The sequence below is a fragment of the Sciurus carolinensis genome, chromosome 1 (genome assembly GCF_902686445.1).
Source record: "Sciurus carolinensis chromosome 1, mSciCar1.2, whole genome shotgun sequence".
Lineage (NCBI taxonomy): Eukaryota > Metazoa > Chordata > Mammalia > Rodentia > Sciuridae > Sciurus > Sciurus carolinensis.
In genome coordinates this window covers 105,116,879-105,261,057 of record NC_062213.1, presented here as the reverse complement: position 1 = coordinate 105,261,057, position 144,179 = coordinate 105,116,879, and the positions used below count along the sequence as shown (strand labels likewise).

At 44.9% G+C, this 144,179-nt stretch overlaps 1 protein-coding gene across 1 annotated transcript; it reads right to left on the bottom strand.

The window, feature by feature from the left end:
• Positions 1 to 34,560: 34,560 nt before the first annotated feature.
• On the bottom strand, positions 34,561 to 131,775 carry Igsf3 (immunoglobulin superfamily member 3). The gene is made up of 11 exons (XM_047521243.1): positions 131,634 to 131,775; positions 130,299 to 130,963; positions 81,429 to 81,806; positions 78,635 to 79,045; positions 73,273 to 73,662; positions 68,983 to 69,384; positions 65,432 to 65,836; positions 47,798 to 48,208; positions 44,356 to 44,763; positions 39,509 to 40,006; positions 34,561 to 37,688 (listed from the first exon to the last, which is right to left on the bottom strand). Exons 2-11 carry the CDS (start codon positions 130,339 to 130,341, stop codon positions 37,438 to 37,440), a joined length of 3,597 nt encoding a protein of 1,198 aa, XP_047377199.1. The 5' UTR covers positions 130,342 to 130,963; positions 131,634 to 131,775; the 3' UTR covers positions 34,561 to 37,437.
• Positions 131,776 to 144,179: the final 12,404 nt, after the last annotated feature.

Sequence of the window (144,179 nt, the reverse complement as noted above, 5' to 3'; positions counted from 1 at the left end):
AAACTCCTCCCGTGACCTGGCCCTGCCCCCTGCCCAGTAACTAACTCCTCCCATGGCCTGGCTCTTCTAAGGCTGCCTATAAAGCCCAGAACCTCATAGTGGCCAGCAGCCATTTTACCCCTAAAAATGTACCACATCAGGGGGTTGACCGATTGATCCCACCTCTGAATAAAGAGACACTTGCTGATCTGCTCCCTACCTCAGTCATTTGTACACTCGTGCTACAAAATCCAGCAGCGCCATCAACCCCAGGAAGCTGCGCTTCTCCAGGACGGCTTGTGATACAGGAGCAGAGTCACTGAACTCTTGGGAGATTTGCATTCTATCTGGTAGCAAGGAAGTGACCTGAGGCAATATGTTTTGAGAAGATGAATCTAATGGTGGGTATTTATGATGAATTAGCCAGAGGAGTTGCCACACCAGAAACTACTGTGATCATCCAGCTCAAACTTGGGAGGTTTGAGCGTTAGCCCTGTTTTGCTGTGTGACCTTGGGCCACAGATCTTTTAAGAGCCAGAAGACTTGTGAGAAATCATGCCGTCCAGGCTCCTTGTTCTACAGATGGAGAAACCCACTCCTGAATCTCATTTTCATCTGTAAGAAGGAATGCTTTATAAGGTCATTGTCAAGATCAAATGGAATAAGAAAGTAATTTGGGGAAAGATGAGGCAGCGCCAGGATTGTCTCCTATTCTGTCAGAAGCCCTCTCTCTGGCTGCCTGGTTACATCATTGTTGTCAGCTGGCAAGCTTATAAGCGTGTAACCAACACACCTAAAAGTATGCATCCTTTCTGCGGCATCTGGATCCAAGTTTCCACACCTCAGATCTTGTTCTTCTTTAGATCTTTCATTTTTTCTCCCTGACCAGGGAGAGAACTTACTACAGCCAGATCTAACAAATCCTAGTTACATCTGTACCATAAACAGCATTAAACAGGCAAGAAGTCTTCCCACTTCATCCCCAAGAAAATTAGTCCATTTAAAATTAGTGGTTTTAGCTCAGTGCTATGTAAGACATTAGAATTTCTTATGTATATCTGATGACATTTTATAAAAAATATGGTATATTTCCATTAATTTTAATAGAGATCACATACTGCCCCAGACAGCTGATAATTCATTTATAAGAACATCATCATCGTTTTTGGTGTGATAAAGGTATGTGAGGGGAAGGAAAAGAATTGACAAATTCTTTCTTAATGGTAAAATTTTAAGGGAACTTTCAGGTAGGGAGGAAAGCCAGATCTCAACCACAGAAGAAAGTGAACACCCTGAATTTAGGAGCTGCCAGGAAATTCCTCTCTCCAAAATACACTTGCTGAAAGTCTTCTCTTAGGTCTGGTGTCTCCAGATGATGATGATGAAATCTCTAAAATAAGTGCTAACATAATTTCAAGGAAGCGTGACCTATTGCTATATTATTCAGGCATGAAATCATGAGTCATGTCTTTTCACAACCAAAACGTCAATCTTTTTGACTGTTTCTTGGTAGTATCTTTTGACTCTTTCCTTTCTGAACATCTGCTAATAATTTCTCTCTCTACCTGGATGATCACAGTAGTTCCTGGTGTGGCAACTCCTCTGGCTAATCCATCATAAATACCCACCATTAGATTCATCTTCTCAAAACATATTGCCTCAGGTCACTTCCTTGCTACCGGATAGAATGCAAAGGCCACAGGCTGAAAGTCAGACTCTCAAACCAGCACTTAAAGTCCCACATTCGATACTGTGGGTGTCACATCCTGATCAAAATGCACCTGTCGCCACCAGACCCCTCCGTGGGTCTTCATGAAGCTTCCTGAGGTCTGCCCAGTTGCTCTAACCATCAAACTCACAAACCTTCCTTGAGTTACCATAGAATTCTTTTAAATTAAATTATTTAAAAGAATTTCATTACATTAAGAAAACTATTCAAATGTTTCAAACTCATCTTTACAGATGCTATAGGAGGGATCTGAAGATGCGCTGGCTGGTATTGTTATCTGAATTCTGAATCAAGTTTGGTTCGCCCATCCTGTAAACTGCCAATCCCTGACTCCCTTGTTTTTTCACAGGATCAACTGGCTCTCCTAATAGGATGCTTGGCATCTGAATGAGCTTTACATGTCTAAATGGAGTCCAAGGGGGCAGATCTCACAGCACCTTACAGGCTGCTGTAAAGATGTCAGCTTTAACTCAGAGCGAGAAGGAGCTACCAGAAAGTTCTGTGCAGAGAGTGACATGCTATGACATCTGTTTTAAAAGGATCCTTCTGTTTTAAAAGGATCTTCAAACCAACAAAATCTCTTAGTGGATTGAATGTGGAGGGGGTCAAGAGAAAGAGAGGGAGCAGGGATGATGAGGAAGTTTCATTCTGAGCTGGGGAGATTTTAAGGGAAAGAATAAGCTTAATTTTGGACATGTGACATTTGACAAGCCAATTAAATATCTGAGTGGAGACATAGTCTGATGCACACGCACACACACACACACACACCACAGAACTCAGCTGGGGGTCTGGGTGACAACTCTAACTCCATGCATCATCAGCATCAAAAAGCAATTTAAATCCCTGACATGGGATGAGAACACCCACCTGAGTGTCAGTATAGGTGGTCCAGGCAAGAGGCCCAAGACCTAAGCCGTGAAGTCTCCAAGGCTAAGAGGTTGGGGAGATGAGGGCATCAGCAGAGAAAACTGAGAAGCAGAATTGGTGAGTTAAAAAGAAACCAGAACAGGGTGGTGTCCTGAACACCAAGTGAAGACAGCGTGTCAGGGTTGAGGGAGTGGTCAGTTGTGTCTAAAAGCTGCTGGGAGGTCTGGGGATATAGCTCAGTTGGTAGAGTATCTACCTTGCAATCACAAGGCCCTGGGTTCAAATCCCCAGCACCACAAAAAAATAAAAATAAAAGCTGCTGGGAGGTCAAGGAAGATGTGGGCTGAGAATGGACCAGAGATCTCTTAAGCAGGAGGTCGGGAGGTGTTTGGGCACAGTGGTGGGGACAGAAGTCCACCTGGAGTGAGTTAAAGTGAACAAGAGATGAGGAATCAGAAAGACGGAACGCAGGAAATTTTCTTTAAAGTGAAAACAGAAAGTGGATAGTGGTTGCTGGAGGAGTCGAGGGGTCATGAGAGGGTTTTGATAATGAGATAAACAGAAACATATGTGCATGCTGCAGAGAATGAGCCATCAACCCATGGGAAGAGATCCCAGTTAGGAAAGGGTGATATACCTGAGTGTGGTACTAGGGGGTGAGGCCCAGGCCCAGTGGGAAGGTGTGACCTCCATGAGGACTCAGCAAATTCATTCATTCCCCTGGGACAGGAGAAGAAGAGCAGGTCAGGTACAGCTGGGCAGAGGGGTAGGTGGGGAGAACTTGGGGACTTTCTCACCATTGCTTCTTTTCTTCAGTGAAACAAGCAGCGAAGGCTTAGACTGAGGAGTGCATCTGGAGAAGGAGACATTCCAGATCTGAGGAGAGGGGAAATAAGTGCTAGGAGAGAGGGTGAGAATAGGGTAGGGGACATTGGATTGAGTTGAGGTCAGTGATCAGAGGTGAAAAGGGCAGGACCCTGCAAAGGGATGTTTTTCTGCAACCACAAGACTGTGGGCCCGGAATAGAGAGGGCCCTGCATTTACCCCCATCACCATCTGGCCTTAGGAGTAAAAAACACAAAAAGGGATTGAGGACACCAAGCATGTCTGCAATGGGGTTGAGTGCATCGAGTGACAGTGTCATTTAGGCCAAGAAAGAATGGCAGGGAGAACAGCAGGTGAGTGAAGGGCTGTCAGAGTCAGCATGGAAGGAGGAGTGAGGGGACACTTGATATTGAGATGGCGCATTGACAAGTTCTAGGTTCCATCCGTGGCACAGGAGGACAAGTTCATTGCAGGAAAGGAGATCAAGGGCTGAGATGCCAAGGTACAGAGGGAACTTCTATTTAGATATGGCAACCACCAAAAATTAAGGCAGCAGAAGTGTCAGAACACTGAAAATGAGCCAGACACTGAAATGATCAAGAGGTTCAGGAGTGTGACCCAGAATAACTGCAACAAGGAAAGGGCACTAGAGATGAGTGAAGGAGAATATTCTGGAAGTATCAGTGAGGAGCAAGGTGAAAACTGTACCCTCTCTTTAGTGTTGGTTTAAAATTGGAAAGAAATTACATGTCCCACAATGTGAAGAAGCAGGCCCTCTAATTCCAGAGCACCATCTATCAGCAGAGCAAAGAGTTATGAGCCAGTCATGACCACCTCATCACTTTCCAGAACATTCTGAGCAAGACAGTGGTGATGCTCTGACTACCTCAGTCTAATTCTTTCCCACCAAGAGGATCTGAGGGAGTCTACAGTAGCTGACTCCTACATGCCAGAAAGAGAAGGAATCCCTGAGACATGTGGCATCCAGTTCTTTAATTTCTCATAAGCCATTCCCTTGCAACAGTCCTTGAAAATGGTTGGAAATTTACCATTTGAAGCAAATTTGCTCATGGAGTACTATCTGAACACACAAAAAAAGAGAACCTTGATGCAATCTATGACACTGAGCTTCAACTACATGCTCATCCTCATCAGATGATGTCAAATTGAAGATGCCAAGGTCACCTGATGCTCAAACTGTGCGAAAGCTCTGACATCAGTTTACTTCCCATTTTGCCACTTTATCCTTTCGTTCTTCTCAAATGATCTCTTTAGAAGCCACAGGGCCATTGATGTATGGAACGTTACGCTCGTTCACGGCCCCAAGTAAGGGTAGGAAATCACAGCCGATGAAACCTAGAAGGAGAAGAAGAGTTGGCTAGAAAGAAACATCACTTTATTGATAATAGAAAAGCATCTTCCAAGATGTTCTTTGAAGAAAACCAAAGTCAAATGTAATGGCAGAAATTATTCATCAGTTACTTTTTGTGCCAGGCTGAGGAACACAGTTGACAGAAAGCACAGGAAGTGAAGAACATGTTGACCGGGTAGAGCTGGATCTTTAGTAGGAAATAGCTGCCTGCTTACATCCAAGAAATGAATTCAACATTTGTGCAGCACCAAGTCCAGGCAATTCAGGCACGTGGGCCACGCTGGGAATACAGCAACAACACAGGTCACTCCAGGCCCTCGAGGGGCCCCATTCCATGGCGAAGACACTGGGCAGGCACCACTCATGGAGCCACAGCAAGGGGCACCGCCTAGCAAGGGCCTCCGTCATGCCGAAATTGACATAGAATACACAATCACAAAAGGACAGAGGTTGCCAGTTGCAGGCTGGGTGAGCACAGGGAGGAGGGATGATCAGGCAGATGAAGGAGGCAGCACCTCCCAAGGAAGGCCCTGAATGGAGAAGAGCTGTGTGTACCCAGGAAATACAAGCAGCTCCAAATGGTTGAAGTGAAGGGAGTCAGAGAGCCTGGTGGGAGTAAGGCCGACAGGAAGCAGACAGTCACATGTATGTAGGGCTGTCAGGTAAGGCATGCCAAGGGTTTGCACTTACCCTAAGGGCAAGGCGAAGCCACAGAAAGGTTGTTAACAAAAGACAGACATGACAACTTGCCTGTGTGTGTGTGCGTGCACGCGCACGCTGCGTTGGAACCCAGAGCCTCACTTACACTCAGCAAGAGCTCTCACTGAGATGCACCCGCAGCCTGACAAGTTTCAGCAAACTGACTCTGCAGAGTGGTTGACAGAAGCAAGCACGGAGGCAGAGAAACCAGAACCAAGTCCATGCTGTAGCAATGAGAAAACCATGGATGGGACAGAGAGACCAGGGTGTTGGTGAAGGAGACTGGCAAACGGACAGACCCAAGATACGTTTGAGAGATGAAATCAACAGAACTTAGTGCCTTGATGTCAGGGAGAAGTTGATGGTGACTGTCAGGCTTCTTTATTGGCTGACTGAGAGGTGTCCCCCCATTGAAATCAGAAACAATAATGGAGGAGCAGGTCAGGGGTAAAAGAAGAGCAAGATCCCAGAGACGCGGGAGGCTGAGGTAGAAGAATCGCAAGTTTGAGCCAGTCTCAGCAACTTAGTGAGGCCCTAAGAGAATGGCAAGACCCTTGTCTTAATACAAAAAAAAGAAAGGCTGGGGATGCAGCTTAGCAGTTAAGTGACCCTGGGTTTAATCCCCGGTAACCCCCCAAAAGAAGAGCAAGCACCAGGGATGGGGTACCAAAGCCAGCACAAACTCACTGTCACCAGCCAATTGTGAGTGTTATCTGCCCAGCTTCATTCAGTGCAGTCGGACTGACAGGTGGGGGTGCACTGTGGGAGTTCCCACAGCACAGAAACAGAGCAGGGCCTCAGATCAGAGCCCCCATCCCCTTCACACTAATTGGGATGCTAAACATTTACAGAATTGGAATATTTCTGATATTCCCCAAATGGAGTTAAATGCATCTTGTTCCAGACTTGACTTTCTTATTAAGAGAGAAGAGAAACTATGTAGCGTTACCATTAACGATAAATTAAATCTTGATTGAAGTGTTTTGTTTTGTTTTGTTTTGTTTTGTTTCTAGTAGCAATCAGGGTAACTGAAAGAGCACAGAAAAAACCAAGAACATTAAACAGACCAATTGGAGGCAACTGTGTTTAGTAATTTCAAATAAAAAACACATATCCCATGTGCCTATCTGCAAGGATTTTTAGAATCCATGTCCCTCAATGAAGGAGGATTGTCCAAAAAAAAAAAAAATGCACCTTCATCTTTCTGTTGCGTAGCCAATCCTATCTCAACAGAACACAGGGGAAGGCAGACAAAAACAGAACAGCCTGAGGGGCGAGTCCTTCCACACACACATAGTGGAGGCTCACAGATGTCTTACAGACGAACGAATAATAGTAGGTGGGTGGTGACAGAAGCTCAAGATGAACCACTGCATAAAGATGGCTTCTGTGATTCCCAGGGAGAAGCCAGGGTTCCTGGGCTTGAAGACAATGAGAAGTCAAGAGTGACGCTAGTGACCTAGAGAAGAAAGGACAGGCAAAGGGGAGACTGAAGTTCAGAAAAAAGATACCATAATAATCTTGAGCTGGAAGACACTCTAAATTTTATTTAGCCAAATTACCCCGCCCCCATTTCACTGGGAAAGTGACACGACATCAAGAGAAATGAAAGAGCCTGGAGTGGCACAGGCCAGTAATCCAGCAACTCAGGAGGCCAAGGCAAGAGGATCACAAGTTCAAAGCCAGCCTCAGCAATTTAGTGAGGCCCTAAGCAACTTATCCAGACCCTCTTTCAAAATAAAATATAGAAAAGGGATTGGGATATGGCTTAGTGGTTAAGTGCCCCGGGTTCAATCCTCAAGACCAAAATAATAATAATAATAATAATTGAATGTCACTCTCTGCTGGTTCTGTGTCCATGCCCTCTGTGTCCCTTTCAGCCCTCTCTACATCTTTGTGCAGTAGGTATTCTTAACCTCATTTTTCAGGTGAGGATACAGGCTCCAGAGGAGTTTCAACTTGCTCAGCGTCTCTCAGCAAGTTTATTGCAGGGCAGGGACCAGAATGCACATTTTCCAGCTCCTTGGGCAGAGCACTTTCAGAACACCATGGTCCCCTCATTCATTCATCAACTATTCAGTGGGCATCTATTCTCAAGTGCAAGACAGACCCAGTCTCTGCCCTCTGAGAGCTTTCTTTCTCTAAGGGGAGGCGGGCTTTTCACAGATAATTACCAGATACCAATTGCAGCTGATAGAGCCACTAAGCAGGACTGGGTATAGATAAGAGTATAATCCTAAGAAAACAAGGAGGGGAGGAGAGGTGCCCCTGAGTTCAGAAGAAAGAAGAGCAGTTTTGAGATAAGAAAGCCACTGAATAGTTGTAAACAGGATAGTGACAAGGCAATGTAACTCTTTCTTTTAAAACTGCACTTAAAAACTTAAATCATACATAGATACATACGATTTTACACAAATGCAGAATAATATGTGGTTTTGCATAATCTTATCTAGGCTCTTTTTTTCTTTTTCTTTTTTTTTGGGGGGGGGAGCGGGGGAGATGTTTCATCTTCTAACCCCCATAACAAACTCTACTTCTATAACCTACATTAACAACTCAGTACACATCCTTCAGAACTTTTCCTCCTGCTCATACAAAGATTATATATCATATATTTGCATATCCATGAAAGGGATCAGCCAATGTTTAATAAAATTGTTTTTATGCAGTGTTTTACATTCTGCCTTTCTCATTAATAATATCTCGTGAGTCCTACCCAATCAACTGGTATAGCTATAATTTATTCTTTTTAATGGTTACACAGTATTTCAGGGTGTGAATGGATCATAATTAATCTGCCATCGACCTCTGGCAAACAGCCCTTGTGTCCCTAGCTTTGTCTGCTTCAGTGGCACTGCAACAACTACCCTTGTGTATATGTCCTCATGTATTTACGGTTTCGTATTTATAGGACAATGTCCCATGAAGGGGCTTGGGGTTGCTCAATCAAAGAGCAAATAGATTTTTTATTTTAATAGAAACTGCCACACTGCCTACAAAAAAAGACTTTTGCAATTTCCATTTCCATTAGTAATGCCCGAGTCGCATTTTCTTTGCACTCCTACCAACGTTAGGTAATTTTTTTTCACACTGAACTATCGAATATAAAGTGACACTTCATTGTTATTTGAATTCACATCTTCCTGACCTTTATAAATTTAAGCATCTTTTCTGCTTGTTGATGATTTGGATTTCCTTTTCTGAGAACTGTCTTTTTATAGCCTTTGCCATTCCTCACCCCCCACCCCATTAGGTTGCTTGTCTTTTTCTTGTCAAAGTTTAAAACTCCTTCTATGGTATGAACTTTTTTGTTATCAGTATTATAATTTTTTCCAAGCATGACTTTGACTACTGATTTCATTTAATACTTACCTTCCATAGAAAGTTTCTAAATTTTTACATAATGAAAATGTCTATTTTTTTCTGGTTGTGACATGGGAGAACCTGTGAGTGGGTGTCCCGACCCGCGGGACATCAACGCGGAACGGCAAACCTAAGAGAGAAGGAATGAAGGGACAAGAGACGCAGGGAGAGGCAGCAAGACAGGAATTCTGATCAAGCTGCAAATTTTTATTGTTCACACAGGGGTATTTATATGCTCAGGGAATGAGGGGTATGACGAGGTGCAGCCTGGTTGGCTGTGTTCTTCTATTGGGCTCCTGATAGGCTGCAAGTTCGCGCCGGCGGGAAGGTGAGGTTCGCAACGGCGGGAAGGTGAAGTCCCGGAAGAGAAGCAGGGACGGCACCATAGGCGCCATACTGTCAGAATTATCAGCCAGGAGGGGGGAGGGGCGCTGCTGCTTATTGTAAAGGTCAGAATGTTCTCAGAATGAGAACTTCTTGGTCCCTGACATTTCCCCCTTTCTTATATAAAATTATTGACCATTTTTCGATAGCCATATTTTAAGGGGGTGATAGAGGTTATGTGGCGAGACGGGGGCGCAGCTTGCCTGAACAGGTATAGGGCTGGAGTGACAATCCCTCGGGAACTGCGCCTGTCTTAGGTTGTCCGTGATAGAGCAACATCCTTACCCGTCATTGGATAATGAGGCTCTAGCCCTCATTTCCTGTCTTAGGTTGGTATGAGCTCTTACGAATCTTACCCGTCATTGGCTGTCCAGTTCAGCTCACAGGGGTGATGGTCTTTTAAGATCACCATCACGATCCATCATCTCCAGTCGATGGTAATGAACCTGAATAGGTTTCGCCTGTATAGCCTCAATTTGAGCTTTAAGAAAAGCCATGATCTTGTTGAATATCAAAGGACCTATAGATACGATAAGCAGCAAGCAAAGGAGGGGACCTTAGCAGGGTCCTCAAGTCCTGCATGGCTGTGGGAGAGCAGTGAACAGGCAGCCATTATCCAGAGAAGCAATGGTGTGCAGTCACAGGGTTTGTCATTCAGGGGATTTTTCGCATAGATTGTCGGCTGCATCTGTAAGAGAGGAAGATTCATCCTCAGGGGGAAGGTTTCCGTCCCTGGGTTGTGGTAAATCATTGACCTGTTTGACCAGGCGTTCTGGTAACCATCTTGGGGCTGCTTGTTCTTGATCTAAAATACAAGCTGAGCCTCGTCCCCAAATGAGGACGGGATCTGGGCCTTTCCATTTATTTGTTAAAGGATCGCGCCACATAACAGATGGGCGAGCAGAATTAGAAGAGGGATGCCAATGTCTGTCTGCGGTCGAATGTCCTTCATTGTCTAGGGTAAGAAAGTTAAGAGCAAATAATGCATGATTAAGGCGATCCCTGGGAGTGGTAAATGCAAGGGAAGAGGCCTTAAGGCGGGTAAGCCAGGTTTTTAAGGTGAGGTGTGCACGTTCCACAATGCCTTGACCTTGAGGGTTATATGGAATTCCAGTAGTATGAGAGATTTGAAGAGTGGCACAAAACTGTTTGAACTTGGTACTGGTATATGCAGGGCCATTATCTGTCTTAATATGTGCTGGCTTTCCCATTATGGAAAAGGCTGAGACAAGATGAGAAATGACATCCTTGGTAGCTTCTCCACAATGCGGTGATGCAAAAATAAAGCCACTAAAGGTATCTATGGAAACATGTATGTACTTTGTTTTCCCAAATTCAGGAAAGTGAGTAACATCCATCTGCCAAATCTGATTGGGCAGTAATCCTCGAGGGTTAACACCCAGATGTTGAATAGGAAGGGAGACAACGCAAGCAGGACACGCTTTTACAATTTCCCTTGCTTGTTGCCTGGTAATTTTACAGAGTAACCGAAGGCTCTGAGAATTTAAGTGGTGAAGTTTGTGTAAATCTGTGGCCTCTTGGATGGATCCAATAAGAACTGGGAAAAGGGACCGAGTGGCTGCATCAGCCTGAGCATTACCCCGTGATAGGGGACCGGGAAGATCAGAATGTGCTCTAATGTGTCCTAAGAAAAATGGATGTTTTCTAGCCTGAATTAGTTGTTGAAGCTGGTTAAACAAAAAGGCTGCGTTGGAGGAAGCCTTAATGGCGGGTGAAATCTCCAATAGGGGCACAGAATGGGCAATGTAAGCACTGTCTGTATAAATATTAATAGGTTTATCAAAAAATGTCATAAAGACTTGTGTTATAGCAAACAATTCTACAAGCTGTGCTGATGGATAAGCAGTGTCAAAGGTGGTAGGCTGATTATCAACAACAAAGGCTGCACGGCCATTGCTGGAGCCATCTGTAAAAACAGTAAGGGCTTGTGGAATAGGAGCCTTCCGAGTAACCCGAGGAAAAATAAATGGATGTAACTGAGCAAAATGCAAAAGGGGGTCTTTGGGAAGGTGGTTATCGATTATTCCCAAAAAGCCTGATAGAGCAATACCCCATTCATCCCTCGTCTGTAGCAAAAATTGGGTTTGATCCTTAGTGTATGGAATCAGAATGTTATCAGGGTCTTTGCCAAAATGTTGTCGAGAAAGCAAGCGACCTTTAATAAAGATAGAAGCTACCTGAGCAGGATAGACAGCAATAACTTTAGAGGATGTGGCGGGCAAATGAACCCAGAGCAAGGGGCAACCCTTATTTTTAAAATGTGGATCCCGCTGCCAGAATAGTCCCGTGGGTGTATGAGGGGTGTGTAATATAACCAAAACCAAAGGAAGGTTATAAGATATTTGTGTAACAAATTGTTGAGCGATGGCTTCTGTGACTTGAATTAATGCTTGCCGTGCCTCGGGAGTAAGCTCTCGAGGAGAAGAAGGGTCAGAATCTCCCCTTAAAATATCATTAAGAGGCAAAAGCACATAGGTGGGTAGTTTTAAATATGGTCTTAGCCATTGGATATCCCCTAGTAGTTTTTGGAAATCGTTAAGAGTGTGGAGATGGTCCACACACAATTGTATATTTGGGATTTGAATTTGATTAGTTTGAAGTTTGAGGCCCAAGTAGGTGTAGGGGTCCTGTGTTTGAACCTTATCAGGGGCTATCTGAAGTCCCAAGGCAGTAAGGGCTTTATAGAGATCCAAATAACAATTGTTAAGATTATAGGTATTAGGTGCAGCAATTAACAAATCATCCATATAATGTAATATATAAACTTGTGGCCACCGCTCTCTCACAGGGTCTACTGCTTGAGCAACATATTTTTGGCAAAGACTAGGGCTGTTAGCCATACCCTTGGGAAGGACCTTCCATTGAAATCTTTGCATAGGGCCCTGAAAATTGATGCGGGGGAGGCTGAAAGCAAAATAGGGTCTGTCATCAGGATGTAAAGGAATAGTAAAAAAGCAATCTTTTAAGTCGATGACCATTTTATAATAGTCCCTAGGAATAGCTACCGGTGTAGGGATGCCTGGCTGTAATGCCCCCATCGGGCGCATAACCTTATTGATAGCGCGCAAATCCTGTAAAAGGCGCCATTTGCCTGATTTCTTCTTAATAACAAAAATAGGAGTATTCCAGGGTGAGGTTGAGGGTTCCACATGGCCGGCTGTCAACTGTTCCTGTACTAACATGGAGGCAGCCTCTAATTTTTCTTGGGTAAGGGGCCACTGATCCACCCACACAGGAGTTTGAGTTTCCCAAATAATTTTGTCTGCATGGGGTACAGGAGGGTCAGGGACCGACACTAAAAATCCACATACCCAAGTCCAAATTTGTCTGTTTTTTGTATGGGCTGTACAGGCTCAACCTGTCCTTGTCCTAGCCTTCCAAGGCCTGTACCAGGGATAAAGCCCATACGAAGCATTTGATGAGTGACTAAAGAGTCGGGACTAGCAAGAATAACTTTCATTTGGCTTGGAATGTCTCGTCCCCAAAGGTTGACAGGGAGATCAGGAACAACGAAGGGGGTAACGGTTCCTTTATTCCCTGTGTTATCTTTGTGTCAGTCCAATTAAGCACCCTGGAGCTAACTAAGGGGTTTCTTGACTGCCCTATTCCTTTAAGGTCAGTTAGTGATGAGGTGAGGGGCCATTCTGATGGCCAATATTTTTGAGAAATAACTGTGGCGTCCGCACCAGTATCTAGGATCCCTTGGAATTTCTTTCCTTCAATAAATAAGGTAAGAGTGGGTCTTTTGTGGGAGATAGGTTGGACCCAATACACATCAGAGGAACCTAAAGAGGCTGTGTTTCCTGGTGAATTTCCTGAATTGAGGGGAAGGAGTATTAATTGTGCAATTTTTGTTCCTGCAGGGATGGCAGCTACTCCGTTAACAGCTGTGGCCAGTATTTTAATTTCTCCAGTGTAATCATCATCAATGATGCCAGGGAAGACCTGAACACCTTGTAAGGTGGTAGGAGCTCTCCCAAGAATAAGAGCACACATATGAGGTGGAGGGGGGCCTACAACCCCAGTGGGTATTATTTGGGGTCCTTGCATAGAGTCTAATATTGTATCGGTGGAGGCACAGAGGTACAATCCTGCGCTGCCTGGGGTAGCACGTTGGAGGGAGGTGATTGTGGAGAAGGACAGGGAGCCTGGATTGGGTTGGGAGTCTGAGAGGGAACAAACCTTATTGCCCCTGGGTTTGCTCTGGGGGTGGTCGGGGCCAGGGGCTGGCCCCGAGAGGAGTTTCCCGAGAAGTTAGAGGGAATAGGCTGTCCAAGGGCATTGGTCTTGGATCTACACTCCTTGGCCCAGTGGCGACCTTTACCACATTTAGGGCAAAGGGTGAGCGGAGGTGGTTTAGTCCCTGTTTGAGGAGATATGGGTCCTTGACCCAGTCTCCCTGTTGGGCAGTCTCGCGCAAAATGGCCAGGTTGTTTGCAAGTAAAGCAAGTACGTGGGCCAGGGTGGTGAAGGGCCTTGGTGAAGGCGGCACCAATGGCGAGACCCATGGCATGGGCTGTTCCTACCCCGGCACACAGCCTAATGAAGTCAGAAAGGTCCCCTTTATCTTTGTGGGGCCGAAGAACATCTTGACATATTGGGTTGGCATTTTCAAAGGCAAGATATTTTACAAAGGAGCTCTCGTTTTCACTTGGTCCAAGTAAGCGCTCCGCAGTTAGATTAAGCCGGGCAACAAAGTCACTGTAAGGCTCGTCAGGACCCTGACGAATTTTTGCTAGGGAGGTGGTGGCCGAGCCCTTTTGAGGGAGCCGTCTCCAAGCATGCAAACCAGCAGTTTGAACCTGTGCTAGGAGCCCAGTAGGAAAGTGTGCCTATTTAGGGTTAGTATCAAATGGCGCATTACCCACTAGTTTAACATAGGTCCAGGATTTAGGGGAAGCCTTGGTTGAATTTTTTTGGGCAGTTTCCCGACAGTATTCCCTAAAGTCTGCGTTCCACAACAGGAAGTCACCCGCACTGAGGGTGGCTCGGGCCAAAAATTTCCAATCATTAGGGGTGAGCCACTGTGTACTATGGTTCTCTAGCAAGGCCAGTGTATAAGGTGCAGTGGGGCCATACTGTGTACAAGCCTTTTTAAGTCTTTCAAGAAAGCGGAGGCTCAGCCTTTTATAAGAACCAAGGGCTCCACTCTGTCCAGAGGTGGGCTCCTCCTCATCCCCTGATTCCTGGTCCTCCTCTTGTTCCCTCTCTGGTTCTACCTCTTGTTCCTCCCCTGATTCCTCTTCCTGACTTCCTTTTAAATTCTCTGCTTCAGTTTGTGCGGGCTGATCTGCTTGACTGCGAGTGACTGGAAAGGCAAGAACAGGCTGACCACGTGGCTTCACCTTACGAGTATTGAGGGGTCTTGGGCCAGTTTGTGTTAACTCCATGCCCAAGGCCAGTGAGCGAAGCTCGGAATCAAGGGCTTTTAGTTCTTTTAAAAGTTGGATTTGTTCCCGCCTATGTTGGAGAGACTCGCGTAAAGGGGTTAGATTAGGCAAGGGAAGTGGGGAAAAAATGTCTGGGGGGGCAGTAGGTCCCTGAGGGGCCGGAGCACGAAAGGCAGGGGGTGTATAAGTGGGAAGTGGATTTTTAAGAGGTGGCAGGTCTGGAGAATGGTGTTGAGCCGCTGCCTCCTCCTCCAGGGTAGCCTCCTCCTCTGGGGTCACGTCATCATAGGGATTTAAAACCGGATAAATCTTAGGGGGACTTTTAGGGGACTTTTTTGGTAAGGTGGGGTCTGGGAGGTTCCCGGGGTCTGGGAGGGTCCCAGGGTCCTGAGAAGGCTGAGTAGGGGGCATTTGAATACTAACCGAAGGGCATGCCGATGGGGGGCGAGAAGTGGATTGCATTGCCTGCTCCCCAATCTTTACAAGTTTTAAAGTACCACTGTCAAAGGGTGAGCTTTTAAGAATCTCATTAATTAAATTCCAATAAGAAAAGGCAGTGACAGGCACCTTTTGAGGACCAAAAGTCTCATAATAATCTTTGAGGCAGTCTCCTACTCTGAGCCACCTTTTACCATCAATTGACCCCTCGAGGGGAAACCAAGGACACAAATCCTCTATGTATGAAAAGAATGATCTTAAATCCTTTTTCTTAACACGCGCTCCCCGAGTCTTGAGGGCCTCCTCGAGACCCGTCAGAAACAAATCATGTGACGAAACTGCTTGTCCCATGGTGCGTCACTCACCTTGCGCTGGCCTCACTCTCCTCCTGGATCTGACTCCCGGTCGCGTCCACCGAGGCGATCTCGAATCCCGCTTGGCCAAGTCTTCCCCAGAGGGCAGCGTTCGCTTCTCAAACAAAGGCTTGAGCCAACCACGTTGGGCGCCAACTATCCCGACCCGCGGGACATCAACGCAGGACGGCAAACCTAGGAGAGAAGGAATGAAGGGACAAGAGACGCAGGGAGAGGCAGCAAGACAGGAATTCTGATCAAGCTGCAAATTTTTATTGTTCACACAGGGGTATTTATATGCTCAGGGAATGAGGGGTATGACGAGGTGCAGCCTGGTTGGCTGTGTTCTTCTATTGGGCTCCTGATAGGCTGCAAGTTCGCGCCGGCGGGAAGGTGAGGTTCGCAACGGCGGGAAGGTGAAGTCCCGGAAGAGAAGCAGGGACGGCACCATAGGCGCCATACTGTCAGAATTATCAGCCAGGAGGGGGGAGGGGCGCTGCTGCTTATTGTAAAGGTCAGAATGTTCTCAGAATGAGAACTTCTTGGTCCCTGACAAGTGGGGTAAGATGAAGAGATCAGCCAGGAGGCAACCCCAGCATCCTGGACATTGAGTGATGGTTGGACTGGACAACAGGTGTCATGGTGCGGGCAAAGGTGGTTCAAGAGATATCTGGGAGGTAGAATTGGTGGGACTGGGTGACTAGCAGCATGTGGGGGTGTGCAGGGGGCTTAGAACTGGCTTTCCCCTAGATGGGTGAGGCCATTTCCTATGAAGGGGAACCTAGCAGGGGACAGGTCTGGGCCAGAAGATGATGCTCTCAGTTAGGGACACCGTAAGTGTGAGAAGCCTGTAAGACATCCAAGCGGAGATATCCAGTGGTTGCTGGTGCATGGGTCTGGGGTTCATAGCAAAGGATGCAGATGTGGGAGTCATCATGCTTGTAGTGACTCTGGGGAGGCTGTGGGAACCATCACCTAGGAAGAACATGTGAGGTGAGAAAGGAAGGCCTGGCAGGTCCTTTAAAGGAGAAGGACACCTGGGCAAAAAGAGATAGAAAATGGCCTGACAAGCAGGAGGAAGACCAGGAGGGAATGACATCACAACTCCAAGAAAAGAGACAACATGTAGAGATTTGACTGAACAAAGCACACTAGCAGTACAACTCAGATAAGAGGGAAAAGTTGCGAGAAAATTGGGATGTGAGCAGAATTAAACATGCACATGCATACATGTACACAATTTATTTTTATGTATGTTCTTGGAAAGCCAGAAAAGAAATACACCAGAATATAAACTGTAATTTCATTGGATGGCAGCATCTGGATAGCACTTGTTCCAGACATAAAGAGTAAAACCATAGTATAAACTATATAAAAGTACATGCACGATAATAGTCATTTAAAAATTATCTGTAGTAATTTAAAAAAACATCTAGTGCATTGCTCAAAAATTTAGTATTATGCTATAGATTACTATGTAGCTACTTTTTGTTTTAAACTCAGGAGTGCTTACCCTGGAGCTACATCCTGAGCCCTTTCTATTTTTTATTTTGAGATAGGGTCTCACTAAGTTGCTGAGGTTGACCTTGAACTTGTGATCCTCCTACTTCAGCCTCCCGGACCAAGATTACAGCCATACACCACTGCTCCCAACCTATAGCTATTTTTTTAAAAAGTATAGACTATCCTTTTACTTTTGAGAGTTTGGAAAATACCTTAACCTAAAAACCAAAAATCACAGAAAAATATGTACAGAATAGTCCTCTTTTAAAAAACTACAAAAAGATCTATGGATACATGTATCCATGCATCTCCATGCCTGGGGTTTGTTTTATGTTTTTCAGGCTGTAGAGAGACACTCTAAATTATTAACAGAGTTTACTTTTAAAGACAGATTGTGGTGAGATTTCCATCTGTGATCTCAGTTACTACTCCATAAATGTCATATTTGATGAATGTGTTACTTTTAAAGACTATTATAATATAAAATCACTATTATAATATAAAATTATATCAATTATTTAAAAATAAACAGAATTTTTCAACTAAGAAGAGCAATTGTTAGAAATGATCTTTAAAGATAATATCTGCCTCTATTTTTATATGCATGGTTATGTTCATCATTTCCTCCTGACAGCAAAGTCTTCTGTTCTCTTTCCAAGACTAACCCTAAAATAAATTGATGATAAGATAATTTCTAGTGAAGAAAGAGAAGAAAAGTTGCTTTTTTCCTAAAAGGCCACAAATCCTGAATGAATAAATGAAGAATGAACAAATAAATGAATGAATGAATGAATGAACACACACACACAAGGGAAGGAAGGGAGGGTACAGTGAGCTGATTGCTTTGCAGTCAGAAGAGACCCAGGTTTGCTACCTAATTATGCATTGTGCAGAATAGAAAGTACCCATATTGTGGAGCCAGACTGGCCCAGGATGAAGCCCCCAAAGCCTCTGCACACAGGTCTCTTTGGCGTTAATGGTGATAAAATAGAAATCATAATGCTTGCCACAAAAGCTTACTTTGAGGTTGAATACAATTGAGAGCCTGCACACTGCCTGACACAGAATAGGCTTTCCCTGGGGAATTTTCTTTCCATGAATCAGACCAACGTCCAGGCATTATCTGTGGTAAATTCACTGGGTGAGAACTGGGCTTGGAGTGAGTTTTTAATGTTTAAGGAGAGAGAGGAGAGAGGGAGAGAAATTATTTTACCAGTGACCATCTAAGCAGATTTTCCTGCTAGCTAAATTTTTTTTGTAACTATTAGACTTACTTGTTTTAAAGAATCTTGAGTATTATTCTTGCTTTAAAAACTAAAGATATGAGGATATCTAATACCTAATGAGTTGTACAGGCACAACTGTTGTTTTAAATATCTTGTTGCAATGGCTTTACAAAACATCAGTACTCAGATTTTGATAGTTCTTATTCTATAGCTTGAAGTCATAAATGGAACTCAATATCTCTGCAGATGAGGTGTTCAGATTTTTATTCAGAAAATGTGATTACCATATTTTAACTATGGAGTTGATGAAAGAGATTCTTCTCAACCCCCAGCCACGAATTCCTCTACAAATTTTTACATGGGTCCTAAGGTTTAGACCGATGGCTGTTTTCATTTTATTTAATCTCACACTTGCATGGTGCTTACTTAGAGACAAACAAATCATTCTCCTAGAATTTGAGTGACAGGTTTCCTTTGAGTTTCTTCTTAGCAATGTTATTTTAAAATACTTTTTTATTTTCAACATTTCCTGCAGATTTTAGCAGTTATGGTTTAAAAAAAAAAGTCATTTGATAAAAACAGTCCCCTAAACGTTTCCGTATCTAAATATATAAACCTTGGTATTTCCTTTTTGAACGTGTGACATCGTAATGCTGATTGGGCTAAAGTCTTGTTCCAGTCCTGGGAATAGCAGGGTCAGGGACTGATTTGGGTCTCAAGTGAGCAGATGGCATTTTCCTCCAGCCATGGGTTTGTGATCACAGCCTTGATCCTCTCACTACTCTGGAATCTTTGCATCATAGCCGACTTCCAGTGGAGGCTCACCCGGAGGATCAGAAGGTGTGGCAATCTGGAAAGTTAAGTCTTTCTCGACATGAATGCACCGCATTTGCAGAACAGAGGACTGACCAATCTCAAATTTCTAGGCCAGTACTGATATCAAATGATCTGCCTGATGAAGTCTGTAAATTCTCAGATTAGTCACTCCTAGTTATGAGGGTAGGAAATAATCTAACCAGGTATGTAGATAATAAAGAAGAGGAACATGGTCTTTTTACACAAGCAAATATGGTACAGCTTATTTCTTTAACCTAGTTCTTTATAAATTTAATCCAATGATCCCAAGGCCAGCTCAGCCTCAATAATAATATTTAACAGCAGCAGCAGCAGCACAAACATTTATTGAGGGCTTACTGCATGCCAAGCACTTGTTCCAAGAGCTTTATACATGTTAACTCATTTAATCCTCAACTCAACTCTGTGCAGTAGTTATTAGTCTTTCATTCATTCACCAAACATTGGTGGAGTCCCTCTTATGTGCCAGGCTCTGTAATAATAATCAGTAATCAGTGAACAAAACAGAGGGAATCCTCTCCCTCTTAGAGTCTCTGCTGCAGTATGGGGAAGGACACAATAAACAAGAAAGTAAATATCTTCTATGGTGGGTGATGTTGAGTGCTACTGAGAAAAATAAAGCTGAGTATGGGGTATGATGAGTTTGTTGAATGTGGGGGAACATAAATCAGTATCTGAGCACAGCCTAGAAAAAATAAAGGTGTAAGCCTGAGATTATCTGGGGAAGAACATCCAAAGGTAAGAATCACCGGGTTACAGACAAGGAAACTGGGCTCAGAGAAGTTCTGCACACAGCAGTCACTCAGGTAGTCAGGGGCAGAGCAGGTCAGCATCCTGACTTAGGCAGCTGTTCATATTAGAGCTAACCATCAGTTGGGGCCACCCCTCATCCTTCCTTGACAATTCCTCCCTTACACAGTTCAGTTAGTGACTTCTATTGCTATGATGGCTGGAGGCAGAGATCGGCTGGTTTCAGCCCCCCTGCACTTGTGCAGCTTCCCTGCCTCCGTCCATTTCAGACTGAAACTTTGGCCATCTGATCCCTAACAGGCAATGAACCCTGGTCCCAGAGATCCAAGAACTTCTGGAGCCTGCCTTACACGCTGGAACCTCCCCAGTTAAGTCTTTCTCGACATGAATGCACCGCAATCTGCCTCTTGGATGGCTCATCCAGAAGTGACCTTTTGGTTTTCTCCATCAGCTTCCTTTTGTGCTGCCTTCCTCATGCTGAAATAATTTCCTTTTTCTCTCTTGTTCTTGCACTTCAAGTTCTTCTTTCCCAGACTGTTTTCCTCCAGATCTACGTGGTCCAGTATAGCAGCCATAGCCACATGCAGCCAGTGCGCATGTGAAGAAAATGCACAGCCCACTCTGAAGACTTAATATGAACAAGTGGAATAAACTATCTCTCATGAACTTTTTATATTAACTACATGTTGAAAGTAGTGTGGATATAGTAGGTTAAATAAAACACATTATTAAAATTAATTTTAGCCTGGGACAGTGGTACACACCTGTGATCCCAAAGGCTCGGGAGGCTGAGGCAAGAGGATTGCAAGTTCAAAGCCAGTCTCAGCAAAATCGAGATGCTAACAAGCAACTCAGTGAGAACCCACCTCTAACTAAAATACAAAAGTGGGCTGGGGATGTGGCTCAGTGGTCGAGTGCCGCTGAGTTCAATCCCCAATACCTGCCCCCCATAATTAATTTCAGCCTGGTGTGGTGGTGCATGTCTGCAATTCCAGCAGCTTGGGAGACTAAGGCAGGAGGATCACAAGTTCAAAGTCAGCCTCAGCAACTCAGTGAGGCCCTAAGCAACTTAGTGAGCCCTGTCTCTAAATAAAATACAAAAAGGGCTGGGGATGTGGCTCAGTAGTTAAGCTACCTAGACTCAATCCCTGGTACCAAAAAATAACTTTTATTTCACCTGTTCCATAGTATGTTTCCATTAGGCAGCGCTGGTCGGGTTTGTCCACTCAGCACACCCACATCCCTTCGTTCTCCAAGGCCATATTACCTTTGGCTGCTCACATCTTAGATCTAGCTGAGATCTCAAGCATGCCTTGGGGAGTAAGGTTCTTACTAGAGCTATTTAAAACTCTGTAAGTCTTTGAAAATTTATCCTCCAAAGTCTGACTCAAGGTAATTCAATACACTATTGATCATTTTATTAAAAGTCCTTTAAAATCCCTGCTATTTTGCAGATACTCTGTTTGTAGTTGGGAAACTCCATTGCAGCTAATTTATGATGGCACAGCCTCATTAGTTTCTTATTAACCTGAATTCCTTGCTTTCTGAATGTGTGTATGAAGCTTGTTCGTTGCTTCTAGCTTTTAACTATTACATAGGGGAAATGGTCAAGAAACTACAGGCCTGTGAGCCCAAAGGAAATTCAGCCACTCGACTTGATCAACATTTTGCAGAACATTATGAAAAGGATGTGAAGGTCACTGGAATCCAAAATCGGTACTTTCCTGAGAACAATCCTATCAAAAGAATCTGGATCCCTCCATGGATACCTAGTTTGAGGTCAAGGTCACAAAGAATAACCTTTAAACTAATGACTCCAACTGGGGATAGGGAACACACATAAATTTATTGCAGTGATCTATGCAAGAGGTCCCCTCATTTCCACTGGTTTCACATTGAACCCCTGACCTCAAGGACTAAATAAGTGACTAGCACAGTCATCAGCAGCTGCAGAAAACAGGCAGGCCACAGGACCCAAAGGTAAGAAATGGTGCAATGGCATATGCCTGTAATCCCAGCAACTTGGGAGACTGAGGCAGGAGAACCACAGCAACTTAGCAAGAACCTAACTCAAAAAGTAGAGTGGAGGGGCTGGGGTGTTGTTGTAGAGCACCTCTGGGTTTAATCCCCAGTACCTAAAAAAAAAAAAAAAAAAAAAGAATCAGGTCAAAAAAACCCTGTGCCTAGAAGGTAACTGAGAGTTATTTTCCTCCCAGGCTGCTGGTGAGCAGGCATTGAAAGTCAACTTCAAAGAGGAACTGCAAAAATGTTTTCTCACAGTTTTCTGGGGACAGTCTCATTGTCTTATAGTCACACTTCATAGTCAAACCTTAGCTTGTCTGGGAACAAGGAAAGTATTGTTTCCCTGGCTTCCCTTGCAGACCTGAGAGGGAAGGTTGTTGAATCTGCAGGGTGGCCTTCTGTTCCAGAAGCCTCCTTTACTAGAGAAGAAACAATCTGGGGAGAAACCAGAGGCAGAAAACTTGTGCAAAGAAGGGCTGACCATGCAGAGAAACTCTCTGCTTTGAAATAGAGAATCCAAAACTAGCCAAGGCCTGGAGTTACTCAAGAAGTGTCAGTGTGACAGGGGTCAATTAAGTACATGCCTAGATCTGATTCTTAAAAAGTGCTTCTAAGTCTTTCAAAGTTTCTGAAATATGCCCATCAATTTTAAACCAAAAAACATAGTAACAAATGCAATGAGTGAAACTTGGTTAGATGTTTTTCTTTAAAGACATTCGTGTGATAATTGGGGAAACCAGAATCAGTTTAGAAGTCAGGTTATGGGATTATTTTTCAGATATTATAATGTTGTTGGGATTATGCAAAAGTATCCAGCAGTGAAGTGTGGTTGCCCAGATAGTATAAACACAGCAAATGGTAGTGATAAATAAATATGTAAATAAACTCCTATTCTGAATTCTACACCCATTACAGATTATGATATGGAATGCAAGTTTATGTGATTGGTAACTGTACTGTTCTGTACAATTTCACATTTTATCAAAATAACATTGGACAATGTCTGCAGGTCATATACAAGAGATTAATTATGACTGTACCAATCTTTGAAAAAGTTGCTCATCAAATCTTGGGCTGGGTATGCAACAGAGCAGGTGAAGGTGTGGATTTGGATTCACAAAGACCTGGGCTCAAGCTACTCTGTCACTTTTTTGTTGTGTGAACTTGGTCCTGAACCTACCTAAGCCTTGTTTTTCTTTTTAATAGCCCCTACCTTATAAAATTGGTGTGACAATTAAATGAAAACAAAATCTAAAATACTAAGCTCAGCACCTGATACAGAGTATGTGCATAATCCATGTCAATGTTATTTATACCCCTTTCTAACAATAGGTCTGATTTTCTGATATAAACACGCAACACTGTTCTGACCTGGATGACCTTTTCTAATTGAAAACACAGACTACTTGCAACTTGATGGCAGCAGAGCATCTGAACACGTTTCACATAATAATGTGAGATAACATCAAATGGAGAAATACTTGATAAACACCTTATCATCTAACATGCAGATTTAACCATCTGTACCATCAAAGAGAAAAAATCAAATCAATGAAAGGAAACATTTTTTAAAAAGTTACATGGTGGGCTGGGGATGTAGCTCAGTTGGTAGAGTGCTTACCTCGCAAGCACAAGGCCCTGGGTTCAATCCCCAGCACCGCAAAAAAAAAAAAAAAAAAAAAAAAAAAAAAAATAGTAATATGGTTCCTTCACACAGGGACTTAAACCTAGCTGGGGAGATAGTTGACAAGATAAAGGATCCACAGCAGCATAAGGCTAAATAAGAGCTAAATAATAAAATAGCTCATGTTCTTGGCCTCTCGCTACTTACACAGCACCACCTGCATCCTCTCCAGGTGTCGCCTCACTTACTTAAGCTGACAGCAAACCCTCCCAGCTCCACCTTCAGAACACATCCAGATGCCCCCACCCCGTTCTCACCTACTCTGCCTACGGTGCTCACCTGTATTGCTCCTGAACCTCCTATGTGCTCCCCCGTACAAGTGTCCACTACTGTCCTCCATCCAGCCTCCAGAATAGCTCCTGTGAACACTCGTCATCATAATTTCACTCCTCTTCAAAACCCTCTAAAACTCCCCATTTCACTGGGAATAAAAACATCAAAGTCTTTAAAAGGGCCCATAACATTTTATCTACAGGACTGATCCTGACTGCTTTTACAATGTTGTTTCTTACTTCTCTTCCCCACAATGGTTTCTGTGAAAGTTCTTAAATACCTGAAGCTCATCTCAGGGTCTTTGCCTCAGATGTGCTCCCTGCCTGGATTCCAACTCCCCTGGACAGCCGCATGAGCTGCTCTCTCACTTCCTTAAGGCTACTCTCAACTGCCACCTATTGAAGAGACCCTCCCTGACCACACTATATAATACTAAACCCAGATACTGGCTGAATGAGCTACACAACACACAGAGTACCATGCAACTTTGAAAAGAATGAAAATGATTCCTATGAACTGATTTTACAGATACGTGATTATGTGACAAAAACAAGGTCTAAAAAATAAGTGAAGTATTGCCTTATTTAAGAAGGGGAACTAGAAATAAACATATGTATCTGTTTATAACTGCAAAAAGAGGAGAAATAAAACAAAACCAAATATTATCTGTTATGGGGGAAAGGAAGTGTGGGAATAGGATTTCTCAGCATGTCCTTTTTATTCTCCCTCTTTATTTCCAACAGAGAGAGGTTAAGCCTCCTATTTTAATTTGCATTCGCCTTCACAATCACCTCCCTGTGTCTATCAAATAACATTACAATCTTCTAATTATTTCCATTATAGTTTCTCACATTTTTCTAAGCAACTTGCAGTTGCCTGAATATCTAGCAAGTCCACAATAAAAGGCAAACGAAGCAATTACCAGAATCACTGTATCAAAATATGATGAATTTAAAAGTTCATCCTACTTGCCTTGGGGTAATGACAGGCATGTATCTTCACTTACCCGTCTCTATGGGAACTGGAGGAAACTTGCATCCAAAGTTAGTCTAGTGACATTAGACCTGCCTTTTGCAGTTTCTATCTATTATTAAACACCTTCACCTTTTACAGCATCCTTCCAACCAAATATTTTTGTGTCAAGTTTAGAACTTGAGGCCCTAGATGCGTATTAATTATTCTTACTGTTCTCAAAAAATACTAGTGAAGATGGTCACTTGTACTCTGCCAAAATCAGCCTGTTACACATAGGAGTCCAGACTATGTCCATGCTGGGAGCACAATTTAGAGCTGCCTGGAAACATGTGGTTGTGGGGACCATCACGGAGAGTACAGAGAGAAAGAGGAGTGGAACCAACACTATTTTCTCATAAATGTGACCCTTGAAACCACTGGAATGACTGCTGTAGCAGGGTGGCCATGCAGCCATGAGAATAGTAACATGTTTTCCAGAATATCTCTTTTCAAGTCGAGCTCAATACCAGTTACTGTGAGAACTGTACTTTTGGGTCCTTTGTGGGGACCACAGTTCAGTCCTCCTGCGGTGCTGGCTTCACATGGGAAGCACGACTCCAGCATTTGTCTTTCACTCTGGGAGCTGAGTGGTCATTTGCAGCACTTAAAAGGGCCCTTCTCAGCACAGAGATAGCATCTTTCCTCTGGAGGACTTTTATGTAGACCAAGGTGCCCAGTTGTGAGGTGTGATAGACTTTCTCCAAGAGGTCCTTCCAGATCTTTATGATGTAGGAATTTAAGACTCAAGGTTTCTCACTGAGAAGCGGTACTCCCACTGTTTGAATTCCAAGTCACAGAGCAACTGGAAATACATCCTTCCTCCAATCTGCCATCTTGAATCCCTGTGAGCCTGTCTTTGTATATGATTTGAACCATGTTAATATTTTACATGATAAAAATTAAATCAAGGGAGAGACTCCTGAAATTGAATAGTAATGGAAACAAATTAATGTAACTGCATACTAAATCAATAACATGACCACACAGAAGGAAAAAGAGTAACTTTTGAATATGGTGTTCTATACATCATAACTGGTCTATCTTGAAGAGCACAAAGAAATGCTAACAAATGTTTGACTGTATTTGGTATATTTATGATTGGTAGTGCTATTACATGCTTACCAAAGGACTTTAAGATAGATTATGAAAACCACATTGAGGATACTAGGGAAGTTCTCCCTGAGGGAAAGGGGAGATGATACACATGGACTGGAGGAAGATACAGAAGAACTGCTTGTTCGATTCATCCTCGCCATATTAGGATAAAGGCATTCTTTGTAAAAACTGTCATTTCTCAGCTCCGACAACTGACAGGACCGAAAAGCAAGGACTCCAGTTGCCTGGAGTATACCTAGTAACCAGATCTTAATTTCTAAATATTTATTACCAACGAAAGGAAATCATGAAATGAGTCCAGAAGATCTTTCTAGGCCAGAAAGGTAAGGAAGTGCTCAAAAACTGACTGGCAAGGGAACTCTGACGCCTGAAGAGGTTCCCATTTGTCAGATTTGAGGTCATAGAGCAACGAAATGAAAGAGGGCTGACAGATGTCTTTTTTTTTTTTTTTCAATTCTGAATGCCAAGATTAACATATATTTAAAGAACCGCATGAGTTCATACTAATGCTTAAAAAAATAGAATGAGATGGGTGTATACAAACCACTGGATCAAAGATTATTGGGAAACAGGATCTCCACTCAATCTCAAACATCAGATGATGAATTAATCTCAAAGTGTCACATGATAAATTATTTACCAAGGGGAAAATGTGCCTCCACAACTGAGAAATCTAGTGGACTTCACCTTAACCCAACTGTTGACGTTGACAACTCAAATAATGGAATCCCGATCAGATGTGCCTGCTGTGATGCTCTGAGAGAGACTCAAGATTCCTATAAAATATTGCTGTTCAGAAGAGTTCAAACCTAACCATGAGGAAACAGATCATCCGAATCCAGGCTCCTCCTGTAGAACAGCTGGCCCAGACTCTTCAAGAATAGTGATGTCATCAAGTACAAAAAAAGGAGAAAGATAAAAAAAAAATTTTTTTGCAACAGTTTTAGATTATTAAAAAGGCTTGATTACCAAATACCAGCATTAGCTTCTGGACTCTAACAGAATACAGTATTGTATCAATGCTATATAGTCAATTCTCTATGTCCTTGTCCTTCCAAAAATGTTTCAATTTTGAATTGAAAATATTCAGGAAAATAACCATTGCATCTGTACTGAAGATACAGACATTTTCCCTTGTCATGCTTACCCAACAATAATTACACAGCATTTACATTATGTTGGGTATTATAAACAATCTAGAGATGATTTAAAGGGAGGATTGTATAGGTTATATGGAAACATGATACCATTTTATATAAAGGACTTGAGCACCCGCAGATTTTGTTATTCCTGGAGGGATTCTGGAACCAATCTCCCATGGATACCAAGGGACAACTATTCTTCCTGGTTGTGACAATGATTCTATGGCTTGCTAGACAATGCTTTTATTCTTAGGAGACACATGTTGAATTGTTTTGGGATAAGGGGTCATGAGGTCAGCAACTCTCAGGTGGTTTTAAAAGAAAGTGTGCATGTACATAAAAAGAAAAACAATAAATGTTATGAAATGTGATGTGAGTCAAGGAGAAAAGCGTACAGTGTTTATTGTGCTGTTAGAATGATTTGAAGTGCTCCAAAAAAATTTAAAAACTAAAAATAAACACTAACAACTTTGTCTCCTTTTTCCTTTGCTTTACTAATTTCTGTATTGTATTTACCACCATCCAAAATCTATGTGTTTACTTGTTTATTTACTCTCTCTCTTGCCATGTTGTGAGCTTTATGAAGTCTGGGTTTTGTGGTTCCCCAGTTCCTCATACAGTGCCTGACACACAGTTGATACTTCATAAATATTTGTCCACATGATTGTTTCTTCTCTCAGGTGAGTGGTGCACACTTCAAAGGTGAAGCTACTGAGGTACACTGTAGTTAGCAACTTATTCAAATTCACACCAGGTGATGGGGAGACAGGGTTCAAAGCCAGGGTCTGACTCCAGAGTTGGTCCTATCAATGTTGGTGTTTGGAAGCTCCCTAGAGAGGCAGATTCAAACCCAAAGGATCACCTCTAACAAGGCCATACCACTCAGTCTTGTCCTTATTTTAAGGCCTACGCTGAGCAGATTACACATACATGCTTACAGAATGAAATGACCTCAGAATAAATACATGAATTAAGTGGGAGGGCCCACCATGAAGGGACTGTTCAAAGAATCTTCTGCAGGAGTTGGGGCTTGGTGGGTTAACTGGGTTTGCATTAAAAGGAGCACACAGGTACAGGCAATGTTGACCAAGGTACCAGGGAGTGAGACCAGTTCATCTGAAGGAGAGTTATCTTGCCTGTTCAGTCTCTGCATTTCTTCTTCCTCCTTTTGTACATGACATCACCTCTGTTCTTTGGGTCCTGTGATGGTAGTCTGTCCTGACCTCCCTGCCTCCAATTTCTCCTGCCTGCAGTCCTTCCTTTCATTGCTGCCAGAGTATTCTTCCCAGGCAGGTGGTTTAGTCCCATCAGGTTCATAAATAGCCCTACTTTGCTTGCAGAAGAAAACTCAAAACACCTACAGGGAACATTCTGGGCTCCCTATGGTACCTCAAGCTCTCTTGGGCACACAGAATTACACTCTATAGCCCGAGTTCACTCTGCACACCTGGCTTGCTTACATGGTCTCATCTCTGGGAATCTGGTATGGTTTGGATATGAGGTGTTCCCCCAAAGCTACTATTAATACAGAAATATTCAGAGACAAAATCATAGATTGAGAGCTGTAACTTAACCAATCCATCCTAGTTTAAATGGAATGACTGGGTGGTAACTGTAGATAGATGGGGCATGGCTAAAGGAGGTGGGTCACTCTTGTGTGACCTGGAAAGATTGTTCTTCCTGCAGTCCCTGTCTCTTCCTCTCCCTTTCTCCTTCCTGACTCTGCCATGAACTGAGCAGCTTTCCTCCGTTGAGTACTTTCCTCGTGATGGGTTGCCTCACTTGGGCCCAGAGCAATGGAGTTGACCATCTATGGACTGAGACCTCTGAAACCATGAACCCCAAGTAAACTTTCTGTCCTCTAAGTTGTGCTAAAACAAAACTTTTTCCATTTTGTCATATGTCCACATACTACCAGCCCTCAAAGGCTGTTGATTCCACAAATGTACTCAATTTCACAAGTCACTTCTTTCCCTCTGCACTCCCATGACACATACTTACCTCATATTGTAAGTACTTTTGAGCAAACCTCACCCCTTCGCTCTAGGCTGTCCTCCAAGATTGTATGTACCCCACTGGCATGCAACACACATTGAACAAATGAATGGAGACAGAAAATTAATCTGATGGCCATAAACAAGGGCCTTCAGCAGGGGAACCCTCAAGGAAAGGTGAGCAACCAACAAGGGGGTCATAGCATGCTCCTGAGTTTGGCTGTGACTTGCCTGGGAGAAGTGGATGGGGGTGGGGGTAAAGACCGAGACAAAGATACCTATTTCATGAGGCTATTGTGACAATTTAATTAAAGTAGCAGCATGGAAGTTATGGAAAGTTCTAGACACTGGTTCTTTTATGTTTTAAAGGAAGGAGAAAGGAGCAACAGCCACACTACTTAGGAATCCTGAGGTGAGGCCATTGCTCCCTCACTCTGATGTCTCTTATCTTTGTGACGTAGTTCAGAAAAGTCACAAGTGGCTGCCCAGAGGACAGGAGGGGAGGGCAGCAGGGAGAATGAGCCAAAGTTGATACTTTGGGCAGGTTGGACCAGGTCTGGGTGAGTTCGCAGGCTGGGGAAGCAGACATGAGGTCCACTTAAGTCCTTGGAGAGGTTATCTCTGGAGGCAGGAGAAGTAACTTAGTCACTTGTGATAAGTCATACCCTCCTGGAGGTACTCCAGGTGTGGAGATGAGCCCAGAGATAGCTGAGAAGGCTCCCCAGAGAGAGGAGAACACCCCAGACAGCACTGGAGACCAGTCCCTTTCTTCCTTAGTAGGACCTGTTACCTGATCCAGGTCCCAACTGTTCCCCACTCAAAAAAGCCAATATTCTTGAGAGAACTGATGGGGAGGAAAGAAATCAGTTTTATTCAAGGTTGGCTCTGAAAATTAGGAGGGGCGATTGTGCTCAAAGCTCTGTTTTGGAAACTCAGAGGCATAAAAGGCTTTAATAGGTAGGGGAAGAAGGAGAGGAGGGGCAATGGACAGGAAAACTGTGTGTTGAACCAGGTCTTAGTCACCCGAGGTTTCTCTCTTTCTCCACCCTGCTCTGGCTGGAATCAGACCTCCTGGGACTTGTTCCTGTAGTTCTTTAGACAGAACTATTACTTTTCTGCAAACTAAACCTCACAGCAATTTACATACTTTGTGTTGGTTGGTGCATAGAACTAAAGAGTAAGAGCTGTTACATATTCTGATGTAATCTGAAGATCAACCAGATGTTCTGAGTTCTGCAAATTGAAAGAAAGATTATTTGGCCGTTAACATCTTAAACATCTAGGGGCAATTTGGGTGAAGTCGGTGGGGGGGTGTCATCTGCAAAGCGTAGCTTGCAAAGGAACCACCACTGGTACAAACCCAGATACCTGAGAACAAAGTTTCTTCCTGATTGCACAAGGGCACTGCAGCACGGAAACAACTTCCTGTGAAAGGCTCCCACAGGCTGAGGTTCTGTTGGCAGCCGGATTCCACCTCAAATGACTGAACTCAGGCAGCCTTCCCACCTGGCCAGGGTCCTGGGGCCACCGACAGACCAGTGCTGCCTAGGGACCCCAGGAAGGGCCCCCACTCAGTGACCCCTAGCAACCACAAGCCATGTTGAGGAGCCCAGGGTATGTGGCCTGTAGCCAGTGCCTCCAGCCAGCCTGGACACCAGGGCCTGGCAGGCAGGTGCAGCCTTGGAGGTGGTTTGTCACTAGGACTCCTCGATCTGACCCCTCTTGGCCCAGCACCATGCATGTTCCTCTTCTTCCCTGCACATGGGGCACCATGCTGCTCCTGGGCCAGCTCTGCCCTGTGCCTGTCCTTCCCTTTCCCTTGCTGGGTCCTTCTCATTCTGATGCCACTCTACCCACAAGTGTTTTACCAGACGAATGGTTCCTTCCACACCCCAGCACTCTTCCTCAGCAGTGGAGGCGATTCGAGCTGGAAGGCTGGAATGAGGCTGTAGCTCCAGGCAAGCTGGGTCCCGCTCACTTTCACCTGCGGGGGCAGCAAGGCAGCTCAAAGCACTCATTGCTCCAGCACATCCTGGCACAGGAGCAGCGTGGCGCTAGCTTTTCCTGCCACTTACTCAGCTATGGGACCCTGGAGAAGATGACCTCTCTGAGCCTTTCCTCAAACATTGAAAAGGAAGGAGGACATTTGGGACAACGGTTGGAACCTGTGGGGTTACCAGGTACTCCCCTACACCAGCAGCTGGGATTATCAGCCTTGATTTCTCCCTTCTCTTTTCTGTTTGATCTCTTCTCTCTTCTTCCATCTCAACCCTGGCCTTTCCCTCAGACTGAGGCAGCAGACCATTATATCCCTTATGATTTGGCCTCCCCAAATCCACCTAGCCCACGCTGCAGTAGGCACTTAGCCCTCCCCCGCCACTGGCTTAGTCTTGACTGGCTTGCCCTTCTCCTGATAGGGCTTCAGGCCAGATTACTATTCCCGCACCAGCTGCTCACATCAGCTTCACTGCCTGTTCCTAGTCTTGCAGACAAGCATCAGTTTCCTCTGCCCAGTTGAAGGAGTTAACTCTTTTTTTTTGGGGGGGGGGTACTGTGGATTGAACCCAGGGGTGCTTAACCACTGAGCCACATCCTGTCCTTTTAATATTTTGTTTAAAGACAGGGCCTCTCTAAGTTGCTAAGACGGGCTTTGAACTCATAATTCTCTCGACTTGGACTTCTGAGCCACTGAGATTACAGGTGTGCGCCACCATGCCAGCTGAATTAAGAGAACTCTTAGTTATCATTGAGCAGGACTCTGTTTCCACCAACAGGAATCTGCAAATCTAAGAAAGGGCAAATCCTATGGCAAGCTGAGAAACGGAGTGGAAGTGTGTTTTCTTACTGCCAGTATCTCCGTTATACTCAGGTTTTTGTTTTGTTTTGTTTTTGGCACTGAGGATTAAAGCCAGGGGTGTTTAACCACTGAGCCACATCCTCAGCCTCTTTTTTTTTTTTTAATGTTTTGAGACAAGTCTCGCTAAGTTGCTTAGGACCTCACCAGGTTGCTAAGGCTGGCTTTGAATTTGTGATCCTCCTGTTTCAGTCTCCCAGATTGCTGGGATTACAGGTGTGCACCACTGTGCCCGGATGGTTTTTTTTGTTTTGTTTTGTACTAGGGATTGAACCCAGGGGCACTTAACCACTGAGCCATATCACCAGCCCTTAAAAATTTTATTTATAGGTAGGGTCTCACTGAGTTGCTTGGGGCCTTGCTAAGTTGCTGAGGCTGGCTTTGAACTTCCCACCCACCTCCCTCAGCCTCCCGTGCTGCTGGGGTTATAGGCACGGCACCATCACACCCAGCTTATCCTCAGATTCCTGACATACTTGAACCATATTGCAGGAATTCACGAGCTATTTCTTAAATTAGTCCCAATATCTTAAAAAGTATCTCTATCAGTGAAATTTCTGGAACTAATGTCCTGTCCCATGAAGCCTTCTACCTGAAGACTTTTCTGGCATCCATAGATAATGGTAACCAAGGCAGGTGCAGTGTACAGCACAAAAAGCAAGGAATCAAGTTTCTCCTCTGCTCTGGACTGTGAGGAACTTGGGCCAACTTGGAAAGCAGGGAGGATGGGTCGGTCCCTCAGGCACTAGGGAGCTATTGAAAGTTTTCAAGCTGGGAAGTGAGAGAACTGCAGACATCTGTTGAACACTCATTATGCTCCAGGCTCTGCATCAAGGGCATTATAGGGATGGCTTTAATGTTGTCACTGTTTTACTTCTGTAGTTGAGGAAAGTGTGGCTGGGAAAAGGTAACTAATGCCCAAGGAAATGAAGTAGGGGCAGAAGTGGGACTCCAACACAGGTCAAGTCCAAAGCCTCTGCTCTTGCTCTTCACATAGGTGCAGGCTTTGATAAAGAGGATTTTGGAATCACCAGAGCAAGCTTTCAACTCCCTGAAAGAAGGGCCAAGCAAAGGACTGCCCAGTCGCCTGGTGCTTAGGAGTATCCCAGGGCTTGGTCTCTAGGCATTGGGGCAGGAATGACCCAGAAGACTCTCTGGGTTGGACTGAGACTCAAGCAGTGCCAGCCATTGTTTCAAGAAGTGCTGTGCTTCTCCAAGCATTTGGAAGTGCTTATATGCCCGGCCCAGCAGACTTCACGAATCATGGCCCAGAAAGGCTGCCCCTGTGCTGCATTCAGAGTCCCTTCACATGGAGAATTTGGCATTAAGAGTTGCTAGATCTATTTTTCATCCTTTGACTGGTGTTGTGAGGCCCAGTTTTATCATCTTGTCACTGTAGACAATCATGGCCAAGAAAGAAAGGGCGGCCCATTCCACCTGCTCAGGAGGCAGAGATAACTCTTCAGTGCACACAGCTTTTCCGCACACACCACTGTGGTGCTCTAGATCTAGTTTCTTCCAAACCCTGGGAACCACTCCTGTGAAACACAGGAATCCCAGAACAGAGACAGCAAGGTCCTGGCCCTAACCTGCCATTTCATCACACACCTCACTGGGAGGCATACATGTACTTCATTTATAGAAATGCTTTGTGGATTTTCACAAAGGGCCTAAAGAGGTCATTTTACTCCATAATACTCTATTTCCCCTTTTAATATTTAGTTCCTATAGAAAGAGAGAATGGGGCAGAGATTAGGCAAAAAATAGCATATAAGTCTTAACAGGAAGCCATTACTGTTACCCAGCGAACAGTCATGTTTTCAGCCTGTGGTCAAGCCAGCCCTGTAAGTTGATAAGGACCCAGCAGCCAGGACTGGGAAGCAGGGCAAAGCATCCAGCAAAGCCCTGCCAAGTACTGGACTTAGAGAAAGATAAGGGAAGCGCCTCCTCTGCTCTTTACCCTCTGCATGTTCTATAAATTTTAAAGAATCACGGTGGGCTCCAAGGAACCACGAATCACTACTTGGCCTTAATCATCCTGACCTTCTTCTCAATTTGCACAGGTGGTGAGCTCCTAGCAGCATTCAAGTTGTGCAGGGAACAGAGAGTGGTGTGCTGTGTGGTCTTGCTCAACAGGAACACCTAGCTCCTGTCATTCCCTCCATCTGGGAAAATTCTTGCTGACAATTTCCTGGCCATAGTACACTATGCAATTTGAGAAGGGTGCTGTGGTGTTGCTGCTGCAGAGGCTCTGGCGGTCCAAGAGCTTGTCCCACGTCTCCGTTCTCCTTCTCATCATCCCTCTCAACCTGCCTTCCCACCAAGATACAAAACAACAAAACCCCATAGCTCTACACTCTGCACCTGCCCAGCAGGGTCCAGCTGTGCTGTGTGTTCACAGTTCTAGGGGTACCATGCACTGATGGTCAAGGTACAGGTGTATATTTATGACACATTTCAGCAGATGACAATAGTGATTTGAGGGAGTCTGAGGGACAGCCCCCACTCCCTTAATCATTTGTACAAAAGCATCACTTAGGTTGCAGTGTAGCATGATCACAAAGACCGCAATTCATGGATCTTGAGCCTAGCAGGCCAACACCAAGGGAAGAATTCTGGGTCCCCATATCACAGTTTCATGGGAAAAAGTGGCTGGTTAAGTGAGAGGAAGGAGACAGCCAAGCCCAGAAAATGTAAACAGCCATATGGTCAACATAATTTACTACAGGTCTCTGAAGTGTATATAAAACGTTTTAGTGCAACATCTTACAAATAGTTTTTCCTTTAAAAAACAAAAACAAATCAACAGCTCTCTACATCATGCACGGGTAGTTTTCTTACCCCATCTCTTTTTTTCTTTATCTTCAACATTTAACGCAGAGAAACCATTGTTTGAAAAGAATATGAAAACTTGCTACAGAAACACCCTGGTGAAAGAGGGTGTGGTTATATCCATGTCCTGGAATGCGCCTAGCACAGTGTAGTTTTTCATAAATGCAACATTATAGATGTAGGTAAGTCCAGAGAGTCCAGCAGGTTTCCTCTCTTGAACTCAGAAGACTAGAGCTCCAGTAGACAATGTGCAATGAGGTCTTGCAGCCACTGGAGGGCACCATTACCATTCATCTGATACCACATTTCCATAGAAATGGCCAAAGAACGAAGGTCCTGGGGTTTTTTCATACAAAGCTCAAAAAGCTCAACCTTTGATGGTATCCCCTAGCCCAATAGAAAAAACACAGAAAGCAATTATTAAAATACTGGCTTCGGTTTCTTATTTCCTTTCAATTTTCCTGCATTTGCTTCACATATTTAATTACGCGCAGCACCTACTTTTCTACTGCTATGAACCAATTCAAACTGAAATCTTAGTCCTGGCCAGCCCTCTGGCATCTTTCCATTCAGACAAAGGAAAAGTCAGTCATCTTCCCTTGTTGATTCAGCCGAAAAATCAGAAGTCAGCAATTTCCACTGAAAGCCCACACCCCCTGAAATGAAGAAATAGGGCAAAAGACATTCTTTCTTCATGACTGAGCCAATTCGGTACCTCTAACATGTTGATGCAGCATAATAAATAGGAGTCAGCATAGTAGGCATCCGTGGGATTAAGGTGGCAGTGCCTACACACTGTCTCCTAGGAGAGAACTGGAGCATCGGGAAGAAAAGAGGCAGATTTGCCTTTTTCAGAAATGGCGGAGCAGACGCCTTGCTCCCAGCCAGCATCCACTTAACGGCCCACCCTGCCTGTGCACCTGCAGACCCCTGACCTGGATCCAAGCCCATGTGGCCTGGGAAATCCCACAGCCTTCCTTGGAGTCTGTACATTCTCAGGACTGGGTTTCATAGGAATCTCTCTGGTTAGACTTAGTTCTGGAATCCCAGGTGGCTTTTTCCAAATGGGACTGGACCCCTTTCAGAATTCAAGATACAAGTTCCCAGGGGAAAGGAGAGGGCACACTTGGCCAGCAAAATATGGGGAAGCGAGGGTACAAAAACATCTTCACAGAGTGAGCACAAGGAATTACTGGCAACTGATGATGCTCCTGGGGAGCTAGGCAACTGGCCCAACCTGTGATGACACTGGCCCTCGAGACATTAAAATTAAAAACCACCATAACAACATAAAACCACACAAAAAAAGATCTAAAAAAGTAAGGGGGGGAATCCCACAGGTGACACTGCCTGCTGAGACTAAGTGAACAAAAAGGATTATCAAGGGTCATGTCTGGATCCCTCCGAGGCTGGCAGTCTTCTAGCAGTGATGTGGGGAGAGAAAAATGGTGAATGAGGAAGACTTCAATATCTCTGAGGAAAATCTCATTGGAAGGAAGAAGAAAAACCTAGTCCTCACACCTCAAGGCTTTTCAACCTCAGGCTCTGGAAGTCCCCTCCCATCCTTCACTGTGCTGGCCCAGGGCCCTCCATGGAGTATGCATGGCCACTGCTTCAGCCCCTGTGCTGAGCTCAGGGTGGTCACTGTGCTGGCCCAGGGCCCTTCAATGGGGTATACATGGCCACTGCTTCAGTCCCTGTGCTGAGCTCAGGGTGGTCCCACTTCCAGGCTCACTGGAAACTTTCCCTCCAGTTTGGCAAAGTACCTGAAAACAAAAGCCACCTGCTCACAGTTATCAGCTGGAGCTGCCCATGCAGATGGATCAAGCCAACAGCCAGCTGTTTTTCCTTCCTTGTCTAATCACTGGCTTTGATCAATGGGAGAGTCAGTAGCTGCCAAAAGCAGTGCCCTGCCCACTTCAGCTCAGAAAGTGTGTGCTGTTTGGAACTTCTGACCCATTCTCCAAGACAGTGTTATTTTTTGGCAAGGTTGGGAGTGAGCCTTTTTTGCCTCCCTGACAGATAGGCTGGCTGGGCACCATCTACTCCTAATGGGGTTATGCAGGATTTCTCTTGCCCATATGCAGTCCTTTGAAGCAAAATTCAATGCTTTCATCTTGACTACAAAGTGGTTCCAACAACTCCAGCTGAGGGAAAAGATAAGATACAAATTGGGCCCACGCTCCACATATTTTTCAAGTCTCGTTAAGAAAGTAAAAAATGTTTGGGTGTATTTTGATCCACGAGTGGCATTTTCGAATGTGCAAAAACAAAAAGTCTTGGAAGAGATTCCTTGTTACTATAAAGTGGTCCTTCCTCTTGCCATCAGTTGTGTGTAAGAGAAATTCGTCCACAACATTATGGAATCCAAAAAGGGGTAAATGAAAGGAATTTAAAAATAGTACAGTACAAAGAATAAGAGCCCCCGTAACATCTATCTGGGAATACTAGAGAAATCGGTGAGTAGATGTGGCACCCGGAGCTACTCACTACATTACCAAAACCGAAAACTAGAAACCTATCATGGCAGGATCACGACATTTGGGCGCAAATAGCTAACCAACCAAGACCGCCACCTGGGGCAGTCCGTCTCTGTGACTGACCCGGAGCTCTGAACATTTCCCAAGTCTGACAGTTTTCTGCATCAGCACTCCAGCGTTTGGGTGCTGTCAACTGTCCAATCACAGAGCAAGAGGCAGCAAGGGCGGGCCTCAGCCCCTCCGTGGCCGACGTCTACTGTGTATCCCCCTTAGTCTATGGCTCCTGGGTGGATGCTGAGCACTGGGGGCTCCAGGCAAGTCGGGGAGTAGTTGAGATGTGGTTCTTTGATCCACAAGAGAGGCACCCCATTCTTCCCGTCAGAGTTCTTGCTGGAGTTCCGGCTTTTGAAGCGTACCAGCAGGATGGTGATGATAAGGATGCCAAAGATGGGGAAAGGGTAGAAGAAGACGAAGTAGAAGAGTGCGTCATTGGAGCAGATGAGTGACTGGAGAGTGGAACCTGAAAAGGACATAAGGGAGATGGACAGTGAGCACTGAGAGCTTGGACAGTCCACACTTGCTCCTGAAGACCTCGCCCAACCCAGCAGAAGCCACCGGGTGGCTCCCAAACCCACCTGCCTTTCCCCTGCTACCACACAGGTGTTCTCCGTGGGGAGAGTACCCTCGTATTCTTTTTCTCATAACCACACCTCTTCCAATCCACAGCTGCAATTTCAAGTAACGCAATGCTTCCACTTTCCATTGAGATCCATTACCTCTGCTTGGAAGGCCATATAATAAAATGGAGCTTATTGATTGCAAACAACTGTGTCCAGGTCAGTAAAGAAGCTGACTCTGTTCAGTCTAACCTCCTGTGGGGTTCTATTTTAAATGTCCCCTTGCACTCAGTTGTGCTACAACTTCCTTCTTAGAGAATCTAACAGTATCCCTTCCTGCCAGCTTCAGAGAGTAGTTGTACCAGAAAGGATGCCCGTTTGATTAACGTTAGCAATTAAAATGCCATTATGGACCATTCACAATGCCCAGTGTGTCTGCCTGCACAGACGCACTTTCAGCTGGATATGGAACAGCATGAAACCAGGCACCCTAGTGGAGGGACTGGATTAGACCTTGGCGGGAGGTGGCCTTGGAAAGTCTATGTTTTCTCTGTAAAATAAAGCTGCTGGATGATCCCTTTGCTCTACAAAGCTTCATAATCACAGAAGTCCACAAAGGGTGGCCTAACACCTTGTCTTTACTTCTGGACACTGGATTATTCAGTAGACCATCAGGCAGGTTAGGCCTGAGTGAGGCTTTTTCTGCTGCCCCTTCCATTGCACAGTTGCTGCTCATTGGGACGATTAAGAAACACTAACAAATATTTACACTTACCAGATTTCAAAAGTATATGAAATTGCTGATAGTCAACCACTTTTGACCTACAAAATCTCAATTTCATATGGTTCTATTTAACGCAGTACTTACAAGAGGTGACTGAGGCAAAGAAAGAGCTGACAAAACTCAAAGCCTCAAATCAAGATTATGGGGTAAAATGTTTTGAGTGAAAAGAAGTTGAAAATGCTAGCAAATTTCTTATTTCTGCAGGATAGGCTGATTCTACAATAGCAAACACTATTTTCAGTCTGATATATTCCACATTTTGACAGAAGGCCAATCAAAAGGGTGCCTCGTTAGAACAAATAATTCAGACCAGTAAGAATTTTCTGCAATCTTTGTTCAGAGTGAAAGATCCTCTGCATGATGAAAATTTCATTCTGGAACATTCTCCAGCAACAGGCCACAGCTTTGCTTCTCCCAACTCTCCTGTAACATCATTGCCTTTTGAGGCTGGTCCTTCCTTCTAACCATGCAAATTCCACCTAAACCTCCAAGTCGTCCTCTGAAATAAAACTGACCCAGAAAAAGAATGATTGAGAGTGAGGAAGTCAGGCTTCATTCTTTTCCTTTCTCTTAATGAGTCTGAAACACTTGCTATTTCACTAAAGAAAGACTAGGTTCAATATTCCAAAATGAAACAAAGTAATATCTAGCAATGTATTTGCACAATGAAATCTTACTAAAATAGACTCTGGTGGAGCATTAAGTTTATTACAAAGATTATTTGGTATATCACCACTTTAACTCTGATCCCCTTACTTTTTTCGCATGGGCAATCGAGGGTCAATTACATATGTCAAATCCTGCCATATCTAAAATCCTGATACATACCCACGAGAGTTAGGAAAGCTGCTTATTAACCCATAATCAAGTTCTTAATTTATCTTCTAGACAGTTGAAATCAATAGCCCACACCCTTCCTCTGTAATTAGTGAAACTCACTTGTGTCCAGAACTCGAATGCCAATGGGGGCAGACTCCTCCTCCGTTAGCCGGTACCACTCCTTCTGAGGGCTAGGCAGCCACTCCTCCACGTGACAGGAGTAGTTGCCTGTGTCATGGGGGCTGGCCTGCAGCACCGTGAGTCGGTAAAGCAGGGGAGAGAGCCTCTGGAAGCGAAGCCGGCCCTCCCAAGGACTGCCCTCTGGGCCGAAGACAGCGTCAGGGCCCACGCTCAGCAGTACTGTGCGCTCTGTCAGGTCATCTTCCTCCTCCCCTTCTTCCTCCTCCTCCTCTTCCTCCTCCTCTGCCTTCTTCTCCTCTAGTTCTTCCAGGTCAGGGCTGCCCCTCTTCCCTCCGGCTTTAGTCCTTAGGGAATACCAGGCTACAGCAAAGCGGGAGTCCTGGCTCGAACGAGACACAATGCTACAGTCCAGCTGAAAAGCTGCCTTCTCAGACACCGTGGCATTAGGGACCACTGTGTCCACCTGCAGGGCAGCATCTGTGGAGGGACAGGGGACAAAGAAGGGAGAAGAGGCTCATTTATTTGCTTGAAAAAAACGAAATGTCTGTTGCTAACCACGTTATACTGTAGTAACACCCACACTGAGTACTCTGCACTATTAGAAGGGCATGTTGGCCGGGCTATCTGCAGAGCTGTGGAAAGAGTCAAGAAAAACGACCGGAGTACAGGACACTGTGTACTCTACATCACCACATGCAGAAAAATGTTTTCTCTACATCACCACATGTAGAAAAATATTTTCATGTGCATACACATCTGTTTATATTTGCAGAATTAAGAAGCTGGTAAAGTGGCTGTTTATGGGAATCCAGAGAGGAAGGAACACTTACATTTGCTGTAACCTCTTGCAGTGATTGAACAGTGTCCTCTGAAAACCCATGTCCACTTAGAACCTCAGAACATGACCTTACTTGAAAAAAAAGAGTCTTTGCAGATGTAATTAACTAAGTAAGGGCATGCTGGACCAGGGTGGGCATTAAATCCAGGGACTGGTCTTATGGGACTAAACTGTTATCCCCCTCCCTGCCAGATTCATCTGTTGAAGTTCTAACCCTCAATGTGACTGGAAATAGGGCTTTTAGGAGATAATTAAGGTTAAATGAGGTCATAAGGGTAGGGCTCTAATAAGTTTGGTGGCCTTATAACAGAAAGAGATCTCTCTTTCCAGGTATAGGATGTGAGGCCACGTGAGCACAGAGCAAGAGGACCATCTATCATCTACCAGCCAGGAAGGGGGCCCTCACTAGAACACAAGTGTGCTGCACCCCAGTCTCAGACTCCAGCCTCCAGAACTGTGAGACATACATTTCTGTTGCCTATGTTACCCAGTCTGGTATTCTGTTATGACTACTAAGCGACTAAGACAACTGGTGTCCTAATAAGAATAGGAGAGGACACAGAGAAGAGGCTGTAAGACAATGAAGGAATGGACTGGGTGACACACCTACGCTATGACCCAGGAATGTCCAGGGCCACCAAACACCAGAAGGGGCAAGGGCAGTTTCTCCCCTAGAAAGCAGAGAGCATAGCTGTGAGGACACCCCTGCTTTTGAATTGCTGGCCTCTATAACTGTGAAAGAATAAATTTCTTTCATTTTATGCAAAACAAACCCTCGGAGACTAATATATCCACTTAGGAACTCTTGAATTTAAACTGCATGGAGCTTATTGATAAAGCCACAGTGAGCCCAAGGAGACAAACATACTGCCAAGGATGGAAGCCAACACCTGACCACAGGCCGCAAGGGCCCCTCCTCCTGGGCATCGGCCTCACAGAGGGTGTGCATGGGGAGTGCCCTCCCAGCTCAGGTGGAGATGGAATCACCAAGGAGGTGCCCCAGGCTGGTGAACCACGCCTTGGACACCACAGGTCAGGCTCTCATCTGGGTGTTTGCTGCCTTTTTTTTTTTCTCTGACTAGCTCTGGAAGGTTCTGAACAAATAATTCATTTCCTAGCTTCTAAAAGGCCTCCCTTTGGCTCTGTTTATGAAATGTTCATGAAAGATGTTGACGTAACATCTACAGAAGTAGACGCCAAATGGGATTCTACTTGGATGGAAACCAAAAGGAGTATTTCCCAAATAATGTCCTGAGCTTTCAATGAATAGGCTCAATGTCACTTGCAGGTGAACACAAAGCTAGGCTTCCTACTGCTTCTGTGGGGCTCTGCCAGGCCCCTCCAAATCATCCTGGTCCATCTGGAATTTCAGTGTGCACTATGAGTACACAAAGGTTTAGGAAATGGCTACAGGTGTGGGCACAGTGCATCAGCCCAGATCTTAGGGAGGAGAATGTGCTCGGGAACAGAAGCCAGCAGGGTAGAGAATATCAGTCCACAGGTGACTCAAACTCACACAGCTCAGCAGTTTCTTTCCAGAGAGGACAGCTGATGTGTAATCCCAGAGATATTAGAAAGCTATGCCCCAGACCAAGGGGTGCCTCTGGAGCTTCTTGCCCTCCAGCATCCAACACGGCATTCCAAAGCTCCGAGTAACCACATGGTGTCAAAGGAGGTGGCGATGTGTGGCTGGAGCCCATCATAGCAAGATGGTCAGGTACAAAGAGACCATCAGGCATTTAGTTCCCTCAGGTCCTCATCCCCATTTACGCCCCCTTGCTATCTTCTTTGCTTGCCATGTTTCCCGATCCATTTGAATACTGCACATTAATGACTCAATACAAGTTTCTGGAATTAAGTTAACTTTTGACCTTTCTACAACCTCCCTCCCCTTAATGTGCTTCTCTACCAGTTTAGCTCCCTGTGTCTGTCCCCTTCTAAAACAGGCCAACCCTTCCCTCATGTCGCCTGCTACACTTTCCCAAGGATATGACACAAGAGAGCAGTTTATCTCAGCCTGTCCCCTCCATTCAAGCCCTCTGCTCCCTGGCTATCACCTTGACCTCCTCCTCTGGCCTGTGTGTGATGAATGTGGTCTTCCCTCCTCCCCAGTTCTGCAAGGCGAACACAGTGACCAACTTCCTGAACAACCACCCCACTGAGAGCAGCCACCTTCACTTCACAGATCCCATGCCATAGAGTATGACAGGCTCTAAGCCCCCGAAGCCATTGTGAACCCAGTTCTCAGAGCTGTATTATTTCAAGTCTTCCAGATGTGCAACATACAGCTCAGAAAGAGCCTTTGGAGTACAGCTTCATGATGAATGTTGCACAGCAACAGAAACAGTGGCTATGAACAGCATTCTAGGACAGAGGAAAATGATCACCCAAATGTTGAGAGGGTAGAAGAAACACTGCTGAAGACAGTCAGATCCTGATGTCATTCAGAGCCAAGAGTCAGTGAGGATACGAAGGCATGAGGCAAAGACCAAAACCCACCCACCTACCCAGAAAAACAAAAATACACAGTAGGTACTCACAGGTAATAAGGTTATAGGTAACTCCACATTGTTATGTTTTCAGTATGTTTTGTAATTAGCATAACATACACAATCAGGGACAGCTGGGATGAAGGAAGGAAGGTGGGTCTAGGCGAGCCCATTTGCAGGGTCACAGGTTTAAGGGCTGTGCTGGTAGCACACAATGTGGCGGGAGGCAAGCAGGTGGGCTCCCCTCTGCTCTCCTCAGCTGCACTGCAATTCCTTTCTGGCTTCCATTTTCCCTGTCAGTAAAATCTACCAGGCAGGGTTGTTAGGATGACTGAACACAAATTTCCTAACTGTGGCAGGGTACACCTCATACTCAAGAAATGTCTGCCTTCTCCAGTCCACCCAGGGGCTTCAGTACAGTGATTTGCAAAATGGGTGGGAGCTAAGGGAGAAGGGCATTCAGCTGCCATTCTCTACAATCTTACCTTCAGGAAAGACAAGCCTCTAGACAAGGAAAATGCAGAAAACCATTAAAAAAAAAAAAGCTCAAAGGAAAATGTGACTCAAGTAGAGGTGATTTCCTCTCCAGCTTAGGGAAGACACAGGCAAGTGAGGAAATGTCCCTGTCCTGTAACAAAGGTGCTTCACCTCCCTGAAGCATGTTCCCTGACAGATGGGCACAGCAGAATCACGAGGCTCCTATGTGCCACCAAGGGAGAGAGCAGCTCAACCCAGACATGAAAACCCAACCAAGACTTCCAACAGGACCAAAGCACAGATGGGAACGTCAGAGTGCCCAGACAACACGAGGTGCTCACACTGACGGAGGTCACGAGCTCATTTCTGCTCCATGCCCTTGTGGGAACTGTTGACTTTTTGCTTTGATATGGATGAATGATGTTGTACAGTGTTGCAAAAGACACAGGGAATCTGTACATCTTAGCTTTAATTATGTGTTTAAGTGTGTGACAATTATTATACCCAGTAATTATATGTGTTTAGGTATTTTAGAAAAAGCAACACAGACAAGAAAAGCAAAAGGTCACATAGAATAGTCATTAGAACCAATAAAATTATTAGGATGTGAGAATGGAGGCTGCAGGTAGTTATAGATTTCTATTTAAAGAAACAATTCCTTCTACTGCAAATCTACCAGCTTAACTTTTTGAACCGCATGGCTATTGTTTTAAAAATATTTTCATGATATCAACCACTTATCCAAATGTGAATGTATATTTTCTAATTATCTAATCTGTAATAATGAATTGCCATTTCATTCTAATTAAGAAATCAAATCACCTTAGGCCAAAGGCAGATGTGCCATTTTCCATTCACAAGAAAAAAAAATTGAGACAATCTTGAATACAAATGTATAATGTAAACGTGCATATACTTAACTGCATGCAATTTAACAATAAACTAATCTTATTTATCATATAAAATATTATACTTAAAGGGGAAACTTCAAAGGGAGTGGAGAGTGGGGACACAGCCCTCACCTGGTCGCATGACGGTAACTGCTGTCTGTCCGGCGGTGTCCTCGGCCCTCTTGTACCACAGGCCGCTGGGGCTGGGCAGCCACTCCTCCACGCGGCAGCTGTAGGTCCCGCTGTCCTGCACAGCCACGTTCTGTATGAAGAGTCGGTACACGCCGGGGGAAGGGCTCTCCAGATGCAGCCGTCCCTGCAGGTTGTTTTTGGCTGCCTGCTCTCCGTAGTGGAAGGTGGCCTCGCGGCTCAGGCGGGCCACAGTCTCCCGCTCTGGGTGATTGGGCTTCCACACAAACCACTCCACCATCAGCTGCGAGGCCGCGCTGGTGCGGTTCAGGACTATGCACTCCAGCTGCACCTGCCGGGTCTCCAGAACCGACAGGTTCCCGTGGGCTTGGCTGAGCCTCAGGCGGCTATCTGATCAGAGGAAAGAGATGTCACCACACAGACACACTCTCCAAGGAGAGGTGAAGGCGTGCCTTCCAGGATCCGAGAGCAGCTCACACTCCCTTGGCAGATACCATTCTCAGGCAGGGTCCTCTAAACACTGAGCCTCTGGATCACATATACAAAGGACCTGAATTTCCAGGACTCCAGGGTTCCAGAAGAAGCTGCCCCCAGTATATGACCTTTCCTTGTGGGTTCAGATGCTTGGGGGAGGACCAACAGAAGCTGCAGAAGACTACACATCCACAGGAGGACAGATCACAGAGGGTGCCACTGACTGACAGGGTGGCTGGGAAGGGGCAGGCAAGGGCCCGGGGAGAACCCCTCTTGCACAAGAGTCAACCTCGGAAACTGACCAGATGATGGCTAGAATGTGCCGGGTGTCAACCCTAAAAGGCTGCAGAGGAAACCCAGCTTAATACGCTTGTGTGCTGGCCCTCAGAATCGCCTCCCTCTCGAGGTGGGAAGAGAACTGATCTGACATCGGTAAAGAAAAGATTGATACTGATGGTTTGAAAGCTCACTAACGAGATCCTCCTCCGGTGAAAAAGTGTCATTAACAATGGCACACACTGATAGCAGGCCTGTAATTTCATAAAGGGCCCTAATGAGCCTCCCTGGACCAGAGGGATCTAAAAGCTGTGGCACTGTAAACACACAGAGGCACCTGGGGAGCAACCCCTCAGTGATGGCGGAGGGGGTGCCTGTCACTGTCACTCACTACTCTGTACTTCAGTGTGGTCTGAGTGTTTTACAGTGCTCAGGATTACTGTTTTAATTTAAAAGTTAAAAAAGAAAACAGAAAATACAATTGAAATAGCCAGTTTCCCAAAAACATACACATAAGAAGATGTTAACTCTATCTTTGGGTTGCAAGATTATTTTTTTCATTGTGGGATTTTGTTTGTTTGTTTACTTTGTACTTTCCAAAAGCTCTGTAAATATATACTTTCTAAATAGGAAAAAAAAGAAAAGAAAAATTAAAAGAAATTAACCCAAAATCTCAGTTGAAAGGTGGGACAGAAGCTGCTTTAATCTATGTCCTGTGAGTTTTCTGCCAATAGTGTGAAAACTCCCTGTGACAGAGATGTCACTAAATGTGTTGACAGGAATCCATGTGGTCCTTTAGCACTGTCCTGCTTAGCTTGACTACAGTCTTAGATGGGGGTACTCCCTTGATAAATTTAGAAGCCACCAAGAGTCCTGGTTTCAGAATAAATGAGGAAAAGGAAAGGATGTGGTGGCTGGAGAGGAAGGGCAGAGGAAATGGACAGAAGAGGGAACCAAGAGCACATTGTTGGCCCAAGGACAGGTCTGCAGTCAGGATGTAGGTCACTGGACCACTGCAGAGCAGGGCCTCCTGGTAGCGCATCAGCACAAGGCTAGCAGAGGATGCACGGCAGCCTGGGGAAAGTGGGCAACAGCCCTCCTGCATTCAGCACAGGCTGGGCCACACTGCAACTTTTGTGTCTGGTCCCACGGGCTTCTACCCCACAAATATGTACTGAGGCCTCCTGGGAGTCAAGCCCAAGTCCCTGGGCTCATTCAGAGAGCTTCAGTGCTCATGGAAAAAGACACACAACAAATACATATGTGTGTATGTGAATGTGTAAATAGTGATTAAGTAATATACAGTAGCTGGTAATGAACGAATATAAGCACAAACATGAGTAAGTGCTTCATAATCACTTACCTGTGAATAAATAAACGAACAGAATGCCAGGAGCTGACACGTACTATAAAGGGAAAGCAAAAGACATCTAGAGTGTGCTTTAAGTTAAAATGAGTTAAAACCTCTCAGGGGAAGAGTGAAACAGCAAGTATCTATGGCCCACTTGTTCCATGCTAAGAGAGCAGCACATCCAAAGGCCCTGTGGTGTTCAAGGAAACCAGGCATTTGTTCCTGATTCAACCAATATTTACTAAGGATGCCATGCTAGTGGCTGAAGATAGAACAACAGCCCTGTCTTTAGTGTGTACACTTCAGTAGGGGAAATGCAGGTAATTATTACACCATGTGTTTTGTAAGGCACCCCTAGTGATACAGGAGAAACCAGAGTAGACTTCCTGGAGGAGGTGCTGAGTGAAGTCTTGGGGATGCAGTGAAGACAGGGGAGAAGCAGTAGGAGAGCTGCACTCCAGAGAGAGGAGACAGCCTCAGCAAAGGCATGGAGGTGGGACTCAGGGTGGCAGCACAGCCTGAAGTCCCCATGGCCCTTCAGGAGGCACAGGGAGTGAAAACAGACTGTGGGGCGTGTGGGAAGGAGGGATGAAGAGGGTCCTAGGACCACACCAGGTGCAGGAGGTTGAAGGGGCTCCTTAACCAACAGAGGTGGAGACAAGAAGGGCACAGCCTTCCTGCAGAAGGAAACGACCCAAGCTTACCTTGGGTTGTTCTAGGGACAAATCTAAAACCTGAGCGGGAAACTACTGGGAAGTAGTCTTTAACCATCAGGGCTGCCCCAAAGTGCAGACGAGGCTTCCAAAGGTAGTCAGTCCCCTCTCCTGGGTGCGAGGCAGGGGTGGGACACCGCCTGTCAGGGGGCAGGCTAAGGGCTCCACCCTGGGGCTGAGAGGGGGCTGAGGGCTGATTTGGTCTGGAGGTAGGAAAGTCCTGCCTGGGCTGGGCCAGGAGGTCAAGAAGAAGGGGAGCCACCTGAGGAAACCCAGGAAATGCTTCCAGGCAGGAACTATGGTATGGAGTCACTGCTAGCCCAAAATCCAAGGTGCAGACCACAAATACAGAAGAGATCCAGTAGCTGCCCTAGAATCTGCAGCCATATTTTATGGACTCAGCCACCCCTCCACATCCCCAGTGAAGCCGGCAACTGTAGGAGCAGAGTCAAGGATGCTCTGTGAGTCTGCATCCAAAACAGGACCTACTACATAGAGTGGAAGGACCCCCAGGCACCAGCACGATGGTCTGTGTACCAGTGCGCACTCTGGACCACGTCACCAGGGCCCCACAGAGCCCTGGCTGGCCCCAGGCAGCCTCCATCCTCACCTGGCTGCTTCACAGTGACTTCTGTGCGTCCTGAAACCTCCTCAGCCAGCTTGTACCAGGCATAGTTGGGGCTCAGCAGCCACTCCTCCACGTGGCAGTAGTAGCTGCCGCTGTCACTGACCTCCGCTCTCTGGACAGTGAGGCTGAACAGGCCCCCGGACACGTGCCTCTCGAACTGCAGCCTGGCTCTCAGGCCCTCCTCCTCAGCGTAGGTGCCATACTCAAAGGCGGAGCTGTGGGTGGTCTTGAGGATGAGCTTGCCGTCTGCATCCGAGGGCTTGTGGACGTACCAGAGCACGGCAAAGTGCGAGTTCTGGCTGGTCTGGGACTTGACGGAGCAGTTCAACTGAATGGGCCTGTTCTCCACCAGGGTGAGGGTTCTCTTTGACTTGCTCACCTGCAGCTTTGTCACTGTGAAGGAAGGGGAGCCGTTCAGAAGAAGTACCACACGCTGTCCTGGAAACAAGGCCCATTCTAAACCTCAGGTCCAGGCTCAGGGCCTAGCTCTGTCCAGCACTGCTCCTGGAGACTTCCGCTAACAGGCTTCCTCCAAAACAAGGTCAGTGTGAGGACAGCCCTCTATCCACTTCTCCTGCCATCCCCTGAACTAGACATTTACCACCTCTCCCTGTGGCTCCCCCTACCATCCAGGACCATGTAGCTAAAACACAAACCTGACCACATCCTGTCTCTGCTTATGAAGCTTAATGGCTCCCAAATGCCTAGATGTTCTAAAGAAAATAATTCCTTTTCCCAGGCAAAGCCCCTTTAAGACCTGGTCTCTGTCCAGCTATCCTGACTCATGGCCACAACCTGGCCCCAAGCACCCTCCATGGTCCCATACAGTTTCCCCCTGAGCTCTGGTGTCTATCCTCTCTGCCTGTCTCCTCAGCCATCTTCCCACACTGATCCTTCTCCACCCATCCTCTGGCCCCCTCTTCCTCCTTCCTGTCCCACCTCCACCTGGGTAGGTGCCCTTCCTTAGTACTCTCTACAGATCCCAGGTTGTTTTTCTTCCATCTCTCTTCCTCCCTACACTGTGAGCCCCCGAGGGGATAGACCAAGTTTTTTCCACTGAACTAGCCAATATTTGTGAGCACTCACTGTTTCCCACAGGCTGCTAAGTGCTGGGGATCCCCTGAAGGACAAGACGAAGTTCCAGACCCACAGAGTTCTGCTAGTGGACGTCCTCATCGCCACACCTAAGAGCCTAGCACAGTGCCCAGCCTTCAGAAAGTGCTCAAAGTGTTTGCTGAAATGTGTGTGGGTGGGTGAGAGAATGAGAGTGTTCTGGAAAAACATGGTAGCAGACAATGAGAGGGTGCTGCGGGGGACCTTTGTGGGGTGGGGTGGTAGAGAAGGCTGTGAAGATGACAGCAGCGAGGTAGAACAGAGCCGACTCCAGTCTCCCCTTCCCTTGCTCCAAAAACAGCAGGGAGGCCAGACTCCAGAGTGCCACCCTAGCTGCTAATTAATGACGATGTTCACCTTTAGGTGGCAAGAAGCCAATGTCTAACAAAATATATCTTATGAAGGTAATGTGAGATCTCACCCACTCCATCATGATTATACTTGGCTTTGATTTCTCCTACCCACCTTCCTCCCACCTACTGAAAAGAAACGATTCTAAGTTTCTCTTAGGGAACTGGGAGTAAAAGCATCATTCTGTCCCACTCCTCTCTTTACATTTCTTTACACTTCGAGTTTTGGTCACTTGCCAGCTGAGAGAAAAACCCGGGGCAAGGTACAGACCCAACACAGGAGAGCAGCCAGTGTCTCTTCCAACTGGGTTGCTTAGCCTGGAGGGAAGGAGCAGGGCAGATCTGCCCTGGCCAGTCTCCAGCACCCTGCTGGGCAAGCTCTTGTTTCTCAAGGCCAGAGTCCAGCTGCAGGAGCAGCAAGCACAACCAGACACAGGACTGAGTTGGTGTGACCCTGGGATTCTCTGCCAGCCCTAGTCAGCACTAAGTATGCAAAGACAGTGGCAAGGGTCGAGTCCCTTGTGTCAAGGAACCAAAGACCATATATCATCCGTTGGCCCCCTGGTACTGCACAGACATAGTCCTGAATGGATGGGAAGTGTTAATGAGTCAAGGTGCGGGAGTATCCCACACCCAGCACGGTACTGCAACAGCATCTCTGAGGACACACTCCTGGTGCTAAGTCAGACTTTCTCTTTATGCAAGGATGTGGAATTCACACACTTACAGACAAGCCACCAAAACACACCAAGCACCAACTTGAGAGAAATCCATGTCCCGTGGTCCCATCTTTTTTGTTAACAAGTCTAGGCTTCTGCTTTCTCCCTTCTTCAAAAATTCCCTAGGGCATGCTGAGAATTCAGGGAAGGGTTTACGATGAAGCTCCCCAGCCCTGGAAACTGGACTACAACTGGCTCACCAGTTGACTTTTCAGAGGGGATTCCTATAGTGCTTGAAGCGACTGGCTTCCTTTTCTTTCCTTTCCAACCCAATTTGCCACACACGAATGATATCTCTATCGGTGCAAATGACACCACCTGAATTATCTGGTTCTTGGCCAAAAAAAAAGTGGGTTGTTCAGTATAGAGTAGAAAGAGCTTTAAAATGTATTATTAATTGGGGCCAGATTATTTTTGCAACTGTTACTAAGGAAACCTCCATTGCCATAGTTACTGCATATGTTAAACTGAAATCCTATGACTAAACTTCAATTTGGTCACGTGGTCTGAGATCGAGAATCCAAGGAAGAGAAATGTTTCAAAGCATTTCCATTTTTTTTTTTCCCCTTCCCATGTCAAAATATTGTGAAGTGTTGAGAGGCTTGAAAAAGAGAGGCACTTTTGAAATTGGGTGCGTGCCTGACAGGTGGGCAAGGGGGCAGCTCTTATCCTACACTTCTGAATTTCCTCCCACATCTCAAGGGCAGGGAGGACCTTTCCTGAAACCCAGGGGAGACCGGAGGCTCCACAGCTAATTAGCAAGTACTCACATGCCCTGTCATAGCACTGCCCTGGGCAGTGAGCAGTCTGTGCCTCACCTCCCTCCATAGTTAAGAGAGCCCAGACCCCTTAAGGCCCGAAGGTGTTTCCTTCTGCAAAATGAGAGCAATAATAGCAGTCTAGCTCATTAGGAGCACTGTACATATTAAAAGAAATAGTCTACATAAAGAGTTTAGCACAAGGCCTGGTATATACAAACAGTACATTTTTAGATATTCTCATTCCCTTTTGGTTTCCGTGCCTAGTGCCATGTTCAAAGCTCAACATTAGATGGAAACTGTCAAACCTCTGTAGCACCTGTACTTCTGAAAGTGCTGCCATAGAACAGCAGCAAGAAATCAAGTGGGAGCTTGTCAGAAATGCAGACTCTTAGGACTGCTAAGTCAGAATCCACATTTTAAACAAGATTCCCCCAGTGATCCAGACATGTCTGAAAGCCTGAGAAACCCTGGGCTTGGCTGTGTTAGTGTATGGATTTAGTGAAGCAATAAATGCAGAGCTGAAAGATGCTCAGGACCGAAGTTTGGTTAATCCCCAATACTGAATCAGCAGGAGGAAAAAAGAACCCAACAAGAGGCAGGAAGAAGGGCCAGAGTGGCTGGCAGCAATGCCCCACCCACAAGAGAACACACCAGCTCATTCCAGCAGCTGCCTGGTTGGGCAGCTCCCATCATTTGCAGGAATGGCCCTTGCTTTCTGCAGCTGGACATTTCCTCCCCAGGCTTCGTAGAGACTCTGTTTTTGGTAGTAAATGAAAGGATGCTGTGCTATGAGCCAGGATGGGAAGGTATCAAGGTGACGGACAGGAGAGAAGAGGTACAGGCAGCAAGAAACAGCTGTTGCCTCATCAGTCAGCCTCTCTACCCTGGAACTGCGTTTGTGTATGCTGTCCTCACACAAAACTTATTCACCCTATCCATAAAGGATTCCCATAAACCCCACCCCAGTTGTTACATGATGCCTTGCACTGAAGGTTATTTTTTAAAGGTCTTCTCTTCCTGCAAAGTATCTAGAAAACAAAAGGGCAAGGACTATATAACTCAATCATTGCTAAACAAATTAACAAATGGATGATTGAATAAAAATGGGATTAATCTTTTTAAAGAAGGGTTATTAATGCTGACTATGATGGGAGGGAGAGAACACTTCAAAAAGTTGTGACCTCGACTACTTGGTTCTGAGAAACAAATGAGTGGGCGGGTGTTCACCAGGTGGAGAAGGAAAGTGAAAGGGCACCTGAGAAGATGACGGCAGCACCGTGCACTGTTTTCAGGGAAGGGCAAGCGGTCAGGCGTGGTGAGTAAGGTGAGCTTCGGCCAGGCTGTGGGGGACCCAGCACTAGTACTCGATCCTGACTACCTGTGGCTCTCAGGCCAAGATCTCTGCGTCTGCAGCGCAGATCAACACAGATCAGAGATTATCTGGAACTCATTAGAACCGACTGGGTCAGAAACTCAGGGTGCGGCCCAGCAACCTGTGGGCCTCCAGACCTCGCCACAGCCAGAGATCTTCCTAAGTGGCAAGCGGAAATAGTCATTCCCCAGCAAAGAGCCTGCCTCAACTCACCACCCCACAGCCCCCAACACCAGTTCTCAACAGAGCAGCCAATGCCCCCAAGCATCATGAAAATCTGGAGGCCTGTCTTGGCTGTCAAATTAGTTTGGAAATATTTAATGGACAGAAGTCAACAATAGATGTTTTGGGAAAACTACATAATAAAGTTTTGTCTTGTATCCTATGTGACTTTCAAATGACACTCACATGGGTACAAAGTGTGTCACTGAGCCTAGAGCCTACTTTGATTTTACTAAAAGTACAATACCTTTTCCTTCCTGTTTTTAATAAATGCCAGGTCAATCAAGAGAGGCTTTTCCTGTTTCCTTCAGAATTGCCTGGGGATTCAGAAACTCGGGCCCAGCTGGCAGTGTTGCTTGGGGTACAGATCTGTGGTAGTGACTGTCACTCTGCATTTAGGGGTGACAGTCACAGTGCCTCTGCCAGCTGTAGCAGTGATGGCTAGTGTGCCTCCTAGTGTCACTGTCTCTGAGCACCTACATGCTGAAGCACTTTTTTTTTTTTACTATGAACTACTTTTAAAAAAAATCCTCCTCTATCCCCCATTAGGGTAATATAACAATTTCTAAAGGTTATGTGAGAAGAAATGTTATATTGTCTATATGTTTCATTCCAGGGCAGCAAAGAGAATATTACAAATTGTTTTTGAAAAGGAGTATATGATCTGCATATGATCTAAAGTTCTAATTACTCAGTTCCATGTATTCTTATTTATTTAACACACTTTCTTATAGTCCTTTCTTTGTGCTGAGCACTATTCTAAGTATTTTATAAATAGTACCTATCTTCTAGTCCTATGAAATAAACATTATTACCCCCAATTTTACAAAGATGCTTGCCCATGGTCACACAGCCTGTTATGTGGCAGAGGTGGAATTCCAGCCGAGGTCACGTGGTCTGTTTGCTTTTAACTATTATACATGGTGACCTCCATGCTCCAGTGTGACCATTCCCTGTGCCGGCTCTGCCACCACACCAGTAAGCCTTCCTGCACTCCTGTGTTCCCAGCCTGCTGCCTCCTCCAGGAGCCCACAGAGCAGCAGCTGTGAAGTGCATCTCCTGCAGCCTTAGCTCCCAGCAGGGAACCTGCACAGATGCTTGGAGAGGTAGAAGGCAGAGCTGGATAAAGGGAAGGTAGCATGAGTTTGGATGGAGTAAGAGTTAAACAGGGGAAATCCAGACACACTCTACCTTGCTTTACCTGTCTACAGAGGGACGAGTGATCCTTTCTGGTTGACACCAACAACAAGCATACCTGGTGTGAGCATGACGAGGCCTGAGGCCCAGGGAGAGGGCTGGGGCTCCTCCTAGGGCTCCTATCCTCATGCTCACTCTGTCTCTATGCAGATAACAGGCACAAGCCACTGGGAACTGAAGGAGAACCCCAGGCTTCCCTGAAAGAAAGCGGGGGCCACACTGGGGAGGGATGGGACAGCTAGCCCCCCACTACGCTGTGATAATGAGAGCCAGTGTTCACATGGCCTGGACTCCTGGAAGTCAAAGAAAAAGCCCTCAGCTAACCCAATCTGCCAGGTCAGCAATAAGAAATAGAAGAAAACAGATTTGGCAACATCCAGAGGGTATTAAATATTCATCCTGACTACCCATCAGTAAAATCCCAGCAGAATACACCCACTGACAAGTCGGCTTTCTACCACCGGAGGCTGTCCTCCTGGAAGCCTGTTTATTGCTTTGTCGATTTTAATGTGCAATGTTTAATAGCCAGGCCAAGATATGGTCGTAAACATTTGGAAAAATGAGGGCTGACATTTCCCTTATTGCTTCTGTATTTAGCGATGTGTAATTGGAAGGTATTTTTGGAGCTAAAGAAAATCAGAAGGAAGTAAGGTGATGCTTCACAATTAAAAGAGATAAGAACTGATTAAGAATTAAGAACAGAGTATGCTAACTGGCTAAAAGTCTTGCCTAAATGCCCTGTGGGGATCACACTATGTGATCAATGGGAATAAGACTGAGCTCAATCAACAACAAAAAGGAAGGGAGGGAAGCCTTCACTCCCTAAAAACTTCCTTGAGGATGTGCCCAGGGATCAGTGTGCCAAGGGACAGGCAGTAAAAGAGCCACAGCAAGTCGACCAACCCAAGGTTCTGTGATGTGGTCAGGATCAGCAGGTGGCTCTGGCAGGGACCAGCGGAGGCACAGGCCACACAGCCTTGCTGGGGGAAATGACAACATGGCAGTGAAGTCAATGACAAATGGACCAACCTGAGTCAGTCACCAGTCCCTGGGGTTTCTACTGATTCTCTTAGAATAAAAATATTCAACAGAATATCCTTTAAAGGTGGGGACAAAGGACAGGAAACATTTCTATGGAAGATGCCAGAGAAGGGCCAAGAATTCATGTTTTGGGGGGCTAGGTAGGCTGGGACCGTGGAAGGAAGGGAGGCCAGCACTGTTTGGGGAATCTGATATCACCAAGCCTTAGAGCCACCTTGTGGCAGAGTGAGAAGAAACAAAGGAGCTTGAAGAGGCACAAATTAAAACTTCGCCTTCAGCAACCTGTGTCGTGAGGAAGCTCTGTGAGTGCTTTGTGACCACCACCCCCCAACTTCTACAAAACAAATTTAAGGGTGGAGAAATCAAGATAGTAAACCAGAGAAAGGAGATATTAAATAGAAGTACATGGTGCTAGGGTGTAGCTCAGCGGTAGAGTATATGCCTGTCACGCACAAAGTCCTGGGTTCCAGCCCCAGCATGTGTGTGTGGGGCATGCAGGCACAATGCTCCCCGCCCCACACAAACATACAGAGTACATGGTGCCAAAGGATTCTGAAAAAAATTAACAAAAATATGGTACTTTGTCTAGAAAGTACATAGAATAATAAAATTAAGCACTCGGACTCCAGACTGCCTGTCCAGATTTGAATCTTGGCTCTGCCAATTATTATGAATCACTGTGCAATTTACTTAACCCCTATTGCAGTGTCCTCTTCTGTAAAATGGGTGAAGCAGTATCCCTGGCGGCAGTGCATGGAGTAAGAAAGAAGTAAGAGATTGCATGCAAAGCACTCAGGATGGTGATGGCCACACAAGAAATGCTGAAAGTCACCAGCTGCTGTTGGTGCCACTGCTGCTGTGACTGCTAGTCTCCCCAGTGACAAGACTCCTCCGTACCAGCCACCTACAAGGGGAAGCCTCTTTTGTAAAGAGTGCCACCAGCTGAATGCAGAAGGAATAACTTGTGATTACAAGGCTTCAGGAAATGTCCAACTCTTCCCATCCTGAGTGCTTTTAATAAGACACACTTACATTCAAATCCCAGCCTCCACTCACTGCTTATCTGACTTGGGCAAGTTAGAATCTCTCTGAGCCTCTGCTACTTCGGTTATCAAATAAGAATGTAAAATATTCCGTCCACACTTGCTGTGAAGATTCAGTGAGATAATACACACCAAGTGTTCAGTACTGTCTCCAGCACATAGTCAGCCCTCATGTACCTCCACTTCTACATCCCCAAAATGAAAACACCAGTACCAACCAGCATATTTAGGGAAAAGAGGAGAAACAGGCATGAAGTTCTTTGGAAAATATTAAGTGCTAACTGTGTAAATATTTAATAAGGAGAGACAGCAACACTTAAGGGGATGCACTCTCCCTGGTACCTTAGCCACTTTGGGAGTCATGAGGATCCTCGAGCTCCTACCTTTGCTCTTTCCAGTATCCAGAGGGCCAGGAAAGTGAATTGCTGTGTACCTTTACAAAAGCCAGGGGCTCCCAACATTGCAAGCCCAGTGATGCTCAAAAGTCCCCTAGACCAACCATTGCTTGTCCTCACTGCACAGTGAAAATGCAAACAAAACCACCCCGACATACACAAGACTCAAGGATAGTCCTGAGAGCAGAGGCTGGGTCTCCTCACTCTCCAGTTACTTTTCTGTCAGGAAGCAATGATATGGTATAATGGAAAATGCAAATGTACACAAGTCAGAGGGAACTGGGCTCCAACCTCAGTTCAAGCCTCCATTCTGCCACGTAAGGAGGTGGTGGTTCCATCGGGTTTCCTAACCATTTGGTTTCCTCTCTAGCAAAATGGAGACACAGACATCCACATGATCAGCCTGTGGGATGAATTTAAAAAGAAAGTGTAAGTATGAGCACAGAGCCTGGCGCCCAAGTGGGACTTCATTCATTTCTGTCCCTTTCTACTTTTAGCGCTACTGTAAATTAATCAGAATCCAAATAATGAGAGCCTTCAATGAACCAACTCCATATTCATCCCTGAGGCACTCCAGTCTTAGAGTCCAAGTCACAACAGAAATGAGCAAATTCCAGGGGTTTATTCAGAGAGGCAATGAGAGGCAAGGTCTTGGGAGCCTCATCTCTACCTTCCACAGCTGCAGAACCATGTGATAGCCACTGCTGCTCAGAACACAGACCTTGAGTGACAGGGAAGACAACAAAAGGCACAATCATGATCCCAATGCTCTCTTCATCAGGGCAGGGAAGTGAGGGCCTCAGATCTTCCACAACAAGGGCGTACATCAAATGTGTCCCCTTTAACCCGCCATTAACCTGAAATGCCACTTAAGAACGGCCTCTCCCCAGCCCTTCTCAGCCTAGCCTCAGGCTCTAATTGGCCCAGGAACATCTCATCATCTACACAACTCACTTGTTAAAAGTGGTGCAGAAGAGGCCTCTGTAATGGCGTCAGAAGACGGGAAGGAAAAACACAGACATTACCATTATTTAACCTCACACTGCTGAAAACAACCCTGTGGCTATACAAAGTCAGCCAGTAGACCAGGTAGGGCACTAATCATAGCTCTTTGTGGGTAGAAAAAAATAAAAATCCTTTTTTCCAAAGCATTTAAACCATCTTTGCAAAACGGTTGTGGCAGAAAGTCACAAAGAAGTCTTTGCAAAGGTCAGCTCTCACCATTCAGTGTATGGGTGCCTGTTCTGTCCTGCATGTGGGCTGGAGAACAAGAGGGATGCAGGAGCCTACGGCCTGGGCTCCCTGCTCCACCAGCTTCTAACCTGGCAGGCGACCAGGAGGGACACAGGGAAAGCCCACAGAGCAGGACATACTGAACTACTCCACATTGATGGAAGGGCCTGAGGTGATCAATGGCAGAAGCCCCCAGATGAGTGCCTCTTTATCCCTACTTTGAGAAGTCTCAGCCTCCACGGGAATAAGGAACTCAGCACACATGAAGAAGACCTGAGTTAAGGAAACATTACAGATATAAGACCCCACAACTTCAATCCTACCTCCACCACTGACCAGCTAGGAGACCTTAGGCTGATGTATCCTTCCCAAGGTTGTGAAATTCTCATAAAGTAACTGATGATTAGCACCTAGCATGAGGCAGATGCTCAAAAAGAACCCACTCCCTTTCCTTTTCCCCTCTGAGTTCCTTGTCTACAAACAGGAGACAATGATATCTTTTACATAATTGTTGCAAAGACTACAGGAGATGAGGTTAAGTAAAGAGACAGAATTTTCCAAAAAAAAACTTGCCTGAGGACTTCATAAAGGTCAATATCGGGATCCAAGATGGCGGACTAGAGGGAGGCTACGTTCCTTGTCGCTCCGTAACTCCAGTTTCAAGCAGAGGATATCTGTTTCTTGGTGTGGCAGTTTTTGCTGCTTATCGATCCCCTGCTGTTTACCCCATTTGTCTGCTGTGATGACCTCCAGTCTGCCAGCATATCGACACATTTTTTGAGTGCAGATTGCTCACTGTCAGGCGCCTATCATCCGCCATTTGCCTGCCTCTCGCCTGTCCATCGCCTGCCTTACACCTACCCATCACCCAACACATGAGGTTCACCTCCCGATCTTCCGACAACAGTCAGCAAACTGATCGCCGACTGCTGGTGGAGCACCAGCTGCCTGTTGTTGCCTGAAGTTCATTGTGACAATACCTGCAGGTTTGATTACAAGTGGCTGCCACCATTTTGAGACAACAGCCAGGTCCCGTAGGACCCAGGCCGGACTGACTGAGCCCCGTCTCCAGGATCCCTCAGCCCAACCTATCACTCCCTGCCTCTGGGGCCCTCACATCGACTGATGCTCCCTGCCACCAGGATCCCCAGACCAAATGACTGCGCCCTCTCACCGGACCCCAGACCGACTGATTGCACCTGGCCTCCAGGATTCCGCAACCACACCAAACACACCCAACCTCCAGGACCCCTGCCTGACCAACCGCATCCCGCCTCCAGGACCTCCTGCTGACCACGTCCACACCCTGAGCTGCAGCTCCCCATTTGCCAACACATTTTGAAGCCAGAGTGGCCATCTTGGATAATACTGGAAGCCATAGCTCCGATCTTTGGGTGGAGCAAATCCCATCCTGAGATGCCTGCTGGAGACTTGAAACTCATTGTCAGGTACCTCTCATGCATCAGGCTACTGAACTCTGGGAGGTTTCATTATTATATGACTGTTATACTGTAGATTTTCTTTTTTCTCCTTATTGAAAAAATTTAAGTTTTTATTTCTTTACTTTTCTTGCTCTCTTTTCCTTTTGTTTACCTGTTCCCGCAGAGTCTCTTTCTCCCTTCTTGCATGCTAACATTCAATTTCTTTTGATTACACTCTTACCCTTTCTATTATCTAGAACTTCTATATATTCTTTTCTTATCCCATTAACAGCCACATTCTACATCCCTCTGCATCCTCTTTGTCCTCCATTAGAAATTGCAGACCTTATTGCAAATCTGTTTGTTTTACTGAAGATAATATTTGAACTCATTCTGTTTATTATGACAATTTTGTTATTGTCCTCATAGGGGCTATTTGGTCTAGGATTGCATAATGTCTGAATTGGGTACTGCTAATATTGATCTCCCCTTAAAGAAAGGGTTTTGGCATTTTTTTTTTTTTTTTTTTTTTTTTTTTTTTTGCAGTGCTGGGGATTTGAACCTAGGGCCTCGTGCTTGCAAGGCAAGCACTCTACCAACTGAGCTATATCCCCAGCCCCAAAGAAAGGGTTTTGGAAACCTATAGGGCCACTATAAGCCTATAGGGGGAAATCTGCAATACCCCAGATCTGCACTGCTAGAGGGGAAGATAAATGAACAACATGAAAAAACAAGGAAAGAAAATGATCCAAACAAATCTAGATTCTATATTCATAGAATCCAATGACAGTGTGTTAGAAGAAATGTCAGAAAAGGACTTCAGATTATACATGATTAAGATGATTCCCAAAGCATAGGATGAGATAAGAGAGCAAATGCAGGCAATGAATGATAATACCAATAAGCTGAAAGAGCACCCACAGGAAGCAAAAGATCATTTCAACAAAGAGATAGTCTCAAAAAAAAAAAAAAAACAAACGGAAATCCTTGAAATGAAGGAAACAATAAACCAAATAAAAAACTCAATGGAATCATCACCAAAAGACTAGACCACTTGGAAGACAGAACCTCAGACAATGAAGACAAAATATTTAATCTTGAAAATAAAGTAGCCCACACAGAGAAGATGGTAAGAAATCATGAACAGAATCTCCAAGAACTATGGGACATCATGAGAAGACTAAATTTAAGAATTATTGGGATTGAGGAAGGCACAGAGGTACAAACCAAAGGAATGAACAACCTATTCAATGAAACAGTATCAGAAAATTTCCCAAGCCTGAAGAATGAAATGGAAAATCAATACAAGAGGCTTACAGAACACCAAATGCACAAAATCATAAGAGGTCCACACCAAGGCACATTATAATGAAAATGCCTAACATTCAAAATAAAGATAGGATTTTGAAGGCCACGAGAGAAGAGCATCAGATTACATATAAGGGGACACCAATACGGATAGCAGCCGACTTCTCAACGCAGACTCTAAAAGCTAGAAGGGCCTGGAACAACATATTTCAAGCTCTGAAGGAACATGGTTGCCAACCAAGAATCCTATACCCAGCAAAACTTACCTTCAGATTTGAAGATGAAATAAAATCCTTCCATGATAAACAAAAGTTAAAAGAATTTACAAATAGAAAGCCTGTACTACAGAATGTTCTCAACAAAATATTCCATGAGGAGGAAATGAAAAACAACAATGCAGGTCAGCAAAGGGAAGAATCAATCACCTTAGAGAAAAACCACTCAAAGGAGAAACTAAGCCAACTTAAAAACCAAAAATAAGCCAAATGACTGGGAATACAAATCATATCTCAATAATAACCCTGAATGTTAATGGCCTAAACTCATCAATCAAAAGACATAGACTGACAGAATGGATTAAATAGAAAGACCCAAAAATATGCTGCCTGCAAGAGACTCATCTCATAGAAAAAGACATCCACAGAATAAAGGTGAAAGGATGGGAAAAAACCTACCATGTACATGGACTCAGTAAAAAAATGTGGGTTTCCATCCTTATATCAGATAAAGTGGACTTCAAGCCAAAGTCAGTCAGAAGGGATAAAGAAGGACATTTCATACTGCTTAAGGGAACCATAAATCAGGAAGACATAACGATAGTAAATATTTATGCCCCAAACAATGGTGCATCCCTGTACATCAAACAAATCCTTCTCAATTTCAGGAATCACATAGACCACAACACAATAATTCGGGGTGACTTTAACGCACCACTTTCACCACTAGATAGATCTTCCAAACAAAAACCAACCAAAGAAACCATAGAACTCAGTAACACAATCAATAACTTAGACTTAATAGACATATATAGAATATTCCATCCATCAATGAGCAGATTCACTTTCTTCTCAGAAGCACATGGAACCTTCTTGAAAACAGACCATATGTTATGCCACAAAGAAGCCCTTAGGAAATGCAAAAAAATAGAGATACTGCCTTGTGTTCTATCAGATCATAATGGACTGAGAGTAGAAATCAATGACGAAATAAAAAAGAGAAATTACTCTAAAACTTGGAGACTAAATAATATGCTATTGAATGAAACATGGATAACAAAAAACATCAGGGAGGAGATAAAAAAATTCTTAGAGGTCAATGAGAATGACGATACAACATATCAAAATCTCTGGGACACTATGAAAGCAGTATTAAGAGGAAAATTCATTGCATGGAGCGCATTCCAGAAAAGAATGAAAAGTCAACAACTAAATGACCTAACATTACAGCTCAAAGCCCTAGAAAAAGAAGAACAGAATAACACCAAAAGTAGTAGAAGACAGGAAATAATTAAAATCAGAGCTGAAATCAATGAACTTGAAACAAAAGAAACAATTCAAAAAATTGACAAAACAAAAAGTTGGTTCTTTGAGAAAGTAAACAAAATAGACAAACCCTTAGCCACACTAACAAAGAGAAGGAGAGAGAAAACTCAAATTACTAAAATTCGTGATGAAAAAGGAAATATCATGACAGACACCACTGAGGTACAGAACATAATGAGAAGATACTTTGAAAATCTGTATTCCAACAAAATAGAATCTACCGAAGACATTGACAAATTTCTAAAAACATATGCTCCTCCCAAACTGAACCAGGAGGACATACACAATTTAAACAGATCAATATCAAGCAATGAAATAGAAGAAGCCATTCAAAATCTACCATCCAAGAAAAGCCCAGGACCAGACGGATTCTCGGCCGAGTTCTACAAGACCTTCAAAGAACTCATTCCAATACTTTTCAAAGTATTCCAGGAAATAGAAAAGGAGGGTACCCTACCGAACTTATTCTATGAACCTAATATCACCCTCATACCCAAACCAGGAAAAGACACATCAAGGAAAGAAAATTTAGGACCAATATCCTTGATGAATATAGATGCAAAGATCCTTAACAAAATATTGGCAAACCATATCCAAAAACATATTAAGAAAATTGTGCACCACGATCAAGTGGGGTTCATCCCTGGAATGCAAGGATGGTTTAACATCCGTAAACCAATAAACGTAATCTATCATGTCAACAGACTTAAGAATAAGAACCGTATGGTTATTTCAATTGACGCAGAAAAAGCGTTCGACAAAATACAACACCCCTTCATGCTCAAAACACTAGAAAAAATAGGGACAGTAGAAACATACCTGAACATTGTAAAGGCTATTTATGCTAAGCCCATGGCCAACATCATTCTTAATGGAGAAAAACTGAAACCATTCCCTTTAAAAATGGGAACAAGACAGGGATGTCCACTTTCACCACTTCTATTCAACATTGTCCTCGAAACTCTAGCCAGAGCAATCAGGCAAACTAAAGGAATTAAAGGAATACGTGATTCTATATATTTAGGATCCAAAAACCTCCTCCAGAAAACTTCTAGACCTCATCAATGAATTCAGCAAAACAGCAGGCTATAAAACCAACACGCATAAATCTAAAGCATTTTTATACGCAAGTGACGAAACAGCTGAAAGGGAAATGAGGAAAACAATTCCATTTGCAATAGCCTCAAAAAAAAATAAAATAAAATACTTGGGAATCAATCTAACCAAAGAGGTAAAAGATCTTTACAATGAAAACTACAAAACATTGAAGAAAGACACTGAGGAAGACCTCAGAAGATGGGAAGATCTTCCATGTTCTTGGATAGGTAGAATTAATATTGTCAAAATGGCCATACTACCAAAAGTGCTATACAGATTCAATGCAATTCCAATTAAAATCCCAATGATGTACCTTACAGAAACAGAGCAAGCAATCATGAAATTCATCTGGAAGAATAAGAAACCCAGACTAGCTAAAGCAATCCTTAGCAGGAAGAATGAAACAGGGGTATCGCAATACCAGAACTTCAACTATACTACAAAGCAATAGTAACAAAAACAGCATGGTATTGGCACCAAAACAGACAGGAAGATCAATGGTACAAAATAGAGGACATGAACACAAACCCAAATAAATACAATTTTCTCATACTAGACAAAGGGGCCAAACATATGCAATGGAGAAAAGATAGCCTCTTCAACAAATGGTGCTGGGAAAACTGGAAATCCATATGCAACAGAATGAAACTAAACCCGATCTCTCAGTTTGCACAAAAATCAACTCATAATGGATGAAGGACCTTGAAATCAGACCAGAGACCCTGCATCTTATAGAAGAAAAAGTAGGTCCAAATCTTCAACTTGTTGGCTTAGGATCAGACTTCCTTAACAGGACTCCCACAGCACAAGAAATAAAAGCAAGAATCAATAAGTGGGATAGATTCAAACTAAATAGCTTTCTCTCAGCAAAGGAAACTATCAGCAATGCGAAGAGAGAGCCTACAGAGTGGGAGAATATCTTTGCCACTCATACTTCAGATAGAGCACTAATTTCCAGAATCTATAAAGAACTCAAAAAACTCTACACCAAGAATACAAATAACCCAATCAACAAATGGGCTAAGGATATGAACAGACACTTCACAGAAGAAGACCTACAAGCAATCAACAAACATATGGAAAAATGTTCAACATCTTTAGTAATAAGAGAAATGCAAATCAAAACTACACTAATATTCCATCTCACCCCAATTAGAATGGCAATTATCAAGAATACAAGCAACAATAGGTGTTGGAGAGGATGTGGGGAAAAAGGTACACTCATACATTGCTGGTGGGGCTGCAAATTAGTGTAGCCACTCTGGAAAGCAGTGTGGATACTTCTTAGAAAACTTGGAATGGACCCACCATTTGACCCAGCTATCCCACTCCTCGGCCTATACCCAAAGGACTTAAAATCAGCATACTACAGAGATACAGCCACATCAATGTTCATAGCTGCTCAGTTCACAATAGCCAGATTGTGGAACCAACCTAGATGTCCTTCAATTGATGAATGGTTAAAGAAACTGTGGTGTATATATATACAATGGAATATTACTCAGCTATAAAGAATAATAAAATTATGGCATTTGCAGGCAAATGGATGAAACTGGAGAATATCCTGCAAAGTGAGATAAGCCAATCTCAAAAAACCAAAGGAAGAATGATCTCACTGATAAGCAGATGATGACACATAATGGGGGGTGGAAGGGGGGCAAGAATGGACTGTATAGAGGGAAAAGAGGGGTGGGGAGGAGGAAAAAATAACAGAATGAATCGAACATCATTACCCTATGTAAATGTATGATTACGCAAATGGTATGCTGTTACTTCATGTACAAACAGAAACAACATGTATCCCATTTGTTTACAATAAAAATAATTTAAAATAAAAAGAATTTTAAAAAAGGTCAGTATCGTAACACAAACACACACAGAGAGGAAGGGGAATTGATCCAGATTAAGAGTCTAAAGAGACAAGACAACTAAATGTGATGCATGCTCCCTGACTGAATCTCTGACTTTCAATCCTTTGAAATCACACACACACACACACACACACACACACACACACGCCCTATAAAGAGAAATACTTGCACAACCGGAGAAAGGTAGGTAATGGGATCACACTAATGCTGAATACCCAGAACGTGGCAGTGGTGTGGTGGGGTGGGACAAGGTACTATTCTTAGAGTTACACAACAAAGTATTCAGGGGACGTGTCCTGATGTCCACAATTACTCTCTCAAGTGGTTCAGAAACAACACAAATATACTAAGAGGGAGAACACAAATATGGTGAGACATGAACAAGAGGCCATCAAGGAAAGAGAAAATAAGCGTTCATGGTACAAATTCTTGCAACTTCTTATTGACTTGAAATTTCTCAGAGCTGGGAAGCAGAAGCTATGGTGGAGCTCAACACACACAATCGTTTCTCCTCACATGCATCCTATGTCATGAAAGCTCATGTCCTCCAATCTCATATTGTTAACTTTCCACTTTTTTTTTTTTTTTTTTTGCGGTGCTGGGGATTGAACCCAGGGCCTTGTGCTTGGGAGGCAAGCACTCTACCAACTGAGCTATCTCCCCGGCCAGTTGTTAACTTTCCTATGCACATGTGAATAAAATACAGGACCAATGTAACTGCACATCTTCAAAACCGCAAGAATGGGAAGTTATACTCCATGTATGTATGATATGTCGAAATACACTCCACTGTCATGTGTAACTACAAAGAACAAATTAAAAAATAATAACTTGTTTTCCAAGAAAAAAAAAAAATCTTATGTGGTGTAAGCACATGGGCGCACATCCCACAGGTCCTGCAGCAGGGAGGTCCGGGGGCAGCGGCACCCACCTGGCTGCAGCACGCGGATCTCCAGCAGGTTGGAGGTCCTCTCCGCCAGCCGCGTCCACGTGTTGTTGTAGTTCCTCCTCCACAGTTCAGCCACACACTGGTACTTGCCCGCCTCTGTGTCACTGGCCCGGCTGATGCTCAGGCGGACGTTGTTGCTGGACTCGGCCTTCTCGATGGCAGTCCGGGTTCGGAAGCTGGAGGACCTGTCCCCCCACTGGACCCCTCCATCCCGTGTGAAGGTCACCAGGTCATGGAACTCAACAGTGCCCACTGGCTGGAACCGCCACGTCACTGACACGGGGACCCGGGCTGGGTAGTGGGGTTTGATGATACACTGCAAGTCAAAAGAGTCGCTGTAGGTCACCCCTGGTGTTCGGGAGATGGCTGTGACTGCAAAGCCTGTTTCTGGAGAGAGAACAGAGAATCAGCCAGAGGAGGCACCTGGTTTTCCCGGGGCAGGACCTCAGCAATGGGGCTCCTGGCAAAGCCAGTGGAACAGTCAAGGCTCACCAGCTTTCTTTGGAACATTCTTTTCACGTGAGGGTTTATATTACTTTATATCATACTGAGGCACAAACTGAGAGTTTGCAAGACCCCACAGAAAGAGGCCCAGGCAATTCCTGAAGCAGCTCTAGCCCAAATATTTTCAGGAAACCCTCATGAGGATTTGCATTAAACCTTCCCCTAGAGTTGGATGCTACTGTTCGCTTGGGGGCTGATTCCATGTAACCAGGCCATTCCTTGAAATTCCAGAATTCCATGCAAAAACAGGAGAAAAAAGCTCACTGGCAAGGAGTATACACCCACCCACTCAGACACCATTCTCTGGCTTCCTAGTGCATGGATGCTCTGGAAAGGAGGCAGATGGAAGCCCCCAGCTCCTTCTCCACGTCTACAAAGCCAGAGGTGGGGAGACAGTAAGGGATGCCTCACAAGAAGGTCAGCAGATGGTGACCTCGGGTGAGGTAGGAACAATGGTCCTAAATTCAGGGTTTGCAGTCTCAGTGAGTGGTGAGTCTGGATATTGCGTACTGAATGAGGGCGCATCACCAATCCCTAACGGTCACTCCTCAATCAAGCTCTTCAGAGTCCCTTCAGTTTGGAAGTACCAGTTCATGTTAGTACACCATTATCACAACACTAACAGCAGCCAGGATGTATTGAGCACCATCTATGTGCCAGGCACTGTGCCAAAAGCTTTGCTCACACATTTCACTGAACTGGCCTTGTAGGACAGGTAGGTTTAGTGTCCCCTTTTGTAGGGCACAGTGAAGTTCAACCACCAGTAAATGGCACCGTCAGGTTACAGACCTGAATGTACTGATTTCTGGGGCTTTTTGAGGTTGCTTTATGCATGGGAAGCATAACACTGTAGTTAAATGAACACATTCTGGAGCCAGCTGTCTGACTGTGACGTCTTCCTGCTGTGTTACATTAAACGAGTTACAACTCCTCTCTGCCTGTTTCCTTATAGGTAAAATGGGTTTTGTGAAGATTAAATGAGTATTTGTAAAATACCTGGATAGTCCCTGACCCAGGCTATATATTTTGTTAAATATGTATTTTGTTCAAGAAACAAAACAGACACAAAGTAAAGTACTTTTAAATCTGTAGGCAAAAGAGGACTCACAGAACGAACCTTCTGCCTTTCTATGGAAAACTGTCAGTGAATAAGTAGACAAAATTTGCTGAGAACTCTGGATCTTCAATTTGGATTTCATACTATACATTCTTTTAAAAAAAGACTGAAGACTTAAACACTAAGTGGCTGTAACAGTCACTTGCACACCTGTGTGTAGCATGCTATCACACAAGTGATGTAGAACAGGACCTTGGGGGACAGGATCTGCTCGGGGCACGATGGTCACAGACCATGGTGCCACAGCAACCCAGCTGCCCGGCCTGAGCAGTCACGGAGGCCTGCAGGTGTGGGGAAGATGTCCTGCCTATGACCTCATCCACACGCTTTGCTGCTGTCACCTCCCTACTGAGCAGATCCATACCTAATTGTACCAATGTGAAAATCTGTGTGTGTGTCATTGCTTATTTTAGACTAAAAAGACAGCCTTAGTCCAGGGTACCCTCCCACTCTTTCCAGATCCACCCCTTCAGTCTGCCCCGTGGCTTTAGCCAGAGGCATCCTGCAGGAGAGTGGCAGGTGAGCAGAGTTAGCCCCAAAGACCAGCGCAGGCTGCTTGGTATGTCCTGGTTGCAGGAATGGTCGGACATGTGGTGAGTTTGAAATCACTCTGGGCAAAACCTGATAACACAAAATTACTTCTAGAGAAATAATTCTAGCTCCAAACACTCCTTGGACATACTTAACCTCCCAGGATGGGGGGAAAAACCCACTAGTATGGATGCCTGCAGCCTTCCCCAAAGTTCTACCTCCAAGGGTTCACAGTAGTGCTGAGCCCGGGGATGGAAATGATTAGGAAACTCAGTCACTAGAGGAAGTTTTCGGAGGTCCACCTTTGGGATTAAGCTTTTTGAAAATAAATGTAATCCTAATCTCAGAGGGTTGACAAAGTGCAGGACTTGGTGTCAGGCTTATCCACTGGGGATGCTCTTTACTGGGTGTTCTGACAGTGCCACCAATCCTACCTGTGGGAAGGCAGTGACATGGTCCCCAGAGTGGGACGTAAAGTTGCTGAGGATAACCGAGGCCAGCTTCCTGGTAAACAGAAGAAGTGCCATGCCACCGTTATCTTCCCAGCAGAAGAGCAGGCTGGCCTTTTAAAATTTAATATGCTGATTGGATTTGACAAATAAAAGTTGACAGAGCCTTTTAACTACCCCATGAGAAGCAAATCTAATATTCTTTGGTTTTAGCAAATCTCAAGGTATCTTTTTATGCAATGAGGAAATGGCTTTCTTAAGTAGGGGCCTTATAGAGGAATAGATAAAAACACAGACCTTGAAAAATATGAAGAGAGAATTCCTGGTTTCCTGGGTTCAGACTGTGAATTGGTCATTGAAAAGCTGCAAACTTGGGCAAATTAGACTTAGTCTCTATTTCCTTGTAAAATGAACATGTCTATCTTTGGCTAGGAGAGGATTCAGTGGGACAATTAAGCTTAAATGCCTAGACTCCACTATATACAGAGTAAATGCCAAATAAATGGCAACCCTGGATTTTCTACCCTGTCTGCTGCTTTGAGGAGGGCTGTGCCATGGACAGTGGGCAGGGACCGTGGCGGGCAGGAGAGAGATGCTGTCATACTTGATTGCTCTTCTTCTTCTCTCCAAGGTCAGTTCAGGCAGTGGCCATGTTCCTACTAGGCAGTGACACTAACCTGGCTAGAATACTGATAACACCCTCCCCACCACCCAGTCCCAAGAGGGGTAACTGCTCCCAGCAACTGTGAGTTGCAGGCACTCTACCATCCATTGCTGGTTCTTTCAACCCTGCCGCTACTACCCTGAAGTCTCCTTTCAATCAAGTACTTTTGAAGTACCATTATCTCCTAGGTGAACTCTGGGCTGATAAAAGTCTAGGTAAAGTGATGAAGAGGGGAGCAGCCTCCACAACCGCCCCACCCCTCACTTACCGAGAGCAGTGATAGAGACGAGAGTGCTGGCTCGGCGCTCCCCCACGATCTGCCACTCGCCATCCACTGCCCGCACCCATTCGGTCACATGACATTCATATTGGCCCTCGTCCTCCTTCCTGCTGTTGAAGATGCCCAGGCTGAAGGAGTTGGGCTGCACCTGCTCCATCTGGATACCCCCAAAGCTGCTGCGCTCCCAGTAGGACGAGCCTGGCTGCATGGTACCATCCCGGTCTAGCCACATGATGTTGCTGCGGCGGTTCTGCCTGTCCACGAGCTGCCAGATGACAGAGAAGCGGCCTTGCAGCCTGCCCGCTGTGCGGACACTGCAGGAGAAGTGCAGGTCCTCGCCCTCAAGGACGATGCTGGCGTTGCTGGCCACCTCCACGGAGATGCTGCTCTCTGGGGAGAGGAGAGAGTGCCACACTGGGGGCTTTATGGTCTCCATGGTGCCCTCCCCACAGACGCCACAGGAGGAAAGGTGCAAATGCAATCATGTTTGGTGATAGAGAATAAAAAGTACTGTCACACTTGCTGCTACATGATCTGGCTGTTTCTGGGTGCTCCCTGTGACTCTGGATCTGATAACCCAGGATGCTCTCTGCTATGTGCAGAGAACTGGGATAATGAGCTTCTAAGACCTGAGACTGAATGAAAACCTAATAAATACAATACAATGACATAACATTTAAGGCTTAAACACTGTATGATGTAACTTATTCGGATGGAGTTTAGGACTTCAACTTGAAGTTTTAGCAAGATGAGTAAGTCCCAAATCCTGCTCTGCCTCAGCCTTCCCCAGTGTTACAGCAATCAAGTAAAAGCTAAACATCTACAATGCCACTTAAGCCCTTCAGGATAATATTAGGAAGTAGAAAAAAAAATGCTAGGAAGTATCTAGAAGATGGCATGTGCTTGAGGGTGGATATAATGGAGCACAGATGGCCTAGTTTTACAGCACGCGTAGGGGTTAGCTTTCATACTTTCATGAACACAGAGAAATAAACCAAAGCCAGGGGCTCGTCATCTACTGTTCTCCACCCTGTCCTCATTCAGCCCTGGGGTTCCTCTGCTCCCTACCTTGAAAGACTGCCAATCAAAGTTGGCATAACAATCTCATTCCCTTCTCACCTCAGTCTAGCTACTCACTTAGCCAGCCGATCTCATTCAGCTGAATATTTAAACTCTACATGCCTCCATTTCTTCTTTGGTAAGATAGATAGAATGCTACATGTAATTGCAGAATTTTTTTTAAATATTAAAAAGTAAATGAGACAATATATATGGATCACCATATATGTATGACAATATATATGGATCACAGAGCAGGTTTTCAAAAAGCGCTCACTATGACCACAATTAATTTTACTCATCCCAATAACTGTTTTTATAAATAGCATATATATTTTAATCTGTTACTTGTGCATACCCTATTTTATATGATCATCTATACTGAGTTCAAAAGGACTGTAAGTATTAAAGAACACAAAGTGCAGTGCCATAACTAATTTGGTTTCAATTTTCTGGGCACCACTCACAAAAAAATGAGTATAGTAATTTTAAACCAATCAATTCAATCAAATCCCAGATTAAGAAGCACACCCAATTACAGAGGGAAACACACATACATGTAACAATGCATTTGAATCAATCTTTTCTCCCCTTTATGTCTCCCACGGGCAGAAAAAGACAAAGATGAGCACTGAGCCTCAGCGTTTAGCTCCTGCTATAGTGAGTGTGCTTGCTACCTATTCTGGATTTGCTTGCTTCACATGGGGTGAGAAAAAAAAATCTCTGGACTGGTAGGGAATGTAGCAATTTTCCAGGAGGGCAACTTTCCCTGAGGGTCTTGCAAAGACAATTCATGGAAATGATGCAGCTCCTGCAAAGCCACCCTCCACAGCACTGGTGGTTAAAAGCACGGATCTGGAGCCTAAGCTCACTACTTCCTGATTCTGTAATCCCAGGGTCCTTTTATCACCCACCTGAACTCCAATTTCTCATGTACAAAGTGGAGATACTAATTGTGCCTACTTCTTAGGGTCAAGATGCTGAGGAGAAGAGGTACTTATTTTTCACCATCATTAATAATAAGAATATTCCTTTTTAGGTTAAAAACTCATCCCCACTGTTGCTGATTCAAAGTAAGGGATGAAAGGTCATCTTCAGCATCAAGGGAGAACATCCTTTTGGTTGTCTCATGCAGAAGAATGGTTTGCAGGACATCACTCTTAACCCTACTGTCGCCCCAGTGGACTGTGGTGTAAGTTCTGGCTGCTGTGTGAAGCAAGCCTGGAAAACCACCCAGTTAGGAGAAAAGCCGCTCTGGCAGGTGAGGCAAAGGCAAACTTACACCTGGTGCCGTGATGCCCATTCTACATATTTACAAGGGTTCCAAGGCCTATAAAAAAGCAGCCAACGAGTTAAAACTCTCTGGATTAAGTGAAAACTAGATCAGAACTAATGAGGATCTGAGTGCAGGTTCAAAAATGAAATTTCAAAATAGGAGGCTGACGGTGTAGCACAGGCCAAGCGCAGAGCGGTGGGTCTGGAGTTAGAAGCAAATGTCTCTAATGCAATGCAAGTTCAACCACTAAGTGGGCAACTGGCTCAGTCACTCCCCGTGTGCTGCTCTGACTTCTTTGTTCATAGGATGGATATAATATTGGCCTCTACAGGGACTTAAGAGGTGGGAGCGAAGAGGGAGGTAATTTAAGCAGAAGCACTTCAGGCTCTTGGGAGGAAAAGCGCCATTAAAATCCAAGGTATTATCACCATTACCGATGTGATTGTTGTTGTTCTTTGGTAGACTTACCCAAGTGGCCTTGGGGCAGGATCTGGTGGTGCTGGGGGACTTTAACTACCCAGTTATCTGCTGGAAAAGCAATATAGCAGGCCACAGATCATCAAACAAGTTCTCGGAAGGGGTGGGGGGAAATCTTTCAGTACTAAAGATACAGGAAGTAAACAGTGTGGCTGCCCTTCGCTGGATCCTTACAAAGTAATGAGGAATTAGTCGCAGATTTTAAAGTACAGAGTCTGTGGTTAAGGCAAGCACAGACAGACAGGAAAATGGTAAAGAGTGGGCATTCAATTCAATAGTTTCAACCGAACAAATACTCAGCAAGCACCTACTCTATGCAAAGCACCATGCTAGGCATTGCAGGGGAAAAGTCTAAGAAACAGAAGAATTTCAAGATAATTAGGTGTGTGGAGGCAAGTGTGTGTGTGCGCAGGCGTGGTTTTTAAAAACACAATAAGAATGAAAAAAAATCATCTTGTTGATGAGAAGAAAAAACAACGGCAAACCCCATGTCTATTTTTGACATTACTATTGAAGAGAAATATTTTAAATATGTAAAAGTGTAAATAAAAATGTAAAGGAAATCATTAGAGTACTAAAAGAAAGGACAGTTTGAGCAGCTAAAGAAAGGTTAAGGTTAGTTTTTAAAACGTCATCATCTTGTTTACAATCAGAGCATTGTAAGTTTTTATTATCTTTTTACTAAACAGAACTACGAGAGAAAGGAGATTAATAAGAACAACCTAACACTATGGACATTGAAACACAACATGCCCAAACACTGGTGGTCTCTGAAGTCCCCAGCAAGGGCTGCACCCCACCCAGACAACGCCAGCTTACACAGGCAGGGCCCGTTGTGGCAGCCTCGCAGAGGCTAAGCTTTCCAAGGCATGCTCCAAGAGGACGTGAGAGATCCCGTCCATTGACTGTTCCTTTTCTTTTTGCTGGCAATCGAACTTCTACCACCCCATGACTTGTAACAACACAATTTCAAAACCAGGGAAGAGACAATCAGGGGAATGCCCACCTTTATACTTAGAAAAACCCAAACAGCAAATCCTTCTTAAGAATGTACTTATCATTTAAAATCCTCCCCTAAAAGACCAACTCTCCGTAAGTCATATTTCTACCCCCTTCTTCTGGGACTCAATTCCCACTCAGGAGCCATCAGCTTTCCAGGATTCCTGGTCTTTCTCCAAGCAGCCCTGGCACTGACGGTGTTTACACGGAGCTGTTCCAGCTCGGGTCTGCTGGTATCCATCTCCAGCTGAGACACACCGCTGATGCCTGTGAACCGGGGCCTGCTGGGTGTGCAGGTGGGCTGGAGGAAGCAGAGGGGCTCAGCGGGCTCGCTCCTGCTCTGCTTTAAGGCTGCAGTTCACCCTCCCTGCATTCTCCTACCTTAGCTGTATTCTTTCTCCTGCTATGTGACTTTAGGCACTGAACCAGGGACCAAGGAAGACAAGCACACAGAGCTCTCTACTTACTGAGGGGAAGGACTATGATGGGAATGTTCTTTGGACGTTTGCTCTCCTTGTCAATGAATTCCCCAGTGACTGTCTTCTCTCGCTCCGTCACACGACAGTTGTATTTCCCACTATCTTCCTGGCGGAGGTGGTAGATTTTCAGCACAAAGACACTGTCACTTTCTTTGGCCACTTTAAGCTGTCCCCTGGCTTCCCGGTGGGCAAATTCACTGTTGAGGATGGGCACAGCGTTAGGCCCCATGCTGGCAATGAGGGAGCTGTTGAAGGCCCAGGAGACAGCAAAGTAACGGTCGGGAATGTTCTGGGCCTCCAAGATGCATCTGAACTCCACAGGCTCACCCACTGTGTGCAGCCGCTTGTCTGTTTCCAGCCGAACGGTGAACTCTTTGTCTGAGAAAACAAGTAATAAAAAAAAGACGTATTCTAGGAGAATGAGAGTTGCTGATAACCAAACTGCATTAGCAAAACCCTACTGCCTTTGCCCTCCTTAATAATGCTAACTACAAGGAAGTGCCACAGCATTGTCTTGAGAGAAAATCCAATTCAGACCCAGGTTACCTGAGGCCCAAAGAAACTCATGAATATCACAAAGTCACACCTAGACCAGACAATCTAAGGAGTTTGTTATCTCAGTTAAGACCAATGAAGCTCTATTCAAAACTTACACTGCCCAAGATTAGAACCCCAAGAACCCAAAAGGAATTCTTATTATCTCTTAAATGGAAGGTTTCAAAGGTCTTGCCTTGAATCTCCATGGAAGCAACACCATGGCAAATATTTTCAGCAGATATTGTAGGACTTACCCCACAGGTCTGTGAGAAAAAAATTACAGTGGCCTAGGCACTGACCCTAACCCCAACTCAGAAATGAATCTATTGAAATTCTCTCTCAACATCCATGTGAATACTGGAATTAAGACATGGATAAGACAAACCCTAACAGCATGGCATAGAATAAATTAAAACTAATGTCTTCTTACTGGCCTACCACCTGCCAGATCAAATGTAGGCTGTACCCACTTCCACTAACAGCCAGACCACCTCCAAAGTAGCCAAGGAACCCAAGCACACTTCAGAGCTGGGTGTCTAACCAGGCTCAAGGGCATGATCCAAGAGGAGCTCTCCGTAGGATGGTGCACAGTGACTTGTTAACTCATGAGACTGTTATCCAACCTCTGAAGCACCCATAAAGAAGTAAGTGGAAAGAAAAAGGACTTGAGGGATGGAGGAAACTTTTTTCCTAAGAAATAGAGTCACAGAGCCCTGGCTGTGACCAATTCCCAAATCTAGTCTGTTTCTCCAAAGAGAACATTAAGAGGAAATCCCATTGCAGTGCTGTCTGAATTCCCTGTAGACTTCATAGCCTCAACATGAACTGCCCTCTCTATAAGGCATTTCCAAGCCCTGACCACTGTCTGTCTTCAGGACCTTCGCCTCATTCATCCCCTATCCCACACACTCTTGAAGCAGAGGAGAATCCTGTTGTCCTGAGAAAACAGAAGTCAACTGCTTCAGTATTCTTCCAGCTCAGCTCTACAACCCACCTGTTCTCCATGTCCCACTCCCCTGCCATGTGGGCCAGGGTCTTGCCCCAAACATCCCTTAACTCATTCCTACCTTTAACCAAACTTCCTGACAGAGCAAACTGCACTGGACACTACAGGGCTCACCTCCAATGTGCCAGCAATTGCTTCCCCTTCCCAAGAAACCAGTACTAAAAGACGTGGATTGGAAGAAGAGTTTTACTCTGTCACCATCTGTCTGGATGAACACACCCATGTGGGACCGTGCCCATGTTATCTGCTCTGTTATTAGCCCTCTGGTCAACCCAAGTACAGTAATTCATAACCCAACATCAATGCTAAAAAAAGCACTCCTTCCACATAAATGCCAGTGTGGACACGTCAAGGGTGCCCTAGACCTCAGAATTTCCATTTGCCCTGGGGTCAGGCTAGCTACAACTGTGGCTTTCTTCTTTTGCCAGCCAAAGTCTTTGTATCCCATGCCTCAGGGAAGTCCGCATATTCCCCGGTTGAAGATATATAACACCCCTCCTTTCTGCAGAGCAATTTGATTTGGGTTTTGCCCAGTCAATTAAATGGACAGTAGCTGATTTATGCTTTTTCTAGTACTGATCACTTTTTAGCTCACTGAAATTTGGCTTCTGGTCCTTCTCCCACAAGCAACTGACCTAGCTAATGACAACTGTGGTTCACCCTATCCCATGCCATCATAAGCAAAGGCTATTTTTAAGTGTGCTTCAGCCTCTGGAGTTCCTAGAGTCCCTTGGGTTCCATGACATCCTCCCCTCCACTTCTCCTCTTGCTTGCCTGAACACTCTGGTCTTCTCTCTCACTGGAACAGGCTCTGACCCACCCCCGCACCTAGTGACTCCCCTCAGCTGTCCTGACCCTTTTCCAAGTGTTGCCCCAAGGGCTTTTCCTGGGTCCTCCTTACTCACAGGCCCAACCTCTAACTAAGCTTCAGATGCCCATGCTCAATGACACACTGGGCATTCTACATTTTGAGCATCTCTCTTAAGAGTTTTTGGGATGAACTCCTTGACTCAAAGTTATAAAAACAACAAGTGCCACCACCAAGGGACTTTCAAGCAAGACTCTGCACGTCCTCATTACCCTTCTTCCTCCTTCTATCTCCCCACAGTTCAAAGAACCACAGAAGCCCGAGGTCCAGCTCCAGGCCCAGCCTCAGGCCCAGCCCCAGGGCTCCCTCCTGGCTTCTTCCTTCCATCAAGTCCTCCATCCTTCTGCCTCTAGTCATGGCCTCCCCCCTGCCACTGCCCTGGTTATAAGAGCTCGTTTTTTACCAGGTCTCTTGACTTCAGACCCAACCTGTGTGATCAACCTCCAGCTGACCCCCATGAGTTCTTCCTTCCAAACCACGGATCTGTCACTCCCTGCTTAAAAAGCTCTATCCCACCCCCCAACTGCCTGTAGCAGGGATTTTCAAAATTTATTAGGAGGAGGCAGGGGAAGGGGAACTCCTTTCTTCATATAAAATCTTTTGCTGCCCAACATAGAACACATGGCTGAAGCAAGAGGGGAGCACTCAGGCCCTCACACACCACCCCCTGAACCCCAGGATGCATGCACATGCATATGGACGTGTGTTCATATGAGGTAGAACCTCTCAGGCACCTCCCAGGGGTTACTAAGGTCCCCAGAAAAAAGGCTTGAAAACTCCTGGATCACAGAGTCAAGTCTCAGCTCCACACCACAACATTTAGGCATCCAGGTTACCTTTCCTCTACCAACACTCATACCTTAAACTCAACATCTCGCCATGTGTGACTTTTCTCCACTTGCCAAACAAATAATCCTGTGCCTTCATAATTTTCTTCTTTCTGTCTCTTTAAGTTTGAAATAAATCAAGTCACTAAACTTACTGGATTTCCTAGATTTGCCTTAACAAATATTCCATCCAGGGAAATTACAGCAGCAAGACCTTTGCATTTACTGTGTTCCCAGAGCACTCTGCAAATGCTATCAAGCACTCGGCACCTTCTACTTGGCCACTGGTTCCCAGGTCTGCAAGTACCCTAAGTACAGAGACTAAGTGTTACTCTTCTTTGCATCCCCTACTGCCCTGCACCACACCTTCAGTACTGTAGAGACTGACTAGTGTTTACTGAAATGAACGAAGAAAAGAGCAAAGTTGGCCATGCAACCACTGAGCCTGAACAGAAACCCAGAGTAAAGTCATTGGCTTGTTGTTGTTAAATTTTCCCCTTGCTGGATTAGTCTAGATACATTTGCAGGGCAAATTCAAAAAGTTCTAATTCCAAATTGGTAAGATTAAAATAAAGAAGATTAACTGATGCAACCTAATTTAAAGGCATTAAGATTCAAAATCTGGTCCAGACTTCTGAAGCTGATCTTAAAACAGTCCAGGAAGGGAAATGATAAATAGGAAATAAAGCCCCTTTGGTAGACTTCTTAACTTCAGAAGATCCAGAAGGGGCTAAAAGCCCTGGGTCCTACAGAGCAGACCAAGTCCTCTACCTCTAGGAACCCAACTCCCTAGCAAAAGTCTTCAAATCCCCTAAATGTCCAGAGAAACCCTTCTGCCCACTTCCCTCTAGAGCTGTACTTGTCAAAATGTAGACAATGGAAGTATCACCTGAGAAGTGCACCAGATACCCAGCTTCCCAGGTCCCTCCCCAGGGTCCCCTGGTTCAGGATTCTGGCAAGTGCTGCTCTCGAATGTCAGAGGAACCACATGGGACCAAGACAACTCACTGTAGCAAACAGGACAGGAGGTCAAGAGAAGGTCCTGACAAGAGGACCCCATCTGTAACCCACGAACCTCCACTCTCTCAACAGGACTACCAAAGTCCTCACCAGAGGAGAGTGTCAACACAGGCTCACAGGCCACTCAGTGTACCTTAATGGTCACCCTCCAACCAAAGTCAGGGACTGGTGGCCCATATGAGAACCTGGCTCCCAGCAAAGCTGAGGCAGTAGAAACAGCTACTGGCTCTGACCTGGAGCTGAGCAGGCTCAGGAGCCCGGAGCGGAGTTCGAGGTCATGGTAGACACCCAGAGGAGCCAGAGATCAGTGCACTTCACCAGGCCACCACCACTCTGCCACAGTCCTCAATACATCACTCAACTTCCTGAGGGGCCCTACCCAACCCAGATCTTCCTTGAGAAAGCATCTATGGTGGGACATGGTGCTCTTCGGACTGGCCCCATCAACACACCTGTGGCCTCTTCCTAAGGTCCCTCCATAAAGTAATCTGTACTCCATGTCCTTACCTATGAAGTGGAAATGCTGCTACCTAATCACAGCACAGAACCGTTGAGGGGTTGTGACAATACGTGATAAAGCAGTTTGGAAGTTGTAAAACACCACTAAAGAAATATGAATGTAAAAATTAATGATGTAAGCCAAGATTTCTATAGCTCATAATTCTATACCTTCAATGAAAGGCTCATAATCACAATGTCTTCTATGAATGAAGACAGACTGGTAACTGAAGAAGGCAATACCAGCAAAGGAGTATCAAAATGTGGCTAACAGGAATGGGAGCCAGAGTCACGACACAGAACTGCTTTCTATGAAATCATTTTTAAAATGAATTCCATATTTAAAAAAAAATGTACAATAGCATGTAGGTAAAGAAAACAGGACGACAGGCCAGATTCAGTCTGGGCAGCACCTACCTGCAACTCTCTGGAAAGTCACGTCTTAGGAGACCTATGTTCCTGTATCTTCCAGCTACAGGCAAGACCATCTCTAACTTCACATGAAAAAACCAAAGATGACTCCACACCCTCCCAGTGTCTGACAACCCTCCCCAACAGGTAAAAAACAGGGATAAGAGGCTCAGAGAAACTGACCAGTGGGTTGGACATTGACCACGGCACCCTCGGAACGCTTCCGGGTCATGGCATACCATGACCCATCGGGATCCTGGATCCATTCAGCAGCCTCGCAGTAGAACTCGCCCTGGTCAGAAGGCTGCAGGTGGAAGATGGTGAGGCGGAAGGTGGTCCTCCCCAGCTTGTCTAGCCGAACCTCCCCCAGGCTCTGCCTCTGGGCATATTCGCTACTGGAGTGCAGTATAAAGTCCCGGCTCAGCGAAATGACCTCCACTGGCTTCTCACCACCTTTCTGCCGGAGCCAGGTCACAGACAGGTGGCTGTGCTGGATTGTCTCTGTGGCCACCTCACAACTGAGCTCCAGCGGATCCTGCTCCACTTTGTGCAAGGTTTGTGGCACGGCGGTGGTCTGCAGGGAGTCTGGGATCACTGCAACACAGAATATTCCAAGAGTGAACCAACACAAATCCACAGAGTCTGAGACTCACTGGAAACAAGGTTCCTGCTCCAGACAGGCACAACTGTTCCTGTGTTCCCAACAGAGTCAGCCTCTGACAATGGTCAAGGCACAGATAAGCCCAAAGAAATATACAAAGGAAGAGTTTTCTGTTTTGCTGTGTAATACATTCAGGGGCAGGGGGACATTACACTTACCTTTAACAGTTTAATTATACTAGGAGCAAACATGAATTATATTTCAGAAGTTTAACATAATAAATGAACTCCCTAAACATAACGTGTCAAAACAGTTTTCTTTTAAGTCTAATAAGGGTTTTTTTTGTTTTTTTGTTTTTTGTTTTTTTGGTACTAGGGATTGAACCCAGAGGTATTCAATCACTGAGCTGCATCCCAAGTCCTTTATTTTATTTTATTTTATTTTGAGACAGGGTCTTAATAAGTTGCTTAGGGCCTCACTAAGTTGTTGAGACCGGCTTTGAACTTCCATTCCTCCTGCCTCAGCCTCCTGAATCACTGGGATTATAGGCAAGTGCCACCACACCTGGCTAATGTCTTGTTGATTTCAGTATCGCTTTGATATCTTCCCTTTATTCATTCATTTATTAGCACTGGGGATTGAACCTAGGAGTATTTTACCACTGAGACACATCCCTAGCTCTTTTTATTTTGAGACAGGGTCTCACTAAGTTGCTTAGGGCCTTGCTAAGTTTCTGAGGCTGGTCTCATTTTCCCTATTCCCCAACTCACTTTCCTCTCTATTCCCCAACTTAATTCAACCATGCAATGTCCTTGAAAAGCTTTGGTTTTCTGGGGGGCGGGGGGCGGTTGTTTGTTTTGTTTTGTTTTTGTAGAGGAAATCCTCACCATCCCCTATTTTAAAAACACAATTTATCAATCAAAACAGTCCACACTGAAAGGAAGCCACAGTATGGGAGGACTTAGGAAGTGAAGAGATTGCTCTGGGGTCCCTTGGTTGGAATTTGACCCTGATCCTTACATCTTTCTGGAGACTAAACACCACCCCTCTGTCTGATGAGGGCACCCCAGTCACAACCAGTGTGCATTTTCTCCCTGCACATTTCAGTACTGGGTCTTAAAGTCCTCCTGTTATTCAAGAAAGGAAAAATAACCAAACTCAGTATTGCTGTTAATCAAAGAACCATCAACACTCCTGCTTAACTGGGATAATAAAAACTAGAGATTAAAGACTTGAGCAGAGAAGTAACAGCCTTGATACTGTTAACCTTTTACACTGGTTAACACTGTGGCCAGGGCCAGGGGCATGGAAAGTCCCCTGCTCCACACCTCTCTATCACCCAACACACATGGAGGGAGGCTGCCAGTCCATAACTCCTTACTCATGCAGCCAGAGGTCTGAGCAAAGACCTGCAGCCACTTTCTCTTCCTGACTCAGCAGTGTCCGTGCATCTCAGAGCCTGTCCAAAGGGCCATCCTTTTTGAAGGTTGAAGGAGTCCAGGGAATTCCACCTCAAATAGGGCAGCCTGGTGTGCTGATTATTTTCAGTGAAAGTCCCTTGGAAAGCAGCATCTGCTGAAAGAGGTTATACTCTGATATTCCCTTATCTGCGTAAAGATCAGATCTGCTAAAGAAGAAAGCAATTACCTTTGGTCCCTGCCCTGGGTTTTCATTAACTAAACTCATATCTACAGGGAAGAAGATTAAAGAATGTAACCACACCAGGGCAGATTCTGTCACAAGCCACTTCTATGTCTTCTTGGCTCATTCAATTCCCAAAGAGAATAATTTACAAACTATTGTCTGAACACTGACCAGTTCATTCACCTAAAATCACTTATTATCCCTCAAAATTGTCTCATTCCCATCTCCTTTTCCCCTGTGAAACAGGACTTAAGTATCTGGGTCTCTCTGGGTTGTCTGGGTGGTTACCCTCCTCCAGTTTAGCCTCATGCCCATTAAAAACTCCTCGTAAAACCATTCTTCTATTCATCTGCCTACTGGAAGGGGCAGGGAAGCGTTCCCTTTTGTCCCTACAGGGGTTTCACCTCCCTTCTGGCTGATGTCATATACTCTATTTTCTAAATAATTTGAATATGATCATCACCCATGAATGTCCTTGCCTTATATTTTTTGTAACCCCTTTCACCAGCTAGAGGTCTAGTCAACCTCTGAAACGCATAACATTTGCATTAGATCTCTTTTAAGTCTCAACATCAACATTCTATTATTTACAAGTGAGCACAGAAATTTTGCTCACGTATGCCACCTGCTGACCTCTGAAATACCTGGGGAGTCTTGACAAAGTTAAACACGTGGTATGAAACACAGGGACTCAGGCCTAACAGTGGCCACATGAAAACAGCATCTCCTTACCCACTAGGTTCATCTTCGCACTGTAACTCCCAAAGTATCGATCGTCAGTGTTGGGTGTATGGCATTCATACTCTCCAGCATCCCGGGCCTGGAGATCTGTGATGTGCAATAAAGCTGAGTTCCCCTGGACTCTTTCCACGTAGATCTTCCCACCTCGGACACGCTGGGTGTAGATGGCATAGGGGAAAGAAGAGTCCACGGTGCTGACGATCTGCACCTCGCGCTCTGGGGCAGAGGGCAGGTAAATGGACCACTGGAAGTTCTGCTCAGAGGGTCCCTGGTAGCCACTCACGTTGCACCAGATGGTGATGTGGGAGCCCTCTGTGCGGTACAGAGGTCCTTCCTGGACTGTGACCTGCCGCTGTGCTAACACCACACCTACAGAAGAGGCAGACACACACAACACACTTGCTTACTTTTCAGACCAAAATGCAAAACAGGCAGCAATCTCCAGAGGGTTTGTTATTTGTGTGACATGATAATAATATAAACAGCTTACTGGCCCTTTCAGAGGCACTGTGTGATTTATAAATATTAATTAAAACACTCTGTGGTAAAGCACTGTCTCTAATTTGCATATATGGAAATTTGATCGTGCAAGGACATGGTTCTGTTACTTATTCAAAGGCTGACCCTTGTGAATTTCATTTAGTCCCTCTGTCATTTATGCAGCAGTTTTATATCTAATTATTAATGGCTGTTTATAAAGTTTTAATAAAATGAGCAGGAAAAGTTGAATCCCTGGCACAAATTCAGATGAAAACAAATGAAAGCAACCTTCTTACACAATCTAGCTGAAATTAAACATTTCTTCCTTAATTCAAGTGCTGGCCAGAGAGGCACAGGACCCTTTTAGGGGGGTTACACTCTACACTTTCAAATGTCACTACTCCCCATCACCATCCCAAGAAGCATTCCTTAGTTCCTTTTCCCTCCATAAATGGAAGCAGAGCGGAGCTCCTGCGAGCTGCTGCCAGTTTAAGCTGAGCACACACAGATAGGAACGTGAAGAGCTGAAGCAGATCCCTGCTGCCCAGATTCCCACCAACTGGCCAAGTGGGGAAAACAGACAGTGCACAGCAAAACCTGTAACAAGGACAGCCATAGGCTGCCCTGGAGCTCTCAGCTCTAATTCGCCTGTGACCCCCGCCTTCTGACTGAGATATGACTCTCCAAGGTCACTTCTGCCTGCCTTCTGCACGTTCTTTGTCACATGGCACCCCTTCACGGAGACACAGATAAAATATGGTGAATTTAATTTCTCATTACATGCCAACTGCTATATGGTTTGCCAACTGGGATATGGTTTGACTGTGTTCCCCCACCCCACCCCCACCAGGATTCATGTGCTAGAAGCTTGGTACTCAGTGTGGTGATATGAGAGGTCCTCAGAGTGGTGATATGAGAGGTATTTCAGAGGTGGGGCCTAGTGAAAGACAATGCCCAAGAAGGGTGAATGCTGGTCTCTGGAGTTAGCTTCCTCAAAAGTGGGCCCTTATAAAAAGAGCAAGACCAGCCTTTCCCTTGTCTCTGGCTTCCTGTCTCACCATGTGACTGACTTCTTGCATAGGCTTTTGCCATGATGCCATCCACCATGCTGTAATGAGCCAGATCACAGAGGCAGAACTCAAGGAGTCAATAGTTTTGGAGTTGCAGCCTCTAACACTGTGAGCTAAATAAACCTTTTTAAAACAGTGCTCGGCCTAAGGCTTTTTGTTATAGTAATGGAAAATGGACTAATACACCAATATAACACACCACGTCTGAGCTACTCAAAAGGTGGGAGGAGGCATTCCCCTTTGTACCCCACTCAGCAACAGCCAGGTACAGCAGTGTCGAAGAGAAAGCTGTGGATTGGAACTGGCTATGTCTTTGGGCAAATTGTTTCTCCTCTCCAGACCTTCATCTCCTCATCTACAAAACAATTACTAAGAAAACTCTGGAGAGTACTAGTATGTATTCCCATACTAGCTTTGTCACTTATTGCCTATGACCTTGGATAAGTTACTTAAAATCCCTAAGCTTCCATTTCCTCATGTGCAAGACAGGACTAATAATGCATGCCTCACAGTTATGGGAAATACTGAATAAAAAATTGTCTATAAATTCCCTAGCAGAGGGCCTAGCACTCAGTCAGTTGTCAATAAAAAGCTGGACTCAAATTGACTGGACATTCTGTGGCTCTGGATCCACAGGTGACAGGTTCTGGCCAATGACTGCTCAAGAACACGTCAAAGCCTACCGCCACTCACAGCTATGGCCCACTCCCACAGCAGGTTCCCTTCTATCCACAAATGGGAAGGGCAGCTGCCCTGGCATAAAACCTATCCAAAGTGGACCCAGCTGGTAAGGGGAGCAGGGAGGAGGACACAGCTCAAAGCCTAGTGCAAGGCAGCTCTCAGCCCAGCCCAGCCAGCTTATGCCTCAAAGCAAGCTGACATCTGCAAGATGACAGACCTCAACGCGGCTGGCTATACAAGCAAAGGTCTGTGGCTCCCACGCAGAATCTTTTCTCCCCAAGTCTTACACAGAACCCCATCTTGGCTCCAGCAGAGAAGTAGGGGAAAAAATGGAAAAAAGGGGTGGGGGTGGAGCAAGAGGAAGCAATACAGGAACCAAGTGGTATGTGAATTTGACACATTCTGGCTGATGACATTCATTACTATATTTTAAATCATGGAGAAGAGAACTCATTAGTAATTTTCAGTATGTTAAAATTTGGCACGTAACATTAGTTATATGTACTCTTTTAATGACAATTTTAAATACACACCCACCCACATACACATTGTGACAGTTGAATCAAATGTTTGTAGCAATTCTGAAATGCCGACACTTAGAAAACAACCTAACTACGCTCACAACACTTAGGAGTCTTTGTGTTTCAGTGTTCTATGAAGGAGCAGCAAGAATCATGCCCCACCAGTTGCAAAGAAGGCCAAAGGCAGGTCAGGGCTGCAGTATCTTGCTCTAAGGACTACGTCTCAACCCTGGATCCATGATGGAATCACGGGGGCACAGGGCTCTACCCCTCCAACATGGCTGATCTGGAATGTAGCCTGGGCATTAGGATATTTTAAAGCTCCCCCAAGGTCAAGAAAGGCTTCTTTAAAATGTCTCTACTGAGATGGTGCTAGCCAGGTACTCACATGAAAGAACATATCCTAACTTAAGGCTCTCAGTGGTTTTAAGTTCCTGAGATTACACAGTGAGTTAATTCAAGAAAGTTTCAATCTCCTCTTGTCTTTCCCTGTCCAAAGAAAGCAAAGACCCATCAGACACGGCCCATCATGATGCAATAAGGGGTTTAGCTAGAGTGCGTTCTACTCACAGACCTTACCAGGGCTTGATAAGCGGATCATATACACCCCCTGCACACAGGTAAATACTGTTAAGTGGCCATTGAATGAGCCAGGGCAGTAGGGTCAAAACAACTTGTCCAGGCCGGAAAAGAATTACAAACAGCCCTGACCGATAAATCTGGGATTGTACTTCAACCACACATACTCAGCTGTACCTTTCTATTAAATATCTCCTTAATTTCCTTCCCACCCCATGAAGGGCCTCTAATCCCTGAAAAAAGTGCTATACTTAGGAAGAGGATCTTTTTTTTTTTTTTTTGCGGTGCTGGGGATTGAACTCAGGGCCTCATGCTTACAAGGCGAGCACTCTACCAACTGAGCTATCTCCCCAGCCCAGGAAAAGGATCTTAACAAAGAAATAAAAATTAACCCTTTCTTCTGGAGGTTTAGTTCCCCTTCCACACTCTACCCTCACAATGTCCTTCTGGTACTGCCCCTGCTGTGGTCTCTGCTACCCTCAAACAGACCCCTGTCCCCTGCCCTGCCCTACAACCTCTAGCCCAGGAGCACCTTCCATCTTCAGTTTACATCAGAAGGCTCCTCCCAAGTAAGAACTGCCTTTAAAAAAAAAATAACTTAACTCAGACATTCTGTACTCTTTGGATTACTCTGCAATAAGCAAATATCACTTTTGTCAAGCAAAAAGAAAGATCAAAGTGTTATAATATACAACTATATAAAAAGGACTAGAAAGAAAATACTGGGTTAGAGGATGGCAAAGTTCTTTTCTCTTTATATTTCACTTCCTCCTTCAATCCTCTGCAATGAGCATGAACTAGTTTCATAACTAGAAAAAATTTTTAATCAAAAATAAAAATGATGTATGATTGCCGCACAAATATTTTTCTGTATTCACTACTATAGAATAATGTGTGTGGGGTGGGGTGTATTTGGTCTTTGGCCCCAGTTCCTGGCCCTGAACTCTTAACCCTTTGGAATTTCCTGAATAATAGGAGTCTCTCCATATTCATGAGGAGCTTATTTGGGCCACACCAGAGTTTATGCTAATGAAGCAACTCCAGGTAGGTCCTTAGTTTCAAGGGAGGAGCTGGTCACGCTTACAGGATTGGAAATTTCAATGCCTCCCTACCACCACCACCACCACCAGACCTCAGGGACAGAAGTGGAGCTGGGGATTGAGTTGTCACCAACAACCAATGATTTAATCGATCATGCCCAAGTAATGAAACTCATACCCTCATGTACAGATCAGGAAACCTTCCAGGTTAGTGAACACCCTGAGATGCTGGGAAAGTGGTCCAGCAGGAGAGGTACTGAAGCTCTGCGCTGTCACCCTCCAACCGGAAACCTTGCCCTGTGCACTGAATAGAGCTACCAGTGTGTCCAACAGGAAATGCACAAACAATGGCTCATGACTTCATGGGTGATAAGAATGCACTGGGGTTTCTGCCTTGCTCTCTCAGATCATATACTTTGAAGAAGAGCTAAATGCCATGTAGTGGGGACATCAAAGCAACTTGATGGGGAGGACCACATGAGGCCTCTTGCCAACAGCCAGTACCAACCTGCCCAGCATGAGACAGAGCCACTTTGGGAGAGGATTCTCCAGTCCCAGACAAACCTTCAGATGACAGTGGGTGGAGAGGCATCTGGGTTGCCAGCTCCAGGGACACTGCTCAAAATTGCTCAGTTAAGATGCTACTGAGTTCCTGAGCCTCAAAGACTGAGATGGTAAATGTTCATTGGTGTTTTAAGCCTTTGGGGGTAATTCATTTTGCACCAAGATACACCTTTAGCATCTTCACTAGTCATAACAAATGAAAAAGGGTGACACATGCACGTGTGTTCTTTTGGGAAAATGGTCTATAAATTTCAAAAGACCCCTTACGATGCAAAAGAAGATAAAGAATCATGGTCAGTGGGCAAGGCCATGTCCTTTTAGATCGAGTTTGTCAGTCCCTGGCAAACACATGCTATCACTTAAATAGTTTTTTCAAGACACTGCTCACCCAAGGATGCTCCAACTTTTGCTTGGTGGCCAAGTCCCAGATGGCCCTGGGATAGGGGCATTTTGATTCATCAGTTATTGAGCAGGGAGGGAACATTGTGCTTCTCATGCACTTTTTTCAGAACCTGTTCTTGGTTCAGGGACCTACATCTCTAAGCACAGGATCCAATTTATAGGATCAAGATGCGTGACTGAGTATGTCAAAATGTCAGAGGATCCACCTCATCATTTCATGTCTGCTCTTCCAGTGGGGCCTACATCATCACCAAAGCTCATTCACCACCCTGCTGTCACAAATTTGGCATGTGATTCAGTCACACTAGTATATTTTTTCATCTGTAATATGGAAATAATGTAATGGATCATGTAGCAATCTCACAGGGAACCCAAGAGATCAAATAATACTGTGGAAGTCAACAAATCAAGAGTTAAAAATTTCATCTCATTTCTACTAGTCTTGATCCTATATCAATCTAGAAACAGGAAAAAAAACTTTTATAAATATTAAGAGTATTAAAAAGAACAATAGAGGGCTGGGGTTGTGGCTCAGTGGTAGAGCACTTGCCTAGCATGTGTGAGGCCCTGGGTTCGATTTTCAGCACTGCATATACATAAATTAATTAAATAAAGGTCTATCGACAACAAGAAAAAAATATTTAAAAAAAAAGAACATTAATGTTTAACTTTGGGTTAAAATTACAAAACTATGTGTGCAGTAAAATGTTTAGAAAAAACTTAAGATTTCATCTCACTCCAATCAGAATGGCAATTATCAAAAATATAACAATAAATGTTGGTGAGGATGTGGGGAAAAAGGTACACTCATACTGGTGGGAATGCAAACTGGTGCAACCATTTTGGGAAGCAGTATGGAGATTCCTCAGAAAACTTGGAATGAAACCACCATTTCCCACTCTCTGGTTTATACCCAAAGGATTTAAAATCAACATATACTACAATGACACAGCTACATCAATGTGGCTCAATTCACAATAGCTAAACTATAGAACCAACCTAGGTTTCCTGCAACAGATGGATGAACAAAGAAAATGTGACACACACACACATATATATCACATACATATATATATACATATACACATATACAAATGGAATATTACTTAGCTTTAAAGAAGAATGACATTCTAGCTTTTGCTGATAAATCAATGGAGTTAGAGAATATCATGCTAAGCGAAATAAGCCAAACCCAAAAAACTAAAGGCCGAATATTTTCTCTGATATGTGGATGCTAATTCACAATAAAGCAGGCAGGTATGGGGAGATAGGGAAGAATAGAGTTACTTTATATTGGTAGAAGGGAGTGAAGGGAGGGGAAGGGGTATGGGGGAAGAAATGATAGTAGAGTGGAACAGACATTATTACCTCACGTACATACATGACTGCATGACCAATGTGATCCTACATAGAATATGTATAAACAGAAAAATGAGAGACTATGCTCCATTTATGTAGGATCTATCAAAACGTATTAATGTATTCTACTGTCATGTACAATTAATTAGAGCAAAAAAAAAAATCCTATACCTTGAAAATGGTCACACAAAACACTAATGATATTGAACTGAATGACTGAGTCATGTGAATATGAATGATTTCCCCCTCATCCATTCCAGGAATATCAATGTCTCCTATTCTCTATTTTCCTAATTTCCCCAATTTTCCTACTTATTTATGTTTGGTACTGGGGACCAAACTCAGGGGTGCTTTACCATTGAGCTACATCCCCAGTGCTTTTTATTTTTCATTTGGAGACAGGGTCTCACTAAGTTGCTGAGGCTGGTCTCAAACTTGTGATTGGCCTCCTGAGTAGCTGAGATTATAGGTATGTACCACATGTACCACACCCAGTACCATTTTTTATTCATTTTTTTGGTACCAAGATTAAACCCAGGGATGCTAGCCATTGAGCTACATCCCAAGTACCCCCTTGTTTTTGAGAAAGGGTCTCAGTTGCTTAGGGCCTCACTAAGTTGCTGAGGCTGGCTTTGAACTTGCGATCCTCCTGTCTCAGTCTCCCAAGTCTCTGAGATTACCAGCATGTACCACTGCATCCGGTTCCATTTTTTAAATAAGCAAGTACATGGTACTTTTAAGATGAATACAAATGGTTATGATTAACACTTCAGTAAGCCAGACACCATCCTTACTGTTCTGCATACATCATCTCATTGAATCCTCACGGCAACTGAATGAGGTCGATTTCATTACAGCCACACTTACCAGAGGAGGAAATGGTCTTCAAGGTTAAGTAACTTTCTCCATGACACAGAACATGACTAATAGTTTTCGTAGCTCATACTGAACATGCTCTGAGAGCATCACTGGTAGGTGACAGAACACCAACTGCCTTGTCTTGCCCACCTGGTCCTAGAGGACATGATGGGGAACCTTGTAAGCCCAAGCTAAAAATGGGAACACTATGTACAGCATGCTGAACAGGTGGCGACCAGGCCAATAAGTGCTTCATGTAACTTAAAGGCTTCAAAGAGAGGGGCTCCAGAAAGCAGTGTCAGACAGAACATCAGAGACAACATCTGAGGATCCCTATATTTCAGCCTTCAGCCAAGGGAGGACAAGAAGTAACATAAGCTAAAAGATGCTTTGTTTGAGGGGCTGGAGAGATAGCTCAGCTGGTAGAGTGCATGCCTCGAAAGCACAAGGCCCTGAGTTCGATCCCCAGTACCAAAAAAAAAAAAAAAAAAAAAAGATGCTTTGTTTGACCCCTTTCCAGATTAGGGAACAGGCAAACATAAGGTCTGGACCAGTAAGAACAAGAGTCAGCACTGGAGTCACAACCAGATATCTGGCACTGTTCCAAGTACTCTGCACGTGTTAACTATGCATTAACTCATTTGAACCCTCACAGAGACCCCATGAGACAGACACTCTCAGTGACTTCCTTTCACAGATGCTGAATCTGAGGCAAGAAGTTGGGGAGTGAATAAAGCAGGGCTAAATATATCTGCATTATGAAAGGCACATTAACAAAGAAGGCCAGGGCCAGGTCAATGTCACCACTTCCAGGGACAGTATAGCCAAAGTTCACAAGGCACAGGGGGAGCCACAAAACCAAGACAACTAGAAGCTTAGCTTCATAAGACCACAGGCACAAGGATCTACATTTCGGTTCTTAATTTTCATCAAAACTGTCCCTTGAGCTGGGCCCAGTGGTGTACTTCTGTGGTCCCAGTTACTTGGGAGGCTGAGGCAAGAGGATCACGAGCAGAGGAGTTCAGGACCAGCTTAAGCAAAATAAGGTCCCATCTCAAATCCAATGTCTCTTGAAATAGCCACCAACTCCCACATGGTAAGTGCAGTACTATACAATCCAGCAGCAAACCTGGAGCCAATTCCTGAATCTTCCCCCTTGCTGAGCTCCCCAGTCACAAACAATAGCTGTGAAATCATGGGCTTATTAGTTAACCTCCTTAAGTCTCAGTTTCTCTGTCTGCAAAATGATATAATCTTCATAGCTCTTGCTATATTTAAAACTTACTTCCAGAATATAACAGATGTTCAATAAATGTTAAGCCACCAACTACAGTAGCAGCAGTGGTAATAAGAGATATTAGCTCTAGCTGTGGAACTAATTTTTCTCACACATCATGATATGTTGTAGTTTCCAAACATGGAAATAAAGTATGAAATAAAGTATCTCCTGTCCCACAGTCTCTTCTGCAATGTCACCATGCCACACTCCCATCAAGAGGTAGAGCTTGGGGCCCAGCATATAGCTTGATGGTTCAGCACTTGCATAGCATACATGAGATACATGAGGCCCAGAACTCCATCCCCAGCACTGAAAAATAAAAAAAAAATTAAAAAAAAAAGAGGTAGACCTTAACTTCCTTTTCTCTGGATCTGGGCAGGTTTGTGACTGTGTGCATTCCAAGGCTGGGCCATGGACAGCAATGCAGCTTCCACTTGGCTAGCCTATGGCTGAGCCACCATGTAAGAAGTCACATGATCCTGAAGTTCCTGAAGAAGCCATGGTCCAGGGCCCCAGCAGAGTTTCCAAGCACCAGTCAGCAGAGCCTGCCAGTCACATGAGTACACAAGCCTCCACCTAGGCCATTTTCTGGCCTTGCAATCTCCCCAGCTAAGGCTCCAGTCATACCTGCCATGCCCTGCCCAAATCTCCAACTCTCAGATTCTGTGAACATAACAAAATGCTAGTTTTAAGCTACTGAGTTTTGGAATGCTTTGTTACACAGCAAACATACCTGGGACATACACTACATTTTCAAGACTTTTTCAGTGCCTATTATTCGATGATACCTAGACTGAAACTGGGAGAGAGAAATAAATGATGTAGAGTTTTAATCAGGGATGATAATCCCTCCCAAAAAATAGGCATAACTATTATTGTACAACAGGATATGCCAGCAGTGAGGTGCAAAGAGCAAGGCTAAGCCTCAGAGGGAGAAAGGCCCAAAACCTTCACAAAAGCAGTGGGTCTGAACTGGGTCCTGAAGGATGTAAGGCGAGGGAAGTGCATGCCACATGTAAACAATGGAGAATGTTCCCGGATAAGCAGAGGTTGGCTCAGGTCTGCCAGGCAACTGGAGGGTATATCAACACCAGGTAGAAGAGGGCACTGAAAGGCACATTAAAAAAGTGAAGCACCTCCTCTGAGACCAGGGATGTTGAGAAAGAGGCTACCAGAGGTATATATGGGGACAGTTCAGGTTCAGGTTTCTGGATCATCACTCTGGTGAAGCTGGAGGATGGGTGGAGAGAAGGCAAGAATGGGAACACAAAGATCAAATTAATAGTCAAGAGAGACAAGATGTGGCCTGGCCTGATGTGAAGTCCAAGAGTGAAAATACCGTTCATTCATCTTTTCCTTCTTTCTTTTATCTGAATCTCCAGTGGCACCTAAAATAGAGCTGGTCTAAAGATGATGATTAATAAATGTTAAATTATGGATGCCACTTCTCAGGTGTGATTACCAATGATTCACTTCACCCCAACCAACTTCGATCTCCCTGACATCTGCACAGCTAAGTCACCAGGCTGCCAGATTGTCCTAGATCAAGGCACTCAGCTAGTGAGCCCGGGGTTGCTTCTCAGTCGTCGCCTAATGGTCTCATTAGTAAATGCAGAAGCTGCCTCTTGAGAGGACTGCTAAGCTATGACTCCAAAAAATCTTACACATTATAATATTTACTTAGGATAGAATATTTATTTAGAAATTTTAAGCTTTTAGAATATAACAAGGCTTCAATCTCTTCTGACTACCACTACTACTCATCTTGCTTCCTCTTCATTCTCTTAGATGACCACAACTGTAATCTAGGGATATATCTCTCCAGAATTACTTTGATGCTGGGGATAGAACTCAGGGCCTTGCATATGCGAAGTAAGCAGTCTTAAGACCACTGAGTTATATTCTCCGACCCAGAAGTTTTAAAAATAACTTTGAGTCACTGATAACATACAGTATTGTTCAGCATTTTTACATGAATATTAACATCCGTCATACTGCCTTAACACTCCTAGGTTTTCCTCCTTAATTTTTTGATTAAATAAAATTCCAGTTCTTTCCTTTTAGATAGCTATTTAGTATTCCATCATAGGATTATACCACATTGGTGGATATTTAGATTTTTTTTTTTTTTTCACTATACAAATGAGCCCTTCTCTCTTTGCACACCCACCTTCTACCTCTTGTCCTTTCCTTGTCCTGGGAAATTTTCCCAGCCTTTCTCTCCATAATCATTTAAACCATGAGGAAGAGATATAAAAATATCTCCATGTACCACAAGCCTAGAGTGAGTTCTAGTACAAGGGCCATCACTTGGAAGCCCCTACCTCTTCTAGCCCATAACATGTGTGGCACCAGGAAGTTCCCACAGACCATATACCTCCTGTTCTTCTAACTCTGCTCCTTCTCTCCTATCACTCACCTCTTGCCTTGACTCCCAACTCTTCTCCAGAGAAGGTGGGGACCATGCCCTGAGGCCTACCCTCTTCTTCTACTCCTCTTTTCCTCTTCTGTATTCCCCTCGTGTCTTTCCTAAGGGTAGCCTGAAAAAAGCACTTGGAAAGACAGGCAGTAAGGAGAGCTCTGCAGCTCCTCTACAAAAGCCACGCCCATGGCCACAGGGTAGGCCTCTTCCTTGTCTCTGCCTGGATTCAACCAGCATCCTATGGAAATCCTTCTGGTTGAATATGAGTGCCAGTATCTGCCCTCTATTTTCTAGAGGAGAAAAAATTAAAAGACAGGATCGGATTACTTGCCTGTAAATGCTCTCCCTGTAATTACCCTGACCACTTTTCCTTTCCATCTGGTATTAAAGATAGCGGAAATGGGCTCCTCCTTGGAGGAGGGCAGCCGTGTGGCCCCACTGGCTCTGCCAAGCCCAGTGGCTGGCGTGAAGAATCTCAAGTTCAGGATGAGTTCCAGTAAGGGACTGTGCCTCACTCCCCCTCACAGCTGGCCATGTCTCTTCACAGCTGCTGCTGCTGCTATTGTAGGCTTCATTTCTGGACCTAGGACACCCTAGTTTCTCCAGATTTTCAGTCTGGTAGAAAGGTGGCTGCTAGATTTCAAAACAGTCTCTTAACTGGTCCCCACTGCTGCCCTTCCAGCACAAGGCCTGGAATAACTCCTCCTCTGCTCCTGGCATGCTCCACCTTTCTGTGCTCCCTCCCTCCAACCGGGCATCCCTGGATGCTCAAGTGGCCCCAGGAAGAGGACTGCTAAGCCTGCCCCTTCTGAAAACAGCACAGGGTTTCTTCCAGCAGCATCAGGGTGTCACTCACCTTGGAGACTACAGGGACAGCATTTGTAGGCAAGGGGCAAGCAAGGCAGAGGATCATGAGGGCCTTCTCAAGTGGCTTGGGAAATAAGACCTGGATATGAAGATGTGACCTTAGGTCCCTGAAGCCATGAGAGCCAGTACAGTGCATCTGTCAACAAAATGTCCCTTCTTTCCATCTCCTACCACTCCAGTCATGGAGATACTAAACTAGAAGACAAAGCTGTTGAGCTGACAAGGAATATGAAGGCTTTTGAGTTGGGGGTCTTCAGAGGAGCCTCCCAGCAGTTTCCTGGTCTAGGAGCAGCCTTTGGTGCCCACCCCTGTACACACTGCCAATGCTCTTCTCCCAATTCCAAGGGGGGCCCCACTGGCCAGAGCCTTCTTGGTGCACCTCTTAGTATACTGGAGGTACTGGGGCAATCCCTGAGTGGCGGAATCACTAGCGATGAGCCCACAGCATGTCTTCTGGGATGTTAGCTGGATAATCGCAGCACAGAGGAGGTAGGTGAGGCGGACAAGGGTACAGAAAGCACCCAGGACTTCGGAGCAGCCCAAGGGTACAGCTCATTGCAGAGGGAAGCCTCAGAGGACCAGAACTGGAAAACCTTGTAACTTCGACCACTCTCCTTGGGGCAGTCCCCTTGTTCCTCTGCTCTCCAGGAATCCCCTTTCTTCCCCTGGCCACAGCCCTCTCGTGCCTACTGCTCATGCTGTACTCACACCTGTGGATCTAGGTGAAAATTCCCCAGATAGCAATCTCAATAGCCAAGCAAATTTTTTTGTTAGTCAGTTCCAAAATTGTAGATTTGAGGACCATTAATGATGTGCATTTCACTCTCTCCAGGCAGAGCCAGATGTGACCATCTGAGCATCTGTATTCCATCACCTGGCATTCAACCACCTACCCCTGCAGTGAGGCACCTGGAAATGCGGTGAGCACTCTCACAAAGCACTCTGTCTACACTCAACCGGGAGCACTGACAGCTTCTGGGGGTTTTCCCCAGTACCTGTCATTTATGATAGCAACCCATGGCCACTCCTTCCTCCTTGGCTTTGACTTTCATTGTTGGTGGTCCTTCCTCTTGCCCTTTGCCCTCATCTGTGGGTAGCTGTGGGGTTGCACCTTTTCTAACTCAAGGAACATGCTTTAAGCATTACAATGAACAGGTAGTGGCAGCAGGCCCTGGGTTCTGACCAGGTCATGGTAAGTCAGTATCACAAACACACAAAGCAGAACACTTACAGCCAGGATGAACATGCTACAACTCAGAAAGGAGAAGTGGGGGAAAGAAGGAGCAAGACACCATGAGGGACGTTCAAAAGCAGAAAGAGGTCCACTAAGAAAGAACAGATTAAGTAAATTACAGCACTTCCTCAGGCAGTGAAATATTATGTAGCCACTAAATATCATACAGAAAAACTCTCACATGTGAAAATTAGAAAGGAAGAAAGGAAATAATAAAGAGAGTTCATGAAAATAGAGACCAACAGAGTAGAACAAAAGGATAGAGGTTGGGGGGTGGTCAAGGGAAGCCCTGGGGAATGAAACTGACCATTCATGCTATGTCCATGCACAAATATCCCACTTTTGTAAATAACTATAAAGGATAAATTTAAAAAAAAAAAAAAAAAAAAAAGGAGGAAGAGAATGGGGAGTGGGGAAGAAAGGGAAGGGTCTGGGAAATGAAACTGATCAAATTATGGGCATGTACAAATGTCACAATAAATCCCATTATTATGTATAATTACAATGCACCAACAAAGCCATAAAAAAAATCACAGAAAAATATTCATAAACACCTAAAAATGCTGGTAGCATGATATCAAGTATAAGGGGGAAAAAACTATAAAGGGTTTGAAAATATTTTTGTAAAGAAAGACACCCCCACGTACCTCTGCAATTTCCCCAATCATCTGCTTTATACAACCCAAAACAGGAGTCAGAGAGCAGGATTTTGGTGCAGATGACTCTCAGGCTGTGTAAGTAGAACAGGAGGCGCCTCAGGTGGGAGAGGGAGCTGATGTGAAATAGGGAAGGAGTTGAAAGAAGTGATGGCAAAACTGGCCAGAGCCAGGCTGGCAGGTGAACTTGGCAGACGGTTCTTCAGTTGTCCTCTATTTTAGACACTGACTGCCTTAGGGCCCAGTTGAACAGGTTTGACCTCATCTACTTAGGTTTTTTAAGCTGTTTAGTGACTTCCCTAAAAACTCCTTATTTTCTGAGTTATTAAACTTCCAATTCCATGTTGATCCCTTCTGAGCCTTCTACTGAATCTCTGCTCTCGCTTCTTCCAATCGGATGCCTCTGCACAGTATTAACAGATACCACAAGCCTGATGAAAATCATTCTTCCAGGGCACAAAGAAAGCACCTGAATGACAGATGGTTTGAGGATCCTGAGAAAGCACAAGTGTAGGCATCAACGTCCAGGCTTACACTGACTTACACGGGGCCAAGGACGTGACATGTAGTGCGGGGCTGTTTCTAAATCCCCATCGCACATGAGGCCTTGCAGGAACTAAGACTTCAGGATTTGGACTTTGAACATTTGCTGCAGGGCCTGACAAAGCAACAAGGGTTCAAAGCCTCTGCCCCTGGTGGCAAACCTAGCTCAGATTCTGTAAGAAGCTCCCTGGGTACACCCTTCTATTTGGGGGCAATATTTAAGAAGCTGTCTTTGGAAGAAGACAAAAGACACAAGGAGATGTATTATCCTGCAATAGACACTTTCTCCCTGGTTATCACCTGAAAGGACAAAGGACTGCATACCTGCTATTGCAGGCACTGCCCAAGTCTAGCCATGTGTGTGTGTGTGTGTGTGTGTGTGTGTGTGTGTATTTTTATTTTTATATATTTATTTTTTTGTACCAGGGATTGAACCCAAGGGCATTTACTACTGAGTCTCATTCCAGCCCTTTTTATATTTTATTTTGAGACAGGGTCTCCTAAGTTGCTTACAGCCTTGCTAAATTGCTAAGGCTGGCTGTGAACTTGCAATCCTCCTGCCTCAGCCTCTGGAGTCACTGGGATTATAAGCCTGAGTCACCAAGCCCAGTGGTGTCTTCTCATTTTAACTTCACTACCATCTTGTGAGAGAAGTGCGTTGTCCCCTTTTCACAGATGAGATGAGCAAACTGAGGCTCCAAGAAACTCACAGAGAGATGCAGAACAAGCAACACCCACCATCTCTGACTCCAGACTTATTTCACATATTCATTTCACAATTACTTATAGTGCCTGTAAATTTTGGGGGGGGGGGGTACTGAGGATTGAACCCAGAGATGCTTAACCAATGAGTCACATTCCCAGCACTTTTTTATATTTTATTTAGAGACAGGGTCTCTCAGAGTTGCTAAGTGCCTTGCTAATCTGCTGGAGCTGACTTTGAACTTGCGAACCTCCTGTCTCAGCCTCCTGAGCTGCTGGGATTATGGGTGTGCACCGCTGCACCTGGCTGGTGCCTCTTCTTTGCTAGACACAGTGCTAACAGGCCAGGCTACAAGACCCACATACTCACAGTTCAGGAGTGGGAGACAGATGTATAAATGGTGCTATGAAGGATACATGGAGAATGGAGCCAGGGTCCCTTCTAACTATGGAGGATCAGGAAAGGCTTCAGAGAAGAGAGGTCTCCTGTGCCAGGTTTTACATAGGAGGAGTGGGTCTTTCTTCCTGGAGGGTCAGGGTATGATGCAGGGTCTCAACACAGAGCAGCTTGAGGCTATAAAGAGAGACCCAAGGAGCTGGAAGTCCAGAAAAGTGCAGGAGCCCGACGATGGGTTGGGGGTGCACAGAGGGGTAAAGGACATCTAAGACAAAGGGACCAGACCAGGGCAAGGCTTGGGTGCCCTGCCGAAGAGCTTGGGCCTAGGCAGAGAGAGCCACTGAGTGTAAAGAAGGGAGCAGACATTCTGAATTGTGTCTCAGGGAGATGGTACTAGCAGGAGAGATGGGAAACGGGTCCTGGTAGAAGTGGCACAAGTGAAAGTCAATGAGGACCCCAGCTAGCACAGATAGCATGGGCAGAGGAGGAAGTCTGGTAGGAGCAATGCCAAGGAAATGCAGTCAAGAGACAAGAGCATGGGGGCACCAGGGTGCATCCAAAACTACTCTCAGGCCTTGGGAAACTGCTGGGGAGAAGATGACGGGGTCACTACCGGACAGGCCCATCTGACTCTCTAGACCACCCTATTATATACCACTAAAAAATCACTGCCCGCAGCCAGCCCTCAGCAGGACAGAGGGAGCAGAGACCAACTTTCCCATGGCTGATGATGGCAAGCATTCAGACAGGATTTGCCTCCACAGGCCGTGATAACCCATCCATCGATTTGAGAAAGATGCCAGAAGATGGTTAATGCAAGGCCACTTTAAAAGAACTGGCAGTCAGTTCTCCTCAAAGTCTCCATCAGTTGCAGAGCCTGTAACTCCCAAATGAGCTTTGCTCGCCACAAAGATTGAGACACAGCAAAAGTCACTGAGGGCAGAGCCCATTCCTGGAAAACAACCGACTACAAACTCACACAGCTCCACCAAGGAAGGGCTCAGGAAGACTGATGAGCTTACCAAGAAAAAAAGAGGAAGGACAAACAAGAAGTCCTATTAGAAAATAATCCCACAGGGCTGGGGTGAAGCTCAGTGGTACAGTACATGCTTAGCATATGCAAGGCCCTGAGTTCAACCCCTAGCATCAAACACACCAAAAAAAAAAGAAAAGAAAAGAGAAGAAAAGAAAATGATCCCTTTCATGAGGACTCTGATGGCAGAACTGTGAAGGCTGTCACTTTGCTAGAGCTCCACATTTAAAATACCTACATGGTAATCAAACCCTGAGAAGACTGACCACCCCAGAGGTCTCCCCCTCTATCGAGTGCTGACAACTGGAGTTATCAGGGGCCTTTTCCATACAGCCAGGTGAGATACAAATCTGTGTGGGGTGGGGGGTGCCAGTACCGCTCAGCAGCAGACTGCCATCACATGGTGACATGTTCTCTAGGATTTACACTGCAACTCAGACACCACCTCTGAGATAACTGCAGAATGATGGACCAGCATACTGAATGAGGAGCCCTCAGAGGCCGGTAAGAAAGCAACCCTGCCAGACAGCAAACCGGCATATGGATGCTGAAGGATTCGGTTTTAATACAATCCTTCTCCAGACATGTACTACTATCTTATCAAATATAGGAAGGACCTTAAAGGGATTCATGTTCTAGGGAGGAAAAAGAGAGATGGTGCTTATGAACTCAGAGCTGACCTTGCCTGGCAGGATGAACTGGCCATACCTGTGCAGCCCACAGCACGCAGCCCCAGCGCAGGAGGACAGATGCTGGCCTGCCTCAGGATGATGGAAGACTGCAATGAGGAACAAATACAGCAAAACACAGAATGGGGCTTCTGGAAAGTTCTCAGTCCCATGGTTAGGGATGACAACACGAGTATACTTACTGAGCATTTGATTTACTTGCTCAGGCAAAATCCCAGAAGTAAGAGACCCTGGGATCGGAGTAGAGTTTCTCCACTACAGCTATCCCTGCCAGGCTCATTGTAAAGTAATGAATTTTGTGGACACTCACAGAGAAAAATAGCCTCAAATGCTACAGATCGATGCTGCGCACTGCAGAGACACAGCCTCTGGCTTCTATGAGCTGCATTTGGAATGACTGGGAGTTCAGCTGTAGTTGGTCTCTTTGAAAGCCAGCCCCAGGCATGGGCATGGCACTACCACCCCCACCCCATACTCCCTCCACTTGGGATGTGGGCTCAAATCTCGTCACTGCTGAGTCAAGCAATTCTCAGTCCCTGCTCCAGGGAGCCAAAGGTGTTAGGAGATTACTGCAGGTCACCACCCACCCCAGAAAGTTCAAGGAAGTTGGTTTGCTTTTGCCAGTGTTTTGCATTTGGGGTGGGAAGGCATTAAATAATCTTTATTTCCTCTCTAGGGCTAAATTCACTATGTGAAAAAAAAAAAAAAAAAAACTTTTAAATTTTGTAAAAAGATGGGGAAACAGACACTTCTTACAAGCCCTTTCAGTTCCATCATCATGTCTTTCTGTGATACCAATATCCAGAACATCCAGGCTTCCCTAATTCTACATACCCCCCATTCGAGGGCAAGATTCGTATATATATGTATACATAAAAATGTTCAGAATCATGATCTTAGGTTTAAAAAAAAAAAACACTTAGAGACCACAGAAAACAAAATGAAGAACCAACATGATTGATTTTGATTGAATTAGAAGCAGAAGTGAAAATTATAGATTCAGAAAAGGCTTGAGCAGAGTCCAGGGCTGAGGTGGTGCTGAGTCTGCAAGCTCTCCTCAGGGCTCTGGAAGGGCCTCCATGCTATGGAGGCTGAAACCAGAGGCCAGAGAGCAGGACACCAGCCCTGCTGCATGCAGTCCACACCAAACAGGCAAAATCGGAGGAGAACGGATTCTGAAGGATACACAAGAACCAGAACAGTAGTGGTCTTTGGGGAGACAGGGTGAGGAACAGACTTAATGTGCATCATCTACATATCTTTTGATATCCTTTTCAATTGAACACATGTACAACAAGCACTGCCTACTCAAAAATAAATGAACAAAAATACAAGCTGAAGTAAAACAGGGTGACAGTAAAAAAGACACAGATAATTTTAGATTGCCTAATAAAATGTTGTCTACAAATCTAAGGAAACGAAACGGGGGTGGGGGGGTTCAAGTGAGTGCAAAAGACAGCTAGAAAACAAGAACACACGGTCCTGGCCAAAACCACCCCTTTCCTGTCCTCACTCGCTCACATCTGCCGGAGCACCCACGGCAAGGCTGGCATCACGCCCAGCACACCTCCTGGTTTTCCTCCTCCCTCCCTGCACACAGCTCCTCAGTCATTTGCTGCCTGCTCTCTAGCCTCTTGCCTGAGGTTGTCCACCAAACCCTACGTGGTGGCCACCACTCTTCTCCACCCACAATCACACAGTGAGGCAGCTCCTCTGCCACTATCCCACCTGCATGGAAGTGTATTTCCGAAAGCTGGCTGCAATGGCACCTCCCATCCTGCTCTGCTTGACAAGTGACTCTGACCCTCCTGCCATCCAGAGGCTGTCGGATCTGTGTTTCCTACCCTGGGATCTGGTGGGCTAACTCTGGCGGAAGTGACAAGGCTGGGTCAAAAAACCATACAGACTCTGCCGTCTCTCTGGGACACTCCCTGGGAGCCCTGAGTTACCCTGCAGCCACCTTGTTGCTCTGAAGCCACACACTATGAGGAAGCCCAAGCCAGCCTTCATGACAGATCCGTGAACAGAACAAGATGACCATCCTCAATATTCCAGTTCCCTCTGCCCCCTCCAGCCACGATCTGACTGCTGTTGACTAGGAACCTGAGCTGGAACCACCAGCCAAGTCCTTCCTGAAATCCCAACCTAAAGAACTCATAAATGACTTCTGCTTTAAAATACTGAGAGTTAGGACAATTTGATACACAGCTATAGACAACTGGAACGTGTGCCTCTAAACAGCAGAATCCAGACGTCAAGGCCCTCTTCTCTGACTCACTTCATTTCATTCCTGTTTTGGGGGTGGGGGGCACCCAGGGATTGAACTCAGGGGTGCTTGACCACTGAGCCACATCCCCAGGCCTTTTCATTTATATTTTTATTTTGCAAGACAGGGTCTTGCTAAGTTCTTAGTGCCTCAGTAAGCTGCTGAGGCTAGTTTTCAACTTGCAATCCTCTTCCCTCAGTCTCCCGAGTCACTGGGATTACAGGCATGCGCCACTGCACACGGCCACTTCCTATTTCTTAACTGGTTTTAAGGCCCTAAGCTTGACCAAGCCCTTGGGCCACCAATGCCAGATATCTATTCAAATAAATTCATTGTGTCTGTTCAGACTGCCTACCCCTCCCAACTATGCTGCTGTTGCCAGTCTTGTGCTTTCTCTTCCTGGAATACAGGAGTCAATTCTCCTTCCCTCCTTTGTTAATGGACCCTCACTGGCAGAGCTATTCCCATGTTCTGCTTATTCCTAACACCTGTTTGACCCAGTTGGTGGCTGCAGGGAATCTGGTCCTAGAAAGGAAATTAGAAGATTACCTAAGGGGTGACCCCCTACACCAAATACCCTCCTACAGGCACAGCTGGTCCACCTTTCTAGGCCTCTGCACCTAGGGCTGCATCAGCGCCACCCAATACCTACCCTTCCTAACTCCCCACATACAACAGAAAGGACTATTTTTTGTTTCACACCCACAATGTTCCAGAAAAGACTCAAGGCAGCTCAAGCACAAAAATATTCTCATCCTCCATTATAGTGACCACCTCCTTTTGGGAGGCACTGAAATACAGCTGTCATCAATCCAAGAATCAAATGAAGCTGATTATGGAGTCTCTGGCCTCCATGCACAACAGGAAGGCAAACTCACAAGGCCTTCCAAAGCCCTTTGCCTGGAAAGGCCCTTTCTCCACCCCACCTGGTCAATGCCTAGTCACATTTTAAGTCCTGTTTGTCAATTGTCATCTCTGCTAGGAAAACTTCCTAACTGCCTTAGGCAGGTGGTCATTCTCTCCTGTGTGTCTGCACCACACTGAAACTGATCTCCACACCTGTCTGCCTCCCTAGACTCAGGGCACCTTAAGCCAGAGCCTTATCTTAACCCATCTTCTCGCGGATCACTGCTTCACACAGTAGGTGCCAAACAAATGCCTAGGGTTGAATCAACAAGTTAATTTTCCTTTCCCAGTTCACTCCAAAATGTAACACTCCTTCCACGGGTGCCTCACATCATCACCCCTCGATCTCACTGGAGGCCTCCCCCAGCCCCTCATCCATCAAGCCTCCTTTCCCCTCAGAGTCCCACTCCACCATCACCTTCCCTGGGAAAAATCCCCCAACAGCTTTGCCCTTCCCTCAGTAACCAAAGGTGCTTTGTTCACATCTAATCAGCTGCCCACACCCACATGGCTTGTTTTCTTGTACTCCAAGTTGGCCCTCTTGTCCCACTGAGGCCCCAAGCATGTTAAAGAAGGCTAGTGACAACTTGTCCTGAGTTTAGGACAGTTTTCATGCATATGGTCTTTAAACCTGAAGAAATGCTGCCCTCCAATAACAATGAATAGACAGTGATATTCTTAGTACTCTAGGTCTTAAACCCGGAAAAAAAAAATTGGCATTTCTGGATCTCCAGTTCCTAGGATGAAGTGTGGCAAGGAACTCAAAAAAGTTAATTGTGCTGGGCATGGTAGCACACACCCATAATCCCAGCATCTTGCGGGGCTGAGACAGAAGGATCACAAAATTCAAGGCCAGTCTCAGCTAATTAGTGAGAACGTGTCTCAAAATAAAACATAAAAAATAGCTGGGGATATGGCTTAACAGCACCTCTGGGTTCAATTCTTGGTACCAAAGAAAAAAAAGAAAAAGTTAATTGAATGTCCCTCATTCACCTGGCCCAGCCCCTACCCCAAAGAGGCTGTGGTGTGCCTACCCCCTCTACACTGGGCCCCAAGGTCTGAAAGACTGCAGGACTCACCCAAGGTCACTGGCACACCCTTGAGGGCAGACTGGAACCCATCTTCTGCTTCGCAGCACACGACCTCCTCTGTCCAGCCCCAGCTTTCTCACCACCCACTCCTTCCACATTCCAAAGACAGAATCTCCACAAGAGGCTCTGGACAGCATCCAGGAGTATTTTTCTTCCAGGCTTTAAAACAAATTGTGACAAATGGCTCCACAGATCTACTGGGCTATGGAACCGAGCAGATGGGACTGCAATTCACACCATTAACTTAAATTCCATTCGATGCTGTTTCAAATTAGGGCATTTTATCTAGAAATTACAAAAAGCATTGTTTGGTGGCAGGGGGTGCACTTGTAAGTTTGCCAGTCGATTCATTTACAAATCTACTTGCTCCTGGCTGCCCTCACTGATCACAGATTTGTACCCACTCTCCCTTATTCTCCCAGACCAAAAAGTCCTGATCATTTGGAGAACAATGGATTCTTAGGGGTTCACAGAACTAACCACTTCAATCTCCTGGACCTGTGGACACCCTGCAAGCAGGTGCACATCTCTGCAGAGAACAGCCCTGGTGAGGAAGCTCTATTAGAAAGTCCTCCCTTACTCTGAACTGAAACGTAGCTTAGTGGATCTTGGATATGGGACAAGCCCAATCTTATTTATCTGTTCAATGGACAGCAGCTGAGCACACACTAGGAACAGGACCCTGAGGCTGGTCCTAAAGCTCCAGATAGATGCATGGGAACAATCTGACCCTCAGGGAGCTTGTGTTCTATGCATCAGTTCCTGTCCCCATTTCTTGAAAATAGGCTCTGGTGTATCTCCATCCCTGTGTACCGCCCAGCAGTGCACACTGCTCCCCTCGTATGGGCTAACCAGGACAGAGCAAGCAGACTACCCTCCTCCTGTGCAGACAAGACAGCTTTGTTTGGTAGCCACATCACGTGGTTGATGTCTGCCAACTAAAACCACCATCCTACCCATAGCCTCTCCTCCTACTCTTCATGCAGCTAGATTCAGAACTCTGCATTTACCCCTGTTGCATCCTAACAGGTCAGCTGCCAACCCACACACTTGCTGTCCCTTCTCGCTTTAAAAATCACACAGATGATTTTAAATGACTCAGCTGAGTATGAACTCTACTTTCATCAACTGACTAGGAAAACTCAAGAAAGGTCAAGGGAACAGAATCCTGCAAGACCCCCACATCACCAGAACAAGCTCAAGCACATTATTTCACTGCTTATAGACTTGAGCTGCTCTTGTTCTGCCTATAAGCATATCAGATTGCAGTCCCTCCTGCTGGCATCCACAGTAGGTATACTCAATAAATATGCCAATGGAGGCCAAATCTTAAGCTATCCCATACATATAAAAAACAGCAGTGTTACCCATGCTGCCCTCCCTCTTTCTGTGGTTTCCTGCAGTCTAGTTGGTTAGAAATCTCACAGCAAAGATGGCACCTCCCTCCTTTGTCCCTTCATCTAGCCAGTGAGTCTGCTCCTTTCTCACCTGCAGCTGTCCTGTTCACTGCCACTCTCACCAGTCTAACCCAGAAGTTCCTCTCTTCAATCTTCAAAGCCATTAGCATATCTTTAAATTAATAAACCACTCTTAGGAAGTCTGCCCCCAAAGTCTGTCACCACAAGAACAATGACCTGATGACTCCCCAACACCAATCATGTCAGGTCCAAACTACTCCTTCAGCACCCAAGGCTTCTGTCTTCTGGACCCACAACCCCACTTCTCTAGCTCACTCCCAATGGTCCCTTCCAAACACATCCCTGTGGTCTGAAGGGTTGATGCCATTGCCCCCAAGCCCACTATTAGTCATTCACACCCCTAGGTTTTCCTTACACTGACATCCATCCATTCTGTGTTGGTTAAGAGAACAAGAAAAGTGAAAGAAGGGAAGAGATGGGGTAGATGGCACAGTTGCAGCAGGTGACAGTTGAGTCTTGCCAAGCCTGTCACTAAATGCTTTACACATGTGGCCACACTCAAACTCCCCAGTGACCATCTGAAGCAGGCACCACTCTCAGCCTCACTGGCAGGTGGTTATCTGCCCATGATCGTGCAGAGTCTGCATTCTGAATCTTCCACCTGCAACCCTGAGCAAAGAGAAGTCCTAGGTAGGGAGACCAGCATGGAATTAAGAATGACAGCAAACAAGGTGCCAATTTTATCCACTGTGAGAGGGTGGAGTCAGCCCAGGGAGTCAGGTGGCAGTGAGGGGGCACTCACCTGGAGATCGCCTTGACCGGAGTCTGGGAAGTGAGCCCAGAGTCTGGCAGGCAGCCCAGAGACAGGAAAGGGGAAGGCACCCATTCCATTCCACAGGAGAGGTCAGCTCACATGCAAACCAAGGCTAGAAGGCAAAGGTCCACTCACTCAGAGGGTTGGTGTGGGTCCACTGGAAGGGGAGGGTGAGCAGAGAGGGGAGCAACAGAGGTAAGGACAGGCAGGCAGGGAGCAGGCCATAAAGGGTGTGTGCTTGATAAAGATGGGCTCTCAATTCTGTGCCATCTATTCAACCACTCATTACCCATCTAAGTCCTACTGCTACTTTGCGCAGCTCAAGTCCTGTCTCATCTGTGCCCATCCTCCCTGCTTTGTGCAAACCACAGGAGTGGTGACAGGTGTGAACCAACTGCAGATGACAGAAGGGAAGCTGCATCTTGGATCGGTCCACAGAGAGGCAAGGAAAGCTCCCCCACTCTGCCTTCTCCCTTCCCACTGCTCTTCCCTCCTCCAAAAGGAAAAAAGAAAATATTGCCATTGTTCCCCTGTAAGCTTGTCAAGTCAAATCATTAGGGCTTCATTACTTTGCTTTTTCTAGCTGTTAATATGTGTGTATGGAAAATACCTAGAGTCATGGGCCTCTAGGAATCCATTAGGTTTGGGGGATCCATGAGCTACTGTCATTAGATGATACAGAAAATACCATTTTTTTTCAGGATTAGATAACCAGAAATGTCAAGTTTCTGAGTGTCAGTCAAGACAATGACATTGAGAGGCAAGAGGGACCATGTCAAGTTCATCAGAAGAGGAAGGACAATCACCCATTTTGTAAACTAATTTTTAAATAAGAAAATATTTAAAACATACGGAAAAGACAAATACCTATGCATGTCCAGGATTTGTCAAATCCTAACATTTCACATTTGCTTTAGATTTTTTTTCCAAGAAAAAAAGCATTATAGATTCTGCTCAAGTCTCTATTCCACCTGCTTCTCAACCCCAATCAGCCTCACCTACCTCAGAAATGGTATTCATCACTCTCACACATTTTTATATTTTACTACATATAGATGTATCCATTAACAATATCATTTTGCAAGTTTTAGAACTGTTTAAAATGACATCACCCCATATGCAACTTTTTGCGTCCTTATTTTAACTGGACAAAAACCTGTTTGAGGGTAATCTTTGTTGACAGATGTCACTCCAGTGCACTTATTTCAACTCCTGTATGTCAACCCATTGTACAAATATGCAGCATATACGGCACAATTCACTTACCTTCCTACTGATGAACTTTTAAGTGGTTTCTAGCTTTTCCCTGCCATAAACATTCTTTAAATGTTCATCTAGGGTGTCTTCACCTACACTGTGTGCAAGGTCCAAATTGCTCTGCAACGTCATCACACCAATTTATATTCCCCAGATGGGTGTTTTAAGTGTTCTGCTGTTTCGTGTCTTTGCCAGCTCTTGGTATTGTGTGACCACCACACTTTCACCAAACTAATGGGAGCAAAATTTTACCTTCATGTTATTCTAAAAATTATTTTTTAAGGAAAAATAAGTTTCTAATAAAGGCAGCTTAGTAGACAAGCGTTTTCAACAACACAAGGGAATACAATAAGCATCCCTTGGATTTTCTTGGAAATAATACAGAAGCGTAGAAAAGTACACTGAGAGTACAGATACAACAAGATTGGCCATGAGCTGATAATTGTTGGAACGGGGTGATAAGGTGCATGAGGGTTCGTTACCTTATTCCTTCCCCCTTCGTATGTATTTGAAAATTTTCACAGTAGAAAATTAAAAGAAGAAAAAGTTGCAAAGCATCTGACCAAACACTATTCAAAGAAGAGCAGAGGTAACCGCAGAGGGGAGTTGTTCCATAAGTAAAGGTAGAGCCAGCAGGAACAGATGACAAACAGAAAACCAGGAAAGGAGGCTATGAGAAGTGTTTCTGAATTGCATTTTGATTTAAGTCAGAAGAACACTATTTGTCAAATTTGCATGTTGAGTACCACTAAAAAAAAAATTGCTCAAGCTTTTATTCCTAAAATTTTACTTTGACATACAGAACATTTCATATGTTTTCATACACTCACTTCAGTTTTCTTAACATGTGCATGAATTAGTATTTTTTAAAACACAAAACTTTTTTTAGTTAAAAAAAAAAATTAGTCCCTGGAGTTTGCTGGGAATTTAAGTCTGAGATGTCTTAGGATAAGAGGTCAAACTATATGCTTTCAAGTAAATTGCTATTATAATTAATAATATTAGAATTCTGGATACCTCCAGGCAGCTACAGCAGAGAACTGAGATGGAGTCCTTGCTTAAGGAAATGGGTGATGGAGTAGGTCAGGGCTTCCAGAAGATAAAAGACACACTGGGAAGAAAAAAACACAGCGTGGGATTCGGGACCCAGCAAACAGTAACCTGGAAGGGAGTAAAAGCTCCTGTCTCACCCGTAGGAAAAAACGCACTGACTCAACAGCGTAAGATAATGTGGAAAAGGAAAAGCCTCAACAAAAATTTAAATCAATGGTTTGGAACTGGGAACTTGAAGCTGTCAGCTGGTGTCCTGAATCCAGGGGTGTGGCGGGACGCTGGGGTGGCAGTTCTGTCACAGTATCATCCATCACTGCTCCATGCTGGGCCTTGGGAGCTCCAGTGGCAGATGTCAGCGGGGGGCCACCAGGGCCACCTGCCAGCAAGCCCTGGGCAAAACTGCTTAGCAAGGTCATCCTCAGGTGCCCCTGCACAGTGTTGCCTGCGGCCTATCTGTCCCCACTCGGCCTTCACTTACAGTTCTCACTCGCCCACCTCTGCCCCTAAAGCAATTATTCATTAACCACAGGGATTTATCAACCTCAAACAAAGGGGCTGCAAGGCTCATCTGTGCCTGCATGTCTCACCCAAAAAACATCGCAAACGGGGTCCTCATGGAGTCTCACTCCCCAGTGCAAGGTGAAAGCTCTGGAGCGGATCATCTGGTCCTGTCCCCTCATCTTACTGAAAAAGAAACTGAGGTCAATCTCCCCAGAGGTTCATGGCTAGTTCCTGACAGGGGCTTGGAGAACTCAGGTCTCCTGATTCTCAAATCCATGCTCTTGTCCCTCCCCAGTGGTCTCACTCCTGGGTACTGAATTGCTGTTACTTTTTCAGTCACAGCTCTGGGTCACTGAATATTCCTTTGAGGATGGACACTGAATGACCTTCAGGAGTGAGAGTCACTGTACCCCCCCCCCAACGGTTCTTTGTGTCCTGACTTCCAGCTGCTCCTCAACAGCTCTGTGCATTTATTACTGTCAGCCTGAGAAGCCAGCAAGAAGGTTCCAGGCTGATGCTCAGGGGCTGGCGGACCAGCCTGTCCATTGCTCCCAGCCGCTCACATCCTCCTGGGGATGCAGGCACAGCAACTACCAGGGTAAGGAGAGGAATGGCAAGTAGGTTCCTGGGTGCTAGCTTTGCCTCCCCAACCATATCGCACACACGGGGCAGTGGCCACATCCAGGTCTCACATTGCCACATATGTAAAAAGGGCTTCTGCGTGCAGGAGATCTTCCAAACCCTGTGAAAGAGGGATGTTGTTTGTGTACTGCAGTGAGGAAGCTAAAGTCCTAAAAGGTCAGGTGATTAATCCAAGGTCATAAAGTTAGCAGGAGTCAGGGAAAGGACAGGAAACAGAGCTTCCAATTCCAAGGCCAGGACTCTTCAGCCAGCCCCCAGTCCCTCACTACCCTCTCCACTAAACTGGAGTTTAGTGAGGCAGCTCCCAGTATGCATGCTGTGGGACCAACTTCTGTGCTTAGCACCCTGGCTGTGACAACAGTCCTTTAGATAAGGGCACCTATGTTTTTCCTTCATACAGGCCCCTGAACCAAAGAATATCTAATAATCAGTGGTCCTTGCTCAGGAAATGCAGTTGCAAATAAAGAAAAAAGTAAATCCAACCACGTGTTCCTGACATCCTTCACTCTAGTCACAGACACCACACTGGGCAGAACTGTAACCTGATAGCACCCCTGTCTGGTTTTGGCTCTTTCTAAACACCAGGGACCTAACAGGAAAGCAATGCAGGAAACTACAGTCATCTGGTTCCCTGTAAAAGGCAACCCTGAGCAGTGAGCTCCAGACCAAAACAGAGCTGTGACCACCCTGCCCAGCCCCACACACCAGCCTGGCAACCACCAGGACACCAAGACAACGTCCCCAAACCCCTGTGGCTTCTGCACTGAGGTTCATTTGAGAGAGGACATCTCTGACTCCAGTTCTGGCCACAAGCCAGCATAACAGGAGCTTGTGAAAGCCAGGAAAGTGAGCCGCGTACAAGCGTTCCAGTGTCCACGGGTTGTAAGCGAGCACCAGTTACAGCAGTGGGAGCTCCACAGGTGGGTTTTTCTTGTGAACCAAGGCAACAGGAGACAAAAGCCGGCAGAGGGGGATGTGTGGATGGTGGCTGCCCTCAGAGAAGGCAGCCCTGTGTGCTGAGGGACATCCCCAAGGAAACCTCTCCACCATCAACTGACTCCACAGGGTCAAACTTTCCCAGATATCCCATAAAGGGCAGGCTCAGGGCACACTAACACCTCAGCAGTTGGGGACTGTAGTACAACAGAAGAGCTCTAGGTTAGAAGTCACAGTACCAGGTCCCCTTCATACATGACCAGCAGACATGCAGCAAAGATACAACTGCTTGAAAAAAGTTTAGAAATTTTTAACAAAGTTAAACTTAATGTTGGCAGATGATCCAGCAACCCCACTCCTAGATATTAGCGTGGAGAGATGTATACATGTCATGGCAGCCCCAAACCAGAAACACCCCAAAGTCCGTCTGCTGGTGAACGGAAAACCTGTGGTGTATCCACACAGTGGAACACTGCTCAGCCACAAAAAGCAAGAACTACACACTGCAGGAATCTCAGGAACATCGTGCTGAATGAGAGGCCAGAGTCAGAAGGCTACCCTGTAGGAGTTCATGTGCCTCCCATTCTAGGCAGGGCAGAGGACAGGATTAAGATCCCCTGCTGCCATGGGCCTGGCGGTGGGAAAGGGGGTCGACCACATGAGGTACAAGGGAACTTTTGGGGATGACAGGAACATTCCATATTCTAATCTGATGGTATTTGCACAACTGTTCACACTTATCAACACTCAAAGAACTACACACTTAAAATTGGTGGATTCTGTTATATGCAAATTATATCACAATAAATTGTATTTAAAAATATTGGGTTCCTTTTCCTTAACTGGAGCTCAAAGACACAGACCTGTGAGCTGTGACTTGGTGAAATCACATAACCTTGCTGGGCCTCAATTGCCTCAGGTATCTAGGGAGCTGCGTAACGTCCCCCCTGGCCAGGACCAAATGCAGAGAGCCAGGAACAACGTGGGGGTTCAATAATGGTCCACTTCTGCTTCTCCTCCTCAGTATAACTGAGTCTAGTGACCCATACACCTACCAACCAGTGGGGTCAGGGACGAGCGGGAGGACTCAGTGAAGGACTGAAACACTGGGGAGAGAGAACAAGGGACAGCAATTGAGAACAGCCAGACCTGCAGGGTAGTGGGGTGGGTAGCAGGGAGGACATGGTTGCTGGGCCAGGAGGCACAGGAGACTGGAGAAGCACAAAGGGTGCCATCCTGGCTGTTCTAACCAGGGTCAGTCCACTGGGCTGCAGGCCTCTCACTTCCTCCACCATAATGAGGGGTCACAGAAGTGTCTTTCCACAACTGCAGAAGCTCTGACACACTTGGGCTCAAACCCAAAGCTGAGCCCACAAGGACAAAGTCTTCTTTATGACTCACTGTGACTTGTTCCCACTGCTTTTGAACCTTCAGGCTCTGTGACATGGAACACAGGCCTCAGCAGTTCTCTGCCACTTCCCACAGGCGCCAGGACAGACGTGGCATTCCTTCGCCTGGATCCGGGTGAAACACTATTATCATTATTTTTAGGAAGTAGGGAGACTTCTGGGGGTGGGGGGGTTGAGGCCAAAAAGAGGATGGATTCAAAACCCTTCTAGGAACTTGGAAAGGCTGGGAAGTTCATGGTGCCAATTCTTGATCATGTCTAATTTTACTTCAGAAGTTCCTCTAAGCACAATATGCCTTTCTAGCCAAGACAGGGTGAGTTTTTTTGGTTTACAAACGGCTAAGGACAGAATATCCTCCATTCATTGGCGGAGAGCTGGAGCCAGGCAGAAGGTGGCAATGAAGAGCATTCCAGGTAACCAGACGCAGGATCAAGTAAGTTGTCAGTGGTGACAGGATGCAGAAGCAGCAGAGAGCTAAGCAAAGGTAACCACAGCAACTGAGGGAAGGACTCTGAATCCCTCCAGTCCTGGGCCACCACCACCACCAGGGCAGCATGCTGGCTGACCAGTGTGACTGTGCCTGTTTAATGCCTATGTGTCAAGTGATACCAACTCAGGTAACACAGCCCTCTCCCCAAACCCTACCCTGGCCCACCACCCAGTGACAAATCACTCAGCTCCCCCAGGACTCCTCTCATTAGATACTCTGCCATTACCTTTACAATCAAAGGACTAATGCAGGTTTCTCCCTCAGACCCAGCATGGGACACCAGATGACATCAACACCAATCTCAGAAAACACAGGGAGGAAGTCAAACAAAGGAAACCTGGAGAGCAGGCCACAGAAGAGGTACACTGGCAGAAGCCTGATCAGATGGAGAAAAGTAGAAGTAAAAATGTTTAAATACTGGGGGGGACATTGAAAGGCAACAGTGTAGCAGGTGGCAAAAAAAAAAAAGTGACAAGGAAGGGCAGAGGAAGCTCAGGCAGGAACACCCAAACAATGAAGCTGAGGATCACTTCGAAGCTTCGGCTGCAATCAACAACAGTGTCCGAGGCTGGTGCACACTCTGGGCCAGTGAATATGGCCAGTAGCTCAGAGATTTCTGGAGTTCAGTTACAATGGCCTTATCAAGACTGAAACAAGAAGGGCTGGGGATGTAGCACAGTGGTACAGGGCCTGGGTTCAATCCCAGCACTGCAAAGGAAAAAAACAAACAAAACAAACTGAAACAAGAACAAGAATAAATCTCAAGGGAGGTGGCGATGTTGTCCAAAGTTCATGTCTTTATGGCTTGCATATAGATACTGAGGCACAAATCCAATCTCCAAATGACCACAACATACCTAAGGTAATCTGTGGCCAGTCAGCTGACCAGGCTGGCAAACCTGCCAACAATAAAAACAACTTCCATCTACACTGCTAAGTACTTTCCCTGTGGCCCCATTTAACTCACAATCACCCCACTGAGTATCTCTTATTATTTTACAGATGAGGAAATGAAGACCCTAGAAAAGTTGAATAACTTGCCCAAAATCATACTGCTGGTTCCACAGCAAATGTTGATGAATACAGGCTGAATGGACAGATGGATGCATGACAGGAAAAACAGTCAAATGAAAGGCCAAGCTGTCAGATGGCTCCAGTGACATCTGCTTTCTGGGATTAAACTTGGACCTTCTTAGACCTCTTGGTTAGAAAAAAGTCAGACAGGCAGTGTGCACAACTGAATGCTATCAACACTCATGACACCCCAGTTATGCTAAAGTGGAGAAAAAATAAGAACTTGAGCTCTCCAGCAGACAAGAGAATGGTGCCATCCCTGTCCAAATTTTCAAACTCAGAAAGAAAAGCCCCAAGGTAGGCAGTGCCTGCTGTCTCCCAAGCCTAAAGGGTTTTCCTCTGGGTGTTTATGGAGTCAAAGGTGTTCAACTACAGGAGACGCAGGACACTCGGGAGATCACATACAGAGCAGGAGAGGGGCTCACAAATGCGCTTCCCTTGCGTCTAACTCCGCGTCTAACTCTGCTTTGTTTAAAGCAAGATCAGATTCCGCATCTGCACTTTTCCTTGCTGCCTGACAAAAACCAGATGCCAAATGCCTCCCAGCACACACCAGGGCCCTCTGCCCTTAGGAAAATAATGTGAGTCAGCCAGACAAAATGACTACAACACCATAACAAAGAGTATGCTGCCAGTGCCTGGCTCTGGACCCCTGAGCCTTCAAGGCACATTTTCAATCTTTTTAAGAACAAGAAAAGATGAAAAAGATGGGCTCTGCACCTCATTCTTGGTCTAGTATGGGGGTCTAAGCTCCACATTTAACTAGATAATTGAGATGTTCAACCTGGTCATTGATGGACACCAGTCACCAAAACATTCCCCTCTGCAAGCCACTTCACGATCTGGTGACCCAAGGACAGAGCAGCATCTCACTAATGAACAGGGATTCCATCTCCTGGAAAGTTGAAGGGGACTGGGGAGTCAGGATGTAAACACAGCTTCCAAGAAAACAGTCCTAGAGACAAGAGTGAAGTTGGGCAGTGAGCTCTCGCCCCTCCCTGCAGACCAAGTAGGAGGACAAGTGAAGCCTGCAGATCCTACACCACCCAAGGTGACAGAGAGTGCCCCATACACCACAGCATGGGCATGTCTGTTGTGTTGTGGTCTATGCCACATCATTTTAAGCTCTGAGTTCTCATCCCCAAAGTCTAGCCCATATTTTCATTGAATTCAAGATCTTCTACCATTACCTCAAAACCCCAGTGGCAAAAACCATACAACCTCTTCCAAAAAGCCACCCCTTTCCCAAATTTCTGCTGTCATCAAGCTCACACTCTCAAAGACACCTTGCAAACTGTGCCCTCCCTCAATGCTCAACCAACCCTCCTTTCATCAGTTATTTATTCCTTCACAGTGTTCCTTTGATATCTTCACCACCCCCCACCACTTCCTACTGCTACCAACTGAAATCTCACCACCTACAACTGAATTATTCCAGAGGCTTAAACTGGTCACTCCGTTTTTACTTTCTTCCCCTTCTAATCAATCTGGTGCATAGCTACTCAATCCTCCTCCACCAATACACTTCCCTAAATTTCTCCCCTGCCCACACTACTTACCCACTGCAAAAATCAAGTATCAACTTCTACACCTGCACTTTGAACCAAGAAACAATCTCTTTGTTCTTGGTCAGGGCTGTGTTCCTCCTGTCTCACAGGTCTGCTCATGCTGTCCCCTCCCCAGAACTCCCTTCTGTTCTTCCTCCTCAAATCCTAATCCTGTTTCAGGATTCACTCCAAATACAATCTCCTCCCTCAAGTCCTTCTCGCCCACGTATTTTCCTCTCTCCTCTGTGGCTTACCCCAGGGCTACACACTGGCTCTGAATGGGACACTTTTTGATGATCATCTGAATCATAGTGTTTTATAAGAAATCCTGTTTCATGCTCTTTTGAGGGAGTGTCTGACATAGCTTGCCTTCAACTGTAAAAATACCGACACAATTGGTTTAAACAGGAGGACAGAAAAGTATGAAGGCTGAACTGCTCAGTCTCCCGGGACTCAGTCAACAAGGACCCAGTTCCTCCCATATTTTCCCTCTGACAGACTCAACAAACTTGCTTTCCTCATGGTGACAATATGCCTGCCTTGCTTCCAAGAATCTAGTGAAAGGAGTTTTCCTTTAAAAAAAAAAAAAAAATAGTGCTTCTTTTTATGAGAGAAGATGTCTTTCCCAGAATCCCTCAGTAGACTCTTATCTCATTGGCCAACCCTATACTACATGCCTGCATCTGAAACTATGGACTGCATGTGTGGCTTAGATCAATTAGCATTTTCCCTAGAGCTACAAGCAGGGTCACCTTTCCTGGAGTGGTGTGTGGGAAGGTGTAGCATCCAAACAAAATTGGGCTCTGCCAGCAGGGAGAGAAAGAACGGCAGTTGCATGGGCAATTAATTGTGTCTGCCACGGGCAGGAGCCAGGGTCATGTATTTGTGTTCTCCCACTTGCCACCCCCATCCTGGCTGGCACATAAGGACGCTCAACAAATAGCCGTGGAATTGAGCTGAACTAGAAATTATCCTGTGGGTGTGAGAAAATACTGAGCATTATAATGTGGTAGCACAATTGGACATTTGTGCACAGAAACTGGAAAGAGAGCCATGAAATCCAACAGATGCAAAAAAAGTTCTTAGTAGAGAAGGTCTGGTAGCTCTGATCCACGCCCTAGCCTGGGCCCAACTCCAGTTCCACAGATAGGGAGCAGGCCCCAGGCCAGAGTGCTGGGCTTCTCCCAGCAGGCCCAGCTGGGGCCTTCTCCTCAGTTCAACTCTTGCCTCTGATGGGCCAGTGGTCTACAGTCCAGGTCACAACTCATCATGCAGAAGTTCCAGGCACAAAGGAGGCTCACAATAAGGAATATTAGTGCCTAGCAAATAACTGAGCACACTGTGTATGCTAGTCACCTTTCCATTACTGAGACAAAATACCTGAGATAATCAGCTTAAAAAGGGAAAGATTTTATTATGGCTCATGGTTCAGAGGTTTCAGTCCATGGTGACTTTAGGCCTATGGTGAGGCAGCACATTGTGGCAGGGACACGTGATAAAGCAAAGCTGCACACCTCATGATGGCCAGGAAACAGAAGGAACAGGAAGAGGCCACAGTCCCAACATCTCCTTTAAGGGCACTCTCCCAATGACCCAACTTCTTTCCACTTGCTCTCACCTCCTAAAGGTTCGACCAACTTCCAATGGCACCATGGGCTGGAAACTAAGCCTACAGTTAACAAGCCTTTGGGGACACTTAAGACCCAAACTACATTCCTGTGGGCACACACATATCCATCAAGTGAAGACACAAAGGCATGACCTCTGTCTGGAAAAGTGTACCCCATGCTCAGGCTTAAAGACACAGCTCCTTCAGCTGTGCCAATCCTTCCCTCCTCCCTCTTTCCTTCAGATGCCAACCAGCTCCCATCCCTACCTTCATCTTGGCTTTCAAGCATACTCTCCCAGGTTCCTTGGGCTGCTGACAGCACTCCAGGACCAGATACACATACCTCCACCTGGAGCTGGAAAATGTACTAACAAAATAAACTGGACACAAGGCTCTCCAGACCCATTGATGCCCAGTGTCTATATCAGAGCACCACAAGTTCTAGCTATTTTGACATTCTCGAATTTCTTTTTAAATACTGTAGCTGGCTGGCATTTCCTTAGCTAGAGAAAAGTGCACTAACTGCAACCTACAGTAAGACTTCATTGATTACAACGTGCATTCAATATTCAATGCATATTGACTGAGCAACTATTAAGTTGAACCGTATGACACTGCTGATAGTTGACCCTTTTTGACCTACAAAAATAGTGGTGTCATACACTTACACTTCACTAGCACTGACTCCATGCCAGGTAAAAGCTAAGGAGAGGCTTGGGACACCATGACAAAGACGCAACTCCTGTCCTGATGGGACATACAGTCCAATATATTAAACCACTAATTACTAAAGTAATACACAGTCTAGCTTCACTGCTGTAATCAACTATATGTGCACTTATTCGTTTACTACTTGACTTCATTGTTAGCCTATAAACTACATCTTGAGGACATATCAGGATGTCTGCAGTCTCCAGGCTAGCGGACAGTTTTGTCTACTCCATCTCACATACTACCAAACACATAGAACACATTATGTATTTGCTAAATTTATTGATCTGTATTACATCAGACAAATGCAAGTACTGTGGAAGCATCTGGCAGAGAGAGCAAACCTAATCTTGGGAGGACAGAATCGGGGCATCACTAATTTGGAATTTCTGATATTGCTAATATGGTTGAGTTAGGTCTTCACAAAACAGGTCTTTACACAACATATAAACTACCAGCATGCTCAGGGTTTCATAGGGACTATTTAAAATACTTAAGAGAACAAACGATTTTCGAGCACAGTCTAGTATTTCAGAAACTCCATTTACATAAACAATTGGTACACTAATTGCAAATCATTCTTATTTCTCTCCTAAAGCAGAATCCTCCAAGGATCTTTATTAGGCACTCTATTAGCATAGTTTGAGTTACAGTATTTACTTAAAAGTATTAACAGTGATGTTCTTGAAAAATATTTGGTAATTCAAGCATTTTCCTAATTCAAACTAATCTTCCTCATTTGTCTACATGGTTAGAAATTTTATCATTCTATTAAGAGAGAAGTACCAAAGGTAGCACTTGAAGTAATAGTCACCAAATTCTTTTGAAGAACACCTCTGGTCGCAGGAGCCTGAGCTAACATCAGAAGGTAGTTGGAAATAGAAAATGAAGTGACAACTCAAAGAGCAACGATAATTTAATTTAGTTCAACAGACAACATATCTATAAAATCGCATTTAAATTAGAAGCAAAGTGTATAAAAACTTCAGATCCTGTACCCCTGATCTTTTGATTAACCTGATAGAGTTTAAAAATATGAATGAACGCCGGTGAGTGGCAGGCCTCTTGATCTGTTCCACAGCCTTTCCCTGGGAGCTGGCCCTGGACACACACTGCAGAGACAAGAAGGATCTTGGATGGGATCTCCATGTGACTTTGGCCTGTCGTTGTTCTTGCACCAGCCTGGAGATTTAGAAACACACTGGTCACATTCACTAGGCGTCTTGAACTCTCTTGACACGGCAAGTGAACAGCAGGCTTTGTCCTCATGCCAAAAACAAACAAAAACTTGTTGCCAGCCAGGAGGACCCCTGGTCTCTCTAAAGGATGCAAGTCCCTATCCTGCCTTCTTTGCAGAACCTCACAAATCTCCCAGATGCAGGCAGGATGATCATGGGCAAGGAGAGATTATGCTCTGAATGTCTTAAGAGATTAGTTACTTAAAATCCTCCACATGACTTCAGTCATCCCTGCTACAGATCACAGAGTAAAAGCCTCCTTGATTAAAGCTGAATGCCGATACATTTGCAGAAGGGAAAATATGCAGAAGAAAACAAGAGTCAGCTTACTGACGGGCAGGGCCCCAGCTCCAGGACAGGAGGGGCTGCTGAATAATGATGACTAGGAGGCACATTTACTAATCGCATCTTCACCAGAAATGCCACAGCCCTCAAGGCTCCCATATTCACTTACTTTCCCCCAAAGCAGAGATTGAATCTGGCCTTAATCCTCAGAGGAGACCCAGCTCTCCCCAAATTCCAAATATGGGAAATTACAGCTCCTCTGTGGTGAGGGTAAGAGTGGAAAGGCGCCGTCCGTATTGTGTTTTAATTAAAACAAAGACCACATGCAACAGTCTCTGTTGGGGCATTCTCCAGGCCTCCTTCCACTCTTCGCTCCATTCCTCGCAAGCTACTACAGTCTTTTTCTCACCTCTAGAAGAATTCATCATTAAAAGGATTGAATGTGGGACTTGTAAAGAATCTTCCAAAATAAATTCGAGTCTAGGGACACATTAGTTCCTGATCTACTCTCTCCCTCTCAAAAGTCATGTTCAGAGAGATTCCCAGGTCAAGGCCATTACCCATCCCATCAGAGGGAAGGAGAAAGAGCTGGTGAGAGTGCTCCAAATGTGATCTTACCTTTTTTTTTTTTTAAATAATGACATATCAGAAGACAGACTGCAAGCTCTCTTTTGAAACACCCAAAGACATTATAAAACTGTTCAGCAAATCATCTCTAAAGAGTGTCATCAAGGGTTGTCTAGTTTGGGGATGAGCCAACTATCAGTACAAACACTCCTCTAATAAAGTAACAAATGTGTCCACCTGTGAGGCAGAATTCCCAGTAGACCAACCCTCTCCAGACCAGCAGGAAATCCCTGCCAAACAAAACTGATGAGAACCAGAAAGGCCTCAAGAAGGTCAGCTTACAGGGAGGAGGGTCCTATGCCAGGCCCCCAAGGCAGCTGCCAGCTGCTCTGGACCATGGTGATTTTCACCAGGCAGAGTTTATATCCCCCTGGGACCTGCAGGCTTAGGGGACTTGTGGAGAAGGGAGGAATACCTGGCTACCTGGGAGATCAAGAGTGACATGTAAGAAAAGCACTGATTCATGCCTCTTTAGGGTTAAACCTACGTCCAGGAGGGTAAATAGCAAGAGCCTGACTGCACTGAGCTGGTACAGCAGCTCTGGAAAACAAGCCCAACAGTGGTGAGGCCCAGGCCATGTCCCCATTGCTACCCTCCCATGGCTCCAAGAGGAGTCACACAGAAGGAGGCAGCGGGCAGAGTCTAAGGTAGGGAAGATGGATCAACCCAACCATCACAACCCCAATGTGAGGTCCTCCAGAGAAAGTCTGGTGTTATGGTTTAGATGTGAGGTGTCCCTCAAAAGCTCCTGTGTGAGACAAGAAAGTTTAGAGGTGAAATGATTGGGTTTGGGAGCCTTAAGCTAATCAGTGTGTTGATCCACTTGAACGGATTAACTGGGTGGTAACTGTAGGCAGATAGGGTGTGACTAGAGGAGGTAGGGCACTGTGGGCATGTCTTTGGGGTATATATTTTGTATCTGGTAAGCAAAACTGTCTCTCAGTCCCCAGGTTCTGAGCTGCTTTCCTCTACCACACCATTCCGCCATGATGTACTACCTCACCTCCTTCAGCATAGAACAATGGTGATGGCTGTCTATGGATTGAGACCTCTGAAACTATGAGCACCAAAAAAACTTTTCCTTCTCTAAAATTGTTCTTGTCAGGTCCTTTGGTCACACAGGCAAAAAAGCTGACTAAACCACTTGGTATGGCTGCTAGCTACCCTATCTGAGGCGAAGTATGCAATTTTTCTATTTCTGGTTCTCTTTTGTTCTGATTTCCTGGAAAGTCAGAGCTAAGTATGAAATTCCCAAATTCCCACAGACAACATCCCCAGCAGTTAATAAGGACATTCCATATATTTAGGACTCTGGATGTTAGCATGTTTTGTGCAGAAAGAATTTTCCCTTTCCCCCACCCATCTTAACATTCCCACATCATTGAAATTCATCATCTCACTTCTAGAGGTCTATTTATCTGGGCTGCCCAGGGTATTTTGGTAATTCATGGCTGCTCAAGAAGAGCTAAGAAAAAAGGATGCTGAAATGAGAGTAAGAAGAAAGACTTACCTTAGGGATTAAAAAAAAAAAAAAAAAAAAGAGTTCCCTAATGTCAGAGTATTTTTAATTAATCATTCTATTTATTAAAGATTAAAAATACATATCAGGTGACTCTTTTAAAATGTACATCATGATTTTAACTTTTAATTCTGTGGTTTTTGAGATAACAGATAACAATGAGTACTTGTCACAGGCACTCAAATATTTATTGAATGAATACATAAAAAAATCTTTTTAAGAAAGTCTAATAAGTAGATTCTAGCAGAAGAGGGGCTGCCTTCAGTAGTTTCTGGAAGGGCAGTAGCAGGTCAATCTCTGATGTCTAACAGCATTGACTATGATATGTGAATCCAACAACTTCCCCTCCAAAAATAGCAACTATTCAAAAACTCAGGTCTAAAGATGAATCAACCAAGGAGCCTCCTTCTACTCTCAGGGTCTTAGGGAAAGTCATACTAGTGAATTTAAAAAGTAACCCATCACCTTGAGAAGATAAGCTCTTTTCAGCAGTAGCTGTTCTGCAAGGATAGAGAGAAAAGTTCTCTTCCTCTAGGTTAAAGTCTTACTGTTGAGCTGATAGCCAGAGACCCTTAGGTCCCTTCATTCTAAATAAAGGGAGCATCTGAGAATTAAAAAGGTAGAAGGAGTCTCATTTTATTCTTGTCTATGAACGAACATTTGATTGAATAACACACAAAGTGCAGTATGTTTGGTTGTCTTCTTAAGTTTTATGTTATAGGTTTCATTTTAATTTAACATAATTTCAACATTATGACAAAATGGTCAATAAAATATGAATGTGCTTACTTTGTTGAATTTATGCATTTTTCACAGAAAATATTCAGAATAAATGAGCCAATTATTCTCATTAGATACATTAAAATTTAAGAGTGGTATTTTTATTATGACTCTTGCTCTCCTGATACAGCAAGACAAAATTATTGTTATAGAGCTACTGAATGAGGTTCACTACTCCCCAATGATTTCACAAATTATAGCTTCAACTAGCTATAAAATAACCAAATCAGTTCTGATGTGGCCATAAAATTAAGCCTGAAAAAACAAGGAAGTAAATCATCCCTTTAAAATCATGTTGTTGAACAATATGTTCTGTATAATTCCATTTGTGTCAAAAAAAAATCTGTATCTGTTTTAGTATATGCATAGCAAAGGGTCTTGAAGAATGTATAATAAATTTTAATGAATGTATATCAAATGCAATAAGGGTCATGGGACAAAGAGGGGAACTTTCACATTTTACTTTCTATATTTCTTACAACAGAATTTTGTTCAGTTACCCCTGTTAAAATATTAAAATTTAAAAAAAAAACAAATATAAGCTACCACATAAAGTTAAAACCAATATCACATCATCTTACTTTTAAACAGCATTTTGTCCTAAAGCATTTTATTAGCAGTTACAAATTATGACTTAATTCAAATCAAATATTCAGTAAAAATCTAGATTTCCTGTTGGGGTGTTATACCTAAAAGGCTGTAAAATTTCATTCTCTCCTTTGTCCCCTTTTGGAGAAATGATACATAACAGTTGTCTATGTTTACGGTTTACAATGTGCTGTTTCAATTATACAATGTGTACATTCTCTGGAAGTCTTTTAAAAAAATAAAATAAAAGGGAGTTGATTGTACCTGGTCCTGACCAGGAAAGGATGGGTGTGTTGTGACCTGCAGCACAAGAAGGTTGCTCAACTTCAGGTCCCCTCCCTCTCCCCACTGAAAGTGCTTCCTGGCAATGTCGATCAAGGTCACTGATGCAAACAGTTAATGGGCAAACACCACCTAGGTGGTCCAAGGTCCCCACGGCCCAGAGCAGCACTTGGAGTCCGGAAGCTGGCCACACTGGAGATTTCAAAAACACCTAGCAGTAACACCACTTTCCCAGACTGCAGATGCCGAACTAAGTAGCTAAAGGGCCGGGCACATGTGTTCTTTGGTCATCAGCAACGCACAGTGCAAGCCTAGGTTTTTGCTTCACAGCTGGATTATCTCAAGCGTGAGCAAGCATACTAGTTATCGCATGATTAATTACTTCTTGGTAAATGCTGTCTGGGAAACAGAAGTTTTCAAAATGTGAGGTCCTGGGGGCAGGGTAGAAATAAAATGGGTCCTTGAGTAGTAGGAGTTGGAAGCCTGCCTAACACCACAGCCTGGCCATCAGCGCTGCCACAGGTGTACCAGGGCCAGACTGGAAGTAGAGTCAGTCTCAGAGGTCCCTATGCCAGAGGAGGCTGCACTCGGGAGTATTGGACAGTGTGTCCCAAGCAAGATAAAAATTAATGCACAAAGATAACAACTTAAGGCAGACGTGGGCAAACTTCACTGCATCAAAGAATTGTCAGAAAAAACACACAACCATTATCAGATTTTTTTCTTTTTTTCTGTTTTAAAAAAGGGAAGGATGAGGACCTGAAGGTTGATGGGAAGTGGGCATTCCTAGGAGGATGCACACTGATTTCTTTGAGTTCAGTTTTGTTAGACTGTCTTTGACCTGATTATCTTTGGTGCACACTTCCACCTCAGGACCTCTCCACTTCCAGTAACACCTGGGGGAACCTGGTCACTTCTCCCAGTGCCCCTCCAGGACACCACTTTCTGCTATCTTCCACCTATCTCTGGCCCCAAAACCCAGTCCTCAAGCCAACCGGCTGCTCCAATCTTACCAAGCAGTACCTCTCCAGTCCCCAGCAGCTTCATGGACATTTGTGCACCTTCATCCGTCTCCAAGTCTGCTCAAGGCAGCCCCTGTGCCTCGATGGTCCACTACTCCATAATCCTACCAGGATGTTGCTCTCCTGGTACTTAAAAATGCCCCAATCCCAGCTCTACCAGAGAGCCTCTCCAGAGTGACCATTCACTAGCTCCTCCAGTCTCATCCCCTCCTCGACAGAAAATTCCCTTCACTCCTGATAAGCTGAAAACAAGAACAAACTTGCCTCTCCCCAACAGACACCTATCCTCAGAGAGCACATACCGCCAGTGTCTTCCCATCCATCTGCAAAGCCATTTACCATTTGTTTCTCTGGTGGCCTTAGATTACCATCTCCTAGAGGGCAGGGCCAGAGTAGTGGGCAGCTAGGCCCTGAATAAGGGAAATGGGGTATTCTGGTAAATTTAGAGGGTTAATAGACGTTTAGACAGAAACTTGCCTGAACTCTCATTATTATAAAGCCTATTATAAAGCTTTTTAAAACACATTCAACCACTTTCCAGCCTGGGTAGAGTTAATATAATTTAACCTTTGATTTAAAACCTTGTAATGCCCCAGGCCCATCATTCTCTTCTGCTACTATAATTATAGATGCAGAAGATGTAGGGACTAGGCAGATGATTGCTTGGAAGCTAATTTGTAGGATAAATCCTTTCTACTGCATCTTGTGTTCTTTTACCCTTATGAACGTGGAGCTTAAAAAATAAAAACAAAATCCCACTTAACTAAAGATTTCGGTTAAAGGAGGTCCAGTGCCAGGGTCTTCGTGAGGTGCCTCCCACTGTGGCTCACAATTAGTCACTTAATAAAGGGTTCTTGATGAGGGAATTCAGCAGCATATGATTTTCCACAACTGTAAGCTTGATTTTGATGTAACCACTCCTTTCTTTGAAAATCAGAGCCATTCACACACAGGTGTCCTAAATTTCTTTAAATTAAAAACCAACCTTTTACAAGGACTAGCTGTGCTTACTTTGAAGCAGCAAAGAAACAGGTGTCTGCTCGTGGCAGGTCAGGAACTCCCAAAGGAACCTACAAGTATTAATCAAGGAGTCATAATTCAGCATGCACAGCAGTCTAGCAACTAGAACCCCTTCCTTCAATTCCCAGGCCTGGGCTCAGAGGAAGGGGTCTGAGCTCTAGGGACCCATTCTAAACACCAATCCCAAACTCACTATAATCTAAACCAATTTTCCTGTCCAGCATCATCCAACCTGAACTGCTCCTTATGGCCACTGAGTCATTTCTTCAGTCCCTAAAAGGCCACTCCAACCACTGTTATGACTGCTCACCAAGCAAAGACAGAATTAATACACAAAGGACTATACTGGAAATAGAAGGCACTTTCCATCCAAATCCTACACATTTCTGAACACTCAGTCTGAGTCTGCTAACAACCTCATGTCTTCCTCAACAACCACCACCTACTCTGAACTATACTTTGAACTCTGCGGGAGTCTATGGAGAGAATTCAAGAGGTACGTGAACTTAAATGGAGGAAAAATTATATCTCTATTTACACTGGCCTCCAAGTGAACTTAACGATTCCTTTGATTATGAATGGGAACGACCAACATCATAACATCTCTAGTAGCTGTGATCTGTCACAACAGAAATTACATCCTTTCATATCACAGTGGATACATATACCCCAAAATACCATTTATACTCATCATGACACCAAAATCATAATAATTGTTAGACCTGCTGATAGCAGTTATTTAATTTAGTGTTATTGATAGTTATATTGCTATATCAGTAATTTGTTTTTGATATTTTGATAGCTATATTTCAATAAAATTTATTTCCTTTGTTATCCCATGCATTTCTTAAAATTTATCCATTTTTAAATGTTATCTTCAGACAAGGTCCAAAAGCTTCACTGAACTGCCAAGAGAATTCATGGCACAAAAAAGGTTAAAAACCCCTAATTAGATGGAATAAAGGCTTTGTAATCAGGAAAAAAAAGGGATTCAAATTCAGTTTCTGCCAATTTCTAGCTTTTTCTTTTAAACAAAATTACTTAGTCTCCTATAGCCTTGAAAGTCCTCATCTTAATCAACAAAGCCAACATTAAAAACAACATTTATCTTCTGAAGGCTGGGGGTGTAGTTCATTGGTCAAGCACCTGCCTCACATGCAGGAGGCCCTAGTTCCATTCCACCACCACAAAACAAAACAAGAGAAACATCTTGTGAAACCATTCACTTGTTTAAAAAAATTTAACTGAGCACCTACTTACTCTGTGCCTGGCCTAAGGCCAAGTTTCTAAGGCTACAGTGATGAACGTGACAGCCCATAAGCCGTCATACAGAAAACCATACTATGAAAAACAGCACAGTGGCCAGCACACAAGTATCCCATAACATTATAGTCCTCACTGCTAACATCACACATGTAGTGTTTAATATATGCCAATTTATGTTGCTTTTAGGTAACAACTTGTGGTTCACTGAGCTCATGCTTCCCCAATCAGGTTTCTTACAGACTGTGGCCAGGACTTGTTCCCACAAATGGGGCTGCTTGTCAAATGAAAGAACAAAGGATTTGACACCAATCGGTTCAGTCTTCAAAATTCCACTCTGTCACTTAAAAGGTTGTGGCTATGGCAGGGACCACAGTAATTGTCCTCCAAATCTATTCTTTCCTTTCCTTAAAATAACAGAGCCTCAAGTTTCTGACAGTTCGCATGGACACTTAGGATTAGGACAATACTTCCCAACCTCCTTTGCAGTTAAGTACAACCACAAGACCAAGTTCTAGCCAAGAGGAATGTAAGCAAAAGTGATATGCATAACTTCCAGGAAATATCCTTAATTTAAGAGAGTTTGCCCTTCACCAACCTTTTTCCTCCTTCCCAATGGCTGGGGCTTGAATGGCCATCTTGGACTCTGAGGTGATCATGGGAGTGGAGGTGTACATAGGGACAAGTCAGATGGAGGCTGGGTCCCTAATACTATGAAGCACCACTTCAACCTGGTCAGTAAGACATCTTAGGCAAGTTACTTAATCCCCGTGGATTTCAATATACCCATCTATAAAAAAATGATAACACAAGGTATCTACCTTGCAGGGTTGTTTTGAGGGCTCAATGACAGGGCTTGGTTCTCAGTATAGGCTAGAGTTAAGATAGCTGGCATTACTGCTGTTAGAGTAGTAACAGTCATCTTGCTTCAATGAAAAACGTAGTAAATGGAACATCTTCACAGTCCCAGTTGCCCAGAGGTGATTCAATGATGCTCACAGTTGAAAAGAGGATATAGTTTGGGCTGGAGTAACAGCTCAGAGGTAGACCATTTGCTTGGCATGTGTAAGGCCAAGCATGTGTGAGGTTCGATCCTCAGCACTGCATATAAATAAACAAATAATCCATTGGCAACCTAAAAATTATTTAAGAAAAAAAAGATGATACAATTTGGATCTTAAATGTCTTCCAAATCCCATGTGTTAAAGGCTTTGTCTCCAAGGAGGTGGTATTGAGAGGTGATGAACTTTTAAGAGGTAGAATCAAAAAGAAGTCTTTAGGTCACTGGAAATACACCCTTGAAAGGGACAGTGAGATCATGCCCCTTCCTCTTCCTCCATTTTCTGGAGATGAACTGAATATGTTTTTTTCCTACCACACCCTTCTGCCATGATGTACTGCCTCATCACAAGCTCAAAACAACATGGCCAATCAATCATGGAATAGAACTGTAAACCAAGTAAACCTTTCTTCTATAAGTTAATTATGCTAGGTATTTTGTTATAATGACAAAAACTAACTAACACAAAAGGCACCCTAGCCAGTCTAGTCTTCCTGACAAGAATTCCCTTCTTCAGCAATTTCATTAGATAGTTCTTAGAAAAGCAAAGTGCACCACCTCTGGGACAGTGTAAGGACAGTGGTATTTGCCCACAATCACAATTCTCATCCCTTTCCTTCAGAACCCTACCCTTGAATGCCCAAACTACCTCACTTCTGTCCTCTGACTCCTCCTTCTCTTCTGCCTTTGATCTCCACAGTCCTGCCTCTCAGCTCAGGCCCATCAGTAGATCAAAGTTTCTTTCAGGCTCTTTCGGAAGCACCCTCTGGTCTCTCCCCTAACTAACTGGGAAGTGATCACTTACTCCCATCCTTTTCAAACAAGAGGCTTCCCAAACTCTGCAAACAAACTTCTCTCCCCCAGAGGAAAATGTAGATGATGGCTGGCCATCTACAGGTTCTCTGGTGTTGATCTCCGGTGTTGATCCAGAGATAGACCGTCAACTTCATTTGTCATTGCTAACACTTTAAAGACATTTCATCTTGTTTGCAACATCGGCACTGGTCTGGGAGGTGTAACTCTTCATGGTACCCAAAATCAAAATATACTTCTATGTCTAAAGCTACCTTTCATTTCTCCTGATTCTCTTCCTGTTCATGCAGATACAAATCCTATTCTCTTCTTCCACACTGTTGTCATTTTCCCTGTCACTGTCACTAACCTAGGCTGCTCCCAGGCACTGACAGCACCAGTTACCCTCTTCCTCCCTCCTCACTTCCTCATCTTTGCACTCACACCAGCCCTTACTACTGCTCCCATCTTCGGCCCCTTTGGCTCCTCCTACTTTCAGTAGTGGAGGTTACTGTCCCCCTGGCTTGCCTAGGCCCAGGCTAAAAGTGGTTTTGGAACTGAAACAAGGATTGTGGCAGTAGCCAATGGTTCCAAGGGGTGAGGCACCCAGCCTGCAACTGCAGGCAACAAGATACAGTGGTCAGAGGCCAAGCCTAAAGCCAAGTAGCTTCAGTGGGACAAAGACACCAGCAGGATAAGTACCCCCAGAACAGGAGAAGATGAGCCTGATCCAAATCCTAGACTCCAGCAAAGGAAAAGAGCAGAAAAGCACAGGTCTAGTGATGCTAAGAGAGTCACAAGCAACTCAAGAGATTTACCCTGTGTACCCCTGCACACACGATCACAGGATTTCCAAACTCAAATCGCTGTTTCTGGAGGCTGGCACCCGTACATCTCATGTTGAAGAGCATTCAGCCTTATCCAACTTTTTACGAACAAAACTTGATTCCACATGGGCCAAAAACCTTGGGATTCTTTGCTGTTTTAAATTCATACTATACATTAGTTCACATTACATGCTAATTCACATTACACAGCAAGAATGCTGACACATGAATCAAACTGCACCAGACTGCAAGCAGGAAATAAAAGCCCAGTAAGGTTTTTTGTTCCCTCCCCAAACACCTTCTGCTTCTCCCAGGTTAAGTCATAGCCAGGTCTCCTCCCCGGCCTTGCCGACAGTTATCAGGTATTGAGGAGTGAGGAGGCTCCACCAGTCAGGCTCAAAATCAGGCAGAGATTACCAAGTCTGTCCACAGTTCCAAATGTCCCCACTTTCACCCACATCTGGCCTTCTGTCATTGTTCCCCATTAAAATCACCTTGATGCTCATTTTCCTCCACAGCACCTCTTTGCACATGAGGGTGGGGGTGGAGGGAAAATGTAATACTACCTAGTGCCAAGGGCCCAGCTCCGCTCCACAGTGGCCCAGAGAGCGAACAGCAGGGAGAGCAGCAGGCTGCCTTACATTTCTTCAGCAGCCAAAAGAAACAAAAGGCACAAATGTCACATTTCCTTGTTCCCACTGGTGGTTCCTTCTCCTGCGCTGAATCCAACCTTTCTACTCAGTCCTCCTTCCCACTCCAGTCACACACACCCCACTCCACACCCAAGACTTTCCTTGGTTGTGTCCTTTTGAATTCACATGAATCACTAATTGCTGATTCAGATCCAGATACTGAGTGAATGACATATACTGTATAACAAATACAAATACAGCAGCACCAAGAGGCTGGCGAATGGAGGGCTACCTGCCTTCTTGTCTCTGCCTAAGTAGACAGGAGACACAGAAACTGTATCCTAATCCACAGCTGGGCAGAAAAGGGCTAAACTAGCTGCCAGACTGGGATATGCATGTGCACTGAGCAGTTGGAACTCACACACTGGTTCCCTGACTCAGCTATGCATGGAACTACCTGGGAGAGCCCAAAGACTAATGCCTGGGCCCCAACCCACAGAATCTGCTTTCATTGGTCTGGAGTCATTGCCTGAACAATAAGATTTCTGAAAGTTCCCTCAATGATATCAACATGTACCCAACTTTGGGAGTCACTGATTGAACACGTTTATTATTATGAGTTTCAAACTACTCAAAGCAGTCAAGATGTTTACAATATCTTATATTATTTGACACAGCATCCCTTGGAGGTTTTATTGAGACTCAGATGTCAATCATGGTGAGAATGTGCCTGGAACTCAGGCCCTCTAACTCCAAAGTCCATTCTCTTTCCACACACCTGTTAACTCTCACAAAGGTGTGGGCAATGCAGGGAAGCAAACTTCAGTGCCAAAAGATTTCGAATAAATTCCCTAAGTGCAAAACACCTAGATTTAGAGATGCAAACTCTACAGGCAGTAGTGATAACCCCTTTAAATGCAGAGAACAGAACCATACATAAAGGGCAAGGGGTGTGTTCACGTTTGAGGTTTGAGGAGATAGTGAGAGAATGCACCAGATCTTCGATAGTGAGTTCATTCTAGACCCAACATATGTTGTAAGACACCACACTTAAGTCTTGCTGGGTGGCATGAAAAGAATGGACAAGTGTTGGTGGGGGTGTGCTCTTCATGGGGGTAGATCAGAGGCTCACCACTTGGGACCACAGTTTCTTCCTCCCACTCTAAGCATTTAGACCTTCTCTGAGGGAACAAAAACCAATCCAAGCACAGCCCTTACCAGGCAGTTTGAACTTCTCCAATCTCTCCTTCCCCTAGGACCCAGTGCTGAGCTTCCTTGGTGAGGAGACACAGGATTAACATCCTCAAACGCTAAGCCTACAGGCCACTTGGTAAGGAAATAACCTCCCTTCGACTCCCATCCCACACACTCCCACTTTCCCCTCAAAAAAAAAAAAAAATCATTATCACCAAATAGACTTTCCCGACAGAGTGGGAATTACATTGCCACTTCCAATTAGGAATGAATGCAGACCAACACAAAAGTGAAAACCCTGGAGCATCCATGACCCTCCTACTCCAGGAAGCTAGCTCACAGTCCACATGCATTCCTACATCATGGATGTGCAGATGAGGGACCTCACCCCATGGCCCAGGACACACACTTAAAAATCAGCAAATGTTCCTGCTTAAATACAAACAATATCCCACCATTCCTCCAGGGTCAGAAACGGGCCTTTAGGTCTCTACTTCAATCTGTGGCACACCAATTGCCTCCTGGTGTCCCCTGAAGTCTAGAGTTGATGGGAAAAAGAAACACAGGAATTACAGGAATCAAGAGCAGGTTAAACTTTCACATCGATTGCACTGATAAGCGCAGTCACTTACCCAGCACAGCCAGACAGCTCAGCACTGGGAGAAAGCACTTCATGTCGGCAGCAGCAGCAGTGAGAGGACACAACACAGGGCGCTTCCTCTTCTCCCAGCACCTAATCTCTCATTTCTGGCAATCCACTTATAGCTCCAGAGAACAGTTTTGGAAATAGAACTTAACTCGGAGAATGACAATGGGTTAAGGAGGGCAATCAGAAGAAGGGAGCTGGGGGGAGGGAGGGGAGTGGCAAGTGTGAAAACTCCCTTATGCTAAAGGAAGGGTCCAGAGCAATTCTGAGGGCGCTCCAGTCTTCTGCCACATTGTGTGCCTTGCAATTTCCACTGGAACTGTAGATTGTGGTGGATTAATCCTCAATAAAAAGGGAGAATGAGAGGCTGAGAAAATCCTTTCATCCACTGATTATACAGGAATGTCCTTGGCTTCGCAGTGAAGGTGTCTGTGATCTCCCTCATTCGGATTCCCCAAAGGGAACACGGCGGATTTTGTCAAAACCTTGGACAGCCAAATCAACCTGGCTGGTATCCACAGTTTGGATCTCCTCATCAAAAAGTCCCTCTCCATCCATGATGGTTACGGGCTGTCACCTGTCCCACACCTGCCCAGGACACAAGCGGGCGGGCATTCGGCAGCCCCGACGCGGCCCCACAACGCCAGATTTCTAAAACAAACACAACAGAGATTTATTAAAAAGCAAATACAATCGCCACCAAACCTACAGGGGCCGAGCGCTTGGCTGGTCCAGGCACCTGGGTCCTGTCCCTCCTCTAGGACAACCAATCTTTGCATTTCTGACCTTGGGCAAGTCGCTACCTTTTCCTCCGCCTCAGTTTCCCTTCCCAATGCAGGGCAATTGTGGGAAGCCCGATTGTTCCTGAAATACTTTCACCAAATGCTTCACTCCTGAGATTTCCCGTCGCCTCCTACCGAGTCCGGCGCCGCGGGGAGCCCCACCCTCTACCGGGGCAAATCGGTAAAGGACTCAGAGGAGGGGCCGCGACTCCCGGGTTCCACGCTGGCCCCCGCCCCAACCGTGGGAGCTCGGTGCGCGCCGCGTCCCAGGTGGCCCCGCTATTGTTTTACCTTCGCGGGTGTTTATTTTTCGCTGATTGGAAAGAAAAAAGAGACCGGGAAGAAGGGAGCCAGCGGCTCCACTTTCCGCTGCCGAAGCGCGCTCACTGCGCGGTCGACCAGCCTGGGGAAGGGGCTCGGGCCCGGCCCGAGCCCGAGCCCGAGCCCGCCACCAGCCCTCCCCGCCTCCCTCGGCCGGGCTCCGGGCGCCCCCTTGCCGCCCCCACCCGGCGCCTCCCGGAACCCCGCGGGAGCCTGACCTGGCCCTCCGGCCTCGCTCTCTACGCGTCTGTCTGTCGGTGGGTCGACCGGCGCACGCCTCAGGGGACCCGCCGCTTCCTCCTCTCCGCCCGCAACCGCACCAGCAGCCGCGCTCCAGCCCCTCCCGAGGCCCCGCCCTCCAGCTCAGCCCGGCCGGCTGCACCCGGAGAGGCAGCGGCGGGCGAGGGCGGCGGCCTCGGTGAGCGGCCCCGCCCCGGCCCCGCCCCTTCCCCGCCCGGAGTCCGGCGGCCGGCGGGGGCCTGGGGGCTCGCCTGGCGCTGGTGCACCGCAGGACCTGGTTAGAGCTGCGAGGGGACCGAGCGGCCGGGAAAGTTAATCAGCGGTTCCCACGCAGACTCCTGCCGGCTGGCGAGATGCACAGGCCCTTTCCAAAGCCCAGCAAAGGACTCAGGGGCGTGAAGAGGCCGGCACAAGAGCGCGTCCCCTGTCTGAGAAACAAAAACAAAGCCCTTCCTTGGTGTCTTGAATCTGTTCATGTAGTGCACCCCCATATTGTGCTTCTCTCTGTGATGCAATCTGGACTCTGAAAACAGCCTGGTTCTCCCACTACCTAGCTGCAGACCTTAACCAGGTTGTCTAACCTCTCTGTGTCTCAGTTTCCTCGTCTGTTATATGGAGAAAGAACCCCATCTAGTCATGTGAGATGGCTAGGTCATACTTATAAAGCACTTGGAACAGTGTCTGATACATCATAACCACTCAGCAAATATAAACTATTAATCTTTTATGACTGATCGCCTTATCCAAGCAAGTGCTTTTTCATTCATTCATCATTACTAAAGAATAGGACAAAGCTGCCCTCGTGGAGTTTGCTGTCTAGTGGGGACACACACAATAAAACAGACATGACAAGAACAATGTCTAGGAAGCACATGCAAAGCCCCACAACCCTATTATCAGGGGATGGGGAGCCAGGTACTGGTCATAGGGAAAACTAGGTAGAAATTGAAGCAGAAGGAGGTTCCAGAGGAAGAGAAAGGAGGAAGGTAATGAATCATAGAGCCATGAAAACACACCTTTGTAGGCCTAGAAGGGAGAGAGTAGCCAAGTCAGAGGACCAGAAGTCTCTGTGGGACCCAGACTAGACTGTAAGAAAGAAATGGAAACTAGTGAGCTGAGAAGCAATTCTTAGATGCCAGAAGCTAGAGGGCTTTGTATGATGTGTTAAGGGGTTTGGTCCTTAGCCTGGGGCCATCAGGAAGATCCTCAAGGTTTTGAGTAGGGGAGTGTGGTTATCAGATGCACATTTTAGAAAGAGCACTCTTTCCTCAACTTGGACAATGGATAGAAAAGGAGTTGTATGGAGGTTGGGGTGGGTGTGGGGTGGCATTGCCGAAAATCCAGAAAAACATAATAATGACCATGCCTACAGAAGTAGCAACAGAAACAGAGGAATCTGTAGGTCCCTTGGTGCCAGGAGATAGGCCCCATAGCATGCAAGAAAATGTGAGGAATGAGCAGAAACACCTATTCCAGCTTCGACTGAAATCAGGAGACAAAGGATAAAGTTGGATATATTGGATTTGAGATACCCAAGAAACATCCAGTTGACAGTGTCTGAAGAAGTAATCAGTGGTAGGAGGCAGGTAGAGTTAAAAACTCAAAAAGCGGTTATGGATTTATAAAGTGATTTTTATCTTATTGAACTGTATGACAGTAAAAAAATGTTAGTGGAAGAATATACTGATAATTCACTTATACTAAAAAAAAAGAAAAAATTTAATGCCCCCAATATACAGGACAATGAAGAGCATGCTATGAGGATACAAAGATAACTGGAGAGTCCTATGTTCTCTTTCCTTTCTCTTGGTTGTAAATTTCTTGCAGGCAGGATCTGCCCTTTAATTATAATTTATCCCAAATAACTCTTGATATTTGATCTCTGTGTGTAATTGCCTTATAAATACTTCAATTGAATTGAATTGAATATTTATCACATATTTAAACTATTATATTGAAAATCTCCTCTTGTGTCAATATTTTCTCTTTTCCCCAAGACAACTGTGACTCTGGCATCTCTCTGTTCTTCTCTCCTTAGGCTCCTTTATTTATTTATTGAGTATCTACTATGTGTCAAGAAAAGTCTCTCCCTTCATGGAGTTTATATTGTAGTGTGAAACAATGAAAGAAATATATAACATAATGTGACATTTGTCCTAAAGAGAAGTCAAATAGTGTGTGTGTGTGGAAAAGTGGGGATAGGGAGAGGGATTCTGCTTCAGGGGGGTGTTCAGGGAAGACCGCTCAGAGAAGGTGATGTTAGATTGGGGGGAGGGAGGAAACCCTGGAGATTTCTGAAGGAAGGGTATCCCAAGCTTAGCGAACAGCAAATGCAAGTGTTCTAAAAACAAAAGTTATACGTATGTCTGAAATTGCATGAAAAAGAAGAGGAGGCATGATCAGAGAGGCCACATAAGCCAAATCATGTAGGACCTTACAAGCTGAGGAGTGGTTTAGCTCACTCTGGCTGCTGGGGAAGAGCAGAGAGTCAGGAATGGGGTGGGGTTGGGGGGAATGCTGAATCCGAACCTGTGGCAGTCATAAGTTCAGAGATGACCATGACTCAGACTAGGGTGCTGTAAGCGCTGGTGGTGAAAAGTGGGTGGAGTCTGGAAACCTTTCCAAAGTAAATCCAATGAAAGTCTCTGAAGAATTAAATATGGAGAAAGAAAGAGAAGATTCAAGGAATCTTGTAGAAGGTCCACCTCAATCTTCTCAGGAGTTCTCTAACCCCCAAAGTTGCCCAAATCTTTCTCCAAGACTATGCTTCCTGGGGCTTCTTCCTGAGCCTCCATCCTTGAACCCCTGCATTCAATAAACCTTTCTCAATCCTTAGTTCTTTCCTTTCCACCCTCCTCCTAGAGCCTTGAGTCCTTCTGAATGATCTTTCAAATCCTTGGCTTCCATGACTACAGCTGATATGTTATGGTTGGTTCCCAGTGTTGCATTCTTTCTAATCTCTACCTTTATGGAACATTTACAATAGGCAAAGAACAGTGCTAACTGTTGGATAGGGAGAGAAAAGTCCAATTAAAAGAATGCCTCTGCCTCCGGAGATAGAAGCAACTCAGTGAAGGAAGGACGAACAGGGGCCTGATGCTGGCCCCTTCAGGAATCATCGGCAAGCAGAGATTTAAATTGAAAGGAGTCCTAAGGGAAGGAGAGACATCAAAGGAGAGGAGAGCACAGAAGTCCCCAGTCAGCAAATCTGTCTGGGGCCCCAGATGAATATTAGAAATTCACTTCGGAACATTTTACATTTGAATCTTGAATTTGTTCCTGGATTGGCCTGGAATCAAGTGGATCTTTTAGACATTTTAGAAGACTTCTTAATTTTCTGCACTCGAGTTAAACCCAGAAGGCTGCAGAAGCCAGGTTGAGGTCTGTTGACGGGAAGCACTGAGCTCCTGTGTACTGACAGCACAGCCTGAAGGAGTCTTCCCAACTCCAGCCCAGCTCTACTGCTGGGAGTAAAGGTCTCTGGGGCCTGATTTTCCTATTTTTTTGAGAGAATTGAGGGATCCAGACTTTCCTTTAAATTTTCCTAATTTTGCTTCTTAGAAAATAGAGTTTAAGCACTGTGGGAGTCCCAATAGAAAATTTGTTTTTTGGGTAAGATAGGGACAAACAGTTCCATCAGTCTCCAGACCCATGGGTGCTTTCATCAAAAGGCTTATCTTAAACCAAAACAACATAAAGTTATGCTTAGAAGGCAAAAAGGGTGTTAGCAAACTTGGCTTATGTCACCTAAAGTTGAGGGCAAGAAATTTTGTCTAAAGGTAGGCAGGCATTAACTATGTGCTCACAAACAACCAGTGTTAATTATGTTAATTACTCTTAATGCACTAGAAAAATGCCAAATGAAGAGCAGATCCTCCCTATCCCCACCACAGAACAACCAAGGCAGAGCCACTGAATAATTCTTATCGCCAGCTTCCATCTTACTGATTACCCTCCTATAGGTTAGAATCCCCAGAGCCAAAGACTAGGGAGAGCTTATTCTGGATAGCAGGATACCACTGGTCTTTAAAAATAAATAAACGGGGAAGGGGGTAAGGGAAGAATGGAGGAACTTTGGATTGTGTAGAGGGAAATGAGGGGAGGAGAGGGGGCGGAGGGAAGGGAAGATGGTGGTATGAGACAAACTTCATTATCCTATGTACACGTATGATTACACTAAGGGTGTGAATCTCCAGTGTGTACAACCAGAGAAATGAAATGTTGTATTCCATTTGTGTACAATGAATCAAAATGCCTTTTTAGTTTAGTCATGTATAACTAGAACAAACAATAATAAATAAATAAATAAGACAATTACATCTCAAGACCAAAGTGGCACATGGTTATCCCTTAAAGGCTTTATCCCAAGTGGGTGCTCAGAACTTGAGATGTGCCATCCAGCATTAGAGAAGGGCCTGGATTTGCCCCCAGTGAAACTCTGATGACTGGTTTATCCAAGAGGTAAAAATAAGATGCTACTCAGTTGAGATTCTCCTTTCTCCACAAAACCCACAGCTCTGCTCATTCTTTTCTTGACTGACAGAGGACAATGGGTCTGAAGAAGAATACCTAGGTTAGTGTCCCAGATCTGTACTTTTTTTTTTTGGTAGTGGGGATTGAACTCAGGGGCACTTACCACCCAGTCACATCCCTAGCCCTATTTTGTATTTTACTTGAAGACAGGATCTCACCAAGTTGCTAAGTTGCTGAGGCTGACTTTGAACTCTTGATCCTCCTGCCTCAGCTTCCTGAGCCGCTGGGATTACAGGCCTATGCCACTATGCCCAGCAGATCTGTACTTACTGATACCTAACTCTGGTCAACTTATTTACCTTCTCTTACAAATGAGGTTCCTCATTTGTAAAAAGGGGGCAATAATAGCACCTGATCTCAAAGAGATTGTTATGGTTTAATATGAGGTGTCCCCCCAAAACTCCTGTGTTCATGTGCAAGGGTGAAATTATTGGATTATAAGAGCTGTAACCTGATTAGGATTAATCCACTTGATGGATTAATAGTTTGAATGGATAATCTACAGAGAGGTAACTGTAGGCAGGTGGGGTGTGGCTAGAGAAATAGGTCACTGAAAGTTTGCCCTTGGGGTTGATATTTTGTCACCCTGTCTTTGACCTCTCTTTATCCAACTTTCTTCTTTAACTTGTCACAAAGTCCCAGTCCTGCTCTGCATGAGTTACTGCAGAAGCACTCTAAAATTCAGGCTCCCAGGCCTGCCCAGATTTTGTTCCTAAACATTTGTTTGAGACTAGAGTCAGATGACTTTTAAGGGTTCTTCCAAGCCAAAATTTTATGACATATCTGCTATGGTTTGGATGTGGTTTGTCCCCACCAAAACTCATCTTGAAATTTGGTTGCCAAGGTAACAGTGTTGAGAGATGGTAAGACCTATAATGGGTGATTAGGTCATGGGAGGGGGCTCAACTGTCATGAAGAAGTTAATGTAGATCTTGCAAGAGTAAGTTAGTTACAACAAGAGCAGATTTTTAAAAAGTGAGTTTAGCTTCTTGTTCTTGCTTTCTCTCTCCCACACATGCCGTTCCACACACAGCTGCTTCCCTTTCACTTTTCCACCAAGAGTTGATGCAGCACGAGGTCCTCCCCAGAAGCTGAGCAGATATCAGCACCATGTTCTTAAACTTTCAGAACTGTGAGCTAAATTGATCTCTTTTCTTTATAAATCACCCCAGTCTTGTATATTATGTATAGCAACAGAAAATTGACCAAGAAAAGAGCCTCACAAGTTCATGATCACACTCCCTTTATCCCAGTCCATTTCTGATTTTGATCGAGAAGTTCTCAATTACATGAGATCAAAAGAATCCAAAGTGTTCACCTTTTTATTAAATCAATATTCATTCTGAAATTAATCCTGATAGTGATCAAGAGGCTCCCCATTCTTCCCAGTTCCAAACCTTGAGTATTTGGTTGCTCTCTATTCCTCTTTTCCAAAAATCTTAGAACATCCTTTTTTTTTTTTTTTTTTTTTTTTAAATTGAACAGCCTTGGATATGCTTCTTATACCCAGCTTTGGCTCATGACCTGACTTCTTCCTTCTCTGGACTTCCATCCTTTGCTAAAGAATTGAAAAAATCCTTGTGGTTGTGGGGAGGGTGGATGCCATGATGCTTGTCACGTTGGAGTGACTTCTCTGTGTTAAATTGGCTGACCCCCACTCTTTCTCCCTCTCAATGTCCCAGGGCATCTGGGCTGTGTGCCCAGGCTGGCTGCCACTTTCAACCATGCTGGGGTCCAGGTGGAGGACTCTTAAGAATTTGTCTTTGACCCTCTGGTGAAAAAAAAAATAGTTGGTTTAATCACAGACTGTCTGTCCTTGCACAGGGAGAGGTGGGTCACCACGGATCTGAGATTCTAAGAATCCCAACAAACATGAGCTTGAAGTAGAAGAGAGCCTCTGGATGGGGTGCTTTTTCTAAGATATCTGTTACCCCACTGATCGCCAGGGCTATCTGGCCTGTTCTGCCTGGCACGTTGCCTTTCTCATAAAAGAGTGCAAAGACATTGGCAAATCTCACCCAAATATACATGAGCCTGACTGACTGCTTCTAAAAGTTCACTTAGAAGTTAATTATTTGGAACTCAGAACATATTTTCCCATAACAGTAGTATAATAAATGCTGATCGTATTTCCAGACCCACATGCAAGCGTGTTTAACCCTTAATGCACCTGAAATGCTCCATATTTAAAAGGAAAAAAGCAGTAAATCAACAATATAGTTGAAACACCAGGGATTCAATAATACTGAAAAATAACACTGGAACAAGAATTTTGTCCTTTAAAAAAAATGAACAAATATTCAGTTACCTTAAGGTGCTGCTACATGCCCTGAGGTGGTAAAGAATGCAGGCATGTTTTCTGTCCTTATGGGATTAAATTCTATATTTGGTTTTCAGTTTATTGTCTGTCTTCTCCAGGAGTGTGTTAGCTCACAGTGATCTTGGTCTTCTTTGTTTTTCAGTGTGTGCTTAATGCCTAGATTAATGCCTTGCATATAGTACATACTCAATAAATATTTGTTGAATGAATGATTTTGTTGGGGACACAGACAACACACAAGTAAGCAAATAAATATGTTATTGAATGTCAGATGGTGATAAGTGCTTTGAAGAAGCAGAGGACGCAGGGATGGAAGTGGTTTTTTCAGTGCAGTGATCAGGAAAGGGTGAAGATAGTTGTATATTTGGGTCTAGGAATGTATCTCAGTGGTAGAGTACTTGCCTAGCCTATGTAAAACCCTGGGTTCAATCTAATATTTGCACAGAGATATGTTTTGTTTTGTTTTTTTGCGGTACTGGGGATTGAACCCAGGGCCTTGTGCTTGCGAGGCAAGCACTCTACCAACTGAGCTACATCTCCAGCCCTGCACAGAGATATGAATGAAGGATTAAGTCATAGAAGATATGGAGGAAGAAAGAATCCTAGTTTTTATATCAGAGCAAGAAATTTGAATCAATGTTCCCACTGAGCTCATTCATATACTTGGATAAAGTCTTAAATGTTGTTTAATAAGGTATTAAAATGAAAAAAAAAAATACTAAAGTGATAAGGAATTAGCAGGCAAAAGCTAGAAGAAGTGGAGAACCATGACCCAAAGCCATGGTTGCTTTCATCAGTGCATGTAGAATAAATATCTGCAAAATGAGTTTTTTGTCCCCATAAGGTAGAGGTGACACACATTGAAGCCCAGGAAGAAGATGATGCTCTGATACTGAATCCAGGATACCCCACCCCAGCTCTGTCCTCAGGATAAGTAAGAATCAGAAGTAAGTCAGCCCTTACCCCTCCCACCTGACTGAGCCACCCAGATAGATATCTTGAACCTAGACCTGGGGTCAAAGTAGTTCAGTGTTGGGAGAAGTACCAGATCCCTGGCAGAAGCAAATGACAATCCTTTCAGGAGAGCCTGAGTCTTGAATTATTTCAAAATGAAATCTCCAGCATACAGTCATACACACTCAAGAAAGAAAAGGAGAACCTTAATTAATCACACATGTGCCTATGAAATGTATCTGAAGTAGAAATAAACAGCAGGAACCTCATGGCAGATATTAAACATTTAATTGCCCAGAGAAGCCAGGCATAGAACAAAGCTCCTTTCTTTGTGAGTGTCTTTCTCACATGATAACGCAAATGCAGGAGTTGGTATTTGCCTCCAGACCACAGACATTTGACTAGGTCCTAGACTATTAAAAACTTTTTTTTTCTCTTTAAATATGTATGCACGTATCAGTGATGGGACCAAAATAACCTCTGTTGCAACAATGGCCGACTTGTGGAATTGGGAGTTTCTCCCCCAGCCCGCTCCTGGCCTCCAGATGTCAGGCAGTCTGCAGTCCCCTTTCATTCTCACCCACCGCAGAGCCATTTAGCCTGTGGAGTGGTGGGGGATGCTTCACAGCTGTTTCTGAACCCCACCCCAGCTCTGAGTGAAGCCTGATCTTGCCTGAGGCCAGTTGTGGGGGAGGGGCACAAGCAAAGCCCCCTGGGAGTGGAGCAGGGTGGGTAGATTTGTTCCAAGAGTTCCGCAACTGCTGCTTATTAACAGGCTTGTTTTTAGCTTGGGAGTCTGGTCTTTACCATGAGGGAAAGAGGGAGTGGATATCATACCAGGGTGTGAGAGGAGCACTGTAGGCTGGGGCACACAGGGTGGAGCACACAGCCTCTTCCCTGGGCACTAGTGTGTGGTCCTGTCCTCCACTGCAGACCAGGACCTGGAGGGTTCCTGACACCATCACTTCTAGCACCTCCCCCATGTTTTTTTTCTTTCAAGCCTTTCTTCTCTTTCTCCTCCTCTTCTTCCAGAACTACTGATTTGCATCAGTAAAAGAGCCACAGCAAGGTGGTCAGAAGTCACACCATACAAATATGCTTATTGGAGCCGCCTCCCCGCAGCTGGGGAGTGTGTTCCAGCCTCACCCCTGGAACATGAAGGAATGTAAAGATGACAAATGAAAAATTTGGCTCTACAGTTAAAAGTTCTAATATCATACTTCTCTTTCACTGGTGAAGGGGCAAAAGAAGACTTCTTTCTGTCCTTCAAAAGTTTGCTGAAATTGATTAACAGTCGGCACATTAATAGGAGAAAAAGCTATACAAATTTATTACAATAGGCAAGAAAAAAACACACCAAGTATTTTCCAGAGTCATACACCAAGTATGTGTCTCCCTAAGGGCCAGACGATTGAGGCTTAAGTAACTTGTGAGAATGCACAGTAGAGGAAAGGTTGTCTTATTAGGTAGATAAAGTCTCTTAAGTAACCTCTCTCAGCTGCCCTCAGAAGAATAGATGAAAGGTCTGATCAGGCAGGGTGTTCTGGGTTGGAGACGTTTAGTCTCTTCTTTCTCTGGGTTTGTAATTATTTATTTATTTATTTATTTGGTACTAGAGATTAAACCCAGGGGCACTTAACCATGAAGCCACATCCACAGCCCTTTTTTATATATGTATATATTGTATTTAAAGTCAGGGTCTCACTAAGTTGCTTAGGGCCTCACTAAGTTTCTGAGACTGGCTTTGAACTCTTGATTCTCCTGCCTTTACCTCCAGAGTCATTGGGATTACAGCTGTGCACCACCATGCCAGGTGCACTCTGCATTTTTAATCTCTCCTGGTCCGGGAGAACTTTCTTCAGTCATAAAAGAGAATTCCAAAGAGAGTCCCTTCCTGCTCTTGGGGGAAAGGAGGGAACAAAACAAGGTAGAGGAATCTGAATTCTGAGGTAGATTCTAAGGCCTTTTGACATATTAAAATGCTAGTCTTTGAAGTATTATTTTATTTTCCCAACACTGGTTATGTGACCTCAGATAATTTTGTCAATCAATCAGTCTTAGTTTCCTCATCTATAAATAGAAACCATAGCATCTACTTCAGATATTGTAGTGCTTTTATTCTAGGGTTAGCCAGAAGAATACAGGGATAATACATGGGGTAAAATACATAGCATGTAGTAAGTATTCAGAGAATTTAGTCATTTAAAAATATGATTAGACACCTACTAAGTGCCATGTTCTGTCCTAGGTGCTGAGTATAAAATGGAGACAAACAGAATCTTACCTTCATGGATTTAACACTTTAGGAGGGGGAGACAAAAATAAACAAATAAATAAAATATATAGCAAAGGAAATACAAAGACAATACACACACACACACACATATATATGCACATATATATATATATATATATACAGCACAACAGATAATGAAAAATGTTATGAAAAAAAAATAAAGCCAAGAAGGAAATAATGGCAAACCCAGGAAAGAGGGACTGTTATTTATTTATTTACTTATTTATTTATTTATTTATCTTTTTTTTTTTTTTTTGGCAAGGCTATAATTTCTTTTTTTAAAATATTTTTATTAGTTGTCAATAGAACTTTACTTCTTATTTACTTATTTATATGTGGTGCTGTGAATCGAACCCAGTGCTTCACACATGCTAGGCAAGTATTCTACCACTGAGCCACAACCTCAGCTCCTATAATTTCTTTAATGACAGATTTTCCTTAAAGAAGAGCCACAGAGACTCCCTGTGAATGTGACCTTTGACTGTAGACCTGAGGGAGGTGAGGGAGCCAAGCATGCAGACATTGAGGAAAGAGCATCCTGAACCAGGAGTATGCCAGTTATGACTAAGAAATTTCTGGAAGCTCAATCCAGGTATGGCTGAAGCTCAGCGAGGGAAATAACTGCAGGAAGTGAGGTCAAAAAGTTAATGTGCATGCTGAAGGGGAGGGTGGGAGTTGTGTGAGAACCTGTTGACCATTGAAAACTTGGGAGAGTTTTAAGGAGAGGAGTGATAGAATCTGATTAATGTTTTAAAGATGGCTCAAGCTGCTGTGTTGACAGTTGAGTGTGGGGGGTCAAGCATGGATGAAGGGAAACCAGTTAAAGGTCGATGCAATCGCTATCTGAAAGATGGTGGTGACTTGGATCATTTGGTAGAAAAGGAGGTGGTAAGACGTGATTGGATTCAGGATATCTTTTTTTTTTTAAGGAAGAGCTGACAGAATTTGATGATAGATAGGAAGTGAGTGTAGAAACAAGAGGGGAGTTTAAGAATGTCTTAGAGGTTTTTAGCTGAGCAACTGAAAATATACTGAGGTAAGAAAGACTGTAGGTAGAGAAATATGGGATTGCTTTGCTTATATTTTCTTAGCAAGGTCACTGACTGAGCTTGAGATGGGTGAAGGTGTGTTGGAAGGCTGAGGAGAAAAGAGATAAATTCTTGCTGAGAAATGAACAGTATCCATTGTTATTATCTCTCCGTAGGAGACAAAGTTTCCCATCCTACTCATTAGTGTCCAAGAGCTCAAGACTACTATTTTGTTGGGCCCAAGTTTGATAGCCCATAATATAGATTGATTGTGACTCGCACTATTGTGTCTAAACAAAGTCACTTCTTCCCTTTGAACACAGAACCCCACTTTGTTCAGATATGTGATGGTCAAGTCCTTAGGTAATCTGAGTTTTTGCCCTGATCAAGGTGGTTAATCTGGAATAGTATGCACCAGTCAAGAGAACTTTAGCCAGGTGCAGTGGCACACACCTGTAATCGCAGCTGCTGAGGAGGCTGAGGAAGGGGGATCACGAGTTCAAAGCCAACCTCAGCAACAGCGAGACCCTAAGCAACTCAGTGAGACCCTGTCTTTAAATAAAATATAAAATAGGGCTGGGGATGTGACTCAGTGGTTGAGTGCCCCTGAGTTCAATCCCAGGCACCATTCCCCAAAACAAACAAAGAGAGAGAGAGAGAGAGAGAGAGAGAGAGCTCTATTCCTTTGCCAGTGATCACTTAGGCACTGGTATGTGCTGCAATTCTAACCAATGTTATATGAGAGGAGATCTGCTGGCAGCGTCTTAGTGAAGATTTTCCTTTATGATAGGAAGAGCGTCACAGAGGGACTGGTTTCTTTTCTTTGCACACCAATATTTGTGAATATGTAGAAACTGGATGTGCAGCACCATAGCATGACCAGAACCACAGCTGGCCTACAGGCTGAAGAAGTCAGATTTCAAATGACCTCACTCACCGTAGATTCAACCCTGGAAGCCTCTCTACCTCCAGACTTCTCTGTAGATGACATATTGTCACATCTTTTCCTCACTGACTATGCTCTTTTGTGTTGGTTCTTCTGAGATTTGCAATTGGAAGAATTGTTACACACAGAACATCGGCAAAATAAATACAGAATTCAGCTTAGCATTATTGAGGACACAAATTCAGTTCAGTGCAGAATAGATAAAATGAGAACAACATGCCAGACACAGTATTAGACACAGATGAATAAAACTCCCTTACCACGAGTATCTTACAGCAAATATATGTGTGTCTGTATTGCGGACTGGGGATAATAAAATATAGAAATTGCTTTTCTAGAAAGCAGAATTTGTTAAGTGCCTTGAAAGCAATATAGGAGGTCAAAGATTGTGATGACATCCATTTGGGGAAATTGGACCGTTTCAATCAAAGAAGCAAGATTCAGAAA

Excerpts from the sequence above, each read along its gene's own strand:
- Igsf3 (XM_047521243.1), bottom strand. The coding sequence starts at position 130,341 with ATGAAGTGCTTTCTCCCAGTGCTGAGCTGTCTGGCTGTGCTGG. Across the intron at positions 73,663-78,634 it reads GGTCAATGTCCAACCCACTG|ACAAAGAGTTCACCGTTCGG; the intron begins GTCAGTTTCTCT and ends TTGTTTTCTCAG. Across the intron at positions 65,837-68,982 it reads CGTCTCTATCACTGCTCTCG|AAACAGGCTTTGCAGTCACA; the intron begins GTAAGTGAGGGG and ends TTCTCTCTCCAG.